Source organism: Meles meles, chromosome 2 (assembly GCF_922984935.1).
Source record: "Meles meles chromosome 2, mMelMel3.1 paternal haplotype, whole genome shotgun sequence".
Lineage (NCBI taxonomy): Eukaryota > Metazoa > Chordata > Mammalia > Carnivora > Mustelidae > Meles > Meles meles.
In genome coordinates, this window is record NC_060067.1 from 25,687,664 (window position 1) to 25,831,842 (window position 144,179).

A 144,179-nucleotide genomic window follows, 5' to 3' on the forward strand; every position below is an offset into this window, starting at 1 on the left:
TACTAAAAGAGCTGTAGGGAAAAAGGGGGGAAAGGGGAACTGCCACAGAAAATAAATACTAGGTAAGGAATATTGACATTTCCCTGCTAAATAAATAAATCAACAAGTTTGTCTATCATTAATTGTTAGTGTCACTTTAAATGGAGTGACTTGTCCTTTCAACGGTGAGCAGCTTAGCTCTTTTGAGGATGGGGAGTTAGTACTTGGTAGGCAACATCATGACTGAGGGGGTGCCATGAACTCCCTCAACCCAAGCTCCACATTACTAGTTTTTAGTCAACACTTCCCTCTAAATTCTCAGACACCTTCCCTCCCCTCATCCGTGCCTTTCTCTAGGTATGGGCAAGGGGGAGACGGGGAAAGATGGTGAGAGCAAACACCACAAACTGAAAACCTTGATTTTGTTTCATTTATTTAAATAAATATAAATATAAATTTTATATAAAACTATTCACATACAAAGGGACTTCCGCAGTTTGAATTCCAATCTCTCCCCAGGCAAATTTTCAGGAGGCGAGACCTACAGGGTTTAATTCTCTAAATTATTTGCAATTGAATACTTTCATTTAAAAAACAACAACAGAAAATAATCAAGAAATCCCCCTTCTCTTCTTAGGTTCTGAAAGACAGTGGGGAAGGGGAAAGGACATGCGCTTTCAAAAACCCACATACAGTGTTAAACTTAAACCAACCGTGGTTTTGTTTTTTTTCCCCGTTACGTGACAAAGCAGAGTTGAATCTAGATTATTTACATTAAAAAAACAAAGACCTATAACTTTGAGTGGAACTTCAAACAAACAGGTCAAGGACGAGACCTGAAGGGTCAGGCCGGGCATGTGCGCCGGGAGAATGCTCAGCTCCGTCCTTCTGCAGATGGGACCACAGTATGGGTGAGGATATGGGCCCCTGGGTACCAGTCACCCTGGTGTTGTGGGGGTGGCCAGGAGCGTGTGGTGAGAGAGAGGCGGGCCTTCCTCATAAGGGAGAAATCTCCTTGTCATCGTTGGCGGAGGCCGGCGACAAGGAGTCCTCATCCTCGGAGCGCGCGTAGTGCGCCTGGCTGCCTACGCACTTGCAGCCCGCGTGACTGTTCCTCTGGGTACCCTTCCCTTCTTTCTTATGCTTCACCCGACGGTTCTGAAACCAGATTTTCACCTGCTTCTCTGACAGGTTCAGGTATGTCGCGATTTCGATCCTCCGGAGTCGAGACAGGTACATGTTGGAAGAGAATTCGCGCTCCAGCTCCAGGAGCTGCGTGCTGGTGAACGCCGTCCTCATTCTCTTGCCATTGGGTACCTGGCTGGCGTCCGAGCCCCCTGCAGACCGGCCAAGAGAGGCAGAGACGTAATTCTCGGGTGAGGCGATCCCACCCCACGTGCCAGCCCTTGGACAGGACGCCTCTCCAGGACCCACCCGTGAAGCTCAAGCACCTGTCCCCATCCCTCTCCCTTTCCCATTTCATGGCACTTCGTTACTCAGTGGGGAAGGACAGAGACCCCCACAGCAAGTGAAGGCCTTTGATGTGTGAGATGCAAAGTTAGAGGCTTAAGGAGGGGTGGGGGGCATTGCCCGGTCGTCTCCCTTCAAGCCTAGCAGAGAGGCAGGCTGGCTTGGCCAAAAGCATGGACATGCTTTAGCTAGCCCGACGACGGAATGCCACACTTAAGTTCAAACATACCCACCCCGAACCTCAGCCAGTTTAGCCTTCGGTTTCTCAACCCTCAAGTTTGAGGTCCCAAAGGCCCCGACATTAGGCAAGACCGAGACACCAGGTCCCCGGAGTGCACGCACCAGGCAGCTTGGAGAGGTTGGAAAGCTAACTTCCACCTTGGTGGAACTTCTGGGGACGACTCCACAGTTACACGAAAAGCCCCTCCTCCCACTCACCCCCCGCCCCAGGCTGCCACTTCCTCCACTGGAGGCGGAAAGTTTGCTCCTGGGAGCCGGGAAGGCGCGGCGCGTAGGTGCCCAGAGCCCCCGCCCTACCCATGGTGAGGCAGTGGAATCTCCGCGAGTCCCCCACGTTGTAGGTGGTGGCGGCACAAACAGGTGCGTGGTGCTGAGGGTGCCCCAAGGCTGCCGCGGCTGCCGCCGCAGCCGCCGCGGCCGCTGCGGCGGCGGCGGAGCCCGGCTGCTGGGGCTGATGGTGGTGATGGTGGTGCTGCGGCGGGTGGTGATGATGGTGCGCGTGGCTCACGCGTGGACAAAACTGCGCGTCCCCGGGACCCGAAGAGAACTGACCCTTGAGCAGGGGCAGGGTCCCTGCGCCCCCCGGCGCCCCCCCACCCCCGGCCCCTGCGCTCCCGGCGCCTGCGCCCCCGCCGCCGGAGCCCGCAGGCCCGCGAGAGGAGTGCAGGTGCGAAGTGACGCAGAGTGGGCAGACGCAGAACGCGCCACTCTTGCGGGACGGGCAGCCGGGCCCAGACACAGACATCACCAGCGGGGACGGCATGCCCAGGGGGATGAAGAAATCTGGCCCCGGGTGCGGCTCTGGCAGCGAGGGCGCGGGCCGCGAGGAGTCCTTGATGATGAGCGAGTCGACATAGAAGGAGCGCGACATGTTGGGAGGGGGGGTGGCTGGAGGGCCTGGCCGGCGGTGGCGCCCCCTCCCCTCCTCTCCTGTTCTGAGCTCTGCCCCGGGCGCGGCGCGGACGCAGGCGGTCAAGCCCTCGGGGACGCGGAGGTGTTCGGCGTCTGGGCTGCGAACAAAGGGGTCCCTGGAGAGGGCTGGTCCTCACGTCCCCCGCCCGGCGCCCCGGCTCCGGGATTTTATAGCCCCCACCCCGGCACGTGATGCTGCGGAGTACCGCTCGGCTCAGGCTCCTCAGCAGCTCCCCACCCTCGGGATAGGCTGCCCGAGTCACAACAGAAGCGGCGAGGAGGGGCGGGCGCGCGGCAGGGAAGAACTCGAAGGAGGGGGATGGGGGAGACTTTACAAAGTGTAGGTTTTGTTAATTTCGCGGGGAGGCCGGCCTCCTCCCCCTCTTTCTCCACGCTTTCTCGAGAAATCAGAGCTGCATCCTCCATCCTACCCCTTTCCCCGGCCTGGGCCCCAGCCCAACTCTTCCCCACTCCCGGCGGAAAAGCGCACCAGGTGGGGACCTCGAGGCCTTTTTAACAGGGATGCCCAGTGCTCCCTGCTCCTCTGTACCAGCCGCGGCTCAGGCGCGGGAGAGTGTGAGGCCTGCTGTTCCCAGCACGATTGTGTGCGCGGTGGACTGGCTCCAGCCCAGTCCCACACCGCGGCTTGGACCACGGACACACACACACACACACACACACACACACACACACACACACACAGTGCCCCCCAGCATCTGGACTTGGCCAGAGACATTCCGGTGGTTAGTTCGTGACCGATCCGATCGGGGCGCAAGAGTGAAGCCTCCTACGTAAGAAGCTTCAGAGAGCGTTTCATTCTAATGCTTGAGACGCTCTAAAATGCCTTTGCACTTGGGGCTTTCCTGGGGCTGCTTAGATCCAGGACGTTTCCTCGTGTTCCTTTGTAATGGTCAATGTACCCTGCTGCGAAGAGACACGTCCAGGAGTCACTCTCCTTTCTCCAAGCCGGTGCTTTTCCAGGACAACCCTGCAAACTCCATCCCATTGATTTTGGAGAGAGGACCCAAGCCCCAGCCCTCCTAGAGACCGAGCAGGCTTGGGGAAGGCTTTGCTCTGGGTCTTGTGATTTTCTGCGCCTTTCTGTTTTACAGATCTTGAGCGACTAGCAGGCTAACCGGGAAGCACCCCACCCCCACACACCCCACACCCCTTTAAAAGCTGAAAGAGGCTGAAGGAATTTGAGCCACTCGAGGAATCCTGCCTCAGGATGGGAGAGGTGGCTTGGTAAAGGAAATCCGAGGGGCAGAGGCTCTAGCGAAAGACTTGCCCCTTGGTGGCTGCCAAGATAGAGGCTATTGATTTCTGGAGAAGGTGAGAGAGCAGAGGTGACAGCTTTCCCTTTTTTTGCCCCTGTAGGAAAGTCCGGTTGGAGCAGGGAGGGTGAGCAAATGCTACATACAAATCTGATCCTTTTTCCAAAGCAGCTGACTTCAGGCCTGCTTTCACAATGGTGTTGAGAAACTTGGGGACAGGACTCCGTCCATCTCTGAGAACCCAGTGTCCAAATCCTAGGGGAGCATCAACTTCTCAGGGAGAGGCATAGGCTATCTCTCTGTCCTCTGTCTGTCTCTCCCTTCCCCTTTTTCATCTCTGGGACCATTTCTTTTGCCTGCTAGAGAAGTGTAATTGGGTTGTAGGGACGCCCCGCTCTGGGGAGCCCAGGATTTATGGATGGCAATTAAAGTTTTATGAATTGCAGCTGAGGCTGGTTATTGAGCTATTTGAATGTGATTAGAATTCAATTAGAAAGCGGTTAGTGGACGGTGGGTCTCCAGAGTGTAAACAGACAGCTATTCCAGAAATGTGCTAATCCAACGTCTTGTGACAACAATTAAGGAGTCTCAGGGCTTCACTCAGGGCAGCTCAGCTGTAACTACTTTTGTACCACAAGGTTAGCCGAAGCAGCCATCCCAGATGCTCAGCCTCAACCCAGCCTGCCTGCCCACCCGTCCTCACTCGTGTCAGGAGAACGCCCGTAGTCCCAGAATCACTCCAGCCCCAACAAGAATGGAAGCTCAACCACTAAGAGATGCTTAAAGGCTGGGTGTTTTTTTAACAGGCCTAAATTGTGCAAACAGGTGACATGATTTCCCCACTCACTTTGCAGATGCGTGTGTGTATGTGTGTGTAATTTATGTAATATATGCTTATGAGTATTTATTCACTTTGCAAGTGCTCAAAGAAAGTAATAGCTTTCCCCTTTCCTTTTCCCCCTTCTGGATTGGGTTGAAGGTCATCAGAGGTCTGTTTTCGGCTTATAGTTTGGGTCACTGTGTTCCCAGTGGTTCTGGGTACACTCACGGGAAGAGCTCCTATGCTAATTGCTGGAATTTGTGCTTATGCAAGGACCATTTGGTTTTAGAGATCCTAATTATGAAGCGTGAGCAACTAATTTATGTCTAAATATGGAAACGTCCAACTGGAATGCTAAGGAATTTTGAGAAAAGTGAGAGGCCCACGGGGTTACTTAGGGCTGCAGGGGGAGCAGTGGCTTGGGGCCAGACATAAGGCAGAAAGCAGACCCTGCCTGAGAAACTTGCCTGTATGAGAGGACTTGGTGATGAGCACAGGATGACATATGGAAGTGTTAAGTCACTATATTATATGTCTGAAACTAACATAACATTGCATGTTAACCAAGTGGAATTAAAATACAAACTTGTAAAAATTTAAAAAAATAAATTGCTTGAACCCACCAAGAGCAAAAATCTGGGGGTCATGTTCTATATCGGAGGCTCTCCTCAGAGTCTCCTCATTAACTCTCTTTGGATCACTGTCTTTCTTTCTTTTCTCGACTCCAGCCCCATCTTCAGAAGTTGGTCCCACTGTGCCTTGCCACCCCCGTTCCCAAAGGAAGCCTACTCTCCATGCCCCTGAGCAGCTATGTGGCTGGCCTGCCCAGCCAGGCCCTTCGCCAGGACAGCAGCTCCTTGAACCTGCTCAGAGCCAAAGGGGACCCCTGAGCAGTCTGTCAGTGTGCCCCCACAGTGCCCCCGCTGCCACACAATTTTATTTCTCAGTGATTCTGTCCGATAAAATTTCATCGTCCATTAAGTAATCCCTGAAATGAGAGCTCTTATGAGCCTATAATGAGCTCTAATTGCCACGACTCGGGGAGCCACGTGGAAGGATTTATTCGGTATTAAGCAGTCGGGTACAGAGTACAGGCTGTTACCTAAGCCATTACTTTCATAATTCAAGGAGAAAATTAGTTCTTTTAAGGGGCAGGGGATCCTTTGATTTCCTCCCTCTTGCTGGGGTGACAGAAGATGGCTTTGTCTTCCTTGAGTACAAGACAATGTCACAAATATGAAGGTAACAAAATTGTCCCCCCCTCCCCTGAACACACACCCATGGGGTACCCCACCCTTACCCTCCAAAGAGAAAAAAAAATCAAAGCATTTCAGACGTGCCACTTTCTTGCCCCTGGACTCTCCCACTTGAGAGCCTGGATGAGCAGTTTCCTCCTACTCAGTCTTGAGATTTGAATCTTGGTTGTAGCTTTCAAGAAGTCTTCCAATACTTCCCCTACCCGGGATCACACCTGACCTGGGCTCCACATTCCCGGCTTGCTTCTCACTCTATTTCCTTTCATGGGCAAAGTCAGGGAAAGCAAAGGATGTGGACTTAGTGTTGCTTATTCCGCAGTCCCTAGAGTTCTGACCTATTGATGGGCTTAGCTGTTTCACGGGCTGTAACTCCCACATTGCCCTTTCCTCTGCGCACACCCCCGCCCATGGAACAACCCCCCCCCCAAATCCCTAGTCCTTTTTCTCTCGTTTTTAGCATTTGCCCACACGGTTCTCCTGCCCCAAACGGAGGCGGCGAGCAGGGCGGAACAGCCCAGGAGTTGGCGGGGCGGCCTCGGACTTATTTGCTCCTCTTACATTGATTTCATATTAGTTTCCAAAGCGATGAATGATCTCAAAGCTGGGTTTTGTTAGGCGAACACAAACAGGAGACAGGACTTACTTGCCCCCAGCTCCCTTTAATGAGGTCATTATCAAAGCGTGAACAAGTCTATGAATGTTTTATTGAAAGCGCATCGTTAACTTGTATCCATCCTTTTCTCCGAGTGGCATTGTGATATTGCTGTCTGTGGCACATCTTACCCGATATAGCCCGAGATTTCCCCATTCTCTGTAACCAGGCAACCCTTTCTGAATACCCAAAAATTGAAAAGAACCGCTTAGTCTTCAAGAAAGTCCTCAATAATAGTGGAAAAGAACAAAGATCCAGGAGACAACAAAATGCCACAGGGGTGACTTTTCATGAGCAATTATCTCTCATTAATCAGAAGAACAGCTGCAATATTAATTTTCTCTCTTTCTTCCTCTCTTTTCACAGTCCCCAACATTTGAATAATCATAAATTTTGATTTTATGAAGGAGTCACATTTTCAGGGGCTGGAGGAAAGCAGCTACCTAGGTGAAGACAAGGAGAAAACGCTCTCGTTTTATTTATTTATTTATTCATTTTTGTTTGGGTAAAGCTGCCAACAAAGCAAAATGAAAAAAAAATTTAAAATAAAAACAAGAGGGATATACTAGAGAAAAGGGTCCCCCCCCCCTTTCTTCTAGATGGAGGCTTAGAATGGGGACTCTTTTCCCGCGCCGCCTCCTGACAACTCTCCCTCCCTCCCTTCTCCCCCCCCTCCCCTCCTCCCCCGCTACCCCTGCCCAGACCCATTCCCTAGTTCTGCTCTGAGCAGGGCGGAGGGAAAAGTCCCTGGCGTCTGGCGTGGGAGTTTCAGCCAGGTTTCTGCCCGTTTAACTTGCAAACGTGAAGCCAAGCGTTGTCGATCTGACCAAAGAGACACTCTTTGGGCGTAACTCGCATTGTGGCCATCAAAAGCCCGCCAGCCTCGGATGAACTGAGACGTGCATTCAGCAGAAATGGGGCGCTCGCTCTCCTTTCAGGGGCCGGAGAGGCGATTGTTCACAGGATGTGTAGCCAGGGTGGAAAACGAGGATCCCCAGATAAGGCTGCAACCTGCAAACCGGACTGGGGGGAGCTAAAAGAATCTCATTAAAGCCGAGGCTGCGATTAGCAAATACACACTCTTGGAGAACCCAAGCCCCTCTTCAAAAACCTTGAGTCGGGATGAAAGCAGGGCCGTTCGGAGTCGGTCCCCACATTCCTGCGCTGGCAGAGGGAAGAGGGGCTCGGGCGCCCGGGTCTCCCGTGTGCTGCCCCAATACTGCTGTGAGCGCAGCGCAGGCGAGCCCGTTCCGCCGAGAGGGCAGCCGGCGGGCCCCGTGCTCACCCGCCACCAAAAAAATGGTTTTGCTTCTCCCTAGTGTTTATTCAGAGCGGATGGGCCTTTGAGAAACCTCAATTCGCCTTTGTGCTCACGACAAGCGCCAGAGTTCAATTCGGCCCTCGGAGATGGGGGCTGGGAGGAGGCTTCTGGGAAAGGAGTGTGGAGTCTGGCTCAGAATTTCGGGAACAGCCTGGTCTCCGGCCCTCTGAACGCTTTTGATGACACCGAGTCCCAGCCACCCAGCCCCTGTGCTCCCCACTTCCCCTTAATTCATATTCGCCCACTCCCAAATCCTTCAGCCTAACAGGGCATCCCTCCCTCACCCTCAAAGCGCTTCTCTGTCATCAGAATAAAATTTATTGAGAGCCTACTCAGTGCCCAGCGTGTGCTAGGCCCTGCGGGGAGCACGCCTGAAAAGGCCGAGACTGTATCCAATAGAATATTGTTTCATTTCAGTAACAATGGCCTGAGGTGCGGAACAATTATCCGGATAATTGAAGCAAATGCTCCACCTCCCTCCCTCCCTCTCCAGTTCCCTGGGCGCTGGCCTTTTTTTTTTTTTAACTACCTTTTTCAAAGTTGAGTTGGTGGTTTTTGTTTTGTTGGGGAGGGTGTTGCTGGGAGCATAAGGGGAGGGCTGAATCATTCACACACAGATGAATTCCCCACTTCCCTTGGTCTAAACTTTGTTGAAAGCCAGGTCCTGAAATAGCTGCTTAGTAATGGAATTCAAGACAGTTTTTTTTTTTTAATGCTATGAAAAAGAGAGTGAGCCTTTGTAATTTTTAGCCATCTAGTTTTTTTGGTGTTCAACCTTGGTCATCTACAAACATCACCCGGACAGCGCTATAAAAATCGGGATGCCTCCGAGATTTTGATTTAATGGTGTGGGGCCCCAGCTTAAGAATTAAACAAAAATGCTTGATGTGATTCTGATGCAGGTGAGGGTTGAGAAATAACTGATAAATCCTACCCCGCTAATCCTGGAACCTGAAGAGAAGAACTTAACCTCTCCGAGGCTGGTTCAGCAGTTGGTCATTGGAAAGTGTGTATGTAGGCTCTTGGCATACAGGGAATGCTGTTGCATGAGACAGGTCCCTTGGAAATTTCAACAACTCAACTCAGTGGCAGTCAATGGCAAAAGGTCGCGTGAAAATGAGAGAAACTACCATTTGGCTCTAGGACTGGGTAGAACTGAAGCCTGAAGGTGACTGGCAGAATGAGTGGCAGTTGGCCTGGGAAAGAGGGTTGGGAAATGTGTTCCGGGCCACCGAAGGGCACACACAAAAGCTGCGAAGACTTTCTCTTGGTTAATTGGAAGAACTGAAAGGAAGCCAGGGAGATTGGAAGAATCTCAGTTTCTGAGCCTGTGAGATGGGAAAATGCCCGCCACTTTCTAGTCCTTGTGAGGAATTGAAGACTGCTTGGCGCTGGGCCTGGTGCCTGGTAAGAGCTGTCAGTGGCTCTGGTTTTTATTATTATCTGGGATCTACAGGTCCATGTGCCCTTGAGGCCCATGAATGAAGCATCAGAGCGCTGGGCTTCACAGAGGGATACCAGGAGGCTGGAGTAAGCGACCCAGCATCTCTCTGAGATGGCGCACCTTTTCTGAGCTGAGTTTCTACTTCCAAGGCTCCTTCACAGCCTGGAGCCTGCACCCCGAAGGTGCCCAACTCGGGGTTCCTCTAGCCTTCAATTTCTGGGCGAACCTGTCTCCTTCAGCAGCCCCATCAACCTGGGCCTGCGAGGGGAATTTTCCCACATCCCACTCTCTATCCCCTTTGAAGGCCTAGTGTACTGGAAGCACCTACTTCGGACCTTGCCCTAAATTTCAACCTTCTACCATTGCTGGTCTAGAGAAACCTTCTACCATTGCTGGTCTGTTTGGTTTTTTGTTCATTTGTTTGTTTTTTAAAGTTTATTTATTTAGTAATCTCTGAACCCAACGTGGGGCTCAAACTCAGGGCCTGGAGATCAGGAGTCTTGTGCTCCTCCAACAGAGCCAGGCAGGTAGCCCCTTTGCGGTCTGTGCCATTTCAGTATGCCAGTCTTCATAGCCACCATTTCCTGAGCTCCAGGGTGTGCCTGGCTCTGAATGAGAAGCCTTGCCTGCATGATCTCATTTGATCTGACAGGTAAAATGCTATTATGGCTGTTTCTTGTATGAGAATCCTCAGTCTTAATGAGGTTCAAAGACTTACAAGGCCAAACAACTAAAGATGGTAGAGCCAGGATACAGATGCTGTCTATCTAATGCAGGGGTGTGGAGTTTGGGGCACTAGGTAATACTATCTCCTAATGATACCTAGCATTTATTGAGCACCTATTATGTGCCAGGGTATCAATTAAGCTTTTTTAAATGTATCTTTAAATATTCACAATGACCCTGTGAGGTAGGTACTTTTATTATTTACTTTTTTGGTTTTTGTCCACTTCTTGGTTAGTGTCGTTTTCCTATATGGTAAAGAACACAAAGGCCAGTTTAATGCGGTCCATATGACGGTGCACAAACTGGCAGTGGGGTGAGGACAGGGAATGTGATTGTCTTTATTCCCCTACAACCTGAACATAGAAAGTGCTGAAAGACATTTGAAGTGGGTAAATGCAACAGCTTATTCCTTTCCTTGAAACGCCTTGACTGTAATCAGTACATAGGTCCACTGGTTAGTTGGGTACGCGCCCCTCCCCAAATGCCTGCAAGCTGCCCCTGGACAGAAACTGGGTCTGTTTTGTTTATTCACCGTCTATGTCAAACACCCAGCCTAGAGCTGGAATATATTAGGAAATAAATACTTGTCGAGTGATTTCTCATTTTACAGGTAAGAAAACAGGCTCAGAGAGGCTACGCAAATTGCCAAAGGCACAGAGCTTCCAGGTGGCAGAGGAAGGATTCAAACCGACGTCTTTCTCATACGAAGACCCTGCTCTTCTTTCCACCCCAGCCCACAGCGTCCTGTGCTGTGTCCCCTGGACCACAGGGACTGAGCTGGGGGAACCCGGGCTGCGCGTCTGGGGGCCGGTCTGAAGTCAGTCCTCAGTCACCCCCGAACTCCAAACATGGGTGAAGCCCGAGGGTGGTCGCTCCCTAGATTGGCATAAATCGACTCCGAGAGCGTGCGAGGCGTTCCCAGCGCGTCCGCCACTCCCGGCGCTTTAGCTGCGGGAGCTGGAGACCCACGGCGTACCCCCTTCCTGGTGTCTTGACCTCCTGGGTCCCGGTCTCTCCTTCTCCCTGATTTATTTCTCATTGGAAAACGAAGCGACTCTAAGGGATCATACTGAACCCACAGGCTGAGAACACCGCGACCAGCCGCGGCCCCAGGGCAGACACCTGGCATCCACGCTCTGCGCTGCGTCCCCGCCGCGACAGGTGCGCATGCGCGAGCGTGTGTGCGCCGATGGGGGGATTTAGCATGAATCTGTGTGCGCAAGCGCGTGGGAAGTGTGCGTGAGCGTGAGAATGAGAGCGTACGTGACAGTGGGATACGGGGAGTGTGGAAGCGAATGCAAGTGTCGGCAAGTGCGTGAAGAGTGCAAATATGAGTAGTAGTATGTGCGTGTATGTGTGCACTCGTGTAAGGGAAGCGTGTAGGTTTTCAGAGCGTGAGTGGGGGTTGTCAGATTGACTGTGTGGGTATGCGAAGGGGCGAAGAAGAGAGGCTGAGTGTGTGAGAGAGGGTGAGTGTGAGAAAGCGCGTGCTCCGGTGAATCTGTGCGTAGGCGTATGTGTAAGAACGTGCGCGCACCAGGGTGTGTGTAAAGAGTAAGAGCGGGGGTGTGGGAGACCGCGCGCGTGGAGCCTGCCTGTGAGTGTGCGTGCGTGGACACGGGCGTGGGGCGGGGCTCCGGGAACCCGACCTCCTCCCGCTCACCCCCACCCTCCCAGTGCTCGGCCGCAGCAGCCCTGCACCTCTCTCAGCGGAGCAGCGATGCCACCGATGCCACCGAGAGAAGGAGGGAAAGGGGAAGGGGCAGGGGTGACCCCTCACGGGGGAAACCTGAAAATAAGTGGGAGGGGCTTTGGGGGCATCACCAGGAGTCCCCCTTTTCACCTGTCCTCCAGTTTTCTTCGTGCACGCTCTGGATCATCTTTCTGGCCATTTACCCAACAAGCATTCATGGAGTACATACGTTATACTAGGCTCTGCTTTCCACGCCGGGAAAACCAGAAGAACCAGACAGCTTAGGTCTCACTCATCACGGAGCTAACACGGGGCTTTCTGTTTATGTGTAACTTCTTTGCAGAATGCTGGTGTTGTAAACATAGATTTTGGTCTCTGCCCTCAAGCAGAGGGGACACGGAGGGCTTGGAAGACAGAGTATGATAGCAGTAAGACAGTATGTTGAAATAAGTGCAGAGGCATTCCATCTCCATCCAAACCTCTGCGCTCTTGAGCTTGGGCTGGAGGCTAGGCAGTCCTGAGTGTGAATCCTCCTCCTTGACAATGGAAATTATAAAGACACTCTTCTTATCAGGTGGCTGTGTGCGGTGAATGAGCTGTCATGACAGCGCTTGGCACAGTGCCTGGCACAGGGTTAAGACTCAATACTACAGGGGCGCCTGGGTGGCTCAGTGGATTAAGCCGCTGCCTTCGGCTCCGGTCATGATCTCAGGGTCCTGGGATCGAGCCCCGCATCAGGCTCTCTGCTCCGCGGGGAGCCTGCTTCCTCCTCTTTCTCTGCCTACTTATGATATATCTCTCTCTATGTCAAATAAATAAATAAAATCTTTAAAAAAAAAAAAGACTCAATACTACAAACTTCAGTGAGGCCGACGCAGATGTTCTGTTGGCCTGATGGAATGCTGTGGAGAAGGGAAGATGTGCTGTAGGTTTGTTGTTGTTTTTAAAGATTTATTTATTTATTTGAGGGGGGAGGGGCAGAGAGAAAGGGAGAGAGACAGAGGGGGCTCCATCTCCCTACTCTGGGATCATGACCTGAGAGGAAATCAAGAGTCCCATGCTTAGCCAACTGAACCACCCAGGTGCCCCCATGTGATGCAGGTTACACAGTTTGAGAGATTATCTACAGATTCAAATTAATTTGTCCATATTTATGTTATATTGCTCTGGAGCATCGGGCTGTGAATATCAGATGCTTGGTCTTTTTTTTTTTTTTTTTAAGATTTTATTTATTTATTTGACAGACAGAGATGACAAGTAGGTAGAGAGGCAGGCAGACAGAGAGGGGGCAGCAGGCTCCCCGCTGAGCAGAGAGCCTGATGCAGGACTTGATCCAAGGACCCTGGGATCATGACCTGAGTGGAAGGCAGAGGCTTAACCCACTGAGCCACTCAGGCGCCCAGATGCTTGGTCTTTATTCTTCTCTACTAACTTCTTATCCTCCTGAACCAATGTTATTACTCATGCTGTTGTTAAGGGGAAAGGAAAAAGTATTGGGAGAAGACAGCAAGAAACTGTCAGAGCCAAATGTTCTTTCAGGCAGCCTTAGAATCATTTTTAGTCCACCCATGTGCCATTACAGTGAAAGGGAATATTTTCACAGTGACAAAATCCATGCTGTAGTTAAACCTTGTAAACGAAACTTCCAATTAAGTATGACATAGGAAGTATGTTTCCTGATTAGCTATGTACCACCCTGGAACAAGGTAATTTATAAACAATTACAGGACATGGTACTTTTGTTTTTAATGTTGTACTGTCTTACTAAGTTTTGTTTTGTTTTGTTTTGGTGTTCAAACGAGGACCACAAGTTAATTTTGTTTTAAACCCAAAAGGAGTATCTTTAACGACTGAATTTCCTTCTTGAGACTTTTTTAAGAAATAAATATATATTTTTTAAAGATTTTATTTATTTATTTGACAGACAGAAAGATCACAGGTAGGCAGAGAGGCAGACAGAGAGAGAGGAGGAAGCAGGCTCCCTGCTGAGAGCCTGATGGGGGGTGGGGGCTGGATCCCAGGACCCTGAGATCATGACCTGAGCCAAAGGCAGAGGCTTTAACCCACTGAGCCACTCAGGCGCCCCGAAATAAATATATTTTTTAAAGCCTTGAGAAATATGAGAATTGGTTGCAGCATTGAGGCTTTCAAATTTGGCAGCTGAAAATGAATTTTGCCATTATCTGGCTGACCCATCCATCTTGTGTTACAATCAGAGGAACTGAGGTTGAAAGAAAAGTAGTGTTACCAGTGGTCAGTCCCTTCCAGCAGTCACCAAGTAGGACCATCTCAATTTTGTTCTGTCCACACTATCCGCACTTACACATTTGTAGGAAGATGTCCTGGCCATTAGGAAGAGAAAAGGGAGAGGATTACCAGCTCCCTTCCAGACTGGCACATCCCTATTGTGGTGTCTCAGTCCCAAACCCTTGGAATCTCCCTCAAATCCTCTCTTTCTCTCTATACATTTAATTGTGGGAAGGCTTGATGGTTCTGCTTTTAAACACATCCAGGAACTGACCACTTCCAACATCCCCACCACTATCACACTGGTCTAAACCACACTCTGGTCTCCTGCAGAGCCTTTTGACTGGATCCTTCCTTCCATCCTTGCCTCTACAATCTGTTCTCAATTTAGCATCCAAAGGAAGCCTCTAAAAACCGAAGTTAGATTGGGTCAGAGTAAGAACCAAAGACCTTACAGTGGCCAAAAAGGCCCTCCCTGGTCTTAACAGTGGCTATCTCTCCGAACTCCTCTCTGCCTATTGACCTACTCCCTTGCCCTGCTTTCCTTTCTTGTCCGACCCTCTCCTGCACTGGCCTTCCCCTCTGCTGAGAACACTTCCCTACAAGTCCCCTTGCTTACATTCAGGTCTTCCCTCAAATGTCGCTTGCTCACTCTTTTTAAAATATTGAAACCCCAGGTGCCTGGGTGGCTCAGTGGGTTAAAGCCTCTGCCTTTGGCTCAGGTCATGATCCCAGGGTCCTGGGATCGAGCCCCACATTGCATCGGGCTCTCTGCTCAGTGGGGAGCCTGCATCCCCCCTCCCTTCTCTCTCTGCCTACTTGTGATCTCTGTCTGTCAAATAAATAAATAAAATCTTAAAAAAAAAAATCGAAGCCCCTACTATGCCCTCTGCACTCCCAACCCCCTTACCAGGCTTTATTTTGTTCTCCACAGCATTTACCACTTTCTAACATACTATATAATGTATGGAGTTGATGTGTTTATTGTCCGAATCTGCCTTTGAGAATGAAAACTCCTGGAGGATATTTATGTCCGTGGGGTCACTAAGAACGGTGCCTGGCATAATAGTTTCTCAGTCAATATCTGATGAGGATTCAAAAGAAGAAAGCCAGTGTTCTTGGTAGATGCCTGGATGCAATTCTATCTTACCTCTACGTAGCACTTTGGTGTTTACAAAGACTTTTAAATCTGTTATGTCATTGGATATGCATAGTTATATAAACCGGATAGGACTTTCTTATTATTGTTATTTCCATAATGAGATATTCAGAGGTTAAAGGTCTTGTCCAAATCAGATCTAGGACTGGGATCTAAATCAGACTGTCATTTTTGATAGAAGACAAGTTCTCTATTCTAAACCTCTTGGCTAAATGAGGAAAATATAGGTTACTGGATTTACTCGAATCCTAAATTCTGGCCCTGGGATGAGGGCTGGGTCCTTCTTCTGCTGCCTGCCTTTGGGATTATGTTCAATCCCCAGCTAAATAAGTGATGTTTGGGGGAACATTCCACAATGGCCTCATCCTCTTGTTTTTATAATTTGCACAGGGTTGAAAACAAGAGATATTGTCTTGCTGTTAGCTCAAGCTCATTTGGAGTCTGGCCTGAATCTCTTGACTTGGCTGGGTGCCCTCCCTCATCTGACTGCTCTGGGCGAACCAACATACTGTCTTAGTCAGTGCATTACAGTTCCTTCCTCATGTTTGTGTTCTCTGTCAGTCCATCAGAATTAGCTGATGAGCTCATTGACTGAAAACTGATTGAGCAAGACAATGTCCCTCATTCTCTAGGCACACACAGCACCATTGTCTTCCACAGATACTAGTAATAACTGACATCCTCTTATGAGGACATTAATATCTCAAAACCCATTCATCAGTGACTGCTGTTAGAGCAAGAATTTATCATTTTGATCCACAAAGGTAGCAGAAAGAGGTTATATGATTCAGAAAATAGATATAAATATGTAACTACCAATTCTGAACAAGTTTTTAAAAAATATTTAATTTATCTATTTGACAGACAGAGATCACAAGTAGTCAGAGAGGCAGGCAGAGAGAGAGGGCGAAGCAGGCTCCCCGCTGAGCAGAGAGCCCCATGCAGGGCTCGATCCCAGGACCCTGAGATCATGACATGAGCCAAAGGCAGAGGCTTAACCCAATGAGCCACCCAGGAGCCCCTGAACAAGTTTTTAAGATAACATATTTCCAGGGCATCTGGCTTGCTCAGTTGGAAGAGCATTCAAGTCTCGATCTCGGGGTTATGGGTTCAAGCCCCACTCTGGATGTAGAGATTACTAAAAATAAAGTTAAAAAAAAGATAACACCATTTCCTCAAGGATGTTCACATGTAGCAAAATATATGAGTTACTTCTCTGTTATCTTTCAAATACCTACCATGAATTATTACCTTTTTATGTGAATAAGGAAAATTTAAACATTTTGAGACAAGAAAAGGAATAGAACAATTTGGTTATTGAAATACTGATTTGCTGTTTGGTTATTTGTGGATTACCCCATGCCATCTCCACTTAGAATGTAATACATGTCTCGGTTATACACTGTTTTTCTGTTCCAGGTGCTCTAAAGCACCAGAGATGTTCATTACAAATGTAGAAGGCATGGCTCATAAAGGAGCAATGGCGGGGCACCTGGGTAGCTCAGTGGATTACGGCCTCTGCCTTTGGCTCAGGTCATGGTCCTGGGGTCCTGGGATCAGGCCCCACATCGTGCTCTCTGCTCAGCGGGGAGTCTGCTTCCCCCTCTCTCTCTCTGCCTGCCTCTCTGCCTCTGTCTGTCAGGTAAATAAATAAAATCATTAAAAAAAAAAAAAGAAAGGAGCAATGACAGCCAAAGTTTACTACATCATTGCTATTCTCCAGGGGCTTTATTTTATTTTTTATTTTTAAATTTTTTTTACCTTGGGTGGTGGTGGTGGTGGTGGTTGTTGTTTGAGACTGAGCAAGTTACTGGAGTTCCAAACAATGTACCTGGGGATGATCATAATACCATTTATATTTGCCAGAGATTGACCCCTAGCCAGAGAAGTCTTTGTGTATTTAGTTGCCAACAAAAGACGAAGAATATCAGATGAATGGGTACTTTTATTTTTTTTTTTAAGATTTTATTTATTTATTTGACAGATCACAAGTAGGCAGAGAGGCAGGCAGAGAGAGAGGAGGAAGCAGGCTCCCCGTGGAGGAGCTCGATCCCAGGACCCTGGGATCATGACTGAGCTGAAGGCAGAGGCTTTAACCCACTGAGCCACCCAGGCGCCCGGAATGGCTACTTTAAAAGATAAGGCCTAAATCATACCGTTGGATGAACTTGGAAAGTTCATCACAGAGCTCATGGGGCTACAGGTGCTATTGAAATTCACCATTCTTTATCAAGTTCCTGCATAAGCTAGGTGATAGGGTTCAAAGATGACTAAAGCCTCTGCACAGCCCTTAATGAATGCTGATAGGTGTGTGATAATGGAATGCAATAACCTATGGACTTATGGAGGAGAGAGCCATTCTGTCCTCCAGCTGGCATCAGGAACTCTGGGATTGGGCCTTGGAGCTGTGTGTAGAATACATTCAGATTAAAAACAACACAACAACAGCAATAGCACAGCTGTGAGAGATGAGACTTCTAGGCCCAGGTTCCATGAGTGAGCACAGACCTGGAAGGTACATTCTTTAGAGATGCAATGGCTGCCTGAAGCTGGGAAAATGAGCCAGGGCTGCCTAGCAACAGAAGCAGAGGGTCGAGGTGGTTGGTGAAGGAGCAGGAGATGGGAGTAGATGGATAGTCTTTGAGGGATGCTACGTAGGAAATGGAAAAGATTAGATTGAAATATTTCTAAAGGAGAGATTGGAAGAGAGCAAACTCAGAGGCAGTTAAAGTTTAGGAGTCAGTCTCAAAATGATGAGGGTCACACGAATCACTAATGGTGGGAAAGGAGAGGAGAGGAAAGGATCAATTCAAGACGGCCAACAGTGCTCGGTTGTTCTTTAGATGGGATGCGGGTAGAGAAAGAGTAATGATCAGTGGGGAGCTGGATTTCTGGCTCAGGTATCTGTGTTAGTGACGGTACTGTTGACAAATAGAGTGGTTGCAGAAGATAAGCACGTTTCATTGTTTCAGATGGGCTGGTGGATAGAGTGGGTGAAAGAGAAAGGAGGTGCAGTTTTTGGTGCTTAACACCGTTTTTGGTGTGTAACAGCAGTCGGAAATTTTTGATTGTGTAATAGCAGTTGGAAATGTAGATCTGAACGTCACAGAACCTGGGGTTGGAAATAAACATGACATCAGCCTATGGTATTTAAGCTGTATATAATTGTTGGAACCTCAAGGTGAGATGACCTTACTGAGGGTTGAGGTGATGGTTAGGATGGCCAAGCTCATTGTCTTGTCATAGTAACTTTCTGAGTAACTGGCACATAGCAGTTGATGTATTTGTTACATGCTGACTCTTCCAGGTCTCACTTCCCTGCTCTCGGGAATTATCTAATCTCTTGGTCAGTCTATCTAGAGGTAATCAATCGAGTACCTACCACTTGACAACGGTTCTGGAATATAGTGGGTTTGGAAAGCAAACCCAGGTTGGAAGGCAGCTTGGGGTGAATATGGATTAGAGTTAAGAATAGCCTCATTTAGGGGCGCCTGGCTGACTCAGTTGGTTAAGTGCAGTGCCTTGCTCAGGTCATAATCTCAGAGTTCTGGGAATGAGCCCCCACCTGTGCTGAGCAGGTAGCCTGCTTTTCCCTCTGCCCCTCCCCCACTTGTGCACGTGTGCTCTCTCTATAAAAAAAATCTTTAAAAACATTTTGGGGCACCTGGGTGACTCAGTCGGTTAAGCATCTGCCTTTGGCTCAGATCATGATCCCAGGGTCCTGGAATAGAGCCCCTCATGGGGCTCCCTGCTCAGCAGGAAGCCTGCTTCTCCCTCTCCCACTTCCCCTGTTTGTGTTCCCTCTCTTGCTGTGTCTCTCTCTGTCAAATGAATAAATAAAAAAATCTTTTAAAAAAATTTAAAATAGCCTCCATTAACCAACCAGTTGCCTTAGAAAGTTGGCCTGAGCACTCAGTCCCCATCCGATCTAACAGAAACAGAGTGAAGTAGGGAAATCTTGATGTCATCTTCAGGTACCCTGCCTTGTTTTTCATTCCAAAAGACTTCTTTTCCTACGCAGACCTGAGGTATTTTCGGATAGATTCAACCCTATCTTCACAGGCCTGCTGACAACACGCCATCAAGTAGGGCTGACAGCAAGGATCTATCAAGTAGGGCAGCCAGATGTTTATGGCCTGGTTCTGGCTTATTAGCACAGCATTGTTCAGATTCCCAGTCTGAGTCAGAATCCTAAGTGACTGTTCCAGGTCACAAGATGTTTGTGTTTCCTGAAGGATTTAAATGCTTGCAAAATAGCCTGTCATATATCCACCTCCAGAAGGAAGACTGCTCATCTTTGAGATCCTATGAGGATGGAAAAATGAGGGAGAAATGGTAAATCAATGCACAAAATCATATACAGTGTCACCGTTTATCATCAGCTAGAATTTTGTATTGGTTCTGTTAATTTTCCTATCAGTTACCACATTACCTAACTGCCCTCATCCTGTGACATTCTAGATCAACTCTCTGCTTCAACCAGGCAGACCTGTTTGTGGTCATAGCACACACAGCCCCTTATGTGGGCCTCCTTACCCACACCTTTCCCCACTTAAAGTGCTTCTTTTTCTCACTCATCCAGTTTTAATCTTTAAAATGCTCCTCAAGAGACTTCTGGGTGGCTCAGTCAGTTAAGTGTCAATTTTCTGCTCACGTCATGATCTCAGGGTCCTGGGATTGAGTCCTGCATCAGACTCCTTGGTCAGTGGGGACCCTGCTTTTCCCTCTGCCTGCCCCTTCCCCTGCTTGTGCTCTCTCTCTGGCAAATAAATTAATAAAATCTTAAAAAAAAAAAAAAAGAAACTGTTCCTCAGAATGGTAGCTTCTTCATATGACTTCTTCCTAATGGTAACAACTCAAATTACCCAAAATTCCTCAATGTTTACACTTATGCTAACTATAAGTTTTATCTCTACATAGTATATCCTATTTCTTTAGGACTTATGAATACCCTTAATTTTTCCAGAGCAATTTTTTAAATTAACATATAATGTATTATTTGTTTGAGGGATACAGGTGTGTGATTCATCAGTCTTAGACAATTCACAGCACTCACCATAGCACATACCCTTCTCAATGTCCATCACCTAGCCACCCTATCCTCCCAATCCCCTCCCCTCCAGCAACCCTCAGTTTGTTTCCTGAGATTAAGTCTCTTATGGTTTGTCTCCCTCTCTGGTTTCGTCTTGTTTCATTTTTCCCCTCCTTTCTCCTATGATCCTCTATCTTGTTTCTCAAATTCCTCATATCAGTGAGATCATATGATAATTGTCTTTCTCTGATTGACTTACTTTGCTTTGCATAATACCTTCTAGTTTCATCCACGTCATTGCAAATGGCAAGGTTTGGGGTGTTTTGATGGCTGCACAGTATTCCATTGTATATATCTACCACATCTTCTTTATCCATTCATCTGTTGATGGACATCTAGGCTCTAGAGCAATATTTTATAGACTAGCCCTCAGCATCACCTGGGTAGATTGTTGGGTTGAGTGGACTATTCGACAAAGTCAATTTGAAGTTTTTTGGATGATGGGAGTAGTAATGACGATGATTCATTCTCTGAGTGGTATGGCAGACACCATAGTAAGCATTTTGCCATGTTATTACATTTGATTGTCACAATAAAGAGTGAAGAGGAGGTCATCCTCATTTTACAGATGAGAAAACTGAGATTCAAAGAGGTTAAATATTTGCTTTGGAGTCACATGATTGGTAAAGAGCATACCCTGGATTCAAACCCCAGTCTTTGAGACTCTATAGTTCATAATCTTGCCATGTTTTTAGTGTTGGTTTTTTAAAGGATGAAAACAGTTTCTGGAATTTTCTTCATCTCTCTCCATTCCTCCTTGTACAGAGCTGTGTACCGAATGCTGTAAATAAATCTGAGGTTGCAGGAACACATGGCTGCTAATTTCCTCCAGTGGATGAGAGTTTTGGTAAGCACAGATGGGAAGTAAAGGAAAGTAGGATCTGCCTCAGCAACTGTTAAGCCAGCTCTCATGGAGAATTGAAAAAATCACTCCTCTTTATGCCCACTTCCTCAGAACGGCCTTACTTAGAGTTTTATGGCTCCTCTTTCCCTGTGAGAGCAAAGCTCTCAGATAAAAGGCCCTTTATTAGAAACCAGTTCTTTCATTAATTCAACAAATATTTGAGAGCTTACAATATGTCAAGCACTCTTCAAGGCACCAGGGAAAAGTGATGAGCATAACAGATAAATTTTGTCTTAATAGGGCTTCTGTTCCACAGTCTTATATTAAGTTTCAGTGAGAGTAATTCTCATACAATGTTTTCTTCCTGATGCTTATTCTCTGGTTTGAAGACTTCCTCATTTTCAGGATTGTGCTTGAACTAGAAGTGGGTATAAGCCAGTATTTTCCAAATTTATTTATGGTGGACACCTGTTATTGCTGCTGCTGCCGCTTCTTTTTTTTTTTTTTTTAAGATGTTATTTATTCATTTGAAAGGGAGAGCACAGTAGGGGGAACAGCAGAGGGAGAGGAAGAAGCAGGCTCCCCACTGAGCAGGGAGCCCAATACGGGGCTCCATCCCATCATGACCTGAGCCAAAGGCAGTTGGTTAACTGACTGAGCCACCCATGCACCCCCTGTTAGTTGCTTCTACAGCATGAATAGTGTATGGTTTCAGCCTTGGAATTCTGGGGAAGCTGACACTATCTATGGCTCCATGAAGGAACGTATGATCCAGACTAAGCCAATCAGTATGTTATCCCTTCCACAATGATCGGCTTAGTGAATAGCATGTGACCTGAGAAGGTCCAATAAGAGCAAATCTCAGAAATTTTAAAGAATACTGATTCTCTCTAATGCTCAGGAGAGTGTGATGTGTACATATAAGGACTGGATCTTCTGCAGTCATTTTGCAGAGAAGAGGGAAGAATCAGTTACACAGATGTAAGCAGAGTCCAGAAATGGAGCTGGAGGGCTCTAGACTTTAACCATCCGTGAAGCCAATAAACATCTTCATTTTTTGAAACAGTTTGAATTCACTTTCGTTAGTTGCAACTTACAGCATAGCTATTTTTACTAAAACAAGAGAAAAAAGAAAGGAAAATGAAAAAACACTTACCTTTCTCTATGTGTTTTTTTTTTTTCCTAGAAACATTTTATAAGACTAGGTTTTCTCAGAATAAAATCACATTGGGAAATGCAGATTTTGACAGTAGATGGCTATTAGCCAATGTCCTAGAGAGGATAAAATATGAATCCCTTTAACCCTCCCACACTGTTGGTGGGAATGCAAGCTGGTGCAGCCACTCTGGAAAACAGCATGGAGGCTCCTCAAAAAGTTGAAAATAGAGCTGCCCTATGACTCAGCAATTGCATTACTGGGTATTTACCCCAAAGATACAAACATTGTGATCCAAAGGGGTCCCTGCAGCCCAATGTTTATAGCAGCAATGTCCGCAACAGCCAAAATATGGAAAGAGCCCAGATGTCCATCCACAGCTGAATGGATAAAGAAGACATGGTTTATATATACAATGGAATACTATGCAGCCATCAAAAGAAATGAAATCTTGCCATTTGCGATGACGTGGATAGAACTGGAGGGTATTATGCTGAGAGAAATAAGTCAATCAGAGAAAGACAATTATCATATGATCTCACTGATATGAGAAATTTGAGAGGCAGGGCGGGGGTTTGGGGGGTAGAGGAGGAAAAAATGAAACAAGATGGGGTTGGGAGGGAGACAAACCATAAGATACTCTTAATCTCACAAAACAAACTGAGGTTTGCTGGGGGTGAGGAGGGTAGGGATAGGGTGGCTGGGTTATGACATTATGTGCTATGCTGAGTGCTATGAAATGTGTAAGCCTGATGATTTACAGACCTGTACCCCTGGGACAAATAATACATTATATGTTAATAAAATAATGCATCCCTTTGACTAAGTTTTTTTTTAAAGATTTATTTATTTATTTGAAAGAGAGAGAGGGTGCAAGCTGGTGGGGGGGGGCAGAGGGAGAGGGAGACAAATAGACTCCCTGTTGAGGGGGAGCCCAACAAGAGGCTCTATTTCAGGACCCTGGGATCAGGACCTGAGCCGAAATTAGGAGTCAGATGTTTAACCCGCTGAACCACCCAGGTGCCCCTTGACCAAATGTTTTTGAGAAATAATTGTATCTACTATTATGTAGTCTAAGTGCAAAGAAATCTTCTTCACTGTTAATCTTCAAAAATGGCATGTGGTAGAGGTACCTGGGTGGCGCAGTAGGTTAAGCATCTGTCTTTGGCTCAGGTTATAATCCTAGGATCCTGGGATCGAGCCCCACATAGAGCTCTTTGCTTAGTGGGGAATCTGATTCTCTCTCTTGCTCTGCCTACTTGTGCTCTCTCTCTAATAAATAAAATCTTTTAAAAAATGGCATGTGGTTAAATTTTTTAATATGGTTTTTCAGTCGGTGTTTAAAACACCTTTGAGATAGTTAAGGAAAAGAAGAGAGGAAAAAAAGAGGTCATTATGATTACAGTTGATAGAAATTACGTATTTCAGGAAAAAGAAAAGATGAAAGAAATCAAAAGATAAGGTTAAAATCAATAGTCTGGAAAGGAAGCCGAGCAGAGAGCCCAATGTGGGGCTCGATCCCAGGACCCTGAGATCGTGACCTGAGCCAAAGGCAGAGGCCTAATCCACTGAGCCATCCAGGCACCCCCACAAGGAGATCCCTTAAGTTTAAGTGGACAGAAAACTGAAAGACAGGCTCAGTACAGACGAATACAGTTCAAACTATATTAATAAAGTTGTTTCTATGTTATTTTAATTATGATCCAGAAACAAAAGGAGGATTAAAAAGGATTGAAGGACTATTCCCTAATGGTATGAGCCTAATCTGGCTCAATTAAATCTGACTGAATTGCTCTGATCAGCATGACCATCAAAATGTTGTTTTTGATCATTTTAGGAATGAGAACAGAAAGTAATCTGAGCCTTTGGCAATGGCATTTATCAGAATGGTATTTGACGCGTGTGGGATGATAGGGTCCTGAGGTATCTAACATTTATAAGCTCATCTCAATAAGCTGAAAAACCTCTACATTAGTGAGCACTAATTATAAAATCAACATGTGAGAAATATTACATTCCTGGGTTGACTGGCACTGCTCCTGGTTGAGCTAAGACTATCATCTAAAGAGCTTTGGATTTTGGGTTCATTTGCCAAGTTACATCATTCTTGAAGCATCTCAAATTGGGCAGGACAGGGCAGAATCGCATGCTGATGCCGCAGGGCCCTGGTTTAGTCAACAGTCGTGCTCTAATCATGAATGATCAGCTGCTCTGTGATACCAACAAGAAGGTACCCCTGCTCATGTGACACGTCCTTAAACATCAGTTCTTCATGGTTGGCAGTGGGGTGGCAGGAAGGGTGCCGTGGGAATGAAGTCACAGAGATCTAAGACCACAGGCAGAATGAGATCTCCCAGCCCCAGTGGGATCACTTGGCACGCCAGCCTTGCAAGGACATTTGGAGGAAGTATCTCCTTGCGGACAAACCTCTCGCAGGCTAATCACTATGCTAATCCATGGGACCATCTGTTTTCTCCTTAGATGATACATGTATTGCCCCCACAGTGAACCTCTTATCGATGATATGTACTGTTCGTTTGAATCTCAGAGAACAATAAGTCAAGTTGACTGTTCTTTCCAGCTTGGCCATTGAATTCTTTTTTAAAGATATTGTTTATTTATCTGACACAGAGAGAGAGAGAGACAGCGAGAGAGGAAATACCAGCAGGGAGAGTGGGAGTAGGAGAAGCAGGCTTCCTGCTGAGCAGGAAGCCCAATGTGGGGCTCGATCCCAGGACCCTGGGATCATAACCTGAGCCAAAGGCAGATGCTTAACCGACTGAGCCACCCAGGCGCCCCTTGGCCATTGAATTTTTAAGTTGCCCAGCACCTGTGTAGGTCTGAATGAATGACTACTCATAAACCCTTTCCACCACCTTCCCATATGACCTTGCTCAGAAGGGCAAAGAGAAAAAAAAAAACAAAACAAAACCCAGGAGAGAAATGGTTGCTATATTTTCTTGTCGTTCTATATGGCTTTATAAATGCTCAGAACATGATCCGGCATGATGAATTGTTCCTGCGAGTGAGGCAGCTAGACAGGAACACTGTCTTCATTCTCTAGATAAGAGAATTGAAGGAAGATAATTTAGGGTAGGCTGATTACAATGCAGCATGAAAATGCATATCTACTGCTCTCTAGTCTAGCTTTCCATCCACCCTGATTGAAGTAACACTGTCTTCAATAATAGCAACTAACACTTATTGAATACTCACCATTCTTTAGGTGTATTATCTCATTTAATCCTCCCAACGACTCTATGCAATGAGGGCTATAATTAGCTCCCCTGCACAGATGAGGATAACAAGTATTGAGTCAACCCAATTTCCTGTTTCTTAAGTGTCATCCTGAGAATGTTAAGTGTTTGGGGAGGTAAATGAGCTTTTTTATAACCACTCAGCATTTCCTCATTATACTGTGTAAAAACAGTTAGCCTCATTTTCTCATTAGTTTATATTTTTTCCTTCTTATTTATCTTCCCTTCCTGGTAGTGGAAACATACCGACAGAAACAAAAGGAGTCTTTCTTTGATCTTCATTATATCTCAGCATTTCAAGAGCCACTTGAACTCGAGTAAGTCATTTAACCTGTTTCCTCTGAAATTTATAGAATAGAAATAATATCCCACTGTTTATTTCATTGGGGGCTTATGAGGGTGAGAGGAGACACAAATGAAAATGTTTTGTAAATTGTTTAGCACTATGCAAACACTGATATAAATATTATTTTTCCGTGTAGATGGTCTTTTCTCTTTGCCTCACTTTTCCCCTTATTTCTCTGAATAGAGACTGCATTCTTTTTACACGTTCGTATCTGAATGTCTTCCCGTGGTGCAATTAACTACAACAATAAAGATAATAGCAAGATTTCTGAGGAAATTCACTTACAACTATTTTGCACCTCTAGGTATAAGTTAGTCTCATGGTAGCAAGGTGTATTTCATTTTCTGAACCTCCACAATACCTTACAGCTCATTACATCTTTAAGGACACGCTGGTATCTTTATTTATTTATTTATTTGACAGAGAGATCACAAGTAGGCAGAGAGGCAGGCAGAGAGAGAGAGAGGAGGAAGCAGGCTCCCTGCTGAGCAGAGACCCTGACGTGGGGCTCCATCCCAGGACTCTGGGATCATGACCCAAGCTGAAGGCAGAGGCTTTAACCCACTGAGCCACACAGGCGCCCCTCCTACTAGTATCTTTAAATACACCATGCCCAGAGTTATTAGTTGATCTCCCAAAGCCTAAAATTGTTCATGCGTCTTCTTAACTGCTTAATGTCACTAGGCGCAACACAATACCTTGAATATTGAAGCCCTAAAGTTAATTTGAGAGGATTCTACCTCCAAATTTTAGTTCCATGTAAAAGTAACTCTCATTTTAAGAAGAGGTTGAAACACAGTAGCCAATGACTAGGAAAGAAAGAAATTCTGAGGGACTCCTGGGTGGCTTAGTCCATTAAACAGGTGCCTTCGCATCAGGTCATGATTCCAGGGTCCTGGGTTCGAGCCCCTCATCGGGCTCCCTGCTCAGCAGAGAACCTGCTTCTCCCTCTCCCTCTGTCTGCTGCTCCCTCTGCTTGTACTCTCTCTTTCTCTGTCAAATAAATAAATAAATTCTTATAAAGAAAAAGAAAGAAAGAAACTTCGGAAGTGTGAGTGTAAAAATCAGACATTCAGAAAGAAAATGGTACGAGAAAATATTATAAGAAAAAAATTAGAATGTGACTGAAAACACACCATAGCAAGGCTGGTGTATATGTGTTGGGGTGGGGTGAGCAGTGAGAGAGAACACAGAGGCAGGCTGTCTCCCACGTTCTCCAGTGTTCCCCATCCAAGTACTAACCGGGCCTGACCCTGCTTCGCTTCCCAAACCAGCCCGGGTCAGCACGTTCAGGGTGATACGCTGCAGACCCCTGTTCCCACAGGAAGCTGGGTGCTGGCTAACTTCAATCACGTGAGAAGTCCAGCCTGACTCTAACTACTAAATCCAGCTCTTCACTGTACCATGTTCGTAGAAGTATAGACAACTCTTAACATGGGTGAGTAAGAAGGCCATTGGGTCCCAGTTAGAGTTCCAAAAGGATGGAGAACAGATTATCATCACACCCATTCAGGAGCAAAAATTGGTTGCGCCCCTCAAGCCTTAAAGGAGAAGCACAATATTTCAAAAGTTATGTACTGAGTGTCCATTTAAGTATGGAATTATGGCATCACTACAGAGGCATAAAATAAAACAACTAAAAAAGTTAAAAAAGAAAAGAAACTTTGCACATGGACACACACACACATGCATATCTCCCCCCAAACCTTCAAAATCAGTATTTTGATCAATCTATTCAATTTATTTTTCTTTGGCTTCCTACTATTTCTTATGATATCCAGGGTCAAGAAGGAAGAGCGAGTTTCTGTTTCTTCCGAGTTGGCTATAATAATCATCTCTTACCACATAACTGAGTACCTCAAAACTTTGTGGCTGAAAGAAGAGTAAATAAATGCTGTTTGTTTCTGGCAGTTTCTGTGGGTTAGGAATTGGTAAGTGGCTTAGCTGGGTGTCTGGCACAGGATCTCTCATAATATTGCAGTCAGTCTGTTATTTGGGGCTACAGTTGGGGCTGAAGGCTTGATTAGGGCTGGTGAATTTGCTTTTGGGATGGCTTAATTCATCTGAGTGTCAGGAGGCCTCAGTTTCTCTCTATGTGAGCCTCCCTATAGTGGGATTTGAGTATCTGCATGACATGGCAGCTGACTTCTCTCCATTGTCAGTGATTTAAGAGAATAATATGGATACCACCATGTCTTTTATCATGTAGACTAAGAAGTCACATACTCTCATGTTCACAAATCCTATTGGTCACACCAATCAGCTCTGTTCGGATGGGGAGGGAGCTACACTAGGGGGATACCAGATGATGAGGTTCAGTAGGGATCATCTTGGAGGCTGGCCAACACACTGGTCAAATCACTGCTTTTGAACCCCAGATAATAAAAAGACTAGTCACCAAACAAGGCTGGTAGGAGTCAGATATAGTCTTTGCAAACAGTCATGAACTTGAAACGACCTTTTTTTTTTTTTCTAAAGATTTTATTTATTTATTTGACAGATGGAGATCACAAGTAGGCAGAGAGGCAGGCAGAGAGAGAGAGAAGCAGGCTCCCCACTGAGCAGAGAGCCTGATGCAGGGCTCGATCCCAGGACCCTGAGACCATGACCTGAGCCGAAGGCAGAGGCTTAACCCCCTGAGCCACCCAGGCGCCCCTTGAAACGACCTTTTTGAAAGAAAAACGGTTGAAGTAAATGGGCATGTTTGGCTCAAATAAAAAGATTTCAGGTGGGGACATTTTCACTTATTTGCAGGACTATCACCTAGAAGAAAGAGTAAACTTGTCTCCCTAGAGATTGGAATGAGAATTAACAGATGAAGAGGTATTGAATGACTCTTGGATTCCAGGAAATATTCAAGGGATTGGAAGGGAAAAAAAAAATCCAAGATGTGGTCTTAGACCTTAATGAACGCAATCTTTTAAAACTGTGGAAGAACATCATATTTTTGCATATGCTCAATATGTTATAGCTATTTAATGTAATTATTGAGGTGTTCAATAAAGAAGGAAACACCACATGATTTAGCCTGAAGCAAAGTTTTGGAGCCAACGTGGACAAGATGACTTCTGGGCTGCATTCTGGTTCTGCGAGCCTATAATTTTAGGAGAAATCTCCAGACACTTGTGAATTTAAAAGATGGCAATGGAGAAAGCCCATTAGAACTTGTATGGCATATTTACAGCATGGCTTTATGTTATTTTATTTTTTAAAATATTTTTTTAAGATTTTATTTATTTATTTGACAGACAGAGATCACAAGTAAGCAGAGAGTTAGGCACAGAGAGAGAGGGGGAAGCAGGCTCCCTGCTGAGCGGAGAGCACGATGTGGGACCTGATCCCAGGACCCTGAGATCATAACCTGAGCTGAAGGCAGAGGCTTAAGCCGCTGAGCCACCCAGGTGCCCCTACAACATGGCTTTAAATCAGGTGAGCAGCCATAAATATTATTCTAGGGTAATCTGAGAATCCATATGGATTTTAGTTTTATTATAAAAATATTTGGGGACAGACACAGTAAATATGTATATACAGTGTGAAATCATCAAGGAAAATTGGAAACAGGATGATTTCATACACGTAGCCATCTATTTAATATTTATAAGGCACTAACTGTATTTACAAGGCACTGTTGTAGGTATTGTGAAAATAGAGGGAAATAATGTGAATATTTCTCTGCTGGTGTGTAAGACTGTAGAGCAAGGTGGTAAGCTCGTGAGATGAGGAAACATAAATGATGAGGAAACTCAAATCCTAGTTCTACCATTTTCTAGCTATGCTACCTTGGCCCAAGTTACCTAATTTCCTTTGTCCTCAGTTTGCATATATGTAATATATAGGGATGAAGATGGTACCTATGTTATAAGGATGTCTGTGAGGCTAAGTGGGTTGATAAGTACAGAATTCCAGGAGAAAAATTCTCCACATTGCTTCCCTGGGCCCATGGGCAGAGTTTTTCTGGTTTCTGTTTTGCAGCTCCTCCTGGTTGGATACTGTGCTCTTGCCTTAAATCTACCCATGGCCAAGTCTCTTATCACATAAGTGTTAGAACTCTTGCCTTCAGCTTCTGGGAATTACCCCTGGTCCAATAACTCCCTCCCTACCCACTTCTCTCTCCCAGCTCCATGGTATAGGTTATGAATCTATCAGTCAAGCTTTAGGCTTCATCTTTTCTTCTGGCAGCAAAATATTTCTCCTCTCTTTTGAATTTAATATTTACTATATTACTATAGTAATATAGTATATTAAATATACTATATATAATATAGTATTATATTATATATAATATAATGTATTATATTATATATAATATATTATATATAATATATTATATTATAGTATATAATATAGTATATATATATATAAAGATATATATATATATCTTTAAAATAGACTATTTTTTAGAGCAGTTTTAGACTTTAAGAAAAATTGAGAAAACAGTCCAGACAGTTCCCTATACTCTCTACTTTCTCTGTTATTCACATCTTCAGGTATGTTTGCTAAATTTAATGAACCAATATTGACACATTATTATTAACTAAAGTCCATAGTTTCTTTCTTTTCTTTTTAAGATTTTATTTATTTATTTGACAGACAGATCACAAGTAGGCAGAGAGGCAGGCGGGGGGCTGGGGGGGAAGCAGGCTTCCCGCTAAGCAGAGAGCCCCAAGCGGGGCTTGATCCCAGGACCCTGGGACCATGACCTGAGTGGAAGGCAGAGGCTTTAACCCACTGAGCCACCCAGGTGCTCTCATAGTTTATTTCTGATTTCCTAAGTTTTTACCTAATTTTCTCTTTCTGTTCCAACGTCCCATTCCCCGATACCACGTTACATTTAGTCATCATATCTTCTGTGGCTCCTCTTGGCTATGACAATTTCTCAGACTTTCCTTGTTTTTGATGACCTTGACAGTTGTCAGGAGTACTGTTCAGGTATTTTGCAGGATGTCTCACTATTGGAATTTGTCTAATGTTTTTCTCACGAGTAGAGTGGGCTTACGGGTATTTGGGGGGAAGATCAGAGAGGTTAGGTGCCATCTTCACCATATCATAACAAAGATACCTACTATCAACATGATTAACAGCTGTTGTTGACCTTGATCACCTGGCTGCCATAGTGTTCGTCGATGTCACCACAGTGGTTAGTCTTCCTTAATTTCCATACCACACTTTTTGGAAGGAAATCTCTATGTATAACCCTCGCCTAAAGAGTGGGGAGTTATGCTCCCCTTTATTACTGTTTTTTAATGGTTGTATTTGACTTAGGATTTTTTTTTTTAAAGATTTTATTTATTTATTTGAGAGAGAGAGTACGTATGTGTGAGGGTGGGGAGGAGCAAAGGGAGAGAGAGAGAGAATCCTGAGGCAGACTCCCCACTGAGCACGAACTGTTAAGGGGCTTGATCTGAAGACCCTGAGATCACAATCTGAGCCCAAACCAAGAATCAGTCACTCAACCGACTTAGCCACCCAGCCGCCCCTATTTAATTTGGGATTTCTACATGTTTGCAGAGTCAAGGGGTTCTGGGTTGGCTCTGTCAAATTGCTGGTTATAGAAATTGATTGAGGGCACCTGAGTGGCTCAGTGGGTGAAAGCCTCTGCCTTTGGCTCGGGTCATGATCCCAGGGTCCTGGGATTGAGCCCCACATAGGGCTCTCTGCTCGGTGGAGAGCCTGCTTCCTCCTCTCTCTCTGCCTACTTGTGATCTCTGTCTGTCAAGTAAATAAATAAAATCTTTAAAAAAAAAGAAATTGATTGAGTCCTTCTCTATGATACAGTGACACTCCACTCTTTGGTTCCTATCTTGCATCATCTCTGCTGCATCTCACATGGATGATTACTACCTCCTTTTTCTTTCCTTTTTTTCACTTGTAGCACCATACTGTCTCAGTTTGCCTTTTGCCGCTTTGGCTATTTCCTTCCAATTTCCCCTGTCAGTCCTTCCTCCTCTCCCTATCTGGAATCAACCGAAATTCCTTCATTCTAGATCCTCTTATCTTCTCACTCTCTCCCTAGGCCGTCTCACCTCTTGGCTTTTGAACCATCTCAGTCATTTCTTTCTTCCTTTCTTTTTGAGATTGATTGATTGATTGATTGATTTTAGAGAGGGGGGGTGGAGGGAGGGGCAAAGGGAGAGGAGAGAATCTCAAGCAGCGTCCCCACTGAGTGCTGAGCCCTGCATGGGGTTCAATTCTATGACCCATGAGATCAGAACCTGAGCCAAAACCAAGAGTCAGTTGTTCAACTGACTGAGCCACGCAGATGCCCTGCCATCTCGGTCATTGCTATGGTACTTTTATCCTCTATTGGCTGATGGATCCCAATGTATTTATTTCCTGACAAGACTTCTGATTTGAGCCTCTTGCTCCCCATTTCTCCCTTTTCTGCTCTTGATACTATCTGTCTATCCATTCATGCATGCACACTTCTATCCATCTATCTTTCTAATATTTTTATCTATGTTCTACCGGTCATCTCTATTGGGTATCTCACATTCCACAAACTGAATCCATTATCCTCTTCTACAAACCCAGGAGATCTTTAGGTGTGGCTGAACTCAGGGGACTCAAACATGATCATCAAGACAAAGTCATGTTTGCTTCATTCCTTGGCTCTGCTTTCCTCAGGGTTGGCATCATTCCCAACCATTTTCTACCATTGCAAGAACAGCACAGCTCCTGGTAGATCCATAGAAAAAGAGATTTTTCCCCTTCCCCATAGTTCTATTAAAAGTCCTGGTACTGAATCTCATTGGGTCTTCTGAATCATGTGTCCAAACCAATCACTGTGACCCAACGTTACCCCATTCTCTCTGATTTGCTAGCTTTAGGCCATGAGCTCACTCTTATGATTGGGGATATGGTCAGCTTAACCCAGTCACATGTACTGAGAGTAGGGGAGGGAGGTATGATTTACCACAAGTCATCTTGGGGATGTGCTGTTTTCAAAAGAAGTAGGGGATGCATTCTGGGTAGGCTGGACTACTGGTGTCCCATTTGGGAATTTTAAAATGCACTGGCTTTCTTAGGCACACTGCCTGGCTTCACAAATGAACTTCAGACCCTTTACCAAGGCCTTCAAGTCTCTATCAACCTCCTTGAGCCCATCTCAGTTTGGCTCTGCCTTCCTTACGATGGTCCAACCACGCTGGTTTTAGTTTGAACCTGATTTAGGTCATTCTCTTTTCTGCCTTAGAGTCTTTGAACATTGCTATAGACTGAATGTTTGTGTTTCCCCAAAATTCATAGGTTGAAATCTTAACTTCAGTGTGATGGTATTGGGAAGTGGGGACTTTGGTAGATGATTAGGTCATGAGGGTGCAGAAATAAATTTCTGTTGTTTATAAGTCTATGATATTCTCTTACAGTGTCCCAAACTGTTGCTACAAAACATGCTGGTCCAATGCCTGGAGCTTTCTCTTCTCCTCTATTTCCTCATCTTCATATTTTTGAATGAATCATCAGGTTAAATGTCATTTCTCTAGAGAAGAGCTCCTGATTTCTCAGGGCGAGTTAGGACCATTAACCATTCTCATGGTCCCCTGTACTTCTCCACAGGACTGACTACAATTCTAACAGTTAATCATTTTTGTAATTACTGGTCAGCCCTCCACAATGGACTTTATGCTACACGAAGGCAGGAATTGTGTTTTGTTTAATGTCTTTTTGCTAAGCCCTAGTTCCTGGCAGAGAATATAGCACATGGGAGTCATTCAGAGCATATTTACGTAATGAAGGAATGTGTGGAAAAGTGAGGGTTTACATGCTGTCAGAGTCAGCTTGGGCTGTCATGACAAAATACCTGAGAGTGGGTGGCTTGAACAACAGAAGTTGATTTCTCACCACTCTGGAGACTGGAAGTCCAAGATCAAAGCTCCGGCTTATTTGGTTCCTGGTGAGAGATAGCTTCCTGTCATGCAGGTGGTAGTCTTTTTTCTGTATCCTCACACCAAGCGGGGAGAGGTGGGGAGAGCCAGCTCTTGGTCTCTTCTTATAAAGGCACTAATCCCATCCTGAGGACCTACCCTCATGACCTCATCCAAACCTAATTACCTCCAAAGGTCGTACCTCCCAATGCTGCCATCACAAGGGGGGTTAGTACCTCCGCATATAAATTTGTTGGGGACATAGTTCAGTCCACAGCATTACCTCATTCGACCTTTGATAACTTCAAGACATAGATTCCATTTCAGGATGAAGAGAAGGAGGCTGAGAAAGTTGAATCTGGGGGCGCCTGGGTGGCTCAGTGGGTTAAAGCCTCTGCCTTTCGCTCAGGTCATGATCCCAGGGTCCTGGGATTGAGCCCCGCATTGGGGTGTCTCTGCTCAGCAGGGAGCCTGCTTCCTCCTCTCTCTCTGCCTGCCTCTCTGCCTACTTGAGATCTCTGTCTGTCAAATAAATAAATAAAATCTTAAAAAAAAAAAGAAAGTTGAACCTGGTGCTCGCTTCGGCAGCACATATACTAAAATTGGAACCATACAGAGATTATTAGCATGGCCCCTGCACAAGGATGACATGCAAATTTGTGAAGTGTTCCGTATTAAAAAAAAAAAAAAGAAAGGAAGAAAGTTGAATCTGCCCAAAGCCACTTAGTTAGGTAGTGACAGAACTTGGAAGTTTTCAAATCTAGGAATATCTGCCTTAAAAATCAACTGAAGATCTGTTGCCTCCTGAGGCCCCTGATGCATTATTATTGTTTGCTTTGGTCTGAAGGGAAATGTGGTAAGTGTGTGAAGCAGGAATGAAGAGGGGATGGCAAATGGAGAGGAGTCTATATGGTAGAGAGCCGGGGAACGCCTGGACACTGAGGGCAAATAAACTGAGAAATGGGAGTCTGTCCCCAGGAAGAGATGAGAGCGGGAGTTTGACAGGAAACTGGACCCTGGAGGGTTTGGGGTGGAGTTTGGGATTATGATGTCAACCATCACCAAGGAAATATTCGACTCATCTTCTCTCATTATCTCCCCCTCATTCCCAGGTCCCACACCCTTTTGCTAGCTCTGACAGGTTTTTGAGAGCAGGGAAAAGAAGAGCGAAATAGGAAGAACAAAAATAAGACAGCCCCCACCTTACGCTGAGGCAGCGAGAGATACAAAGACCACTCTGTTGAATAGATCTGAGAATAAGAACATTTCTCCCACACAGAACCAGTGTTAAGATAAAGGGTGACATTCTCACAGTCCTCAGAAGCCTAATTAACTCACGACGTTCTGGAGCTAGCGCTAGTAAAACACACTTCAATTCAGAGAGCATTGATTGGGCTCCTTTTCTGAAGCAGGAACTTGGGAAAATCCTGAGGTGGAAGGAGCTGTGGGTGACTTCCTCTGCCCTTGGGAAGTTGTCAGCTATGTGATGATTTAAATACTTTGGGGCACCAGTCCCTTATCTTGGCCACCGCTTCCACAGAAAGGTGAGTTCCAGTTACCGCACACTGGATGTGGGCCAGGCCTGGAACATACTGACTTTCCTTCCTCTTGTTCCCTTTTCTTACCTCCTATTTGCATGCACTCCTTCAAGAGAATGCAGCCGCTGGCCTCTTATGTCCTGCCGAGAAGGAAATTCAGGAGCTTGGCTTACCAGTGCATTGAAGTCGAAGCCCTAAGTTTGACTATTAGATAGCCATTTGGCCACGAGAAAGTCACATAGCATCTCTGAAGTGAAGGAAGAAATTACATCCTCCTTGGTTACCTCATTGGGTTCTTGGGGATTATTAAATGATTTGTTAGGTATGTGCTTTACCATAAAGCATTAACCGTAAAGCATAAACCGTAAAGCATTAAACAATGCAAACAACTGTGCTCATCCTCATAGAGCTGATTAGTGGGATTAGGGACCTTAGACATCGTTTATTGCTACCCCATAGCTGCTGTGTGCCAGGCCCTCTTCTAAGCATTTCATGTATCTGCAGAGCAGACCAGTGGGGTTAGGTACTTTTATCCTCATTTTACACATGAGGAACAGAGAGTTTAAGTGACCTGTTCAGGGTCACATGGTAAGTGGCAGAGCTGAGATTCAAAGGCAGGCAGTCACGCTTTGGAGCCCATTGCTAACCACCAAACTAAGCTGCCTTCTGTGTGCTTCATTAGTACCCTCTGTAAACTCCTCTGGGAGCACTTGATGGAATTTATAATTGCTCACCTTCGTGATAAATAAGCTACTAGATTAGAGGGACTGTATCTCATTCACACACACAGTACCTGACACATAGAGCTCACTAAATATTTGTTGAATGAATGAATGAATAAATGTCCTCTGGGGAGGCATACAGCAAGTCTGATACAACTCTTGTGCTTTCCCTTTATCTTTTCTTGGCAAGCTACCCTCATTTCCTTCAAGTATTTCCAGTAAGAAAATGGTATTTCTTGCTATCTTTATTGTCCTCTTTTGCATTTTCTCAAGGTCAATACTGACCCATCTAAAGGGAAAAGTTAGAATGTGAACTCTGTACTTGGAGAATGGTCTGACCAGCACTGGATCCAGGGTGGCTATCCTCTCCTGCCTCCATAGTGTATAATCATTATCCAGGACTCTTAGGAGCTCACTCCTGCTCCTGAATTTTTTGTATGTCTGGACAGTTTCTTTCTTTCTTTTTTTTTAAGGAACTTTGGGGCTTTATTTTTTTTTTTTAAGATTTTATTTATTTATTTGACAGAGACATGGCAAGTAGGCAGAGAGACAGGCAGAGAGAGAGGAGGAAGCAGGCTGCCCGCTGAGCAGAGAGCCGGATGCGGGGCTTGATCCCAGAACCCCCGCATCATGACCCGAGCCGAAGGCAGAGGCTTTAACCCACTGAGCCACCCAGGCGCCCCTGTCTGGACAGTTTCTTGACTATGAAACTCAGTAACCAAAGTGACCCTTAGGCCTTTACTAGTGGTCTCAGCAGGTAAGTAAAATCTGTTATACTCTTCCTTCTTTCCCTTCCCCTATTCTCCCCTCCCCTACCTTCTCCACTCTTCCCTTTGGTGGGAGGAGCTGTAAGGAAGGAAAAGGGATTCCCTAAAGCCCTAACGGAAGCAAATAGGTTATGGTTGATGAGGGAGTTGGGGCAAGGAACTGCATCTTTTAATCTGGAATCCAGAGAATGTGTCAATTTTGTTTCTCGGCATGACTACAGTGAGTTTTCTTCTAAAAACAATAGTATCATTGGCTTCATATATTGGACTATATTTAAGGGGATTATTAGACACAAGGTTTGAGTTTGGACATGTTTTGAAAATTCCTGTATTAAAGTGAACAAACATATTTGCAGTGTTTCTGTTGGGCTCCTCAAACTGGGAAAGTACAGACTCTGGTTCTCATCAAGACTAAGGAAACTGACAAAAAGCGAGATTCAATTATTAGATAAATAGGCAGACGCACACTATAAATTCTCTATTCCAACCAGTGTTTTTATTTTTAGTAGTTTTCATTCGAGATTACTTTAGGTGACTAAGAGCTCCACTGGACACTCCGAGCTCCGTCCGTTGAGTCGGGTCAACGCCTCCGAGCCTTCCAGTCTTCCCTTGCGGGACCGCAACCCACTTGATGGTGGGCGGGACCTCGCCCGCGGGAGCGCGCTCCCAAGGCGTCGGCGGTGGCGGCGTGGGGAGCGGAGGAAGGAAAGCAAGGCGCCCTGGGAACGCGCGAGGCCTCACGTGCGCGCTCCCGCCCGCCAGCCTGCGCACACCGGCGCCCACGCGCCCTCCCGCTCTCCCGGGAAGTCTCGCGATGCCGTAGCCGGCTGCTCCCGCTGCGGCTGGCTCTGGCTGTTGCTGTGGTTGCCTGAGTTGCTGCTGCGGCGGCGGCGGCGGCAGTGGCAGCGGCAGCGTTAGCGGCTGTACTGGTGGAGGTGTCGGCCTTTGGGCGGATGTTGACATTGTGTTGTTGTTATCGCTGATGATAATGGCGGCGGCGGCGACGGCCGGGACCCCATCTCCTCTGTAGCCGGAGCCGAGGCAGCCAAGACCGATTTCCGCGGCCTCTGAGCCCGCGGCAGCGACTGCCCTCGCCTCCGCCGCCTCGCCAGCCCGTACCCCCGGCCCCAGCCCTTGGAGTCAGGCCCCTTTGAGTAGGGGGTCTTGGAGGCTCAGGATGGCGGATTTCGACGAGATCTATGAGGAGGAGGAGGACGAGGAACGGGCCCTGGAGGAGCAGCTGCTCAAGTACTCGCCGGACCCAGTGGTGGTCCGCGGCTCCGGTCACGTCACCGTGTAAGGCCCGGAGGAGGGGAGGGCGAGGACGGGGAGGTGCAGGGCCGGGGTGGGTCCCCCCACCCATCTCCCATGGTCCTGGGGAGCCCTCTATCCGCGGTATCCGTCTTATGTCGGGGCCTTCGGGAAGACTAGGCTACCAGGAAGTGAGAACTTGCTTTAATTTTATTTGTTTCGGTCTCCGAAGTGGGACAGACACTGCCCTTTCTCCCCAACCACCCTACCCCCTTTAGCGGGCCTTTTAGGCCCGGGCGATGTCACGGATCCCAGGAGGGAAGATTTTTCTTTAGGGTCTGCCCTTTGGGCCACCCCTTCAGCAGCGGAGTGGAAGTACACGTATTTATGAGGTGCCTCCCCCTTGTTTTCTCATCCACTTACCCTGTGGTTCTCTCTCCTCGTCTGTGCCTTTGAGCCTATTGACATATGGCTGTGGCTAGATCTGGGCCATATGAGACCCCAGTGACAATTGGCAATGAGTGGTTGACTGTCGTTGTGCCTGTGCCTTTCACACATTCACAGGTCTTCCCAGTTTCTTGCAGAGGCAATTTCTGCGGAAGTAATGCAGGTTCCTGTGATCGTATATGATAAGAATGTATAGATGAACGTTTATTTGAGATATGCAGAGCGATGTATGTTTACAGCCAGTTTTTAAAAAGAAATCTACGTGATGGACACAACACTGCTCAGGTTACTGAGGGCTTTCTGTAATCTAAGTCTCCTCTGGGCATGAACTCTGGGATGGTTTCTTCATTTGATAAGGGTTCCTGTAAGTCTGATTTGCAGCATTTAAAAGTCCGGCATTATTCAGACAATAAGGAATGAGAGCTTTGTAAAAGGTCATGACTAATAGAGGAATGTGAAGACTTGAACCAAATAATGAGCTGTCCGGAAGCAGGAAGTTTTGTAATGTTTCTGTGAGGAGTCCAGAGTTTTGTGCAACTTCAAGTTTATATTCTTCATTTTAGATCTCCTGTTCAAATCCTAGATCAAACTTCCACGCTTGTCAGGTATCTCCACACTTCTCCTTTTAGTAAAAAAAAAAAAAAAAAAAAAAGGGCCAGTAAGTCTGAGACTGTCTGGAACAGTTTTCATTGTACTTTGGTGTAGGGTGAGTGGGATGTGCAGTGAGTAACTTTCAGTGAAACGGTCTAAGACTCTCATATGAGATTGTCAGCAAAATCCTTGCATTTCTCACTACGTGTTATGACCAGCCATATTGTTGTTTGGATATGCTTATGTAATGCTTTGATTTCTTTAGCACCTGTTAAGTTTATGTTCAGGTGACTTATAGGGTAAAAACACACTGCATAATCACAACGCCATGGGAAGACAGTGGGACTTATCACCACAGTGGCAGTTACTTAGTGTTTTAACTGTTACCTCCAGCAGAATTCAGAGAGATCATGGATATTCAATCTCTTTTTAACGTATATCATGGAATTGTTTTAGTCTCATAGCCTGCCATGTAATTTTTTAGTTTGACTCTTAGGACTTTTTTTTACCTGAGGAGTATAGGATGCTTAAAGAAGGGGTTTTTCAAACTCTTCCATGCCATCTTGCTGCCTTTCCTCTTGCATTCCTCTTGTCAAAGAACAGCTGGCAAAATTTTATTTAAAAAGGTGCAGGTATAGTTCTAATGTTTCCTCTGTTTAAGGAAAAGAAAAACTAAGCACTTGGCTGGACAAATAGAATATATAATAGATGAAGTGCTCAGAACAGAATAGGTGATTAGTAAATTTGATTGTAGTTGAGTACTTAGGTCAACAGGGTGGGGAAGAATTAGTAGTAGTTTTCAGTCTTACTGCCTTTTAGAATTACCTGGAGAGATGAAAAAAAAAAAAAAAACAAAAACAGAAGAACAAAAAATGGTGCCTTCTCCCCAGGCCAGGCCAATTGAATGCCAGGTATCTAAGTGAGGGTCCCAGACAATACCCCCCCCCACAAGTCCCACAGGTGAATCTCCTGTGTAGCCAGGGTTGAAAACCACTATTCCAGAGTATGAGGAGGAATTATGTGCCATCAGTAAGCAATATACCTTTCTATATTGGAAGTTAATTCTGTGATCTCTCAATCACTACCTCTCTTCACCATTATGTTGATTTGAGGCTCTGGGTTCAAATCTACCCTCTGCCACTTGGGTGGATTATTTATAACTCTTCAGTTAAGACAGAGATTATAGTCCTTAACTTTTAAGATTATTAAGGATTAAATTAGACAATGTGTGCCAAGAATTCACCACATTATGTGATACTGTGCTCAATAAATATTAACCTTCGTTAATTATCCTCCACACATAGTTTTCCACTTTGAGAAACATAAGTATAAAGCATAGTAATAAGAAATAAGAACTACCATTTTCAGACCTAACAGTGATGGACTTTAGTCCTGTTTTTCCATCTCTAACCAACTTACATATTTAAATTGGTAGGTGGAGTATTTTGATGAAGATTAGTAAGAATCTTTATTGAAAACCTAAACCTGTTTTAGATAAGTAGAGTAATAGTAATACAAACTGGTTTTGTTCTTTTTTTTTTTTTACATGACTCTGTCATGTATAATTCACAGGCATGCTATGCCAGTTGGTATCCCAGTTAGTGCCTAAAAACGTTTTTGAAATTGGTGTTTATAGGTTACTATAACTGTTGAGTATGTTCAGTTTTTCTTGCCTCTAAATACAAATGGAAAGAACTAATAAAACAGTTATGGTAAAATTGCTACTACCCCACCTGTTGTTTTTTTGTTTAACTAAAGTGCTCTTTAGAGTAGTCGTCCCTCATTGGTTTGGAAGTAAATGATAGTGCAAACTGAATCATCTGTAATCCAGATCAATCTGAAAAGGTACAGATTCAACCACTTATGTTTTTCATAGATTTCTACTTTTGAGTGGACCTTTATAGTTGAATATTTTTGCTCGATTTCCCCTTCCTACTTCAGTGTATCCTATTATAGTATTATTTTATTTTAGAAATCACTGTATTCTCATATGACATGATTTGGCATGTCATTATAGTGTTATGGGAAAGTAAGTTTCTTTCCATTTTCTACTACACAAGCAGGTCAGTTTGGGGGCATAATCAGATTTTGTAGATGTAAAGATATAAAATAATAATTTGTCTAAACAAAGTCTGCTTTAATGTGTGTGGTTTTTAAATTTTATTTTATTTATTTATTTGACAGAGAGAGACACAGCGAGAGAGGGAACAAAAACAGGGGAAGTGGGAGAGAGAGAAACAGCTTTCCCACTGAGCAGGGAGCCCAATGCTGGGCTTCTTCCCAGGACCCTGGGATCATGACCTGATCTGAAGACAGGCAGACGCTTATCGACTGAGCCACCCGGGTGCCCCATTTAATGTGTTTTTTAATACAGATTTTTTCATTTTAGTTATTTGTTTATTTTTAAAGTAGGCTCCGTGCTTAGCGTGGAGCCCAATGTGGGGTGTGAATTTATGACCCTGAGATCAAGACCTGAGCTAAGAGTGGAATGCTTAACCGACAAGCCACTCAGGTGCCTTGCAAATATTTTTATATCGGCTGCAAATGAGACTTATACTTTGTACTTCCATCATGATCAGTATTCTTTTTTGACATCCCTTCTGGGTGAGTTTATTAATTTTCTTTGTTAGATTTGCGTGTAGCAGTATGGGGCAACGTGGCAATTCCAGCAGCGAGATAAACAGAAGCATATTTTAAGAAAAAGTAGTATTTGAAGGAAGAAGAAAACAAGTTTCTATTGTTCCTTAATATTTATGTACATGTAATTTCAAAGACTTCAGTTCACACTTCAGTGAAAAGATTTCCTCGTGTGTGTGTTTGTGTGTGTGTGTTTGAGAGAGAGATAGAGAGTCTTAATATGTAATGAAGAGGAGGGGAAAAGTGATTAACTTATTCGGTGGCATAGGCCAGATTGGTTAATATTTTAGAATTGTGAATTTTTTTTAACCTTTCAGTAAATTTGTACAAGATGTAGTGATCATTGTTGAAACGAGTTTTCGTGATGATGATAGTGCTAAAGGATGTTAATCAAAAAATTAGAATTTAAATGTAGTTTTTAGGCCAGTATTCCCTCGCTGATCTATCACTATAACTGACATTATTTATTTCTGTATCACTTCATGCCCTCCCATATCATGGTCACTCTTGGGGCTTTCCTTTGACTTCTAACTTAAGCCCTATAATAGAGCCAGGTTACTTTGCTAAGGTTTGTTTCTAATAATGTTATTTTCTTTTAATTTCACTAAATTCTTGTATCTTCATGTACTCTCTTCTGCGGTATAATCTTCCTACCATCTCCACAAATAATTCCTCATCCTTCAGCACCAGTTTTTACCAATGGCTGTAGAACTCACTGTCTTTGCTTATCTTCATCTCAGGTATGCTGTGGAAAATTGAAAGATTTAGAAATGTGGCTTGACATGAAAAAACTCGGAAACTACTTTGGGGTACAATAAGATCTTTGCATAGGAGATATCACAAGAACACCTTGACCTTTCAAATGGTAGATTTAATAAAAAATGGTCTATCTCGAAATGTATCAGTATTTCAAGATGGCTATCAGATGCCGTACTTAGCAACAGGAGATCTGAACATGATTTGCATAAGTAACAATCACTTTGATTAAACAGTTTTTTTAACTTTACAATTTTTGCCTCCTTCCCACCCCAGCATGATATATAAGACATATTCCATTTTTAAAGATTAAAGTTTTTATTTTGAGGAATTTTAAAAAAGATTTTAAAATTTAAATAAAAAAGATTTATTTATTTATTTGACAGAGAGAGAGAGCGAGAGAGAGAGCAGAAACGGAGAACAATAGGCAGAGGGAGAGGGAGAAGCAGGCTGAGCAGGGAGCCCATTGCGGGGCTTGATCCCAGAGTCCTGGGATTATGACCTGAGCTCAAGGCAGATTCATTTTTTTTTTTTTTTAAGATTTTATTTATTTATCTGACAGAGAGAGATCACAAGTAGGCAGAGAGGCAGGCAGAGAGTGACAGAGAGAGTGAGAGGGAAGCAGGCTTCCTGCGGAGCAGAGAGCCCGATGTGGGACTCGATCCCAGGACCCTGAGATCATGACCCAAGCCGAAGGCAGCGGCTTAAACCACTGAGCCACCCAGGCGCCCTCAAGGCAGATTCTTAACTGACTGAGCCACCCAGGCACCCCATGGTTTGAGATTTTTGAAGCCCTTACGTTGATGTTTCTCCATAAAGCTGTAAAGTTCTTTGAGGGCAGGAATTGTGTTTATTGGTCTTATTTCTCCACTGTAAATACAGTGTCTGGAATATTGTAAGTCCTAAAATGTTCTCTAAATAAGTGAGGTAGTTGCATACATCTTTGGATCTTGTCAGAATTGCCAAATGAGCAACTGTTTTCCTCCCTTCCTGAACCTCCTATTGAAGGTAGGTAAACAATATTTTACAGTAGAACTCTTAAAAAATCATATTCAGAATATAAATGAATATAAATGAAATATAAATATATTCTCTTTTTTTTAAGCAAAACTTGATAATTATGGGGAAATTGTAAAATTAAGGCTTTTGCCCCCCAGAAATTTTTCTTACTCTTATCATTTGAAAGGAAATTGGTTTGATTTAGAATATAGCATTGAACGTACTTTTGATAATGCAAAGAAAAAAATGCTTAATAATTGGATCAACTGCTAAAATTTCTCAGTGGGTAAACTTTCTTGAAGAAATGAGGAATGTGGTAGTAAACTGAAGTTTCTTTTTTTTTTTTTTATTTGTTTATTTTCAGCGTAACAGTATTCATTGTTTTTGCACCACACCCAGTGCTCCATGCAATACTTGCCCTTTCTATTACCCACCACCTGCTTCCCCAACCTCCACTCCCCCCCCCCCCCACCGCCCCTTCAAAACCTTCAGGTTGTTTTTCAGAGTCCATAGTCTCTCATGGTTCATCTCCCCTTCCAATTTCTCTCAACTCCCTTCTCCTCTCCATCGCCCCATCTCCTCCATGTTTTTTGTTATGCTCCACAAATAAGTGAAGCCATATGATACTTGACTCTCTCTGCTTGACTTATTTCACTCAGCATAATCTCTTCCAGTCCTGTCCATGTTGATACAAAAGTGGGGTATTCATCCTTTCTGATGGAGGCATAATACTCCATCGTGTATATGGACCACATCTTCCTTATCCATTCGTCCGTTGAAGGGCATCTTGGTTCTTTCCACAGTTTGGTGACCGTGGCCATGTAAACTGAAGTTTCAAACTTTTGCTGTATTTGAGTTTGAAATTTACATGGTGTTTCAGTCCAAACAGTTCATTGTTGGATTTCTGCCCATTAACAGATGTAAAATTGACTAGTACTTAAAATTTTATGTGACTAGCTAAGTGGAATACAGAGACTAAATGGTAAAAAATAAGTTATATGAAATTATTTATGTTGGTAATTACTCAAATACTATTATTCTAAGTAACACTACTCTGAATAATAATATTTCTATAAAGAATAGTTTGGGTTTTTTTTGTTTTTTTTTTAAGATTTTGTTTGTTTGACAGAGAGACAAAAAGTGAGAGAGGGAACACAAGCAGGGGGAGTCAGAGGAAGAAGCAGGCTTCTTGCAGAGCAGGGAGCCTAATATGGGGCTTGATCCCAGGACCCTGAGTCAAAGGCCGATGCTCAACAACTGAGCCACCCAGGCACCCTTAAAGAATAGTATTCTTACTTTGAGAGCTGCTCTTGAACTCAAACCTGAGTTTATATTCCTAATAGGTTAAAGGCTCAGAATATTAGACCAAGTGTATACTTGGAAGGGAATCTTTTAAGTCTCTGTGGAATCTGTGTCTGATTTTGTTTTCTAATAATCTAAAGCTATTCAGGATTTTGTGCTCAATAAAATTATGCTTTAAATATAACATGTAGCAGTAGATACTTGTAAGTATCCTTACTTTAGTATCTTCTGTATAAGATTTTTTTGTGACTTTTCATTATTTGTTTCGGAATCCATTTATAAAATCAGATCTTAAACCAGACTTTCAGTGTTCAGGCAGTCTAGCTTAATCCCAATGCAATCAATTTCTTAAACTTGCCTGATTACTAGAATCAATAAGAGCATTTTAAGAGATACACATTTTAGATTCTTAGCTCTGACATCCCCAATCAGAATTTTTAAGAAGAATTTAGGAATTTTTATTTTTAATAAGAGCTTAGGCAATTCTCATATCATACCAGACACATTTAGAAGGAATTGATGGTATTTGGAAAGAGTATGGTCTTTGATATTAAGCAGATTAGTTTTAATTCTCAGGTACTCCCAACTGTAACCTAACTGTAACCATTAACCTTCTGAGCTTTAGTTTTCTCATCTGCAGAAGGGATAGTGTCTACCTCAGAGATTAGGTATGGGAGTCAAAAATAATTTATCTAATGTCATGGACCCACAGTAGACATTAAGCAAATTATTACTTATTACATATTACATATTTTGGTGTTTATCCCTTCATGCACATTTTTTTTGGCTAGTCTTTACCAGTTTCTTGGAAATCCATCTAAAAGGTAACATATGGTTCCTGCTTTTAAATAAGACCCTGAGCATAAATCAGAATTATTCGATTGAATTGAAACATTTAATCAGAAGCCAGTATTATCAGGTTGGTATACAGTGATATTTTTAGGGACCATTGAGGTATTTTGGGGTTTGAAGATCTCTAAATGGCACGTCATTTTAACTTTCACATGTGTGGGCTTTTCCTTTGTTTTACCTTCTTTCTATCTAATGGATGAACTGTAGGTTGGGAATGAGGCAGCCAGCATTATTAGAACTGCAAGTAAAGTAAGAGAAGTTGGTTCTGAGTACTGGATTTAGATGCTTGAATTTTAATACTTGGGTTTAAGATATTTGTTTCCTCAGAGAATTTTTTTTTTTTTTTGCTTAATCCTTCTTTATCAGCTGTCTTGTTGAGGTTTTCTGGTAAGTAATATAACAAGCGTTTACTAAATTTTATGTTAAGTATTATTTGAGACACTAGGTACATAGTTATGAATAAAACAAACATGGTTATTCTGTCCTCATAGAGATTATAGTTAAGAGACAGATTATGTCGGGGCGCCTGGGTGGTTCAGTGGGTTAAAGCCTCTGCCTTCGGCTCAAGTCAAGATCCCAGGGTTCTGGGATTGAGCCCCACATCGGGCTCTCTGCTCAGTGTGGAGCCTGCTTCCTTCTCTCTCTCTGCCTGCCTCTCTGCCTGCTTGTGATCTCTGTCTGTCAAAAAAAAATCTTGGGGCGCCTGGGTGGCTCAGTGGGTTAAGCCTCTGCCTTCGGCCCAGGTCATGATCTCAGGGTCCTGGGATCGAGCCCCACATCGGGCTCTCTGCTTAGCAGGGAGCCTGCTTCCCCTCTGTCTCTGCCTGCCTCTCTGCCTACTTGTGATTTCTCTCTCTATCAAATAAATAAATAAAATCTTAAAAAAAAAAAACTCAAAAAAAAAATCTTAAAAGAAAGAGACAAATTATGTCTGAGCAAATTGCTTCGAAGGAGCCTGATAGAGTGCTGTGACTGAAAATAATGTGATTAGATAGATGCTCTCTGAAGAGTAACATTTAGGAACGATGAAAGGGTTCTGTGAAGAGCATCCCAGGTATTGACAACAGCAAAATAAGTCTGGCTGGCCCGAGGAACTGAAAGGCTACTTGCGTGTTGTGGCCACAATATAATGAACAAAGGGAACGGTGCCTTGACATGAGGTTCATGGGCTCAGTAGGGCAGAAAGGATTGTAGAGAGAATAGAGTGAAACTGGGGAGAGGAGTTAGGAGGCCGTTGAATGGTCTAGAGGAGACGTGCTATCGGTGTTGGTCTTTAGATAAAGGAGTGTTCTAGTTCTGTCTATAAGTCATCAAATTTCACAGCTTTCCGGTGAGGTCTGGAAAGACAGCAGTGGCTGCTTATGCCATGCCTTTGCCCATTTCCATCTCATTCTCATCTCGTGTTTTGTTCTGTGTTTTTTGCTTTGGCGTTGTAAGGAGTCAGGTCTAAGAACTGTGGCTGCCCTTACTGTTGACTGGAGACTGTCTCCATGACATACCTGCATTTCCTGTTCTGCTACCACAGGGCAGTTAGCACGCAAAGGAACAGCATGTCCCGGAAGTGGAAAGGGCCTTTCCCCCAAGATCAGACATTTGAAGTGAATAACTTTGTAAAGTCTTACCCTTTAGCTACAAGATGTGTGGTGTTTGACAATGGTCTGTTTATTAGATTTGAGGGAAGGGCTGTCCTTTTTAAGTCTTTACACTTTGAAACTAAAGCGAATACACAAGGGCTGAGATTTTCTCACAAAGTCCTAGACAAAGGATTTTTTTCCTTAAGCTCTTCTCCATCCTGCCATCTATGTAAAATCTTACCATCTAAATAAACCTAAACTTACTTAGGCTGGAGTTGGTTGGACTTGGGTAACCTATCTTTGGTTTGTTTGTTTGTTTCTTGTGTGTGTGTATGCTTCCTGCTAGAGCTCCTTTTTTTTATTCTCTTTGATCTTGTGTTGTAGTTGTAGTGGAGTCCTTGGTTAGTGTAATAAAGGAATTACTGCGTACCTAGCCTTCTTTTTCTGCCCTTTCTAAACTATTGTAGATGTCCCTTGAAATTGGTATTTTTGGTAGTTTATAATCCAGTTCAACCATTTATTATTTCTTAAATGAACATAAGTTATCATTATCATGTTCCTCTTAAGATTAATGTAAGTGTGAAGAATATTCTAACATACATATAAATTAGATAGTTGAGTTAGATTAGTTGAATTTGTATGTCATCAGAGGTTAATACCATGAACTTTAATCAGTATATATTTACACAACTTCCATTGTTTAACAACATACGTAATCATCTGTAAATACTTGAAAATAAAATCTTAATAATTAAAAATTAGTAAAATTCTAATGCTAGAATATTAGAACCGTATAGTGATGAGGTTTATGATAGAGTGAATTAATAAATGATTTAAATAATTAAGTCTTTGATTTCATTAGTTTATTAATAAGATTGTATTTTCACAGAGCTGGATGAACCCATATATTCAGAATTTGATCACACAGTTAAAATTTTTAGATGTGTTCTGAGATTCATATATATGTCTCCAACTTTAGGGGTTCTGTATCTTCGGGGTAAACACAGGTAAACACTTTCAGTTCTAGCCCTTCTTCCGTGAGCCACATTGATACTCAGATGTATACTGAGGCAGCCAGATGAATTTAAAGTGTGGCTTTTATGAATTGATATCTTAATTTCTTCTATAGTCATGACTTCATCAACGAAAATAGCTAAAAAGCTGTTTCCAATGAGCTCAGAGTTCAACATTAGGAAATAAGTGCTGTCTTCATTTGTCATCTGCACAGCTGATGTTTTTATTTTGAATCTGAAATTTCTAGTTCATGTTTATAGGTCTTGTCATATCTGTAGGAAGATAAAATCTTATGAATCTAGATTTGTATAGGTTGAGTGTCTCAGGATCCCCAACTGATTTCGTAATCTTTTCCCCAAATCAATTTCAACTGCAGCCTTCTAATTCTCAGTTGATGGCAGATCTGGCATCCTATTTGCTTAGACTAAAAACATTTTTGACACACATTTAAGGTCTCTCTTTCTCTTTCACTGTATGCGAGCTGTCAAGAGATCACCTGTTCGGGACGCCTGGGTGGCTCAGTTGGCTAAGTATCTGCCATCGGCTCAGGCCATGATCCCAGGGTTCAGAGTCCTGGGATCCAGCCCTGCACTGGGCTCCCTGCTCAGTGGGAGCCTGCTTCTCCCTCTCCCGCTGCTTGCTGCTCCTCCTATTTGTGCTCTCTCTCTACCAAATAAATAAATAAAATCTTTAAAAAAAAAAAAGAAGAAAAAGAAATCATCCATTAGTTTTGCTTCAAGATGTTTTCAAGATTTGGCCGCTTTTTATCATGTCTGTTACTGGTGTGAGTTGTCTTCTGCTGTACCCTTAATATTCTTCTTCTCTCTTTCTTTTGCCTCTCAACCTTTACAGTCTTCTTAGTACATCTCCCATAGCGATCCTTTTAAAACATAAATCAGATCCTGTCTCTTTTTTGTATCGAGCCCCCCCCCAAGCTTCCCTTTTAGTGACCTACACGACCTTATGTTATCTTGACCCATTGTTACTTTTCTGACTTCTTTTCTACTATGCTTTGTTTTTTTTCTTAAACAGGTTTATTTATTTATTTTCGAGAGAGAGTGTGTGAGAGAGAGCACGAGAGAGCATGAGTGGGGGGTGGAGAGGGGCCAAGGGAGAGGGAGAGAGAGAAATTCAAGCAGACTCTACACTGAGCGGGGAGCCAGAGGTGGGACTGGATCCCAGACCCTGAGATCATGACGTGAGTGGAAGTCAAGTCAGATGCTCAACTGACTGAGCCACCCAAGGGTCCCCTCTACTATTCTCTGATTTGTTTACCCCACTTCAGTCACACCATCCTCCTTTCTATTCTCCAGGCACACTCCTGGCTTAGGGCTTTTGTACTGGCTGGTTCCACTTCCTGGAATATTCCCTCCAGATCGCCAACTGGCCAGTTCATTCACTTTCAGATCTTTCACAGTTATTTTCTTTTTTCTTTTCAGAATTGTCTTCTTAATAACCCCCCATGTTTAAAATTAAAACTCATTCATGTCCCCCTTCCTCTTCTTTTTTCATAATTGCTTTCTCAGAAAGGTGAGATGAGGCATACTTGATAAAGAGCACAGTCTTCTCTTGAAAGGAGAAAAACAAACTTTTTGACAAGAATAATGTTTTAAACTTTCTTCCTAGTTTACAGCAGCTGTCCCACGTGTGAAATGTGAATTCAGAAAGCCTTGCTAATTTTGTTTTCCGTAAAAACATTTGACCTTTGGGCTATACATGACCCTGAGAGGCCAGTTTGTCTTCCTACAGCAAATAAAGTCAGAAGGGAGATTTGTTTTGCTAAGACAATGTACCTAGCTGCTTTCTGAACCAGGATTAGAACTTGGGCATGTGTCTCTCCATTGTATTTTTCTTCCATCTTTACCATAGTAACTTCTTTGTGCTTTTCAGCCTTTTCTCACCTGCCTGGATTTGTGGCCTGATGATTGCCCATATTAGCTTGTAGGGTTTGTAACTCTAGTTTTGCCTGGCTTTCCTTAACATAGCACCTCCCTGAGTACCCTGTTTCCTTCATACCACCCCCTGACCTTGAAGACGTTGGCAAAAAGTTGGGAAATCTTTCACAGTTAACACTAGCTAATTTAGTCATTGGCTATTCTATTTGCTAAGCTGTTTGAAGGAGATATTTGTGAAATCATTGGTATTAGGGCATTCTCTAATATATCAAGTTTTCCATAGTGCCTGTTAAATGATATTGCCCACTTTACTAAAGAATGATAACCATGATTAAAAACACACCAGATATTTATGTTGTTTTATAATAATAAAAGCAGTTGCAACATACAGTGTTTATTCCGTTCACTGTTGGTGCTTTATTATATTATTTAATGAGTCAGGCACTATTATTATCCCTGGTGTATGAATAAGGAAACTGGGCTCCGAAAAGATAACTCAACTTGCTCAAAGTGGCACATCTAGTAAATGACAATGTCAAGATTTCATTTCAGGCAGTCTGGCTAGCTCCAGAGTCTGTTTGCTTAATTGCTTCTTTTATTTTATTGAACCAGAGCAACAAATTTATGCATTCTCTGTACTATTCATCAACACAAACATTTATAAATTCTATATATCTTGGGATTTTAGGTACAAATGTGAAAAGCTGAAAAACATTTTATTTTTCTAGATCCATATGAGAATATTAACATTTATTTTGTGCTAATTGTAATTTTATAATTTGTTTGATGGAAAAAGAACCCCCCCCCCCCCCGCAATTCTCAAATATTTTCTCAATCTAGAAGTTTCTTAACTAGAGGCATTGTCCTGTAGTAGAAATTGTCCCAGGCTTGGGTTCAAGAAAGTAAGGCTCTAGACTAGGTCCTACATGTTAAGTTCCTTCTCTTAGGCATTAGTTTTTTCATCTGTAAAATGAAATATTTGGACCGAATGATAACTCTTTTTTCTAGCTCTCAGATTCTGAGATTCTGCTGTTGTGAATTAGAAATTACTTTTTTCTCTTTAATTTCTAAATTCTTTATGATATACCTATTATATATTTAAGCTTACTTTAAAAATCCTAAAGAATGTATGCTATAATATACTTTAAAAGTAGAATTATTTTGAAATCTAGGCATGTCAGTTGCACTTGTATTTCCTTAAATTTCTTTTAAAAACAAAACCCCTTTGGGGTGCCTGGCTTACTGGCTCAGTCATTGGAGCATGTGACTCTTGATCTTGGGGTTGTGTGTTCAAGCCCCATGTTGGGTGTAGAGATGACTTAAAAATAAAATCTTTAAAAACAAAACAAAGTCTTTTTTATCATCTGCTTTTTACTTTAGGTTTAATCCCCTTTCTTTTCCTTTTTTTTAAAGATTGTATTTATTTATTTGTCAGAGCAAGAGAGAGCACAAGCAGGAGTAGCAGGCAGAGGGAGAAGCATGCTCCCCGCCAAGGAAGGGGCCGGATGGAGAACTTGATCCCAGGACCCTGCCTGAGATCATGACCTGAACCAAAGTCAGATGCTTAACTGACTGAGCCACCCAGGCATCCATCCTTTTTCTTTTTTTAGAAAAAATCCTTTTTCGGGGCATCTGGGTGGCTCAGTTGGTTAAATGTCTGCCTTCAGCTCAGGTCATGATCCTGTAGTCATGCGGTCAAGCCCCACTTGGGCTCCCTGCTTGCAGAGAGTCTGCTTCTCTTTTTCTCTGCCCCTCACTCTGCTTCTAGTCTGCTTCTCCCTCTGCTCCTTACCAGGCTTGTGCTCTCTCTCAAATAAATAAAATCTTAAAAAAAAAAATGCTTTTTCTAATTATATGAAAAACAAAGATTATTTTAAAACTGGGAAGTAGTACATCTCAGTGAAGCAGAAAATAAACTGTAATCACCAAGAGACTAAGGTCATTTAATATTTTGGTGTATTGTTTCTCATCCTTATTTAATTTTTCTTTCTAGGGATTTTATTTATATATTCATTTATTTTAGAGAGAGAGAGCAAGTGAGAGGGAGCAGGAGTAGGGGCTGGGGGGGGAGGAGCAGAAGGAGAGGGATAAGCAGACTCCTTGGTGAAAGCGGGGCCCAGTCTCACATCCCCGATATCACCACCCGAGCCGAAATCAAGAGTTGGACACTTAACCAGCTGAGCCACCCAGGAGCCCCTGTTTAGTTTAAAATAGCAATTTATGTTACAGAAATTATGGAAAACCTGGAAATAAAATGAAATATCACCCATTAAGCTTATTGCCTGTGATTAAGCATGATTAATATTTTGATGGATTAACTTTTTAAATTGTTCCCTGCATATATGTAAGTATTTTTATTAAAAAATTGGGACCATACTTATTTTGTATTCTACATTTTTCATTTAACATATTGGGAGCAGATGCCGGTATCGTTATGAGTTCTTAAAGTATGAAATATAAGGCTCTATTAGATTTCAAAGAACAGAACCACTCAGGGGACCTTAAGCAATGGAAGTTTATTATAAGAATGCGTGGATACTAAGGAAGACAGGAAGCTTTGCCATTGTACAGCCAGGCCTCAACAAGCCTGGAACATTATTATTTATGGACATAGTGCAGTCTGGCTATGAAGTTCTTCTGTTATTTTTCTCAACAGCATGTGTCCTCTGCTCCCTGATCTAGTGTCTGTCACAGTGACTTACCTACTTTGAGTTCCAGCTTTTGCTGTTGCAGTGTCAACTGGCAGACTGCTTTTCCCCTCTGTCTCATAGTGTCTGCTTGCTGTTGGTTTCAGCCTATTCTTTACTTCTGCTTATTCATGGCTTTAGTGTATCTTGGCTTTAGTTTAAGCTTCATATAACCAACTATTGTCTCCTATTTAGATACCTCAATAAAGAGGATCAGATTGAGTCAGTTAATGTTGTCCAGGTTGGATGGCGTTGTTGGGCCTTGCCATCCCATATGCTGCTAACCAGCCCAGGGATTAGCTGTTCTTAGATAAGATGCCCATTTGTGGTCAGATTCACCCGAGCACCTGGGAGCTCCCAGTCAGGCACTCAGAATGACAGGCTACTCTCTAGTATACTTGGTTTTGAGTTGTACAGTGTCTTTTCAAATTGATGTATTATAATTAATATAATTGACATTTTTATTGTTTTAGAACTTTCATGGTTAAAAGTAGCAGTGTAACTGAGAAGCAAGAGAAAATAAGCACAAAGCAAAACAAGTTGAAATCAAATTCTTGCAGTTCTGTATTTAAAAGGTAAAATTCATCATGAGAGTGAAACATAATTCTGCTCAAAATAACAGTGCATTAGTGAATTATAAGAAGCATTAATATGAGGAGATACATGGAATATGGAAGAATTAAAAATGAAGTAAAGAGGACTGGAGATTGTATGGTCTTGAATTATAGAAAAGGTTGAAATACATTCAGGGAAACTATTGATTAGTGAAACCAAACTCCCTGTTTATTTATGATAAATTATCTAGTTAATACCAAATAATAGATTCACCTAGAAGAGATTATGATGATGGCATTGTGTATTATAAAATGCTTTTAAAATGTTTATTTAGCAACAATTATACATGTGAAAATTAAATCTTAATTTAAGAAATAACAAATAAGGAAACCTGGGTGGCTCAGTGTGTTAAAGCCTCTGCCTTCGGCTCAGGTCATGATCCCAGGGTTCTGGGATCGAGCCCCGCATCTCTCTGCTTGGCAGGGAGCCTGCTTCCCCCTCACTCTCTCTGCCTGCCTCTCTCTGCCTGCCTCTCTCTGCCTACCTGTGATCTCTGTCTGTCAAATAAATAAATAAAATCTTTTTTTTTTTTTTTTTTAAAGATTCTACCCATTTATTTGACAGAGAGAGAGATCACAAGCAGGCAGAGAGGCAGGCAGAGAGAGAGGAGGAAGCAGGCTCCCTGCGGAGCAGAGAGCCCGATGCGGGGCTCGATCCCAGGACCCCGAGACCACGACCTGAGCCGAAGGCAGCGGCCCAATCCACTGAGCCACCCAGGCGCCCCTAAATAAATAAAATCTTAAAAAAAAAAATGAAATAGCAAATAAAATGTATAATACTCCCTTACCAAAATAACACTGTAGAAGACTTCATTATTCATTAACATATCTGTGCCAACTGTAACTATTTTTTTCTGATACATTCCTAGAAGTAGAATTGACCCATTAGTACCTGGAGTCAAAAGGTATGAATAGGGGCGCCTGGGTGGCTCAGTGGGTTAAAGCCTCTGCCTTTGGCTCAGGTCATGATCCCAGGGCCCTGGGATCGAGCCCTGCATCAGGCTCTCTGCTCTGCAGGGAGCCTGTTTCCTCCTCTCTGTCTGCCTGCCTCTCTGCCTACGTGTGATCTCTGTCTGTCAAATAAATAAATAAAATCTTTAAAAAAAAAGTATGAATATTTTTTGACTTTTATATATTATCAAATTGTATTCTGAAAGTTTCTGTTATTTTGTAAATTTTCTTTTTGTACAGTTGAGATCATACTGTATGTGCAGTTTTGTGTTTTCTTTTTTACTTAATACTATAGTGTATTTATACTCTTTGTTATTAGTTTGCAAACTTCATTTTTTTAAACTATTTATTTATTTGAGAGATTATTTTCTAGGCTGGATTTCTGAGAGAAAAATTACTGTGACAAAGGTCTAAATATCTGAAATGCCAAATTGATTTCTGGAATGTTTGTAATAATTAAAAGTTCCGGGGCGCCTGGGTGGCTCAGTGGGTTAAAGCCTCTGCCTTCGGCTCAGGTCATGATCCCAAGGTCCTGGGATCGAGCCCCGCATCAGGCTTTCTGCTCAGCAGGGAGCCTGCTTCCCTTCCTCTCTCTCTGGCTGCCTCTCTGCCTATCTGTGATCTCTGTCTGTCAAATAAACAAATAAAAAAAAAAAATTGCTGATCCTCTCATTTAAAAAAAAAAAAAAAAAAAAAAAGTTCCACTCATGATGCATGATATTTTCCATCGTAAGACCTCCTGCCAAATATTTTTTAGTTTAATCTACAGATTATTCTTTGTAGATAACTGAATTAAGATTCTACCCACCTTGAATCTTATCTTTTGAAATTATTAAGTGCTACGTGCAGCTTTTTGGATTAATGCAGTGTTAGATTATTAAGTTTGAAGAGAGTTTGGCTTCCTACCCATTACTCTTCTTTCAGGCATACCAAGTTATCATTTTATATGATAAAATTTGGCTTTTTTGGTTCTGTGCAGGGCTAATTGTACTTTGATTTAGAATAAAGGAAGTTAGTCTTTGCCATATTTAAAAACTTTAAACTTGGAGAGCATAATAGATAAAAGTAAGTGATTTATAATGCTGTCGAATTAAGGTAAAACATACATCTCATTTTCATTGCTAACAGACCCCACTTCCTACCAAACTTAAAAAAAAACAAAACACTCCCCAAACTGGGACTAAGGTAGTATCAAAACTAAGTAACCTCTGTGGCATCACAACCATTTAAGGTGATATTGGAGTTACATTAACCAATATGAAGTATGCCTTTCCTTATACATTTAATAAAATAAGATGATCTTCTTAAAACTTTATCTGTCAGTATTGTTTTCGTTGGCCTAGAATTAAACAAATAAACAAAAGCTCTCAATAAAATAAATCTTTAAAAAAATGAAGTTTGCAAACTAATAACATAGGAGATACATATACTATACAAAAAGCCTGGCAGAAATCAAAGGCACTGCAAGGAGGGTATTTGCTGTATCCTGTGCCAAATAAGACATTCCCTACTCCTAATACTCAAGCTCTTTGCTGGGAGAAGGCATGCTCTAAGGAGGATCTGCCGAAAGGAGTTGTTTTCACCTACCCTGTTGATCGGTCTCATCGGTAAAGAAATGTAGTTATTAAAGTCTGGATTGTGGTAGTTTGAATAATGAATGAAAGGTGAGATAAAGATAGTAAACGTGAGGACTCTTTCAAGATACTGGATGAGGAAGGAAAAGAGGTAGATGCCCTCATACATTAAGGGAAAAGAAAATAGAGCTTCAGATTCTCAGGCTAGGTAGACTTCCGCAGGTTTGTAAGGAGCCGAAAGAGAGGGAACAATACAGTGGATTGCAGAGGAGACTGGAGGGGATGCAACGAGGAGCAAATGGTTAGCTTTTAGAAAGCTTGCCTCCATTGAGAAAGATGGTAAATATACTGAAGACACAGGTAATTCTAACTGGGGTGAAGACAAGAGTCTAAACTGTCCTTAGAAAGTAGGAAGGTGTAGGGAAAAGAGTTAACATAGCAGGCTCCAGACTGCTGCGCTTAGAAATACTTGTTTGCAGTGTTGGCTCTTGGCTGAAATCTGGGAACTTAGACTTTAGGAGGGTCTCCAGTATTCCCAAAATTGATAAGAACGGTTCACTGAGCCTAAACTGTTTGAACAAACCATGTGATTTATACTGAACATCTGCCTTCCTTCTGGGAATCTGGAATTTTGGTATAAGTTAAGTAGAGGGTGTGTGTTTACCAGTTCCTGATAAAAGCCTTGGGCACTGAGTCTCTAATGAGCATTCCTGGTAGACAGTATTGCATACATGTTGTCAAAACTAGTTGCTATAAGAATTAAACACCTCCTTGTGTCGTCACTGAGAAGAGACTCTTCTTAAAAGCTTGCTCTTGGTTTCCTCTGGACTTTGCCCTATGTGCCTTTTCCTTTTGCTGATTTTGCTTTGTATCCTTTTATTGGGGATACAACTATAGACTGAGTCATGTGAGTCCTAGTGAATCATCAAACCTGAGGGTAGTTTTGTGGATCCCTGGCACAGAAGTAGTGACCTAGAAGGCTGAAAATGATGGTTGGGATTTGAAACAATGTGATAGAAACAGAAATCATGGGCATCAGAGGAAGAGAGAACAATGGTGTGGATATTTGCAATGAACTGTTAGTGGAATGTAGACATATTTTCTGTTTTGGAAATTGATTAATTTATTCAGCAAATATTTATTGAGTATCAGGCATTGGGCCAGATGTTTGGGGTATAAAGATAATATACATACCTACCCATAAACAACTCATTTATGATTAGGCAGTTAGGCTTGTAAACATAATTATGATATGTGATAAGGACTGTGATGTAAGTCTTCTGTTGTAGGAGCTTGTTATCATGAAGTACTATGTAGAAGGTATTCAGCGGTTGTGATTTGAATGAATTTTCTTTAAGTACTAGTATATTTGAAAACTTGTAATAGGTAAGAGTAAAATAGGTTAAGTTTAATGTATTTTATCTTGTCATATTTGCCATTCTTTGAAAAAAGTTTAAATCTTTTATCATTTCTGAAGCCATTAGTGTTTTAATCATAATTGAGGAAAGGGTCTTTAAGGTAATAGGCGTAGATGTAGATATAACACATGTCTATACGTCTTCATTTTCTTTTATACCATCTAATGGATTGACAATAGGTACGGAATGGTAAATGAGACAACTGTTGGTAGCACTTTGTCAGTGCTTACTTTCTTCTTTATTTCTTCTCTCCCTCTCTCCTTTTATTTCTTCCTCCCTACTTTTCCCTACAGTTTTACTTCTGCTTTTATTGCCTGTGTGTACCCAGGAGACCTGTTAAAATTAAAAACCATTGCTCGTCTCCACTAGTAACATTCAAAGCTAGGAAAAAAATATAATAGTATGATTTGAAGTTGGTTTTTAAGGCATAGGTGGTAGCTCAAATATATTTTTTTTAAAGATAGTATTTATTTATTTGTCAGAGAGAGAGGGGGAGAGAGCGCGAGCGAGCACAGGCAGACAGAGTGGCAGGCAGAGGCAGAGGGAGAAGCAGGCTCCCTGTCGAGCAAGGAGCCTGATATGGACTCGATCCCAGGACGCTGGGATCATGACCTGAGCTGAAAGCAGCTGCTTAACCAACTGGGCCACCCAGGCGTCCTGGTAGGTCAAATATTTTTAAATGAATGATTTTTTTCTTTAGTGCTGGTTAGCTTCCAGCCTCTTATTATTTATTTATAAATTTTTTTAAAAAGATCTTATTTGAGAAAGAGAGAGAGGGCATTCATGAGCGGGGGAGGGCTAGAGGGAGAGAGAGAAGCAGACTCCCCTCTGGGCAGGGAGCCTGATGTGGGACTTGATTCCAGGACCCTGGGATCATGACCTGAGCTGAAAGTAGACTCCCAGGCCCCCTGAACCTCTCACTATTTTGAAAAAATAAAGCAAGACTGTCATTTCAAGGAAAACAGCTGATAGTATTTGTTGTCAATAATGAAATTCTAACTTTCAGATAAAAATTAGAATTTTGGAAAAGATGTATTTGTCACCATGAACGTGACAGCTTCCCATCCTTAAAAGACCTTTCCGATGAGATCAGTTTCATGTTAATGAATGTGCTGATTCTAATATCATACAGTGAAGTATGTGTCAACATTTTTGAAGATCTGAATAACTCAATTTACTCATATTTTCAAGGGACAGATGTATGAAGTTAAAAATCAGGTATAGGTAAAACCATTCAAAATGCGAGATATACCAATGGAATTTAATTTAACAAAGTATTAAAGTTTATTGATACAGTTTCAGTTTCCTTCCTTGTAATAAAGTTAAGATACTATCTATCCCTTGTCAAGTTTTGTTATATTATCAAGAGTGATATACATAAATTTCCAACTACATATCTAGTGAGGCCTAATTTTCTTTATAAAATCAACCAGAGAGCATATCACAGCAGATGGAATGCACAAAGAGATTTGAGAATCCAGCTGGCATCCATTGTGAGACATTAAGGAGGTGTGGAAATGGAAAACAGTATTTTTCTCTAAAATTTTTTGGTTTGAAAAAGTTATTTCTCATAAACCTGATATTTGTTAGCATATAACAGGCTCATTTATGAATAAGTTTTTTTTTTTTAAGATTATTTATTTATTAGGGGGAGAGAGAGTGAGCTCGGGGAAGGGGCAGTAGGAGAAGAGAATCCCAAGCAGACCCCACGTTGAGCATGGAGCCCCACATGGGGTCACGACTCTGGTGTAACAGCCTGAGTGAAAACTAAGAGTTGGTTGCTTAACTGACTATGCCACCCAGGCACCCCATGAATAAGTTTTTTTTTTTTTCTTTTAAAGATTTTATTTATTTGACAGAGATCACAAGTAGGCAGAGAGGCAGGCAGAGAGAGAGGAGGAAGCAGGCTCCCTGCCGAGCAGAAAGCCCTATGCAGGGCTGGATCCCAGGACCCTGGGATCATGACCTGAGCCGAAGGCAGAGGCTTTAACCCCCTGAGCCACCCAGGTCCCCCCCTCACCCATGAATAAGTTTTAAAAGTGTTTTAGGTGTCTCAGTTCTAATGTCTAATCCAAAATATTGATAAATATAAACCACATAAACTTAAGCTTATCAAGGTCCTCAAGGATTTAAGAGAGCAAAAAGGTCCTTATGCCAAACCTTGGAATACCCCTTTAGGGCAGAACTGTATTCCAAATGGAGATGAAGAAAGAGTGCTTGATGATCATGGCTCATTCTGTCAGTAATCATGAGTACTTGATTTGAATATTAAATGTCTTGTTTAGAGATTTTATTTATTTATTTGTCAGTACAAGCAGGCGGAACAGCAGCAAGAGAGGGAGAAGCAGGCTCTCCACTGAGCAGAAAGCCTGTCATGTGGACCCTGGGATCCTGACCTGAGCTGAAGGCAGACACTTAACTGGCTGAGCCCCCCAGGTCCCCTGTTGTTTGGAGATTTTAAAAGAGGAAGCAGAGTACAGTTGGGGTTCACTCCTGTGGGCTGGGGAGACCTTAAGGACTTTAAGTGCAGCATTATCTTGACACTTGTTCCAGGTATTTCTTGTTCAATGGGTGGGGAAGTACAGGCAAGGGGAATGGAAAAATCATTAGCACCAAGTTAATGACTGGTAGAAAAGCTAAGCACTTTCATATCGTGATAATCTTGTCACTGGATAATCTTTCTTGGGACATTTTTTGGGGATGGTGAGGTGAAGGCAGTGGAAGGTTTATTATCTGTTCCTAAGATACAACTTAACAAAAAAGTATAACTGAAGAGGAGTTGAATGAATGTCCTTGGAACCTGACTTAAAAGGAGCCCTGGGCGCCTGGGTGGCTCAGTGGGTTAAAGCCTCTGCCTTCGGCTCAGGTCATGATCCCGGGGTTCTGGGATCGAATCCCGCATCGGGCTCTCTGCTCAGCAGGGAGCCTGCTTCTCCATCTCTCTGCCTGCCTCTCTGCCTACTTGTGATCTCTGTCTGTCAAATAAATAAATAAAATCTTTAAAAAAAAAAAAAAAGGAGCCCTGACCTGCAGGACTGACAGGGCAATTAATTAACTGGTTGTGCTCCCTGTGCTTCCTGTGATAAGGAATTAAAACTCAGTCACATGGCCAATAAGGAAATACTGAAGCTCTAGAAAGAAAGGAAAATTAGGGTTTAAGCTCATTCTGGACTGCTCCCTTAGCATGTTGTATGGCAAACTGTAGGTATTCAGTAAAATAATTTAATCTGTGTTAATGGCTAGAATGAAAGGGAAAGACTTTTCTAGTTAGGAGACTTGGGGGGGGGGGGCTCCTGGGTGGCTTTGTTGGTTAAGTGTCTGGCTCTTCTCTTTGGCCTAGTTCATGATCTCACGGTCACAAGATGGACTTTGCACTGGTCATGGAGCCTGCTTAAGATTCTCTCCCTCTGCCTTTCCCCTGCTTGGCATGTGTGTGTCCTCTCTTTCTCTCTAACAACAGCAACAACAACAAAAAGAACCAGAAATGAGACTTGATATCTGGTTGTTTTCTAAAAAATTTCAAAGACCAGTTGGAAGGAGATGGTTAATTGCAATATTAAACATGGTTGAGGGGCACCTGGGTGGCTCAGTTGGTTAAGCGTCTGCCTTCCGCTCAGGTCGTGATCCCAGGGTCCTGGGATTGAGTCCCACATTGGGCTCACCCTCTGCCTTTTCTCGGTCTCCCCCTCCCCCTGCTCATGCTCTCTTTCTCTCTCTTTCTGAAATAAATAAATATATTCTTTAAAAAAAAATGGTTGAAATGGAAACTGTTAATTGAAAGAGAAAACCTTCAGACCAACAGATGTAATACTTTAAGGGATAGAATTTAAAATTTATACTCAATAAACATTTGCTGATTGTCTTCTTCCCTAAGGGAAATAGATGAAAAGGAGGTGTATTATCTAGAGACCTCACTGAGAGCTGTCATTCTAGCATGTCACACCTCTTCCTCATTCCAGGAGTTTTAAGATTGGAAGTGAGTGATCTCTTGGGGCAAGTAGAACGGTGTTGCACTGAGGCATATAGACAGAAAATGGTTTAAGTGAGTTTGTCAGTTTTAGAATGGCATTAATGCCTGAATTATGTAGAACAGTAATAGTTGCCAGTATGTGTTTAGTGTGAAAAGAACTTTGCCTTGGACTTAGGTAGCTGCATTTTAATCTTTTTGATAAATAGTATCCATTATTTATAAAGACAGATAATATCATTCAGTGTCAGATTAACATCATTCAGTGCTGCACTAAGATAATGTGTAAATCACTTAAGATGAAGATAAAATGGTCTCCAGTGCCACCACCCACATGTAGGGAAGTCTAGAGAATGATGCAGACCACAGCCTGACCACTCAAGTGTTCTGTTTGCCTTGCACAGTACTTTAAAGATGGGAAATCTTTACATAGAAATCTGGTTTCCCAGCTCCTCTTAGAGAAAAAAAATCATACCATCTCTGAGATGTCGGCCTGTATTCTAATATGAAAGTAATCAGCCAGATCTGACCCATGACTCATGCCTGCCCCTCCCCCCATTCTGTATACCCTCCACTTGGCCAGTCTCCATCATTCCTTACTGTTTTCACGTAGCCCATATTATTCGATTTCCCTGTTCAGCTGTACTGATGGTTGAGTTAGAGACCTCTGACCTGGCCAGCCTTTTCATGCAGAATATCTCAGGAGATCCCTCTTCGAGCAATCTACCTAAAATCCGGTACTGTGCATTTATAAGGGTTATTAAGACAGTGAATGTGAGGAGATGGATGTTAACCAAACTTACTGTGGTAATCATCTCAATACATACATGTATCAAATCATTATGTTGTATATCTTAAACTAATACAGTGTTGTATGTCAAGTATATGTCATTAAAACTGAAAAAAAAATTTGGCTTTTTTTTTTGGATCCAACAAAAGTTATATTTAAATATCTCAATTTTTATTTCTAGGTGCAATGAGCCATTACCAATGTGTCCTTGAGTATATTGTTCTTTCCTAATAACTTACACAAAGAAATAGTCAAGTGCCCGATCCATACTCATGATTTTTACAGATATTTAAAAGCTTAAAGATACTAAAATGTACTACGTCAGTTCCATTTCTTTGGGGTTTCATATATAACAAGTGTTGTACTTCTAAGTTTAAGTAGCCAGGCAGCTATCACATTGTTCCAGATGTTTTTTAGCATTTTCTAGCTGCAACAACAATATGCTGGTCTCAGAAAATGCCAGCCGATGAACTTGCATTCTTAGATATGTTACGGCTTTATTGAGTGTTACCATGTGCTCTTGACCTAAAGAATAATCCATAGCAGAGATTATAGCTTTCTGGTTCTTAGTTGGAAGAATCTCAGTAATTTTTTCAAAGTTGAATAAATTGTATTGTTTTCTATTACATTAATATTTTGTTTTTAAACAGAGCCCCAAAGAAGTAATTTCTTTCTGTATTTTCAGCCTCTTATACAAAAGTTTTTATTCAGCTGCTAAAATTGCTTGTTACGTTTCATACATTGCAGATTACAGTGTTTTTGTGTTTCAAACTTCCATTGTTACTCTGTGTATCAAGTTGCATCTGTTTACTTGACCTTTGATTAAGTTAGATGACTTTTTTTCAACAATGACGTGTAATGACATATTTTTCTTCTTCTTTTAAAAATAGATTTGGACTGAGCAACAAATTTGAATCAGAATTCCCTTCTTCATTAACTGGAAAAGTGAGTGTCTATCATTTACTTAGGTACTATTTATATACTTCAAAAGTAAAGTCTTTTCCTAACAAATTATAAAAACAGTTATGTTAATGAGACATGCTTATTGACATTAATATTGCAGTGTTGTTATTTCTTAAAATTTTTCTTTAGGTAGCTCCCGAAGAATTTAAAGCCAGCATCAACAGAGTTAACAGTTGTCTTAAGAAGAACCTTCCTGTTAATGTACGTTGGCTACTTTGTGGCTGCCTTTGTTGCTGCTGCACATTAGGTTGCAGTATGTGGCCAGTTATTTGCCTCAGTAAAAGAGTAAGTTGAATTAATATATTTTAATTTAAATTTAGAAGTCGACAAGCAAGTCTTGCATTCATCTAGTTTTTATTTTTCTGTATTGAACGAGTCATACCATGCTGAATACTATAAAAAATGGTCTGATCCTGTAGAGGAGTGATAAAGTAAATTATGGTATGTCCACATGCTGTTTTATTAAATTTAATTATAAATTTCATTCATAATTTTTATGACCTAGGAAGCTATGTAAGAGTAGAAGAGAATACAGCATTCTCTCTCTGTATACATTCATGGTGGTACATAGCATAGTGTTTGAGAATGCTGGGTTCAGATCTACCTGTTCTCTCTGTGACTCCAAGCAGGTTTTCTAACCTCTTTAATCTCTAGTTAACTTATCTGTAAAATGGCAGTATTCGCCCACCTGCTTGAATAGGATTGTTTTAAGTATAAAATGAAGTAGTGTATGTAAAGCTATTAGCAAAATACCTCAAAGTATCTAATAGATAATACTAATAGCATTATTACTAATATTCATGGTAGTACCCATAGAAGAAATAACATGGTTACAATGTTTATTTCTAGTTTGTAAGATTATGGGGAATTCTGGTTTCTTTTTAAGAAATTTTTTCTTTTGTATTTTACAAATTTTCTGAGATGAGTACATAATGATTCTGTAATCAGAAAAAATTATCTAAAGAGTCATAATTTTGAGTCCTTATAATAAAAAATTTCTAAGATATGGGTAAAGATATGGCAAATTGTTATAGATGGAACCATTACATTTTTGTTAAAGTTTTAAAAAATTATGGTAACCGTATGTATAAAAATGAAATACTACTGAAAATGAATGATTTGTGAGGCTACATTTCATTTTATCATCAAATAATGATAGGAAATATGGAAAAACAAACTCTTGATTTCTATAAGTAGTGTATTCCTTCTGAAAAAATTTCACTAATACATTTTATAGATAAGGAGATAATGCCTTTGTAATAGGATTAATTTTGTAATATTTACAATATTTATTTTTTTCTCCAAAAATATTTCTTTTTTCCTCCATATTTCTGACCACATCATCTTCAGACCACAAATTTTTTTTTTTTTTTTAAGTTTTCAGTTGTCCCTTGAAATTTGCCGCTCTTGGAGTTTAGATCCTCTCACTCCCTCCTACTGTTAGGGCGTTTTCATTGTTTAAATGACTATTGTCTTAGGGTGCCTAGGTGGCTCAGTTGGTTAAGCATCTGCCTTCGGCTCAGGTCATGATCTTGGGGTTCTGCGAGCGAACCCTGAGTTGGGCTCCCTGCTCAGCGGGGAGCTTGCTTCTCCCTCTCCTTGTGCCTCTGCTCTCTCCTTGTGCTCTCTCTCTCTCTCAAGAAAATAGATAAAATCTTAAAAAAAAAAAAAAAAAGAAAGAAGTGACTTCTGTATCTCACTTGGTTGGTAGTTTGCTATTACTTAACCCAAGGAATCATAAGAATCTTATTTTAGAAATCTGTGTGATCTAGTTTTTTTTGAGGTTTTGAGATCCTTTTTTTTTTTTTTTTGTTTGAAGATTTATGTATTTGTTTATTTAGAGAGCTAGCAGGGGGAAGGGTAGAGAGAGAGAAAGAATCTCAAGCAAACTCCCTGCCAAGGGCAAAGCCCAGCATGGGGCTTGATTCCACAACCCTGAGATCACCACCTGGGTTGAAATCAAGAGTCTGATGCTTAACCTACTGAGCCAGCCAGATGCCCCTGTTTTTCACTTTCTAAATGAGAAAACAAGACATTGCAATATATGCACAACATAGAATTTAGAAAACAAAACTTAACTTTCTATTCCTCTGTACGCATTTTCAGCAACATAAGATCATTTTTCAGATGATTTCATTAAATTCCTTTTTATTTGAATCGTAGGATAGATTGATTTTTTTAGGCTATTCTCTAGTTTCGGAAAGCACATTTCATTTAACAGTGTAGTATTCAGTCTAAGGTCTCTCTTTGTATGTATATAATTGAAATTTATATGGACTTTACTATCTAGTGAGTGCAAACAAATATGATTACTGTAAAAAGTTTTAAATAAAAAGCTGTGCATTTCCGTGACTTGGGTGTAAACTATCATATACCCATGGAGAGAGTGACATTTCATGTATGTATGAAGGTGTTAGAGACCCTGAAAAAAGTGGTGCTGTGTACAGTGGGAGCAGGATAATTTAGAGCAGGGATTTTTAACTGTTTATTTGTCATGGATCCTTTTGGTGTTTGAGGGACGCCTATGAACCCTATCTTATATAATGTTTTATTTGTATTTTTAAAGGTTTAATGTATTTTATTTATTTTTTTTAAAGATTTTATTTATTTGGCAGAGAGATCACAAGTAGGCAGAGGCAGGCAGAGAGAGAGGGGGAAGCATGCTCACCACTGAGCTGAGAGGAGAGCCCGATGTGGGGCTCAATCCCAGGACCCTGAGACCATGGGTCTCATGAGCCATCCAGGTGCCCCAAAATGTTGAATGTATTTTAAATGTATTAAATGAAATCCACAAGATTATAAAGGGACCAGTTACATGAAATAAAGTTAATCAAAGTACTAAAACCCCCTCAATTAGGGGCACCTGAGTGGCTCAGTCGGTTAAGTATCTGCCTTCAGCTTGACATGATCTTAGAGTCCTGGGATCGAGCCCCACCTGTGGCTCCCTGCTTAGCAAGGAGTTTGCTTCTCCCTTTCCCTCTGTGCTCTCTCTCCCTTTCTTGCTTTCTCTCAAATAAATAAAATCTTAAAAATAAGACCCCTCAAATATATTATTTATAAATGTTTATTATTGCATACAAGATAAGAGAGCAGAGAATCTATGGTAATATGATGGGATAGGAAAAATCTGATTTCTATGAGTGATGGAGATAGAGGTCCTGTTTATTCTACCACAGTTAGCTGCATACATTCATAACCTAAGGAAACTGTACCACATTCCAGTTAGAGGTTAGTGAAAATAAAGATGAATTTTTGTTTCATCCACTTTCATAGATTCCTAGAATTTTATCTAGGTATTGCATGTTGAGAGGTACTGGTATAAATAAAGGCTAAAACCCTGCCTGATCATTAGCCTCTAAACTGTTCCTTTGTCCTCATTTGTGATGTGGAGTATGGTTAGAATTGTCTCAGATTCTTAAGACAAATGAGGACCGAAAGCATACTTTATATGCAGGTCAGCATTTTCACCTTCATGACATTTTTCAGGAATTTGGGTAACTAGATTTCTGCCTTAATTTTGAAATCCATCTCCCAACTGAGTGTCCCTTTTTATGAACTGACCTTGTTCTGGAGACATTGTTTTTAAATCTGTATTATTATTATTGTTCCTTCCAAATTACCTTTCCTTTTTAAAAAAAATTGCCATAACCTATTTTTGAAAATTACTTACCATAAAGCAAAATCCACTTTTTGGTATATAATTTTATGCTTTTTGAAAAATGCATATCGTTGTGTAAAACCACAACCAAGATGTATTACTATTCTCTCCATAAAAACTTCCTTGTACTGTACCCTTTTCAGCTCTTAAACCCTGAGAACCACTGATCTATTTGTTTTCCCTACAGTTTTGCCTTTTCTAGTTTGTTATATAGATGGAATTATACAGTATATGTAGCCTTTTGAATCTAGCTTTTTTTTTAATCTAGCTAGTGCATTTGAGATTCATCTATTTTGTTGCATGTATCAATAGTTTATTTATTTATTTTTTGGTCTGAGTAGTATTCCATTGTATGGATGTATTATAACTTGTTTATCTACTCACCAACTGAAGGACATTGGGTGGTTCCCAGTTTTGTGATTTTGAATAAAAATGGTATAAATGGGGCTATAATAATAATAATCTTTGAATAAAGATGCTATAAAGGGGGCACCTGTATGGCTCAGTTGTTAGGGATCTGCCTTTACCTCAGGTTGTGGTCCCAGGGTCCTGGGACCGAGCCCCGCATCGAGCTCCCTGCTCAGCTGGGGGGCCTGCATTTCCCTCTCTCTCTCTGCCTGCTGCTCCCCCTACTTGTACTTGCTCTCTCTCTGTGTCAAATAAAATCTTTAAAAAAAAAAAAAAAGGTGCTATAAATGTTCACATGTATGTTTTTCTGTGAACATAAGTTTTTTTGCTTTTAGGAGTCAGGTTTTTGGATCTTATAGTAACTGTATGGTTAATTTTCTAAGAAATTACAAATTATTTTCCCAAGTGACTCTCCCATTTTACATTCCAGCCAACAGTGTATGAGAGTGCCAGTTGTTTAGCATCTTTGCCAGGACTTGGTATTGTTAGTTTAAGGAATTTTAGTCATTCTGATAGATTTGGTGGCATCTCATCCTGGTTTTAATTTACATTACCCTCATGACTAATGGTACTGAGCACCTTGCCATTTGTAAACCTCTTTGTTAAAGTGTTTATTCAAATACTTTCCCATTTTTAAAAAAGATTTTATTTATTTGACAGAAAGAGAGAGCACAAGCAGGGGAGTGGCAAGCAGGGAGAGGGAGAAGCAGGCTCCCTGCCAAGCAGAGCCTGAGACGGGGCTCAATCCCAGCATCCCAAGAACATGACCTGGGCTGAAGGCAGATGCCTAGCTGACTGAGTCACCCAGGCGCCCCTATTTTGCCCATTTAAAATAGTTATTTCTTACTGTTGAGTTTTGAGAGTTCTTTTCATGTTCTGAATATAAATCTGTTGTCAGGTATATAACCAAGTATATTTTTCCAATCTGTAGCTTGTCTTCTTATTCTCGTAATGTCTTTGGCCGAGCACAGTTTGATTTTGATGAGGTGTGATTTATCAGTTTTAAAAAAATAGATTCTTTTTTTTTTTTAAGATTTTATTTATTTATTTGACAGAAATCACAAGTAGGCAGAGAGGCAGGAGGAGAGAGAGGAAGGGAAGCAGGCTCCCTGCTGAGCAGAGAGCCCGATGTGGGGCTCGATCCCAGGACCCTGAGATCATGACCCGAGCCGAAGGCAGAGGCCTAACCCACTGAGCCACCCAGGCGCCCCTAAAAAAATAGATTCTATGTTTGGTGTTGTATCTAAGGATTCTTTGCCTAAACCAAGGTCATAGACTTTTTCTCCTATGATGTCTTCTGCATTTTACTTTGAGCTCTGTGACCCATTTTGAGTCAGTTTTTGTATACTTGCAAGGCACAAGTTAGAGTTCATTTTTTCTGCAGATGACTATGGGTTATTTAGCACCATGTGTTGAAAAGACTGCTTTCTTCCCTCATTAAATTGCCATTGGACGTTGACAAAAGTCAGTCAACCATATTTATGGAGATCTATTTCTGAACTCTGTTCTATTGATCTCCATGTGTCTCTCTTGATTTTAATACCATATGGTCGTCTTTACTGTAGCTATATAGTAGGTCTTAAAAACACATAGGGTGTATTCCAAACTTGTTCTTATTTTTCAGGATTGTTTTGTCTATTCTAATTTGTTTGCCTTTCCATGTAAATTTAGAATCAGCACGCCAGTACTATGTCTAAAAATTTTTTTTGATTAGGATTGAATCACAGACCAGTTTTCAGGAAAATTGACATCTTAACAAGACTTCCACATGGCATATCTCTTCAGTTATTTAGGTTTTTTTAATTTTTTTCATCAGTGTTTTGTATTTCATGTAGGATACAGATCATGCACATATTTTGTTAGCTTTATATGTATGTATTTCTTTGTGCTTAGGGCTTTTGTTAATGGTAATGGTATTTTTTTAAATTTTGATTTCCAGTTCATTGCTAGTACATAACAAGTACAATTGATTTTTACATATGAACTTTGTGTTCTGTGACCTTTCCAAATTCACTTAATTAAATTCCAGAATGCTTTTGTAGATGCCACAGGATTTTCTATCTAAATAATAACCGTGTTGTCTGAGAATAGTGATAGTTTTATTTCTTAGTTTTTAATCTGCATACCTTTTATTTATTTTTCTCTTTTTTTTTCCACTGGGCAAGACTTCCAGTAAAATGTTGAATAGGAATGATGAGAGTGGACTCTGCTTCAGTCCTGATTTTCTCTGTTGATTTTCTGTTTTCAACTTAATTGATTTTTGCTCTTCTTTTTATTATTTCTTCTTCTTGTTTTGGATTTCATTTACTGTATTTTAGTTTCTTAAACTCAATGCAGAGGATATTGATGTGAGAGTTTTCTTTTTTATATGCTGATATAAGCATATAAAGCTAAAATTTTTCTCTAAAGCACTGCTTTGACTACATTCCATATTTTACTTTCATTCAGTTCAAAACATGTTATGATTTTCCCTGAGACTTCCTCTTGATTATGTGTTATTAAGAAGTGTGTTATTTAACCTCTAAATATTTAGGAATTTTCCAGACACCTTTGTGTTACTGATTTCTAGTTTAATTCTGTTGTCAGGGAGTATACTTTGTCTGATATCATTTTTTAAAATGTGTTGTTTCATTTTATGGCCTCAAATATAGTGTATTTTGTTAATGATGTCTTTACAGTTTTTGTTTTTATTTCTGCAGCTTTATTGAGATGTAATTCACACACAGTATACTGCACATATTTAAAGTGTACCATTTGATGAGTTTTGTCTTATAATTAACACCCATACACATGTATACATCAAAATAGGGAACATCTTCTTCACCACCAAAAGTTTCCTTGAGTTTTAGTAATTCCAATCCCTCCTCCCAACCTCTTCTCGGCAACTGCTGTTCTGTTTTCTGGCAGTATGGATTATTTTGCGTTTTCTAGAGTTTTATATAAAAGCAACTGTTCAGTATGTATTCTTTTTTGTTTCTTTCATTCATAATTATTTTGAGATTCATCCATGTTGTTAAATCAATGATATTTCCTTCCCTTTAATGCTGAGTAATGTTTTATTGTGTGGATATACCACATTTATTTCCTGGATTGCCGTATGTGTTTCCAGTTTTCATCTTTATAAATAAAGCTGCTGTGACAATTCTTGTTCAAGTATTTTTGTAAACATATACTTTCCTCTTGAGTAAAAATTTCTAGGAATAGAGAAACTTGATCCTGTAGTGTATATGTGTTTAACTTTTTAAGGAACTGAGAAACTATTTGCCAAAGTGGTGGTATTACTTTACATTTCTACCAGCAGCAGATGATAGATGATAGATTACAAGTAGACACAGAGGCAGGCAGAGGGAGGGAGGGGGAAACAGGCTCCCTGCTGAACAGAGAGCCGGATTCATTCTCTCAGAGGGTTAAAGCCTCTGCCTTCGGCTCAGGTCATGATCTCAGGGTCCTGGAATTGAGCCCCACATCGGGCTCTCTGCTCTGCGGAGAGCCTGCTTCCTCCTCTCTCTCTGCCTGCCTCTCTGCCTAGTTGTGATTTCTCTCTGTCAAATAAATAAAATATTAAAAAAAAAAAAAAGAAATGTAGTTGTTCATTGACATTTGTTATAAAGGCTAGTCTTTCTCCACTGACTTGCCTTTGTACTTCTGTTGCAAAATGTTATATATATATATATATATATATATATATATATTTCTTAGCTCTGTTCTGTTCTTTTGATGTGTTTGTTTATTTTGATGCCAATACCACACTGTCTCTTGACTTGTAGCTTTATAATTACATCTTGTAATTGGGTAGTGTTAGTTCCCCAACTTTGTCCTCCCTTTTCAGTTGTTTTGCTTTTTACATCGTTTGTATTCCATATGGATTTTAGAATCAGGGGCGCCTGGGTGGCTCAGTGGTTTGAGCCTCTGCCTTCGGCTCAGGTCATGATCTCAGGGTCCTGGGATCGAGCCCCGCGTCGGGCTCTCTGCTCAGTGGGGAGCCTGTTTCTCCCTCTCTCTCTCTGCCTGCCTCTCTGCCTACTTGTGACCTCTCTCTGTCAAATAAAAAAAAAAAAAAAAAAAAAATCTAGAATCAGCTTGTCAGTTTCTACAAAGGAAATCCTGTTGGAGTTTTAGTTTGGATTGCATTGAATCATGCATCAATTTTGAGAGACTGATAACTTAAAAATATTTAGTCTTTTGACCAGGAAACAGAGTCTCACTCAATTTACTTGTCTTTAACATTTTTTTCTGAGCAATGTTTTAAGTTTTGAGTGGACATGTCTTGCATATCTTGTATAGATTTACACTCAAGTATTATTTTTATGCTCTTTCAAATGGTATGTATTTTCATTTTTTATTCATTTTTAAATTTTTTAAAAAAGATTTTACTTATTTATCTTGACAGAGAGTGGGAGAGAGCAGAAGCAGGGGGAGTGGCAGGCAGAGGGAAAGGGAGACGTAGGTTCCCAGTTGAGCAGGGAGCCTGATGTGGGACTCAAACCCAGAACCCTGGGATCATGACCTTTTTAGCTGAAGTCAGATGCTTAACCAACTTTATAAGCCACCCAGGCAACCCTATTTTTAAATTTTTACATTAAGTTTTAATTCCAGTGTAGTTAGTATATAGTATTTATTAGTTTCAGTGGTGATAAGTATCTTTTTTCATGTGTCTGTTGGCCATCTCTGTGTATGTATTCTTTGGAGAAATGTCTGTTCATGTCTTCTGCCCATTTTTTAATTGGAGTATTTGTTTTTTGAGTATTGAATTGTTTATGTTTTTGATATATGTTGGATATTATCCCTTTATTGAATATGTCATGTGCAAATATCTTCTCCCATTTAGTATGTTAGTATGTTGCGTATTAGTTTTGTTGATTGTTTCCTTCACTGCACAGAAGCTTTTTATGTTAATGTAGTCCCAATAGTTTATTTTTGCTTTTATTTCCCTTGCCTCAGAAGATGTAAATAGAGGGGCACCTGGGTGGCTCAGTGGGTTGGGCCACTGCCTTCAGCTCGGGTCATGATCTCGGGGTCCTGGGATCGAGTCCCGCATCGGGCTCTCTGCTCAGCGGAGAACCTGCTTCCCTTCCTCTCTCTCTGCCTGCCTCTCTTGTGATTTCTCTCTGTCAAATAAATAAATCTTTAAAAAAAAAAAAGATGTAAATAGAAAAATGTTGCTATAGGCAGTGTCAGAGAAATTGCTTCCTTTGCTCTCTTCTAGGATTTTTATGGTTTCAGGTCTTATATTTAGGTCTTTAATCCATTTCAAGTTTATATTTTTGTGTATGGTAGAAGAAAGTGGTAGTTTCATTCTTTTGCATGTAGCCATCCAGTTTTCCAACACCATTTGTTGAAAAGACTGTCTTTTTTCCATTGTATATCGTTTTCTTCTTTATTGAAGATTAATTGACCATATAATAGTAGGTTTATTTCTGGATATTCTCTTCTCTTCCTTTGATCTGCGTGTTGTTTTGAGCCAGTACCACACTGTCTTGATCACTACAGCTTTGTAATATGACTTGAAGTCTGAAATTGTGTAGTGTATATTGTTAAAATTTTAGTTATTTTTTTCTTGCCAAGTGTTTAGTTTTGCTAAATGCACCTTTTCCATTAACTTATTTGTGGAGTATTGAATTTCTTTATAGACAATCATATCATCTGCAATGAGGACAGTATTGCTTTTCTTTGTAATATAGATGCTTTTTGTTGCTTTTCTTTATTGCAGTGACTAGAATCTCCAGAAAAACATTGATTAGAAGTAGTGAGAACAGATATTCTTACTTTGCTCCTGATCTAGAAGAAATGAATTTACACTTTCTTCATTTCAGATCTTAATTGTAGGGGGTTTGTTTTGTTTTGTTTTAAAGATATTATTTATTTACTTGACAGACAGAGATCACAAGTAGGCAGAGAGGCAGACAGAGAGAGAGGAGGAAGCAGGCTCCCTGCAGAGCAGAGAGCCCGATATGGGGCTCGATCCCAGGATCCTGGGATCATGACCTGTGGGGTTTTAAAAAATTTAATGATTTTATTAATTTATTTGAGAAAGAGTGCACACAAGCAGAGGGAAGGGGCAGAGGGAGAAGGTGAAGCAGATCCCACTGAGCAGGGAGCCCCAGGTGGGACTGGATCCCAGGACTCTGGGATCATGACCTGAGCCCAAGGCAGATGTTTAATTAACTGAGCCACCCAGGTGCCCCAATTGTAGGGCTTTTGTAAATGTTTTTTCTTATCAGCTTGAGGAAGTTTTACTGTACTAATTTGCAGAAAGTTTTTATCCGGAACACATGTTGGATTTTGTCAAATGCCTTTTTCTCTTTAGGAAGATTTTTAGATTAGAAATATGTTGAATTATATTTATTGATGTTAAACCAACCTTATATTCCTGGAATGAACCGCACTTGGTTGGTTATATCTATTTCTTTTTATATTTCTTCTGGATTTGATAGAATACAACTTTGTTTAGAAGTTTTACATCTGGGCTCCTGGCTGGCTCAGTTGGTAGAGTGTGTAACTCTTGATCTCAGGGTCATGAGTACAAGCCTCACATTGGTGTGGAGCCTACTTTAAATAAATCAGTTAATTAAAAAAAATTTATACCTATGATCATGAAGGATATTTTCCTGTAGTCTTTTCCTGTAGTATCTGATTTCACCATCAGGGTAATGATAGCCTCATAAAATAAGTCCCATGGGAAGTGTTCTTTCCTCTTCATTTTCCTGGAAGAGTTTGTGCAGAATATGCATTGTTTCATCCTTAAATTTTGGAAGAATTCACTGATGAAACCATTTGGGCCTGGGAGTTTTTTTGTTGAAAGAGTTTAAGCTACAAATTCAGTTTCTTTAATAGATATGGGACTTTTCCGGACATCTGTTTTACCTTGGTTAAGCTTCATGGTTTCTGTTTCTCAAGGGAACTGTCCATTTTATCATAGTTGTTTGTTTATTTTTTTTTTCTAGCTTAGCTTTTTTTCTTTTTAATTTCTTTTCAGTGTAACAGTATTCATTGTTTTTGCACCCACCCAGTGCTCCATGCAATACGTGCCCTCTCTATTACCCTCCACTTGGTTCCCCAACCTCCCACCCCCCGCCCCTTCAAAACCCTTAGGTTGTTTTTCAGAGTCGATAGTCTCTCATGTTCATCTCCCCTTCCAATTTCCCTCAACTCCCTTCTCCTCTCCATCTCCCCATGTCCTCCATGTTATTTGTTTTGCTCCACAAATAACAAATAATTTGTTATGCTCCACAAATAAGTTGTTTATAATAGGCATAATATTTACTAATTACCTTTTTAACCTTTTGTAAAATCTCTAGTGATCATTACTTATTCCTAAAATTGTTAATTTATCCCTTGTCTCTCTTTTTTTTTTTTTTTTTCCTGGCCAGTTTGGCTAGAGGTTTATCAATTTTTTATTAATTGACTCAGAGACCAGTTTTTGGTTTCATTGTCTATTCTTTTGATTCTGTTTTATATTTCATTGGTTTTTAGTTTGACTTTATTATTTCTTCTTACTTTGAGTTTAATTTTTTTTTCTAGTTTCTTAAGAAAGGTTATTAGTTTTCTAATTAGTTTCTAAGACTTTTCTTCTGGTGTTTAGTATTATAAATTTCCTTCCTCATTACTGCATTCATTGTATTGCCCAAATTTTCACATGTTGTGTTTTAATTTTCATTGAGTTCATTTTACTTTTATACTTCTCTTTTGATTTCTTCTTTGACCATTGCATTATTTAGAAATATTTTATTGAGGCTTTAGATATTTAGGGGACTTCATAGAGATCTTTTTGTTACTGATTTTTAATTTAGTTTGTAAATTAAAAATTAACAGTTTGGTTAGGTAACACTTTGTTTTGAATCCTTATAAATTTATTAAGGATTGTTTTATTCCAAAATATGAGCTATCTTGATAAATTAATTGATTATTTTGCACTTGAAAAGAATATGTGTTCATTTTTTACTAGAGAGTGTTTTAGAAATGTCAGTTAAGTTTGTTGATATATTTAGATCATCTGTATTCTCACTGATTTTCTGACTATTCTGTCAGTAAAGAAGAGAGTAGTATTAAAATCTCTGACTATATGTGATTGTGGATTTATCTATTATAGTTTTTGCTTTATGTATTGTGACACTGTAATTAGGTACATAAACTTTCAGGTTTTGTATCTACTTTGTGGTTTGACCTCTTTATCATCATGAAATTGACCTTCTCTACAGTATTTTTTTTTAAAAACTACGTTGACATTAATTTAGCCATTTCTACTTTCTTTTTATTAATATTCGTGTGGCATATATTTTTTCAATTTTTTTGCTTCTAACTTATTTGTGCCCCCTATTTAAAGTTCATTTCTTGGGTGCCTGGGTGGCTCAGTTGGTTAAGCATCTGCCTTCAGCTCAGGTCATGATCTCAGGGTCTTGGGATTGAGTCCCACATCAGGCTCTCTGCTCAGCGGGGAGTCTGCTTCTCCCTCTCATTCTCTCTTTGTGCTCTCTCTCTCTCAAATAAATAAATAAAATCTTTAAAAAAATAAATGAAGTTCATTTCTTCTGGTGCTTGGGTGGCTGAGTAGGTTAAGCATCAGCTCAGGTCTTGATCTCAGGGTTGTGACTTCAAGCCTGGTTTTGGACTCAACACTGAACATGGAGCCAACTTAAATCTTGTGGGCAGTGTTGATTCTTGCTTTTTTATTCAATCTGTCAGTCTCTGCCTTTTAGGGATTTTGGACCATTTACATTTATTGTGACTAGTGATAAGGCCAATTTAAAATTTCATTTTACTGGGGCACCTGGGTGGCTCAGTGGGTTAAGCCTCTGCCTTCGGCTCAGGTCATGATCCTAGGGTCCTGGGATTGAGCCCCGCATCGGGCTCTCTGCTCAGCAGAGAGCTTCCTCTCTCTCTCTCTGTCTGCCTCTCTGCCTACTTGTGATTTCTGTCTGTCAAATAAGCAAATAAAATCTTTAAAAAAAAAAATTTCATTTTACTATTTGTTTTTTTTTCTACATGAATTTTTTAGTTTCCATTCTTGTTTTCTGCCTTTATATTTTTCTAAGTAATAATTTATTGAGGTGAAATTCACATAACATAAATTAACCATTATAAAGTGGATGATTGAGTAGCATTTAGTACATTCACAATATTGTATAATTATCATCTCTACCTAGTTCCAAAGCACTTCCATCACTCCAAAGTAGAACTCCTTATCCTTTAAGCAATTTCTCTTCATTGCCTTCTCCCTCCAGTCCTGGCAACCATCATTCTGTGTTTTGTCTCTATGGATTTATCCATTCTGGATATTTCCTATAAATGGAAATGTATGACGTTTTGTGGCTCTCTTCTTTTACTTAGGATAATGTTTTTGAGGTTCATCCATGTGTCAATACTTTATTCTTTTTTATGGCTAAATAATATTCCATTGTGTGTGTGTGTGTGTGTATATATATACACACACACATACATACATACACCTTGATTAGTTTATCCATTCATCCCATTAATGGACATTTAGACTACTATCACCCAAAAGTGATTAGTGCTTCTATGAACGTGAGTGAACATGTATTTGATACTTGTTTCCAGTTCTTTTGGGTATATACCAAGAAGTGTGGGATCATAAGGTACTTGTATGTTTAACTTCTTTTTATTATATATATATATTTTATGAAGTTGTTTTAAAGATTATTTATTTGAGAGAGACAGTGAAAGAGAGCACCAGTAGGGAGGACAGAGAGAAGCAGGTTCTCTGCTGAGTGGGGAGCCCAACATGGATGGGGCTCAGTCCCAGGACCCTGAGACCATGACCTGAGGTGAAGGCATACTCTTAACTAGCTGAGCCACCCAGGTGCCCTATTATTTTATCTTATTTTTTTTAGAGAGTGGTAGGGAAGGGCAGAGGGAGAGTGAGAGGGAAGATCTTAAGTAGGCTTCATGCCCAGTGTGGAGCCCAAGACAGGTCGGTCTCAAGGCCCTGAGATGATGACCTGAGCTGAAATCAAAAGTCAGTCACTTAGCAACTGTGTCACCCAGGCTTCCCTCTGTGTTGAACTTCTTGGGGTAACCAAAGCAGGGTTTAGTCTAGGGCTAATTATTCCCCACCAGTGAGGCAAGACTATCTTAGATACTTTTATTCTTCTTCTTCTTCTTCTTCTTCTCCTCCTTCTCCTTCTTCTTCTTCTTCTTCTCCTCCTTCTTCTTCTCCTCCTCCTCCTCCTTCTTCTTCTTCTCCTCCTCCTCCTCCTTCTTCTTCTCCTCCTCCTCCTCCTTCTTCTTCTTCTTCTCCTCCTCCTTCTCCTCCTTCTTCTCCTCCTCTTCCTCCTTCCTTCTTCTTCCTTCTTCTTTCTTCTTCTTCTTCTTCTTCTTTTTTTTAATTTTTAAAAGATTTTATTTATTAGAGAGAGAGTGCAAACGGGTGGTGGTTGGGGAGGGGATGATTAGACTCCCCACTGAGCATGAAGCCCAATGTCAGGCTCAATGTCGGGCCAATCTCACGACCCTGAGACCATGACCTGAGGTGAAATGAAGAGTCTACTCAAATGACTGAGCCACGCAGGCGCCCCTATCCTGATAGTCATCTTAATCGTCTATGAATTGTGACATTTTCTAGTGTGACTGATAGGTGAGACGATTTTGCTGGATCTTGGTAAGCTTTGGAGATTGTTACCTCTAGTCCTTTGTCATGGTTCCTTTTTGTTCCTTCTCTGGTAGTGTCTTGCTCAGTACTCACCTTAATACTCATTGGGACTGCCTGCATGTCTTTGGAGTTCATTCTCTGGATATCACTCTCTTCTCTGGTACTCTTCTGTGGCTTCTAGCTGCCCTGGTCTCAGACTCTCAGCTTTGTTTCCTTGACATAGGGAGTCCCCTATGCAGGCTTTGGGCTGCATTTGATGTGGCCTGGAAGCTCTCTTATATCAATAAGCTTGGGAAATCATGGGTCCTATCTCGTTTTTTCCTGATCTCTCAGGAATCTGTCTTTTGTTGTCTGTTGTCCATTGTCTTTGAAAGAGTTTCTTATGTTTTGCCTCCCCACCCTTTTTTATCGTGTCAGGTCAGACGGTAAATCTGGTACCTGTTGCGGTATTTTTGCAGAAAATGAAAGTCCGAATGTTCTCTTTTTATAGAAGCATTTTTAAAATTTTATATTTTATTAACATATAATGCATTATTTGCTTCAGGGGTACAGGTCTATGAATCATCAGTCTTACACAATTCACAGCACTCACTGTAGCAGTACCCTCCCCAGTGTCCATAATTCAGCCACTCTATCCCTCCCCCCACACCCTCCATCAGCCCTCAGTTTGTTTCCTGAGATTAAGAATCTCTTACAGTTTGTTTCCCTCCCTGGTCCCATCTTCTTTGATTTTTTTTTTCCCCTCACTACCCACCATGACCCCCTGCCCTGCCTCTCAAATTCCTCATATCAGAGAGATCATATGATAATCATCTTCTCTGAATGACTTATTTCACTTAGCATAATACACTCTAGTTCCATCCATGTCGTTGCAAATGGCAGGATTTGGGTGTTTTGTTTTTTTTAAAGATTTTATTTATTTATTTGACAGGCAGAGATCACAAGTAGGCAGAGAGGCAGGCAGAGAGAGAGGTGGAAGCAGGCTCCCTGCTGAGCAGAGAGCCTGATGTGGGGCTCGATCCCAGGACCCTGGGATCATGACCCGAGCCAAAGGCAGAGGCCTCAACCCACTGAGCCACCCAGGTGCCCCAGGATTTGGGTGTTTTTTGATGGCTGCATAGTATTCCATTGTATATATACACCACATCTTCTTTATCCATTCATCTCTTGATGGACATTTGGGTTCTTTCCATAGTTTGGCTGTTGTGGACATTGCTGTATAGAAGCATTCATGACATGAAAGTACTGCACTAGGGGCTGGGGCTAGAAAGATGTATATTAATGCTCTCCTCAGATGGCATGTAGTCTGTTTGGACAATTGGCTGAGTGCAGAGGTAATTTAAGTTTGTAAGTACTTGTCATATTTTTCATGAAGTACCTGTAATAATAAAGACAATAAGTATATGTCTTTAGGGCCTAAAAATATGAAATGGCCATCTATAATCACAAAACATATTTGAAGTCTTGTCTTACATCTCAGATACTCATTTGAACTTTTTTTTAAAAAAGATTTTATTTATTTTGACAGAGAGAGAGATCACAAGTAGGCAGAGCAGCAGGCAGAGAGAGAGGGGGAAGCAGGCTCTCTGCTGAACAGAGAGCCCGATGCGGGGCTCAATCCCAGGATCCTGAGATCATGACCTGAGCTGAAGGCAGTGGCTTAACCCACTGAGCCACCCAGGTGCCCCTAGCAAACATTTTGTTTGCTAAATTCCTGATACATGCATAACTGAAAATGTTTTGCTAAAATATAAAATCTGTAGTGATATGTAATGGAATTAATAGACCCCAAGGAACAAATAAAAAGAAAAATAATTATATGCATCCCCTGCTTCTTTAAGTTCACATTTTATGACCACTCCAGTTTTACAAAAGACCTTTATTAAAACCTGTTTTTGTTAACTGACGTAAGTCTAAAGAGGATTTTTGCTTTTAGGAAGAAAGGCAAAGAGCAAAAATAGCATGTCGTGTTTGTTTTGCAGCCAGCTGCTAAAGAGGCAGCATGCACCTTGAGCAGCAAGAGTGGTCCCACCATACTCCGTCCCCAGGAACTACACACTCGGCGTCTCAGTATCAAGCCACCATAGCTTTGAACTGTGTCTGTGAACATCTGTGTTTTATCTCTTATTTATTTTGTACACTTGTTAGCAAGATGTGTCCTGGGGTATCAGAAAAGCCTAAGAGGTTATTTTTTGGGTCTGGGAAAGCTAAAAAAAAATTCTGAATAAATTAATTGTAATTGCTTCTTCATGCTGTTTTGGTTTATGAAAGGTTTTGTTAAGAACACTCTTGGATAGGGGTCACTGGGTGGCTCATTTGGTTAAGTGCCTGACTCTTGATTTTGGCTCAGATCATGTTCGTCAGGGTCATGAAATCAAGCCCTGCATTGGGCTCCGTGCCAAGTGTGGGGGCTACTTAAGTTTCTCTCTCCCTCTGCCCCACTCCCTTCCTGCTCCTGTGTGCTCTCGATCTTTCTCTCAAAAAACAAAAACAAAACAAAACAAAACAAAAAACAACAAAAAACCACTCTTGGATAGCTGGGGAAACCCGTATTGTACATTTGCTGTTAGCAATTTTATGTACAATATGTACATAAAATGTATCATGTATACAACTTGATAAATTGGAGCTAAGTATACACCTGTGAAATTGTCACCATAAACAGTACCATGAACTGACCATCACCTCTAATAACTTCTGCCTTCCCTCCCTCTTTTGTGTGTATTTGTGTGTATGATAACATTTAACATAAGATCTATTCCATACATTCTTTTTAATCTAGCTTTGAGATACAGTTGACATGTGTAAATTTAAAGTATACAGCATGATGATCTGATGTATACATATATTGCAAAATCCATTTATCCTCTTTTAATCTTTACCACAGTCCTATATGGCAAATATTATAACATCTAATAATTATTGAATGCTCACTGTATGCCAGGGATTGGCTTAATCAGTTTACTTGCATCGTGCCATTTAATTTTCCCCAAGTTCCAAGAGTAGATGCTCATATTATTTCTCCTTTAAGGATGAGAAAACTGAGGCTCAGAAGTTAAGCAATCTGTTGGAAGTCCCACAGTCCTAAAGCTAAGCCACAACTAGCTTACAGCTCCAGACCTCATACTTTTTCTTTTTTTTTTCTTTTTTAATTCTTAATAAGAATACAAAAATCAAGCTTTTAAAAATTACTTATTATAATTTGATTTTATACCGAGAAGCAGGGAGATTTTAGAGGTTCAAAAGGAACTTAGAAGATCATTATTTCACAAGTTAGGAAATTAAGATCCATAGAATGTATAACTTACCTAATTTATCGGGCAAAAAAAATTTACCTAAGTTTATCCGGTTGATTTATAAATGGTAATAATGTTCAAGCATTTATATCAGCTTTTATAATACTATAGTTTTCCAGCAAATTTATTTTTCCAATTAATTTTTTTTCTAATATTTAAATAAATTTCTTATTTCTTGAAAATACAGAGTCTCAGTTAAGGAAGGAGGCTGTAAAGCAGATAAAGTGAACACAGGAGAGAAGTACATTTTGATGGACTTTTTTTTTTAAGATTTTATTTATTTATTTGACAGAGACATCACAAGTAGGCAGAGAAGCAGGCGGTGGCAGGGGGCAGGGGATGGGGGAAGCAGGCCCTGTTGAGCAGAGAGCCCGATGTGGGGCTCGATCTCAGGACTCTGGGATCGTGACCGAGCCGAAGGCAGAAACTTAACCCACTGAGTACACCCAGGCACCCCTATTTTAATTAAATTTTATACAGCTTTCCAGTTGGACAACTAAGAGTTGATACAGTGCTTCTGGTTTTATATTACTTTTATAAGAACAAATAAAAATCAACATACCTGTCTTTGAAAAATTATTTATGAAGTTCTCCCTTACTAACAAATAGGTATACATGTTTTCTGGTAATACATGTTTTTTCCCCCTAATATTACATCCTTCCTTGAAATTTGTATATTTTAGAGAGATTGGGGATACAGTATAATGAGTTAATGCAATGTAGGCAGAACAGGGACTCTCAGAGTTGTGTTTTCTCTGTCCAGCCCTAGGTATTGGGTGTTTGGGTTGTTGCCCCTTCCTCAGTATCTCCCATATTTTAAAGTGCGGGATAAAGAAATCGGCGTCATCTGTTTGAAACGTTAGCTCAGTAGCTTTGGAAAAGGATGTAAAAGATTTCACATTATGAGGAATATACTTGTTATTTCATTTTAAAGAATACTTGAGGCCTGAAACTTAGAAAACTGATTCCTGCATAAATGAAACAAACTATGGCCCTAGTGTGAACAACTGATAATTAGTTTTTAACTGGAATAAAAGCATGTTACTAAATTCTCATCATAAAAGAAGATACTAAAAAAAAGTATAAATTTTAAGGCTTAAGTGTACAGGGGTGGCACTGGGACTTCAGAGAAAGATGTTAAACAACTTAGAAAATGTATTTTTGCCAAAAGCCGGCTGACATTCAGTTCTCTTTGAATATTCATTTATTCATTCATTCACTCACTCATTTTTAAAAGATTTTTTTTATTTATTTGACAGCGAGAGAGGGAACACAAGCAGGGGGAGTGGCAGGGAGAGGGAGAAGCGGGCTTCCTGCTGAGCATGGAGCCTGATGTGGGCTCAATCCCAGGATCCTGGCATTCTGACCCAACTGAAGGCAGACACCCGATGACTGAGCCACCCAGGCACCCTCTTTGAGTATTTAGAACATAGTGTTGGTGTGGTTTGTAAAAAAAAATTTGCTTTTCCTGCCTTCTTCCGTGTCCAGTCTGAGGTTAACCATCCAGTGAGTTCTTAATTTCAGACATTGTACTTTTTAGTTTTAGAATGTCCATTTGATGTTTTTAGAGAGTCCAGTTCTCTTTGAAATCTTTTCACACATATTCGTCCATCTTTTCCTTTTACTTCATTGAGCATATTAACCATACTTAAAGTTCTGTCAGCTAACACCAATACCTGGATTATTCATGGGTCTGTTTAAACTGTGGTGTTTTTCTTTTTGATTATTCTTCACATTTTCCTGCCTTCCAGAATTTCTCACTTTATGCTAGATATCATACACAAAATGAGAAGCTCCAGGTGAAATCTTCCACAGTCAAGGGTCTCCTCTTTTCTCATAGGCAGGTAGGGTGAGGAGAGTGATCACTTTGGTCTAATCAGGGACTGAGCTGGGTTGGCACAGGTTACAAGTTTAGTAGGAATCAGTTCACCTTTGGGTTTTTCCCTTTTTCTTGGGTATGGCCCTTAGACTTTTGATTGAGGTTTGGCAGGTCTTTCTCCTCTTTTTCTCTTCCCTTTTCTCCTAAAAGTTGTACCCTTAGGATATTTTGAATTTGGCTTGTTAGCGTTTAGTCTCCTGCAGGTTTACGTGTCTTGAAGGAGAGACCAATCAGATGTTGGGTTGCTGCAGATCCTTCTCTGTCCAGCAGAATTTTTGTGTCCTAAGCCCTGGGAGACTGTGAGTAATTTTTCTCTGTCTTTCTGGCTTGGTCCCTGACCCTTCCATTCTGCCAAGAACTCAGTAATGTTTCTAGGGAGAACTGGCTTTGCATTTTAGGGCGCATCTGATTTCCAATCCATTGAGCCAGCATGCACAACCTGCAGAAGCTTTGTTGATTTCCCTTTCCCCCTATTGAGTCCCACTGGTTATTGCCAGGTCAGATCCTCAGCCCACCCCTAGAATCAACACACAGAGAAAATGGTCAGTAATCATCAAATGATTAAGAATGGCTCTTTTCGTCCCTGGATTTTATTCATGTATTTCATGTTGTTTTCAGAATTTTCTGATGTTTTAAAAATAATGGTGCTTTTTTTTTCTTCTTCAATTTATTCATTTCTATTGGTAATGGAGTGTAGAAGTCTGCAGCTACTTTTACTTGATAATAAGGAATGATGTTGTTCTTTGCATGATTGAAAGAAAAGAATTAGACGATTGTTTTTATCTTGTTTCTACATTTTATTGAAATTTTAAAAAATTCAGATGCAAGTAGAAATAGTTATCCAAAATGGAAAGAACATTGACTTTAGGAATGCTTGTGTGGTTCAGTTGGTTGAGCATCTGTCTGTTGCTCAGGTCATGATCCTGGAGTCCTGCACTAGGCTCCTTGCTCAGTGGGCAGCCTGCTAGTGTGCATGCGCTCGCTCTCTCTCTCTCTCTCTCTCTCTCTGACAAATAAAATCTAAAAACAAACAAACAAAAACCATTGGCCTTAAAGTTTGGAGATCTGAGCTGGAATCCTGTCATTCCCCTGAATGGTATGTATGACCTTGGGCAAACCATTTAAATTCTGTTAGGCTGTGTACTTAATATATAAAATAGAAATATACCTCAGGTCATGTTTTATTGCATGAGGCAAGGTATAAAAAATAAAACACATTTTGGATGAATCTCATTGAGACTGAGGAATAGAGTAATTGAATGGGCATTTTTCAGACCTTAGAATCACAGAATATTAGAGGTGGAAATAATTTAGTTTTAGAGTAAGTTGGATGATCAAGGCCAATAGCCTCGTTAGTGGTTTAGATACTTTTTGCATGTCGTAGATGTGTTATTTGACAAGCTACAGATTCTTTACAAATTCATAGCTCTGGTGTATAATGAAAAGAGCATCATATTGAAGCCCATATACTCTTGGTTTCATATCTTGGCCTTTTTCTAGTGTAACTTTAAGTTTCTTAACCCCTTTAAGCTGTAGTTTTAATATGTAAAATGAAGGTAAATCAAGATGCCTTATGGATGCTTTGTGAATATTACATATGGTAACAAAGGAAGACACCTAGTTGCATGTGAAATTCAGTAGATACTAGTCCTTATCCTTTTTGTTTCTCTAGTTGTCCATTATAACCACTTAGCAAGTGACTTTTCCTCTCATCTCTTGGTCCTAACCAGTGTTTCATTCTTGCGTAATTACATAGTTTTTAAAAATCCCTGATAGTAATGCTTGGATTATATTAGCTTAGTGAAATTCAGTTGTCTTAGGAACAGTTTTTCTAATCTTCTGATGTCAGTTAAAATTCAGTTTTAGCTTTTAAAACCATTTATTTGAGTATAGCGGACCCACAATGAATGCAGTTTTCGTTTTTTGAGATGTTACCCGTATTTACTTAAGTATTATCAGAGATAGTAGATAACTCCCTTAATATCATGTGCAACATTTTATGTATTTATACCTTTTTCATCATTCACCAAGTAGAGTAACCTAGAAAAGGTAAAAACCACTAGCCTACGTCATAAACTCTTGATGAAATTGAATTTAAGCTACCATAGTTACAGTATTGGTACACAAAATATCTGTAGTTGCCTAGCTTATCTTCATCTCAAAATACTACTTTTTACAAATAGTACTAAAAGTCTTGTTCTGATGATATTTTAGTGGATATTTTAGTTTATCTAGGTTATTTAAAAGTTAATGTTCACATAAAATTTTTAAAAGGAGCCTTTAAGTACAGGAAGGGAATTTTTTAAAACATCCTTTTGAGGAATCTGATCATATTCTAGTTTGTCTTCTTGCTGAATCCAGATTTTTCATGTGTCGCAATACCGAGGTGTGCCATTTAATTTTCTGCACATCACTGCAATGTAAGACTTACTTTAATCCAGAAGAAACAGGTGACTCAAGTAATTTTCTCTTGTTAAAATAATTCATTTAAAATGTCATATGGTTTCCTTCTAATGACTCGTAACTAGAAACATTGTTGTATCACTTATTTTAGCAATTTCAATTTGTACAGTTCTTACTTGAAAATTCTTAAAATACTTTAAAAAATGAGATTATGCATATATTTGAAGCATTGTTGTAGTTAAAGCTTAATGTATTACAAATTTAGGAGTTTAAAATTAAAATGTTTTAAAGAAGAAATTGAGCATTTGAAATTGCTCTTTGACATTGTGATATTGTGAATAAATCTCATTCAGATAAAGTTTGAGTTTATTGAGTTAGGTATTTTAAGTTTAAATAGCTGAACTTCTATAGTTATTAGTGAGATATTCTATTTATACATCTTGTTAACATATTTTAACATCTTTATGTTTTCAAGGCTGATAAGAAGCCTGTTTCCTTGGGAAAAATTCAGAGAAATTTTTGTTAGAGCTTCCACATTTAACATTTTTTCCTTTGGCTTTGAAGTACTTTAAAATTCATGAGATTTCCATTGATTTTTTAAACTTCTGGAAAACCGCTTTTTGAAAAACCACTTTTCAAACAGTTGATTGTGATAAGTGAATCATTGGTAATGAGTATACTATTAGGTAATAGTGGTAACAAAGTAGAGGAATAATACACTCAGGGTTTTCTAAATGAGTCCTTGCTGCCCTGAAATACTCCTATATCTAATGGCATGTAATTTGCTTATAAGGAATAGTAATTTATTCCTTAGAAAGTAATGATATTTGGAAAAAATGGCAAAACTGCTTCATAATAAGTCAAATTTGAATCTTGAAGAAACCCTAATTTTTAGTTGTGCTAACTTAACTTTTTCTAGGTGCTTTATAGGTATTTTACTATTGTAAGTGTACTTGAGATGCCTCTTTGGAAGTTGATAATATGGCATACCTAATGTAAATTTTTTATTAATCATTATTTAATTAGCCATTTTGTGAATTATCCAGGCCATTTTACATCTATTATGGTTTTCCTGTTTTCACTTATTTCCACAATTCTATCAAAAAATTAAAAGGAATCAAAGGCAATAGAAATAGAAGCCAAAGTTTCTATCCTTCTATTACTGTTAGTTACTTAGAAGTCTGTTTATTAAGTAACTTTATTTAGAAATTGAAATGTTTTTGAATCTGTTATTTTTTACTTTAACATTGCTGAATGGCTATATTATAGTTACTTCACATGTGAGAAAAATCTAATTAGCAAGGTGTTGAAATGAAGAAATGTGTGGGGAAAAAAAGTGAGCTCTGTGATAAGGAAGATAGGTGGGAGTCCAGTTCTTGGGGCTGTCCCCTTCCAGACCAGGTTAATGGCGTGACATTATTCTCTTAAAAACTTGTTTTGCTTGCATGGTGTGAGTTGGTGGTCTTGGTCCTTTTAATTAAGAATCCATGATAAAATTAGATTTCTTGTTGATCATCTTATGCTGCGGGTCTGAGGATTCATTGGTAAAGAACCACTAACCTGTCCTCTCACCCCCAGGGTGTGAACACTGAAAAGGATTAAGGCCCACTGTAGGGAAGCTAGCACTGAAGCCTGCACTGCCCTTGCTCCTGTTCTTTTCAGTTAAATAGAAGATTTTTAGTTCCCATGACTATCAGTCTGGTGCTTTTCACAAGGACCAAATTCTTTTAAGAAAATTAAGATGATTTATTTTTAGAAATCCACGGGCCTAGAATACTGAAAGATGATTTTTTTTGGTATTCTGTGTTGACAGGCCCTGTACGTATTTTTTTTTTCTGATGCATATTAGTTTACTTTATATTGAATTTGATGATTGATACAAACTTTTAAAAATCAAGAACAGATTTTTGTATGGTTAGATTTGCTTGACTGTAGTAATTAATAGAGTTTGGAAGTGTTGAATCTTAAATTTTTTGAGAGATAGCTGTCTAACAACCCTGTGGACCTAAACTCTTCACTGTTATTTCTAGATGACTGCCATTATAAGATGCTTTCTTTTCATGTTGAAAGGCTTTTAAATAGCTTTTATAAATGCTGAGGTGTCATATATTTTTTTCAGTATTTGCTAAATTGGTATTGTATTTAAGCTTAAAAATATATTTTGGGGTTTTTTTTTTTTAGCAAAAATAATTGCAGAGTATTAAACATTCTTGGTAGTTAAAGCTTTTTTTTCTTCCATTTAATTTGAGCTTTTGTTGTTACTAACAAATAATTTGTGGCACAGTCTTTCTTTCTTTCTTTCTCTTTCCTTTTTTAAATGACTGCTAGAATCTATATACTTGTCACCTTAGTGTCCTAGAAATGTTCTACTTAGATCAAGGGTTCCTTTCTGGTTTTGTATGTTCTCACCTGCTCCTCACTGTAAATCATTGAGATGTCAAGTGCAATGATTAATTAAGCTGCACGTGCAAGTGCTTTTTTTTCACCTGTCAAGCAGGAAAGAAGTCTTATCGCAAGATTAGATGCTGCTAATTCACAGCTTTTTCTCCAGACTGTCAAGTATGTAGAAATATTTTATATTTAGATGCTTATTCAGAATATTGCATATCAGGGTTTGTTTTGTTTTGAGTTCTTAAATATTGTAAGATACAATTATTGTACCAAACCCTATCATTAAACTCCTAATTAGAGGCAAAGAGTAAATTCAGAATTCCTACATAAATATTTTGGGATTTTAGGTTTATACTTCGTAATTACCTTTTATCCAAAAACTGCTAGTTGACTTAAGTTATTTAAAGTAACCATTTTCAAGTTCTAAATTAATCGATTTTGTATGTATCCTATACACCATGAGATCCATTCCTAATGAGATCCATTCTTATTATAATATAGCATAGATTTCAATTTGTGATGAAATATGATGATGGTTAACTACACTTTTTTCTTTGAGTAATGAATATTTACTGAATGTAATGTTAAGCTTTTACTTTTTTACATTGATACAAAACCTTGGACTTGGATGGTTTTTTCAAAATCCCCACCCTAGTTATTTCATCCTCCACCCCCCTTTTTAAACATCAGTAAAAGTAAAACCTCAAATTGTATAGTAATCTTAATCTATTATTAAAAAGTCCTAGAAAGGAAGATTACAAGGTAGATTCAGGTTTTGAATCGGTTTTGCCATTGGTTTAGCAGCGGGTGGGCAGGCAGATGCCTGCTCAGAGTAGAACCTATTGCCATTTTTCACCATTGATAGAGTAGCCTTTCAGAGTCAATGAGCTCTGTCAATGTGAGCTTGTCAAGGCTACAACTTCATAGACCTGAGAGGCGGTTTGAGAGGTCAGCCCTTTTCAGGTTCGCTGTGATGCAAATGAACTTTAATGCTTAAACAACTATTGGAATTTTTATGTCTGCTCCTTGTTCTTTTTTCTTCACAAAGTCATTGACGAGACATTCAGTGCTTTTTAAATTGGAAGTTGCATTGTGCTAAAGACCTAGTACAGATTTACGGAGGGCTGAAAGCAGTTAGATCATGTTCTTTTCATGGTGCGATTAGAATCAAATCGATTTCCCTACAGCCTTCAGCATTCAGATGGCAATTTTAACAAAGCTTGGGGGCTAGACAAGGGACAAAACGACTGAACTGAATGTTAATTACACTCTGCAGCCTTATTTTCTTTTGATTTGGGGCTGACTGGCAACTAAATTAACAAAAAGTGTGACCATAACTGCTGCCCTATTTTCATTTAAAAGGAGAGCTGCCTCTAAAAGGCTATCTTTACAAAGAAACAAGTGAGGTCTGCTGATCATTGTTAACAAGGGCACTTTTTCTCCCTTAAAATTCTTGCCAAAAAAAAAAAAAAAAACTGTTCAAAAAAAGTAATGTAATAAATTAGTCATTGGCGTGTTATTGCTCAGAGTTAGGTGATTTTCTGATTTTTATGACATAAGCTTGGAAAATGGTAATAGTGGGTAATTCACTGGTAGTTATGAATTATAATTGGCACCTCTGTGACTAGTGTATCTTTTGTACGTACAACATGCTAAAAGGTAATACGGTAACTGAGATGACAGTAGATACTTTAAAGAAATACTAATCATTTGTTATGTAACATTAAACTATTCAAAACCAGCTTGATCCTAACAATTTTTTACCTCTCTCATCCTTGCTTGACATGCAGATTTTCGTATTTGACTGTTAGTACTCCGTTAGTTGTACATGTTAATAGCACTAGATGCTTTTCTCCTTCCCTTGCAAGGAAGCTGCAGCTGCGCCAAGTTGCAGTTGATCTTGCGGCAGCACTGTCCCTTTTGCACCTGCAGCTGTGTCAGTCTCATCCTAACACCTGGCATCGTGAATTGCCCTCTCCTTTATTCGTATTTCCAGGCAAGACACAGTTGCTGCTGCACAGTAGATATTGCAGAAATCAAGTGAATCAAGTGACTGAGGCGTTTGATTTTAGTATCATTTTTGTGGTTTATATATATTTTGCCTCTGAAAATCTTTATCTGTGGAGTAATTAATAAGCAGGCTTTTAAACGTGGGTATTAAGTATGATGAGAAAATTTGTTTTGATAGCTAATGGATTTTTTAAAATTTGTGAATGTTTAATTATTTTCTTTTTGATATTACCCTGAAGTCATTTGCGTTTTGTTAACTAATAGTTAAATAACTTGTTTTAAAATATGAGTGAAGGAACTTTTATCACTAAGTACTACAGAAATCTTTTTGAAAGAAATGGGGATTAAAATCTATATCATTTGGTAGATGATGTTAACTTTTTATTCATTCTTATTTTTATTTATATTTTTGACATTAGCTTTTTAAAAGACTTCAATAGTTTCATATCAGAGGCTATAAATTTGAAACAGTTAAAAAAGATACCATGTTGAAGAATAAAACCATATCTTTATTAAAATAGGAGTACTATTTCTGTTCAGGGTATTACTTAGTACAAAAATGTTGAAAGTGTTACAGACCACCATGTACTCACTCAGTCACTGTCTTCTACCTCTCTCCCTTTCACACAAAAAACAGCTGCAAAACAAAGTTTTTCTAAAACCAGTCAAGAGTAAACTTTTCTCTCATTTGTCTTCCAGACACGAAGATCGATTGAGAAGTTATTAGAATGGGAAAACAATAGGTTATACCACAAGGTGAGTACCACAGGGAGCAGCGTCGTACTGTTGGGGTCTGAATTGCACAGTATGGAAACAGATGCTTTTGTTGAACTAAAAATATGAAAGGTGGACAAATGGGTTAGTCTGTGTGCTGCAATAAAATAGAGCTCATTTTTCTTCTTTTACTCTCCTACTTGTCTAGCTGTGCTTGCACTGGAGACTGAGCAAAAGGAAATGTGAAACGAATAACATGATGGAATATGTAAGTTAAAGGGCTGTTTTGTGAGTTTCTCTATTAAATGATCATTTATTTTGCTTCTGATCTTATTCTTTCCATGATTATTAATCAGCAAAGGTGTCAGGAGCTTAATCTCCTGAGTGCAGGGATTTTCTACGGTTCACAGATGCATGGTTTCATGTGCAAGACTGATTTATAAAGTTATGAATGACTTGAAAACAAGGCTTCACTGTGTTCTGAAAAATAATAAATTAATTGCCAAGATAAAATAGCCTGAACATGTGTTGATGGAGTGTGAAATTTTAGATGCTGTATAAAGAATAACCACAACTTTGGTTACGCAGCAAGTCAGATATGGCTTTTTTATATAATGCTAATCAAGTTTCCAAGTATGGAAGAAAACCTTTCAGCCAAGCCGTTGGAGCTTAAGAAACCTTTAGCCTTTATAGATTTTAACTGCCCATACCTCAGTGGCCTTTAAAGGATCTTTTGAAATGTTATTAGAAGATTGTTTTATAAAAATTGTCTTTAAAGCAGAAGTTGAGATGTTGCTCATTCTGTATTCTTTAAAAGAGACCTAATTGGCACATGTGTACAATGAATTTTAGAGTTTATTCAGTATGGGATATAATCTACTGACTCCTTGATTTACTTGAACAATTTTTCTCCTTTTGAAAAGTTCAGAATACTGTAGAAAATCATGAATTTTTGTTTATTCTCCCCTGAACTTGGGTGTTTTATTTTAAATATGGAAAGGTTACTTTATTAAAAGAAAAAGATCTGTGGAAGAGTTATTTGTTGAAAAAGAAAGTCATAGTCTTTGTGAAGTAACCAGGCACATTTCTGGCAGATTTTGTCTATTCTCTGAAACAATATAGCCGTCATAGATAGTATATGTATGTGTGTGCATGTGTGTGAGAGCGTGTGTGACCAAGACATTGATTAAAACAGTGCTTAAATAGTTGGAAATTATCATAAAATCATTTTTCTCTGTAGCATTTTCCCTTTCTTTCATTATCATACAGTCAGATCCCATTTCTAGCCTTGAACATAAAAGACATCTTGAAAATGTCTTTTTTCATAGAACAGCTCTATTCAGTGAATCAAAGAATGTAGATTTTATCATTATCTATTATATCAAACATGTTAATTTATGATGATGAGAAAGATACTTGATACTTTTTTTTATTAAAAAGCGTATTCAAAGAACTTGTTTTGAGACTGACCTATGAAAATGGTAGTCTTGTGCTTTCATCATAGATGGTAAGAGTTTATATATTTTGGGGGGAGGGATGATTTAAAGGATTTTGGGAAAAGATACTTGCTATATTTATGAACCAAATTTTAATACATTTCTAAATTTACTTTGGGAAGGAAAACATGAAAGTCATTTCCAGTGCTGTTATTTCCAGATAGAATTTTAAGAATGTTATTCATTCATAAAATGCACTCAAATATTCATGTTTATTCATGTTTATTTTTATGACATTTTTTTATTTACTAAAAATAATTTAACCATTCAAAACATTCTGAACTTTGTACTTTGTTTGTAAAATAGTTTATCATGAATTTTTAGATAAACACTTTTCCTAAAGCCATATTATTTCACATACCATTATGGGAGGTATCCAGAAGAGTTGTCAAAAGGAAAAATATAGGGTTGCCTAGCTAGCTCAGTCCAGGGAGCATGTGACTATTGACCCTGGGGTTGTGGGTTCGAGCCCCACTTTAATATAATGATTACTTTAAAATACAAATTTTTTTAAAGAAAAATGTATAAAAATTGCTACAAAAATGTATTTTTTTCTAAATTTTCTCAGAGTATGTATATTTGTGATAGTTGCATGGGAGAATAACATAATTTCAAAAACTCCCTAAGAAATAATTTTCAAAAGTTAAGATAGTAAATTTGTAGGAAGAAGAGTGCTCCTATTTTTCTAATGAATTGGGGCCCTTTTTACCACACTTCTCTTTGACCTCATATTGTCTTTGACTTACAGAAATTTCATTTGTTAGTTAAAGGAAAATTATTCTCCTGATTATACTTTGAATATTGGGGACAATTTAGAAAAAATACCAATTTGATACCAACTTTTCTTTTATTAAGATACAGTAAGATAGTGTGATTTAGAAGAAATAAGGCAAGTGGCCAGTTTCCTTCTGAAGGAAAAGAAGTTGTTGGATATATTCTTTAAAAACTAACGATAATTCAAATATAGCCAGGGTAGCCTTTATTTTGCATTAGGTAGTAAACACTGTAAAATGTAATAATGCATACACCTAAGACCTGAAATTTATAAAAACTGTCTAATGAGGACAAATTTGAAATATGGAAGTGTTTATTGAATGTTGACTCATGCGTAGTTTAAACATCAAATCAGGTAGTTTAATCATCAGATTTTAGAGCTGCAATGAATTTTGTCATCTAGTCAAATCCCTTTATTTATTATATGTGGTAACTGAGAAACAGGGGAATCCAGCTCAAATAAAAAACTGTCGGAAGCTAGGGAACATTTTGTCAGCAAATAGCAGGTCAGAAGAGTGGCAGAGGGTGCCACCGAAGACTTAGTACAGGATAATAACTAAAGTAGGAGAGAAATATTTTTGAGTTGTGTGTAGAAAAGCTTTCTTTATTGAGGCAGATCAAAAGTCAGGAGAATTGAAGAGTGAAAATGAAAGTTTCTGGCCCAGTTGCCTAAATGTGGAAGAGTGTCCAAGCCTGGAGGTTATATCAGGGCAAGTTTTTGAAAGTAAATGAGGAGTTCACCAAACTTGGAAGCTTTTCAAATAATATTTTGTTTAGCATCAGTTTCATACAGAGCCTGGAACAAGGGAAAGAATTGATTGTCATTTAAGACGACTCAAGTTTGGAATAAAAATTAGTTCTGGTCAACTTGTGTTTTTCTATGTTAATGAATTTTGTTTTTATTGGTTTTCCTTTAGTTTCATAGTAAAAGGTCCTTTGGAACAAATTTAATCTTTAATATTGCTGACTTAAGACGAAAAGAGCTTTTAAAAAAAATTAAAGAGATAAAGGACCCATTTTCAAGAGATTATGTATCATGGTAGGGTAAAATGAGAGCAGATCTAGAACCTAAAGACCGGTGGAATTGGGTGAGATAAAAAGGAGGAATGCGGAAGAAATAAACATTGGGTTGATTGTAACCACAAGTGCAGTAGAAAGGGCAAGGCTTTGGAGTTAAGGTAGTCCTTTTGTTCAAGTACTGACTCCACAGTGCTGTGGTGTTATAATTACTTGGATAATGAGTGTCTTGATCTGTAAAATGAGGGTTATAATACTAGAGAAGTTGTTAGGGTTAAACAGATCCACAGTGTATGAGACACTTGGTATGTAGTTATTTCTCAAGAAATGTTAGCTCTGACTCCCTTCCTCATCCATCCCTGCATGCATTCTCCCAAAGGGGCACTGTCAAATTGCTGTAAGTGATGGAATAGAACTGAAAATTTTTTTAAGATAAAAATTTATTTAAATCTTTTTAAAACTTTTTTTTTCTCCTTCTGCAGGTCATCCTCATAGAATTTTTACCAAAGACACCGATTTTTCGACCAGATTAGCATTTACTTTATTTATAGAGACTTTCCAAGTATGTTGTCTTTCCAATGGTGCCTTGCTTGGTGCTCTCCTGGTGGTGACATAACAATGGTTCTACAGAATCGTGTGGTGTTTTTTTCTGTTTGTTTGTTTGTTTGTTTTTAAATAACCGCATGTTCTAAGTGTGCATTTTTGTCAAACTTTGCAAGTTATTTCATACAAATGTTTAATACTTAAGTTATTGTGCTCTTTTCTGTTATGTATTCTGATTTTCAAGGATTACTTTTTTGTATTATCGAAAAAATACATTTGAAATTAGCATAAAAAGTGGCCAGCCTTTTTTATTTTATCACCAAGGTACACACAGTCTTTTATTTATTAATGCCATAATATAGAAGAACACTTTTGTAAGGCTCTACTTATCTATTCTAGCAAGCACACTCTTTGTATTATTTTTCTTCCTTTTAAAATTTAAAATAGTTATTATTTTAAAATAGTAAGTTTTCTTTACTAGCTTTTTGGAACCTAATATATCCTTTCCCATACAATTCCTAATGCTCTGTTTACAGCAGAAATATCTGTAACATTATGAAGACCTATCAAATTTTTGAAAGTATTTCTGTCTTCAGAGGTAGTAAGGCAGGATTAAATTATTTTTATTAGAATAGACAAATAACGAATGGTATGCATGCACCTAATGGTTACTAGAGCTCAGGATCACAAAATATAGTAGCATTACAATCTGTGTCTATTTTTGATCAAGATAATAATGGCCTTACTTGTGTTATTTTTTATTGTTTATCAAATCTTATATAGAAAAGTATGAAAATACTCCTTTTAAAAATTTCTAAGGAAAATAATTCTCCCAATCTAACATAATTGCAGAATGGATATATGTTTCTGAAAGGTTTTTGAAAGAAAGCAGAAGTTCTTGAATTAAAAGTAAGCTGGTGTTGAATACCCCATTGATATTTAGAACAGATTTTTACTAAGAAATGGAGGAGAGATCTAGTACTGTTTTTATCCACTAGTTTGCTTTCAGTCCAGTTATGTATACTTTTTTGATTAAGAATGTGACATATAAGTATGAATCAGATTAGCTTGTTTCTTTTAAACATATACAAACATACATATTTTTTCCTTTTGTTGTACATACCTTCATGCATTTTAAAACTTTCTAAATTTCTGAATGGCCTATGTGTAAATTTTTGTTTTTATAAACGTGAAATTATACAAGTTTTAATGTGTGTCAAGAACTTGTTCCATACAACTGTGGTATCTAGCAATAATGTGAATAACTTTTGAAATTATATAAACTATGCTTACTAATTTGTATCGAGAATTGGTACCACTATACAATATCTTTTCTCCTTGTATTAAATCTTTTAAATACCAGTTTCATTAATTTATATACCTGTATTTTTTAAAAGTATTACTCTGTACTTCTCCAAAGTACTGTAATTCTATATCAATTTGAATAGTTGGATTCTAGTATCTTAAATCCTACATCCTATTTTGGACATGAGGAACTATCTTAAAAACTAGGGTTTTGTTTTGTTTTGTTTTCCCACCTGAGAATTATTTCCATTGCCCCCCAAAACGCTTAACAATTTGAATTTATAGACCACTTTTCCTCTGAAGAGCTGAAAGTGCAGATAATTCAAACCTTTCTCACTTGATTGACCTGGTGTCCAGGGTGTGTCCTACCACCTTAAAGTAGTAGAACTTAAAGGTAATGCTATTATAAAAACTAGTATTCCTATATGGTTTCAGTGTGAAAAATTAAAAAAATTGTCTGGAGAAGGCTAAATCTGCCTCAGGATTCAGAAAGACCAGGAAAATATAACTGTGTAGACTCTGCAACACAGCGTTCTATATCTAAAATTCTGTAAATTTGTAGAGTACTGTATTGGTCAGCTTTATAGGAAGAACTGTACCTATTTAGACAATTTATTTTCTCCTGTTACTAGTCTTCTGGAAATTTTAATTTAAAAATTATTCCCATAAGACTATTTTAACATAAGATAATTTTCACAGTTGATAGTATTTAGGTATAGGAATCCTTTTAAAGCTTTTCTGATTTTGAGAGGTATGTCAGTTACTTTAAGTTTCCTTAGAAATGTGCGCTCTTACATTTCTGATGCGTATATAGAGAAGAACCATGAATGCGTAATATGTAACATTACGATTAGGCAGTTATGCCTTGAGCAGTTAGAGTTCCATGTTTGGGCTTTTATTAGTAGCCCCCAGTATGTCCTCTGGCTTATCCTTTCTTGATTCATGAATCTAAGTGCCCATGTTACTGGAAATTAGAAACGTCAGAGATGCCTATGTTGTGTGAACATTAGGAAACATTTCCGAAGGAAATATTTAAAATGCTAATTGTTCTTCAGTTCCTGTTTTTTGACTTAAAATTTGTGAGACATGAACCGTAGGTACTTTTAAAACTGGCCAAGAAAAGGTAACTATTAGCAGAAAATCTAGTGTATAGATTTTATATAGGCTAAGTAAATATAGCTTATGCTCTTCATTATATATTACGGGCTTTTTATAGGTAGTCCATCATTCTTGTGTAGAAACATTTACTTTTCAAAGTTTATTATATTTTAATACACTGTTGTTACATATCTGAGTTAAAATACATACATACTCTACCTAAAGACTATAAGTAAAATTCAAGTGACACTTTAGCTTCTAAGGCGGATACTGGCCCTGCTCACAAGGGGGTCACCTTACCCTACATAAATTGGTCCTCAGATGCTTTATTAAGACTCTTTAATGACTAGGTTCCATTCGTTTGAAATATAAACATGTAATTTTGGCCTAAAATCAAGAAGTGTTCAAACCTTTAATGGTAAGCAATAATTTCCTTTTTGTACTAGAAAAACTACTTTTCTAATTGAATAATTTTAAATCGGGAAGAACTACAATTTTCTCTATGGCTGTGTTTTCAGGGTTCTTTGTAGACAACCTCTGATTGCTTCTTTGTATTAGTAGACACAGGCAAACTGTATAAAACTTGGACAACATTCCGTACCAATCTTGGGTTATGAAAGAATGATAGTCATAGTAACACGTACCGCTGGGTCCACAGTTGCATGCGTCCAGACCATAGTAGTCTTACATATGTTATGTACGTAGACTGTTTTAACTCTTACGGTATTCTGCTTCACAATTACAACGTTTAGCTGCATGCCTGATTTTCACTGTAAATACTTGCTTTGGCTCAGGTATCGGTTAGTAGTACTAAGTCAGAAGTACAATCTGTTCAAAACTGTCTTTGACTGAATTCCAACATCTAGTCCTGGATTCTCTTCCCTTATCCTGCTTCCCTTATCCTGCTGAAGCCGTGTGGGTGCTTTTGCTGCCCTCCTGACGTATAGAGTCTTCATCTATATGCGGACATAGTTCACCACTGCCTTTTGGTTTCCTTCCCTAGAGCTTGCAGGACAAATGGTCCGTTCTTTTGTATTTTTAGCTAGGTGTTAAGAAGGCCAATTAAAGTGAGTTAGTCATATTAAATGATTAATGGGTGACACTTTCAGTTCTGCTAAGGCGGTACTTGCATTTCAAAAATTTAACTTAAGTTTGCTGTGGGAGCCATGGAACAATCGGTATTTTCCTTTTCAACAGACCTTATCGGTGCAGACTTTGCAGGGAAAGAATACTAGGATGCTTGCATGTGGGGCTTCTCAAACCACCATTTCTGAAGAAAATTGATGTGTATCTAGTATGATGGCAGAAAGAATAGGCTCAAGACCAATCCTAAACCCTATTAATTATCCCATAATAGTTGTATAGTTGTATTAAGTATCCTTTTAGATATAATAGCCAGCTTTATGTTATTTTTAGGAACATGCCTTTTATGTAAGTTGAGGTGTGAAGGTGATTTGTCTTTAAAACTTGAGTTATTATCTTGTTCTGTTCTTCTACAGAGATTTTTAGGTAGTAATGTAAGAGAAGCCTAAGTATTGTTTAAATTATTAGTCATAATTCTGTGTACAAGGGAGCAATATTCCCCTTCCTCCCATGGTGGCAAGTTGAAACAGCAGAGGTTGTTTGTAGCCTTAATAGACAACACTGAAAATAGAAATTCAGAATGCTAATCCTGATTTTGAAGTTATTTCTGCTGTTCTGCAAAATCGTCAAATTACATGGCTTCTTTGCATTTATCTTTTTCCACAAAAGGAAGATACTATGACTACCTCATATTTTTAAATCATTTTTTGCTGTTATTTACTAAGTCCTGTATAAAAGTAGAAATGAATGAGTAGCTTTTTTGACTTATTTAGAGTCAGCAGAAACCTGAGTTACTATTGAATTTTGCATTTAAAATTAAAGAGAGTACTCCCTATATATATTTATAGTAATGACTTGCATGTTTAAAAATCACAGACATTAAATATAATACTTGAGAAGAGTTTCTTTCTATAAGACTCTTTAAGATATAGTTACCTTTCAGATACTTAAGCAAAATCATGCCCCAACCCTTTAAATAACATCTCTACTTCATAAACATGGTGCTCTCTGAATTTAAGAGTTGACTGCTTTTTTCTCTTTATGAAAGATAGTATATCGCTTTCTCAGCTTTATCTCAGAAATATTTCAGTGCACTAACCATACCTAGCATCCTTGATTTTGTCAGATAGGTAAAAATTGTATGTATTATTTTTAAAGAAAGTCATCCAGCCTTTAAGGAATCCAAGTAACAGATCAGTCTTTTGGCTACTTTGTTAGACCATACATAACCATATGTAATACATTCTCAAGCTGCAGATTTCCTGTTATCTCTCCTGCTGGTTCGTTATTTAGTATAACTGGTTCTAGTTCTTTCTTGACATAAATACCGTATGGATTTAAAATGTTCTAGAGGAACGAATGAGCATTCTATTTCCTGAAGAAACCTTTTGCACTAATAAAAGACCACCTCCTTCTTTCTCTTCTAGTAGCAGCTAATTTGATTAGGTAATTACAATAATCTCATTGCATTGCTATGAAGTCTTCATAAACAGGAGTTTGAAGTTATCAAAGCTCTTTTAAAGTCTCTATTTCTTTTTACATTTGTTGGAGCTAATGAATGACATTTTGTCCTCTCAGAAGAGTTAAGCATTGTGAAGCTGGAGTACAAGCAAGGTAGACATTGGGAAGCAGTATGCTGAAATCTTCTGGCTGAGAAATAACTACATTGTTATCTTACACTTTGGTTTACAAGAGGCAAAATTATGCAATGGTGGGGAATTGCACAGAGCTTTATGCTTCCTTTTATATATTCTTTATGTATTATAATGGAACTTTTTTTTTTAAAAGAAAAAGTATTGTTCTAGATAGAGTTTTTCTCTGCTATCATGTCCTTTGAGAAGATAACAGGAGGCTACCTTGAATAAAGTATTCTTTTATTTATCTTTTATAATGTAAGTCTGACAATTTTTTTTAAAAAACACTGAGAAGTAAAGGATTTTAGGAATTTATTCCTAAATCCTTAGTAACCATGGAATAGTTCTTGAATAAAATAATCAGAAACTTATGGTGGGTGAGCAGTTATGCAGACCCAAGTCAGGGTCGCTATTATGTTTTCAGGTAATTCTAGTTACATAAAGGTAAGTCTAGTAACATTTTTTAAAATGAAAATAAGTTTGGTAAAATATACAGTTGGATTTTAAAGGTATATATCATGTTTTTCTTTCATTATTAAGAAATTAACACCATTGTCAAACATCTGTTTGTGTTAAGATTTTGGGGGGTAGCTAAGAATTTGTTGGTCTTCGTAATTGTGAAGAAATGTGTAGATGGGTTATGTTTAAGGTGGTTTGGTTTTTGGTCTCAGGTATGTTGCAGTATGTTTAGTCTTACAAAATCAAGTCTTAATTGACAGGGTTTTTCTAGTAAACAAATGGATTTCTAATTTGAACTAGGAGAATTTTTTTTTTTACTTTGCTTCCTTACTTTGGCCACTTGAGTTTTTGTTGAGTTGGTTGTAGTGCGTGACTTCAGTACATGGTTCTGTGCTTGAAACTAAAATGAGGGCTAATTTGCAGCAGTTGGTCTTTAAAGACTGTACTATATTAAATAAAATGTTAAGCCAGTTTAGTTGAAGTTGGAAAAGAGAAGCCGGTACTTAGAGAACAAATCACTTTAAAAGAAATTGGCCAAACTAATGATGTCTGATGAAATGACCATATGAATGAATACACACAGAGATACTTCTTCTGTAGGTAGGATCTCTACAAATATCTGGGAATAAAATAATTGACATTATGGATATAAGTTTAGGAACCATGCATAATAAATTTTTGTATTTGTGTGTTCGTAAACTTGTACATAGAAAAAAATAGAAAAAAGGTACAACTTATTTTTTTTTCCTCCAAAGATCTTATTTAAGTTGTCCCTAAGTTTTAAAAGCCAATACAGCTTTGAAAATAGGGTTCTCAATCATCTTCTTTAGGTTTAGCATTGGTTTTTAAACTTTCAGGGGGAGGGAGAAATAATTCTAAGCATTACTCCTATAAATACACATTATTTAGCAGTATTTGAAGTTTATCTTTTGTATTCTTTCAAATAACTACTTGTCATACACACTTTTACTTTTTCAAAAAAGTTTTACTTGATTGACCCAGATTCTAGTGCAAAACGTTTCAGAAATACTTCCACATATATGGGGAAAATACAAGTATGTGCAACACAGACACGTGCACACACACTTCATTCTGAGATAAATTGTAACTCAGTTCTTGTTAGGCAGTAAAGATGCTTTCATCCCCATCACCTGGATTGCTTTAGTTAAAATACAAAAGGACAATCCTATTTGAAACATTTAAAAACTGAGGGAAATTTGTGTGTTTGTGAATGAATTTTTTCCTCGAATCATCTCAATATTGTAGTTTTAAAAGAATTGATTCCTTATGTTCTGAATTCCTGTTATTTCATTCGCTTCTTTTTTTTCATTCTGATGAGAAAAATATGAGAGTTCTCAGAAGTGTATTCAGTTTCCTTTTTCACAAATGGAGACCTAAGCAAAAATACCATTACTGCTGTCAGGCATTACTATCTTAGAACCCAGCACAGAAAGCCTAAAAAAAGATAGCCCAACCTTTTGTACCTACAGTCTCAGATATTGTTAGATAGCCATTCAATTTTCTTTGCATTGTGTGTGAGATGAATATTTCTTGAGACTTTTTTGTTTGCTTTACTAAAGAAATCAAGGAAGGAAAAAAAAAAACCTTAAAAAACAAAACAAACAAAAAACACCCTGTAACTCATGTGAAGCATGCAGGGTGTTGTAATTTCAGTTTGCAAAGTGGTGTGATACAATGTTGCTGAGCCAAAAGCACACGATAGATTTAATGTAGCCAATTGTGTACTTTTGAAAAAAAGAGTAACTGTTCCCTGTGAGTTAATTTTGGATTTTTTCAAAATCTCTCTTTTAGGCTTTGTGCTGGATTCTTCCAGACAAATGCGTATTCCATGTGGGCCACTGTTCTGCTAAATGCTCTCAGTTCTCCTTTTGCAATCAAGATTATGTTGCTAAGGAGATTTTGCTTTTATTGGTGCCATTGATTTGTGTTAATACGTTTTGAATACCTCTCCGTATTCTTCCGTAGACAAGGCCAAAAGAAAAACTTCCCCGAGTTTCCCAATTTACATTACAAATGGAGCGGTGGTGTAATGAAGCCGATATAAAGTGGGCAGTTGAAAGGGAACTAAAGAAGGGCACTCAAGTGAGAAATGAAGAAATGTGCCGAGTGTAGTCTGTGGGCTGCCTTCGGTCCAGCTGCAGGAACTGGCTCTGGCCAGAGGTAGAGTGAGTGAGCACCTCCCTCTGCAAAGACCACCCACTTTTTGGAGCTCAGGCTGCATACCATAGATTACCTCATTGACTAATATAGGGCCCTTAAAAAAGTGAAAAACTCTTTCTCAAGTGGCAAAGACATGGTTCTCTCTTACCCCCAATCTCTTTTTGGATTCTAGCACTGTACTTTTTATACCTTACGGCCTTGCGTTGTACCTTAAAGGAGGCCCTGTGGATGAACCAGTTCTTTGGTGGTGAGGATTAGCATACTCAGATTTCCTTGTTGGTATGTCACTGGGTGCCAAGGATGTTGACTGGAGTGTCAGGTTGAAGGTTTTAGTTATATGCTCCTTACTTGGTATCCCATTCTAGACTTCAAAGACTCCCTCTACTATAAAGTTCAAATATCCTGTCTGAGTGGAAGGAAGTAGACGTGTCTCGAACCAGTGAAGTGATTTGCTTAGGTGTCAGTACCTTGAAGATACTAAGGAGTACCTTTGTGGCCCAACCATACATATGCTTTCAGTGGTCTGCAGTATTCTGACAGTCTGCTATTAATGTGTATGGCTTCGCTCTGTTTTGTTTTTTAATCAGCACGAATACTGCACTGATACAACTTGAAGAAATTTTAGACGTTCTAAATAAGAAATGTCAAAAATAATATGGAAACACTGAAGAAAAATTGCTATACAAGCCTGAGCAGATTTCAAATTGATCACTGGAGAAGTATCTCAAGTGTTAACAGGACAAGCCTGCATTATTTGGAGACAAGGAATGGCTGTTTCTGTCAAAACAGTTAATTAATTACATCAGTAAAAACTCTAATAGTTCTTTAATGTTGAATCATCTGGATGATCTGGAATGAATTCCAAAGGCATTCTGCTACCAGTGGGAAATATGAAATTTATAAAGAACACCAGAAAAGGAAATCCTTAATTTCTGTATTTATGGTACCTTTTCATTAGATGGCTCCCCCAAAAGATGCTTGTCAACGACTGTGCTTCATAGATAAAATCTCAATTTCCAGACCACATCTGGTAAGAATTTTTGTCTTACATTCCAAAATCTTGGTATACCCATATTTCTGGGTGTTTTTTTCCCCCCTGTAATATTTTTAAAGCTTTGAAAATTAATTATCTATAGCTTAAAGACTAAAGTAAAAAAGTATAGGAATGGATTTGTATCTTCAGCCTGGCATATCTGACTTTTTTCAATGGTTTCTCTATAAATGCTATGACTTTTTCATGCCATAATACTAAAATTGAGAATTTGTAAGAATGAGGAAAATAGATAAGAATGAATTATAGGTGAAAGTGAGAAGTGAGAAACATAATATTTTTGTATTATATACTGAGAGCTTTTCTTTTTCCCCCCAAAGTGGTATTAATCCATTGAAAGTGACTTTTACATTACTTTAAACTTCAGGATTCACGCACTTGGACACCCTGGCCTGAAGAGGTAGGCAAACCTGCTCTGTTCATGTAGGCGAAAAATAAGTGTAGTTTTACTTTGAGCATCCAGAATGGACCAAAAACTTTTGTGAAATTATTTTCCATATATAGCTAAAATTTAACAGAAGTTTTCTAAGGTTTATAACTGATAAGCCAGCTCTTCATTCAAAGTTCGTCTTCCGTATGAAATATACTACTACCTGCTGGAAGGTAGTTTCGTAAAAGAATGTAAGTGTAAGAAATCAGCCCCTCCACCTTGATTGTGACTAGTATTTCTGTATACTGCTTAGGGCAAAGATGAGATAGCTTATTTATAAATGCTTGTCATGCTTGTAAACACTATCAAAATCATCAACATTGAGACAAGAAAGAGCTTTGAGGAAAGGATGTGTGTAGAAAAGCACTATCTTTTCCAGTTCTGTCAGTAATGGGTCTTGCTCTTTAGCCATAGCCCACCTCTGTTGTTTAAAAATGTGGGATTTCAGAGCTGGAAGAAACCCTAATGGTGTCCTATAGGAATATGCATTAGAATCAACTGGGGAGTGTTTCTGTTTTTTCAAATATACATGGCTATACTCCCACCCCCATTAGAATTGGGAAGAGAGGAAAGAAGAACATGTGTATTTTGAAAAACGTTCTCAATCACGGTCAGATACCTTCCCTTCCCACTCTAACCTCTTATGCACCCCTAGATGGTTAGTGACAGTAGCAGGACTAAAACCCCAGACATATGATCTCTAGTTCACAAATCTGGGGTCTTTCCTGCAATAAATGCTATAAATAGAGTCTTTTTTGCAAACTTAGCCTTTAAAAAAAATAAAAGTCCTAAAAGTAATTATTTGAAATCCAGAAAGCATTATCAAGATTGATTTTGTGTAACTGAAAGACTATCACCCAAAGCAAATTGTTGGGCCAAAAAAATTCCCCAAATTTCTTATCTCCAGGAGTGAGGAAATCTTAGCTCTGTCTACTGCCTAACCTGAGAACTGTGACTTAAACGTTTAATTATTTATTGCTGGTCCGTGTGAAAACATTGAGAATGGCTGGCAGCCTACCAGGCCCTGAGTTAAACATTCTACAGCCTGACTAGACTGCTGGGTAGCCAACTTCACATCAAATTAAACACATTCTCTTCATGATAAATAGCTTGGAACCCAAAAACTTGATTTTGTTACCAAAAAATGCTAGGGGTGTGTTGTTTTCTAAATTAAAATTATTTTATGTTTTACTGCCACCACTCTGATTGTGATTGTCAAGTGTATTTTCTTTGGTGGTGGTGAGATGGAAGAGAAATGGACAATGAGGGACTTTTGGTACTAATAAAATAAAAAAGGACTCCAACAAGGTTGGACACAATGTAGCTTAGAGATGAACATTCATGAATTTTGTATTGAAAAAATTTACATTTCATTAACATTTTAAATTACAAAGGCAGGTCTACAAATACCGATTTGTATGTGTGTGTTCTCATTGCATTTTCCAAGCAAACAGTGAATAATGTAAGGCTAACTTAACTATATCCTGTTTCCTTACCATTAATTTCCCTTTTTATTTAAAAGCGTGAGCTAACTGTAATGTGTAGCAACATTAATTTCAGCGAACCCGACTTTACATTTTCTATAGATCCGTGTGCATAAACTCCACGTAATGTTCCCTTACGTAACAAATGCTTGGGGATAATGAAGTGTAGTCTGCGCATCATTGCTCAGCTATGTGGCAAACCAGTTCTCCATAGACTTGCCACTCTAGTTCTGCCCCCGCATGGATAGCAATCAGCTGTCTTGATAATGAGTGACAATATAAAAATGGAATGTTTGACAGCTAATATTCACTAGAGATCAGAATTATTCAACTTCAGTTTGTCATTCTTTTAAACATGTTATACTTTGGGAAGTTCTGTGAAGTTACAAGGAGTTTGAAAGGGTCATGGAGGAAATAGTGGCTGGCTGATGTAATGAATGGAAATGTTGGAACTAAGAACTCTATGCTCAAGGAGCTGGCCGCCCAGCAGGCTGCCAGTTGAGGGTAATTGACAGGCAGGTGCCTGAGAAATGACAGGAAAGGCCCGAAGTTTAGTTATTGGCATCAGTAATAATGGCATTATGGCTCTGGGTCGTGATTGCAGAAGAAAATTGTGTATCATATGAATTTAAAGTGTGTTCACCATTCAATTGCAGGAAGTTAGAGTGTCTAAAATGGTTTTTACTGATTGAAAGCCCTTTAACCAGAATCTCTCATTTAAGAACTTGTTCTTGCATAGTTTGAAAATTTAGCAGTTTAAAGTATCAGCTTTCGATATATTTTTGATAAGACTATAAACTTTAAAAATCACGGAATTTTAAGTACTTTTATGAATGTGCTTTTCCTTTGAATGCCTGGAGCACTGTCAGAAACTTAACATAGTTTGGAGTTCTCCTCTTGAAGAAGCGGCCATCAGTGAAGATACAGCATTTTGATGTTGTAGGATTACTGAACTCTGACAGTTGTCTTAACTCTGTGTTCTCCCAGCAGCGTGTAGCCCCTATCGCTGTGCTCCAAATGTGTTACAGTTGGATGCCACGTTTCCAGACATGAATGGGTGAACACGAAGAATTTCTTGGTTATCTCTGTGGTACCTCCCATTAAACTACTCTGATTTACGCATCACAGTTGCATTCTTGGAATGAATTTGTATTAAGACCACAGATGAAATTCATTAAATCATTCAGAATCATCTGGAGAATGTTTTTCATTAACTAAGAAGATGAAGTACAGGAGCTGCCAATGTTGAAATCTAGAAGTTTAAAAGTATGTTACAATGTGTTCCAAGTATGCCTTTGGGGGACGTCTAAAATTGATTGGGGGAACATTGAAATAGTTTAAAATAGAAGGAATAAAAAATGATTCTTGTTTTTAAATAATTCAGAGTGCTGACCAGAGATAGTAGTAGTTCTGCCTTGGAATAACAATTTAGATTTCAGAATTTGAGTTTTATTTTCATGTTTGTTTTGACAAAATGCTTATTTTGTTTTCTTCAGCATGAAAAGGCATAAGGCTTTGAACTTTTTGAAACTGCCAGATCTAATTGTTGAAGTCTTAAAAACAAATCCAAGGGAATGTCAAAAATAATTCAAGTAAGGTAGAATTTACTATCGCAGCAAATCCATCTTCTCACAAAATAGCCTTTCAAAGATACCTTTTTCTCAAAAACAAAAGAGGGAAACATTTTACAAATTTTATTGTTGTCATTCTAATGCCAGGTTAACTGTTTTCTTTGACTCCAATTTTAACAGTTTAAAAATAGATAACTGAATCTGTTTTCTTAAAGCAAAGGAGTCCAGCTCAGTGTGTTAAATCTACTATTAAATGCAGGGCTGGTAGTAGACTTTTCTTCATAGGATTGTCTATTACACTTACGTAGATGAAATAAGTTGTTTCAATTATCTCACACTATATGACTTTGTTACTTCCAACAACTATAAGTTCAGCTTTAAGGGATATCTCCTCTTTTTTGTTTGTTTGTTTTTTTATTCATCAGTTCAAAGTTCAGAAGGCACAAAAGAAGTTGATAGTTTTCATTCTCTTCAGTTTGCTTCCATAAAGTAATCCTTGTATTGTGAAGTTTGTTTTGTTTTTGTTATTAGTATTTCCTTTCCTGCTAGTTACTGAAGAGATTTGATATTACAGTGCCCCCAAATCATGTAAGCTGTGGCCTGGAATAGCAGATGAAGGCTTCCTTTAAAAAAAAAGGTGGGGAGGTGGAATTGAGGGCACCTGAGTGGCTCAGTTGGTTAAGCATCTGCCTTCATGTCAGGTCATGATCCCAGGGTCCTGGGATTGAGCCCTGAGTCCTACTCCCTTCTCAGCTGGGAGTCTACTGCTCCCTCTCCCTCTGTCCCTTCCTCACTCATTCTCTCAAATAAAATCTTGTGTTTTATTTTAAGTGCATTAAAAAAGTGTATTAAAGGGTACTTCTAAGAGATGACACTGATGTAACCTAAAGACTTGTTGAACTTCCCTTTCTGAGTGAGACCAGAAAATCCAGCTAAGGAGTTACCTTCCAACCCACCAGTAGATCCTAGGTGAGTAGTCTGAAAACCAGTTGCCCCTCACTGGGCCAATGCACAGTTTACTAAATGATTAATGTAGATTTGCAGGTAAGAGAGCTAGAAATATGTTACTAATGAAATTGAGTTATTCTTCTTAATATGCCTGGGTGGCTCAGTGGGTTAAGTCTCCGCCTTCGGCTCAGGTCATGATCTCAGGGTCCTGGGATGGAGCCCTGCATCGGGCTCTCTGCTCAGCAGGGAGCCTGCTTCCCCCTTGCTCTCTGCTTGCCTCTCTGCTTGTGATCTCTCTCTCTCTCTCTCTCTGTCAAATAAATAAAGTCTTAAAAAAAAATAATAGGTTTGGTGAAGAAAGGGTTCAAACAATGTATGAAGCTGGTCCATTCCCAGACATTGTGCCAAGGGCAAAGGATATTAAAGGAAATAACCATCTCTCTGCTTCTGAAGAGTTGAGGCTGGTGGAGTAAGCATGTCACGTGATACGGTAACAGCCAAGGGAATTACATGGCCTGGCAGGGCTGCAAAAGAGCCATACATCTTGTATCAGGTGGGAAGTTACGTGAGGTGCGCAGGAGAGAGAGTAAAGGTGATTTTGAAGGATCAGTTGAAACAACAGACATGCGCGGAGACGGTTATGAATACGGTGCATTAAAAAACCAAGGGGTTCTGGGGCACCTGGGTGGCTCAGTGGGTTAAGGCCTCTGCCTTCAGCTCAGGTCATGATCCCAGGGTTCTGGGATCGAGCCCCGCATCGGGCTCTCTGCCCTGTGGACAGCCTGCTTCCTCCTCTCTCTCTCTGCCTGCCTCTCTGCCTACTTGTGATCTCTGTCTGTCAAATAAATAAAATCTTAAAAAAAAAAAAAAACCCAAGGGGTTCTGGGAATTACAGGGAACAAATAGTTGACAGGGAGGACGGAGGTGGGGGGCTGGGCAAAATCTGTGAAGGGGTGTGGGAGGTCCAGGCTTCCAGTTAAGAAACAAGTCACAGGGATGGGAGGTCCAGCACAGAAAATAACGTCGGTGGTATTGCAGTAGCACTGCAGGGTGACAGACGGTAGCGGTGCTTGTGAACATAGCATCACGGAGTTGTGAGATCACTTCGCTGTACAGCTGGAACTAATGCAACATTGTGTCAACTACAGACATACAAACACACATGCACACACTGCCAACCACAAAAATGGGTTCCCCATGATGGAAAATAGGGGGAAATGGTCTGGTATATAGTAATTAGATGTGAAATTAATAGATTATGAGGAAGCATCAAGAGAAGAAGAAAGGAAGAAGAGATGTGTATCATGCTGAAATTTTAACTACAATCGGAAACTACTGAAGGGTTTTTGGAAAAGGAATGGACCTGATCAATCTGTCGTTGATAATGCTCCTTCTGACCCGGAAATCATCCCAAATAAGCTCCATTGTTATTCCTTAGTTTAGTAACTCATTATTCTAGCTGTAAGACCAAATAATAGGTAAGAGAGAAGGAATGGAGGTGTAGAAAAATGGTTTTGCCCTTTAACGGAAAGACTAGCATTCTAACAATTTTGGAATAATTACCTGGGAATGTATCAAGGAATTTCTGGAATCAAACCTGGAATCTAACTCTGACATCACCTTCTAGCTGTGTGCCCTCAAGGATGTTACCTGACAGCTCTGTGTCTCGTGTAAAATAGATTTATAAGACCACCTGTTTCAAGAAAGAGCTCTGAGGACTTAAGAACCTAACACATGTGTTCCCCCGGCAATGCCACCCAACCCAAAACCACCAGGATGAGTAGGAGTTGAACAAAATGAGGTTGCTGCTTGTTGAAACCAGAGCGCACACAATGGGGAATCAGTGAGGGTATTTCAATCAGACAGCGCTGAAAGGACTTTATTATAGGATTTGGACTCAGGTAATTTGGAAGAGTTCAAAGAAGCAACAGTGTGCTCCAGAATTCGATTCTCTCAGGAAGCGGGGTAATATTATGATTGGATCTTGTTTAGAAGGAGGGAAGCATGAAGCAAAGTTAAAGCTGGAATGGGTAAAAAGCAGCAGTGACTAGTAGTAGGGGAGAGGGGAATGTTTGGAATTTGTGCTCTGCACTGTGGCTTTTTGTCCATGCTTAGACAAAATTATGAAGAGTGCTTATCTGTTTGTGTCATTTCATCAGGGTCATAGATGCCTAATAGTGGTGTTCTGTGAGATTCCGTTTATGTTCAGCAGGAGAACACCAAGGCCCCGCCGATAGTAACAAGCCAGCCCCCACATGCCAGGGGCTGCTTTTGCCTTTTTCATCACTTAGCACGATGCCTGGCCTAAAGTTCAAGCTTAAAAAATACTTCTTAAGGAACTGTAACATTGAGCCCAACTCTCAAAAATGCATTCTGAATCTAGCAGGGTAGACAGTGTGGTCTATTTTTGGAATTAATATAACAGTGTTTTCCAACTCTGTTGGCCTCTTCTATGTGAATGGATTTTTCTTGTGTTTTATTTTTTTTTTATTTTTTTTTTTAAAGATTTTATTTATTTATTGACAGAGAGATCACAAGTAGGCAGAGAGGCAGGCAGAGAGAGAGAGGAGGAAGCAGGCTCCCCGCAGAGCAGAGAGCCCGATGCGGGGCTCGATCCCAGGACCCTGAGATCATGACCTGAGCCGAAGGCAGCGGCTTAATCCACTGAGCCACCCAGGCGCCCCTTTTCTTGTGTTTTAGATTTTTATTTTGAGTTAGTATTTTTTCATACTCAGCAAGGATAAATCAGAATGTTAAACTTCTGATCTTTGAACATTTTCACAAAAGTTTAACTGAAAGTTTAAGAAATCGAATTCCAACATCTCTATTTTATGTAACTGTAACACTTTATAGTGTTTATTAAGACTGAACTTAAATATTAAGTGTAGTTATTTGTATGATGTCTGTGTTCCCAGATATGCCTCCAGAGCAAGCCTGTTTGCCTTGTTATTTTTTCTCTAGCACTCGGTACAGTGCCTGGCACAGACTGAGTGTCGAAGAAATGGTCGTTGAGTCCCTGGAGGAGGAAAAGAAACTGTGCTTGGAAAGCGGAACTGAAACTAACATGCATCGAGTGGTTATTCATGGCCAGGTGTGATTTTACACAATTGACAAAAGTTATAATGAAAACCTGGACATAAAGGATCGTTTCTGTGTTCTGCCAAGGACGCTGAAGAAACTTGCTCTTCTAGGAAGTGATTAAGCTCGATTTCAGATCTGTGTCATTCATCAAACATTTAATAAACACCCGTATTGCATGGGGGATTCAACTTATCAGAGCCTGTCATCGGCATCTGCTGCTTTGTAATTACAGCAGCTCCCTCATCTGCTCTCCCTCTGTCTTAGTCACCCTGGAGTCTCAGTGTGTTTGAAACATAGCTGTTCCCGACTGCCGACACCTCGCAGCCGAATGCGGCTGGAGAGGAACCTACAACCAGTGCTAATTTCATTTTTAGCTCATTCCCACAAGTGTCAAATAGTTAGCCACCGGGAGTTGTGACTGCTTCAAACATAACCCGTGTTCTCTTGCTGTCCAAAATGACTTTGCCACACCTTCACGTCCCTCCGAAGTGTCCGGCACTGGCCTCCTCTCACTACCAGATCTTTTCACCAATGTACACACATTCGCATCCTCCTCCCGTCTTTAAACAAAAGGAAACCCTCCCCGGACCTCATGCCCCTTTCTGGCGCGTCTCTCATCCCTCACGGAGTGCCTCTTAGAAGCTTGCTCATATCCCAGCTGGGGTCCAAGGACCCTAACAAGGTTTTGGCAGCCCTCCTCCCTGCAAGGTCACCGACCCCACACTCTGCCCAATCAGCGGTCGGTTCTGCTACTCTGGGACAGGGACTCAGGCGACCACTCCGTCCTCTCTGCGTTGTCCTTTCCTGCTTCCCGACTGCGTGTTCTCCCAGTTACTGGCTCTTCAGTCCATCCATTGGCTCTGGCTCCTCCTCTTAACCCCCAGACGCTGGAAGGTTTTGAAGATTCAGGTCCAGGACCTGACTCGTTTCCTTCTTTTTTCACGTCCTCTCTCATCTAATCCATGGTTTAGATCCAAGTTCACACTGCCAGCTCCGGCCTGGCCACTGAGCTGTAAGTGTAGACAGCCGCATGCCAATTTCACACTTCTCTGCTTGAATAACAAAATAGGTATTTCACACTTGAAATGGCCAAAGCAGGACTCTTGGTTTTCTCCCTGTGAAACTATTCTTTCTGTCTTCTTCCACAGGTCAGTATGTGGCTTCTCCTTTCACTGGGATAGGATATTCGAGACAAGAATGCAGGAGTGGTCTTTCCCCCTCAATTCCCCTACTCCCCATACACTCCCTTGGAAATACATCCTCCCTACTTGAATCTCTCTCCCTATCGTTGTTTTCACTTTTGTCCAGGCTTCCATTACCTTCTGTCAGTTCTTGGGGAATCGTTGCCCTTAACCGGTTTCCCAACTTCCTCTGTAATCTGGTCCTTGCCAACCTTTCACCTTCATTTCCTCCTTCCCAGCGCCTGGTCTCACCTACTCCAGTCTGAATACCTGGACTTTTCTTTTATTCTTTTTTAAGATTTTATTTCTTTATTTGACAGACAGAGATCACAAGTAGTTAGAGAGGCAGGCAAAGAGAGAGGGGGAAGCAGTCTCCCCGCTGAGCAGAGAGCCCAATGCGGGGCTCCATCCCAGGGCCCTGAGACCACGACCCGAGCCGAAGGCAGAGGCTTTAACACACTGAGCCACCCAGGCGCCCCTACCTGGTCTTTTCTGGTTATTCAAAACGGCAAATTTTAGTTCTCCTCAAGGGCCCTTTGTTCCTGTTGCCTTTACCTGGAATGACTAACTTTTCTTGTCATTCAGCCCTCAGCACCAACATCTCCATCAGTGAAACCTTTCCCAACAACTCAGTCTGAATTAACCCTGCTATCATTTGGTTTCCTGCTGTAGTTTCTTGATTATACTCTGCAGTGTCTCCATTGATCTTATTTATATTTTTGTTATTTGGTATGTCTTCCATTAGATTTTCAGCCCCATGAAATTGAGGACTTTGGCCAATTTAAATCCCAGCACTACATTCCCAGCACCAAGAACATTTCCTGACCTATGATAAGTGCTCGAGAAATATTTGTCAAGTGAATAAGTAAATTTTGTAGCCATATTTGTTTTAATATATGGCTGGCATTACCCTGCAACTTTGACCCTAGGAAATGTCCCTTGTTTCTCCCATGGCTCTGTGTGTCCACTGAGAAGCTTGGCTACTCCTAACCAGCCACTGTTAAGAAATTACAGTCTCCAGGGGTGCCTGGGTGGCTCATTGGGTTAAAGCTTCTGCCTTCCGCTCAGGTCATGATCCCAGGGTCCTGGGATCGAGCCCCGCATTAGGCTCTCTGCTCAGCAGGGAGCCTATTCCCCCCACCCCCACCCCTGCCTGCCTCTTGCCTTCTTGTGATCTCTGTCTGTCAAATAAATAAGTAAAATATTTTAAAAAAAGAAAGAAAGAAAGAAATACAGTCTCCAGACCCCTTCAGAATGAAAAGAAGGGCAGTGGGATCTTTGAACAGACATCCGTGAGGAAACTCATCAGTATATTATAAATGTAGGCCAAAACAAAAAATAGAGACACTGTCATAAAAATCTCTCACACACTCAAGTATTGAGCTTGACCCTTGATTTAAATAAAGTAGTGTACTTCCCGGATGGGGCTGATAAAAGGTAACAGTATTATGTGATGGGAAGAGAGATGAGACAAAGGCCAGAGTCTACTTTGAAAAAATACGTAAATCTCTGGCAGGTCATGACTTTAGACCACACACAGTCTGTCCTAAGAGAAAAAAAAAAACACAGGAAAGAAAAACAGCACCAACATTTCTATCCTTTTTGTGTTTGCCCGAAATAGAGTTTTGAGGGTACTCACGAGAGTGCGATGCTCTTTTCCAACCACAGACTATTCTTTCCTGGAATTCTCAAAGGCTTTTTGTTTGGTTGGGTTTTTTGTTTGTTTGTTTGTTTGTTTTTTCATTTTTCAAGTGAGTGTAACAATGCAACTTCGTCTTCATTAGTCCAAATTTATGTCATAATATAAGAATGTGTGTGTGCGGAGTAACTGACGAGGCATTTGCAAGGGGAAAGCAGAGTATGATCATCGTCTTGCATATTCACCCCATCTCTTTTCTCTTAGGCAGAACTTGTTGTCAAATATGGGAACGCATCTGTATCCTGAGATAGTTGATATTAGAAAATAGGGAGCATATGGGCTACATTAAAGTTTAGCAGCTCATGAATTAAGGTTTGTCTCAGTGTAATCTGTGACCATGCTCACTTTGACTGTTGTTTTATTAGACTTCTGCTTCCTTACCTGTAGAAGGGGATAGTGTTCTAGTTATTACTATTAGGGTATGAAGCAAATGGTACCAAGGCAGGTTAGAAAAACTATAACATTGGCCATTTGCAATTGGTCTACTCCCTTGATTGTTACCTGCCTGCAAAGGATGTTGAAAAGATTTGGAATTTTACTGTGCGTTCAAAGAATGTTTTTGCCAAATAGTTTAGAAGTCAGGGTCATCCCAGAATTAAAAAAAAAAGGGGACAGACATTAACAATTAGTCATGAGATTTTAACTGAAATGGAACTTTTTTTCTTTAAATAACTATGTAAGATAAAATAGATCTGTTTTTCTTCTTTTCTCTGTGGCCCATTAGTAATGATTAGAATATGCCAAAGGGAGATTTAAAATAATCCTGAGTGTCATTATTACCGATCGCTGTAGTTCATGAGTGGAGTTAGCACGGTTTACCAAGTCCTACTCTTTTTCTTTAGGGTAATTCCCTTTTTCCTGGAAATGCAGACTACCCAGGCGAGGCTGTGTGACTCGGTGTCCACGGCTGATGACCGATGTGCAAGACGCAGAGGAGCCTGGAAAGTCAGGGAAGCCACGGAGCTCAGTCCTGTAGATTCTGGACACTTCATCTTGCCGGCAGTCTGCGACCCTCCTCTCTGAAAGCCTTCACTGAGGGCACAGAGAGAGCAAAGGGGAAGGGGGAGGGGGGGCTCCTTGAATATCTGCTTGTGGCATTGTCTTGAGCTCATCAAGAGAACTCTGCACCAGGCATCCTATTAGAAGCAAGAACAAGTATCTATTGTTTGGGCTTAAATAGCTCTAAGTGTTTCTTCTAGAGATAATTAATTTAATTAACATAGTCCCTGAAGCCAAACTGAGCCTCATCTTGAGCTCTACACAGATTCCTTCCAAATTCCAGCACAAGGCTATTCAGAAGGAGCAAGCGATGGACTATGTAACTTTGTAGACCCACTGGGCCCTCCCTGCCCCTCCCCCCCTCCCCCAGACTTGCCTTCTTGACTTTGCTGGGAATGGAGGCCTTAGGACAGGGGCGAGACCTGGGGGCTCTTCCTGGGCTGAGGAGAGCGCCATTAGTTCTGATGGATTTAAAGGAAAGATCATCTTTCATCTGTGGATTGAGTTCCAAAAAAGGACAGGGGCATTTCTTCCATCCTGGTGGTGAAGAGAGAAATTTGGTCTACTGACTGTATCCCTATCGCCAGTGCTCATCTGGAGAGCCTCAGTAGGTCGGTGCTCAATAAATATTCATTGAATGAATGAATACATAAATGAGTGAAAACCAGTCCCTTTGGTTGGCTTTTTGGCCTGTTGTCTTCCGGAGTATGGAAGGAAATTGAGTAGCATTTGATCTTAGATTGAAAACTACCAACTGTCTTTTGCCCCAAGGGGACATAAGAGGGTGGCTCTGGATGGTGGTTTATTTATGGTAGATGTAATTCAACACATGTATTCCCAGCCCCAGGGCAGGCACAATGTAGGAAGGCCACATGGTAGGGCTATTTGGGAGTCAGACGATGGAGTCAGAAAGACTGAGTTCTTCGTTGTCTCCCTTTCTTGTGGTGTGACCGTGGGCACATTTCTAAAACCTCTCTCAGCCTGTATCCCTAAAATAAGGATAATATAAAACCTCACTCCTAAGGTTATTGTGAAGTTTAAGTAAAATGCCATATTCATTCAACACGTACTGAACACCTACTGTGTGCCAGACATTGTTGGAGGTGTTCCGGATACATCGGTGAGTGGAATAATGCTGCTTGGCTTTGTGACGCTTGTAGTCTAGCAAGGGTAGAGGGGAGGGAAGCCAACGAAACACCAGCCACACAATCAAATCAATATATGCTCTGTTAGCGTCCTGTGTGCCAACAGGAGGGTAGGGTAAGAGTCCCAAAGGGGGATCCGCGAGGTGAGAATGAGCTGAATGAGTTGCAGTTCTATGTAGTGTAGACAGAGGTAGACAGGGTAAGCCTCATTGAAAAGGTGATGCTTGAACACAGTTTTGAAGTTAGTGAGGGAGTAAACCGTGCGGATATCAGGAGACAAAATGTTCCAGGCAAAGGCAACGGCCAGTACAAAGGCCAGAGGGCAGGAGTATGCCAGGCATGTCCAAGAGCCAAGAGCAAAGGAGCTAGTGTGGCTGGGAGGGGGAGAAGTGACTGCAGAGCAGGTAGAACCTTTGGGCTAGCGCCCAGCACCCACAGCGAAATGGGGATCCTGTCTGGCCATTATTTTGAAGGCTCACCCATGGCGGGTGGAGGAGGGACGTGGCTGTAGGAGGGGAAACAGGCTTGGGCGCCGACGCCCCAGCTGTGTAATGATCTGGTGAGTGAACATTGCTGATGCCCGGAGGAGGAGAGAACGTCGCCAGAAGGATGTGCTTGAGTAGCGCGAGGGATCCGCTCTGGGGGTGCACAGGGATCTGTGGCAACAGGCGAGGGGCAGAGAGGTGGGTGCGGAGGCCAGTAGTGGGTCGATATGGGGGTGGGAGTCCGTGGACATCTGCCGCTGGTTCTCTCCAATTTCTTAGAGAAGTGGGAAGCCCGGCGAGCAGCCGAGAGGAGGTGGGGCGAAGAGAGTCTGAACTTGCCGAGGAGAGCAGGAGAGTGAGTGGACTTCGGGAACATACTGTGACATGGCAGGCAACACGAAGGGCCCACGTAAGGGTTAATGATCACGAACTCAAAATGAGGCCGGTCAGCACAGTTGAGTTTTTCACTAGACACAGTCAACCGTTCTGATACAGGCAGAGGCATGTGGTTTTGCTAAGCAAGAGTGACAAAGCGAGAGGGGCAAGGGATTTCAGGGGTTCTGAAGTGAGTCATTACAGCATGATAGTTAAAGAATTTAAGCTGGGTGAGGAGAGAAGATAGGGCCTCCAGTAAAAAGGGGAGAAGGATTCAATCCATTGATTGGAGGAATTGGGGTACTAGAAAGAGAGAGCTGGACAGACAGGAGAAGGGTTAAAGCTTGGACAATCTGTCAAATTAAAATGATGAAAATGCATCTAAAATCTTAGGACCCTGTCTTGTGCAAAGCAAATGGTCAAAACTTGATAGCTGTTGTTCCAAAACCTTTGAGACCAGATATGTTTAATCATCCAGAATTCTCCAGATTGTAGAAAGGCTGTGCATTCTACATCTCCACTGAAATACTGGAAAGCTTTCTGTAATCAAACACATTGGTATTTCTTCAGTGAAATGTATGAATATTTGTATTCAATGGGATAAATAGCCTCATGTTAGCTTAGGCCAGGTTTTGCTGCTTAATAAGTTTTTGCGCTAAGGGGTGCCTGTGTGGCTGGGTCGGTTCAGCATCCCGTTCTCGGTTTCAGTTTATGTCATTATCTCAGGGTCGTGAGACTGACCCTGACATTGTGCTCCGCACTCAGCACGGAGTCTGCATGGTTCTCCCCTTCTCCCTCTGCCCCCACTTCTTAAATAAAGAAAATCTTAAAAAAAAAAAAAGCTTTTGTTTTTAAGGGCCTTTGAGATTTCAGACAAGAGAAGGTGAACCTGTAATGCTGTTTTACTAAGAGTTGTGAATTTAGGGGAAATCATTTCATTTCTCTAGACATTAGTTCTTTCAGTGTGAAAAGAGGACTTTGAGTTTGAAAAATTTCTAAGCAACACTCTCTAGCTCGACATTTTATGATTTTTGATACCCTTTGCTGAACATTAAAAAAAAAATTGTCTTACTAATAAATTGTCCATAAGACAATTAGATAAAGACGTTGGGCCCAAGTTGATTACTATAGTCCTGCTTAAACGGTTCCTATCAGGAGAATTTGGAAACCCTCCTTTCCATAATGCAAGGCTAAGAAAAATGTAAGTCAGGAACAGGCAATCGAGCATCTATCAAGTTTGGTGAAACCTCATTAGTCAGATAAACTAGAGAGGTCAGGCTGAATTCATACAAAGTTTTAATAAGAGTACTTATGAAATGCTGCACTGTATAATTAAATTCAAGTTCATTTTATAAGAGCTAAGCATTTCCCCATAGATGTTAAGCCATGGCTTGCTTTGATGACTAGATGAGGCTGATTTTTAATTGAATGCATAGCATCATTTGCATATAGTGTACCTCACAAAATGCTGAAAGAAAAAAAAAAAAAAAACATGTGCCCTTGAAGTAGATGAAGTACATTCTCTGCTTGCAGGGCCGCTACTCATTAACTTAGCAAATTCTTCCTTTGTAGGTGCGGCCAAGGTAAATTTCAGCCCCGCATTGTCCAATTATCAGGCGCTCCCTGGGGAAGCATTCCAACATGGAATTCACTTTCTAGAAGTAAGCACGCCTGCGAAGAATGGAGCAACACTCCAAATGCCAAGAAATAGAATGTTCTGCATTTCTTTCCTTTCTGTAAATAGTTCTTTTCTATAAATAACGATAATGTATACCTGTTTAAAACTGAAGAGTCCCCAGGGACCGGCTCAAGTGTGTTTGCAGCCCAGATGCTGCTGCGAGTCTCTCCGTGTATCCAATTGCGTTGCCACTTGGACTTGAGTTGGAGTCAACGGTGTTGGTGAACTTCTCTTACACAGTGGCTTTCCTCCTTCAGGATGCTCGCACCACCCTCTCCTTACTTTTTGCTTAGCTCAGTTGCTGCTCATTCTCTAATACGTGGCTTAGGTGGTAACTGCTTAGGTGGTAACTGGTGGGGGCAGGAAGGGCCGTCCTTCCTGCCCCCACCACCAGCCCCATCCCCGAGGACTAGGGTGGGTGTCCTTCTTAAGTGCTCCTGTGGGAACACGGAAGGTTCCTTCCCGTAGTGTGGATCTACTTTATGCCCAAGTGCCTGTGTCAGTCTCTCCCCAGTCCCGACTCTTGGTTTCAGCTCAGGTCATGATCTCAGGGTCACAAGATCGAGCCCGACATCTGGCTCTGCACTCAGTGTGGAGTCTGCTTAACACTCTATCTCCCTCTCCCTCTGTCCCTAGTACCCCCACCCCACGCTCTCTCTCTCCAAATAAATACATAAATCTTGAAAAAAAAAAAAAGAAGAAGAAGAAGCTTTAATCCTATTCTGATTTTCTAGAGGAAAAGAAAAGAGCTGGATCCCTGGCTGGAGAGAAAAGTTAAGAATTACGTTCCCTCACCGTGCCCGGCAGGGGCGTGCATGTTGATATCAGAGGAAGGTGGGGATGTTCTTGCAACTGATCAGTCCCGAGGGAGACGAGGTCCTTCACCTGGTCAGAGAGATAGCATTTGTCCTAGGAGACCTCAGCAAATAAAAGAGGAAAAGATAAAGGTTCAAATTCCAAGGCATTCATTCCATAATATAACAAATATTTTCCAAGTGCCTATGCCAACATCGTGGACCAGTACCTCTCTAAGGAGACCCAGGCCATCCCCTTCTGGGGGGGCCTGTATTTCCAAAGCCAAGACTTCAGGGACTCAGATCAAATAAGACACTACTTTGCCTTATTTATGGGGTCACTGGTTTACATTTTTGATTCTTAGTAAGAAAAGGGTTGGTCTGCCCATGAACCATGAGTTTTTCTTTATTCATCTGGGAGGCAGAGCACCAAGCGGGGAGGAGGGGCAGGAGAGGGAGAAGTAGACTCCCTGCTGAGCAGGGAGACCCACTTGGGGCTCGATCCCAGGACCCCGAGTGTGTGATAATGACCTGAGCCGAAGGTAGACGCTTAACCAACTGAGCCCCCCAGGTACCCCCCCACACACACACTTTGAAAGACACATCACTGCTCTACATACAGTAGCTAAACACCATCTGCACTCTGACATTGCCAACGTCCCGTCTACGCCTAGACTCCCGCCGCGGGATCACAATGGAATTGCATCAGACAGCATTCTCTGTAAAGCCCACTGGCTTCAGCTGGTTCCGAGACTGTCTGTGAGTAGAGAAAAGCAGTGTCATTGTAAAATGTTGTTTGCATAGGGGGTCTGGCTCCCCGGAAGAGGATGTCCTGGGGTACCCCACCTAGAGCCTCTCACATCCTGTTTGCAACAGGTGGTTGGCAAATACTTGTTGTACTACTGAACGAATGCTGTGCAAATGGAATCTCTTTTTTCCATTCTCTCTTTTACGTTATTCCCTGGGTGGGGCAGGATGAGTTCATAGCAGCACCCGACTCCACATTCCTCTGTGTGAGGACTGCAGGCGGTGGGCAAATGCCCAGCTGAGGCTCTCTTTGGCTGGAGAGTCTACCTGCCCCCCCCACCCCCCCGCAGCTGTGGCCATTATTCCCGTGAATGGTGGAGCTGGGCCCCAGTGGCTTCACGAGGTAGCTGGGATCCTTGCTACTCAAGCTATGATTCCCCAGGCCACAGTGTCAGCATCGCCCGGGGAGCAGAATCTCAGCTTCTACCCCAGGGTACCAGACCAGAGCCTACATTTTACCAAAGCCTCACACTTTTTCTTTTTTTGCTTTGGGGAGAGTTGACACAGTGTTACATGAGTTTCATACATTGTCCTCTGCTTGCCACCCCCGGGCTCCTAGCCAGGGTCCGTCCTGTCACATCCCTGGGACAATATCTTTGCTGTGTTCTGTGTGCTGGACCTAATCCTCGGAGGATTTTTAAGCTGACGCAGATTTAAGAAACACTGGCCTAGAATGTCAAAGGATGACCCGACCTCAAACCTCACATGAAGATTACGGGGAAGAAAGCGCAAAGAAGAGCGGAAGGCGCGGTGTTGAAGGGGAACTGGAACGCAGAGAGAAGGTAGGGAAGGCCAGTCCGTCCACGACAGGAAAACCGGTAGTGACATGTGGGTTTATACTAGGCCTGAGGGGGGACTCAGAATAAGCAGGACCAAGACCTGCCATGGCGCACCAAGTTAAGGTTTGGTGGGGCCTGACTTTGGGCCCAGAAGGGATTTAGACTACAACATCCTTGGAACTCAAATCTTGACTCACTTTCCTACTGTCATGTAACAAACTACCGTGTGTATTTTCGTGGCTTAAAAGAGCAGCACCTCTGTATTTCCTCACTGAGGCTGGGCTCAGCCGGGGTGGCTCATCTCAGGCTCACGAGGTGCTGGCTGAGCTCACTCACAGGTCTGCAGTCAGCCGGCAGATCTGGGGGGTGTCCCAGGCGGCCTTGCTGGCCTCCTGTGTCTATTCGCTGGAACAACCTGGATAACTGGCCTCCCTCTCCATGAAGTCTCTCATCCTCAAGGAGGGGAGGTGGATTTTGTTCACCAGGAAGCCGTGGTCTAAAACGGCTGGAGCAGAAGCTTTAAGAATCCTGAGGTCATTGCTTGGAAGTCACTTCTTCTTCTTCCTTTTTTTTTTTTTTTTTTTAAGATTTTATTTATTTATTTGAGAGATAGAGAGAAAGTGAGAGAAAGAATATGAGAAGGGAGACGGTCAAAGGGAGAAACAGACTCCCCACTGAGCAGGGAGCCGGATGTGGGACTTGGCCCGGGACTCCAGGATCATGACCTGAGCCAAAGGCAGTCGCTTAACCAACTGAGCCACCCAGGTGCCCTGGGAAGTCACTTCTGCTACATTCTATCAGTAGGTAGAATGATACATTCTGCTATCATTCTACCTTGTTAGTCACAAGGCCGCCTTGTAGAATGAACTTCAAAGAGTGTCAGATGAGCTACCAGACCATCCTGCACCAGCTCTCAGACCCAGGGCAAGTTACTATAACTTTTCTGAGCCTCAGAGTCCTCATTCCTTAAAATGTAAGTAATGACACCTTTTTCTTAGGATGATATCATATGAGAGAAATTGCTCTTGATGTAATTAGCACACAGTAAATGATCACTATTGTTATTAATACATAGCTGAAGTCTATGTCCTCTATAAAGCCTTCTTTCCAACTCCACATAGCAAGTACTTTTAAGGTAACAAAAGTATGAGATTCTTACTGGGAGGTTTGAAAAGAGGCAGAGAAAAGACAAAGGGTGTGTGTGTGTGTGTGTGTGTGTGTGTGTGAAAAAACAGAGAATGAGCTGAGGACTGCTGACTGACAAGAGAGAAGGATTTAGTGAGGGGAAACTGGACGTTTCCGTGCATAATTTCTGGAGATTGGGGGTCAGATGGACTATTCCGTGGAAATGCCATCAACTATCAAACTCCGTAGGCAAAGTGTGGTCTGAAGACCAAACAGCACCAGGACAACATGTGGTTGTTAGACATGAGGCGTTGTGGGCCTCAGCCCAGATCTCTGCCTCAGAATCTGCATGTGAACGGGGTCCTAGGTCATCATCACCAACATGCTCAGGATTGAGACACAGTGCTGTTAACAAGAGCCACTTTTCACCTGGCTTGCTCTGCCATGGCTGACCTTGGGTGGAGCCCTGGGGGAACAAATGGACAATTTCTGCTTGAGGTGGGCCTAATGAGGAGAGGAAAAGAGCCCACATCGACCTTCCCACAACTTGCGAGATGAGGTGGCTCACGTGAGCGGAAACACTTTCTTGTGGAGCCACCACTTTGGTCAAGTTGTCAGGAGAGCCAAACGAAGGCAATGGAGATAGGGAGAATTTTTTAGAAATGTCATTTAGATATTTATAAGAGTCACGGCCTGGTCAGACTGGAAGAATAAGAGAAACATTCAGAATAGAATCAGGCATGAATCAGTTACTCAAGGCAATAAAGTGATACACAAATGGGCAGGATCTGGAGTGCAGGTACACCAGGTAATGATATCTCTTTTAAAAAAATTAATTTATTTCAAAAAAAAGTATTTCATTTTATTTTTTAGAGAGCGAGTGCACGAGCAGTGGGGGTGGGGAGGCAGAGGGAGACGGAGTGAGAGAATCTTAGGCAGGCTCCATGCCCGGCATAGGGTCCAAAGTGGGGCTTGATCTCACGACCCTGAGGTCATGACCTGAGTCGAAATCAAGAGTTGGACGCTTAACCGACTGAGCTACCCAGGAACCCCAGGTAATGGATGCTACACCTTAAAATTGGGAAAGACCAACACCCTGTAAAGGGCATGGACTTGGGAGTTGCTTTTGCTTCGGTAATCATAACAAGAGTGTGCTATGTTGTTGGCCATTGCACAGGGAGAATAAAATCACATGCCTTGGCCAGAGAGCAGAGGGAGAGGGAAAGAGAGAGATCTCAAGCACACTCCCTGCTGAGCTCGGCGCTGACAGGGCTCAGTCTCATGAGCCTGACATCATGACCTGAGCCAAAACCCACAGTCGGATGCCCAACTGACTGAGCCACCCAGCGCCCCCCGACCCTTGGTGGAATTTTTAATGCTGTTGAGGTTTAGAGTTAACTAGACACATGGTGAACTTCATCAGGTCTATAGAGTTATGATTTTTGTGGAAGTTCAGGAAGAGGATTTTTTTCTGTTTTTTTTTTTTTTTTCCCAGAGAGTTTAATAATCTTAAGTGTGATGTGCGTTGTTTGGTATTTCAAGTATTTGTAAAGGAGGATTTGGCCTGTTAGAGAATTGCAAGCCCAACTTAAAGAGTGTAATTTCTAACTGTTAGTTGAAATGTGTAAAGAGACCTTTAGAAACCATTCTGGAATGCTTAAGAGAACTCGAGATTCACTTTGGTTGTATTTTGCTAGAGTCATATAAGCCCTTGAGAACATTTTGCTTGTTAGAAGCATTTGGAGTGCTAAAAACCATCCACTATATTAGATAGTAGAGCTTGAATTTCTGATGGAATTTAATTAATCGAGTTTATAAATGAGACTCCTTAGGAGAATTTAGTTTCTGTAACTTTAGTTAACAGAGTTTAAACCCCCTTGAAACTGATGGTTAAATTTTTCTCCATTTATAAATAGAATCATTAGGTTTCTACACTGAACTTTATGGTCTAAGGAAAATTAGGTTTCAGAACTAGTTAAAATTTGTTCCTCTAATAAATTTCATATTAATTGCAAAACTCAAGGTATCTGCAAATAGTCTTCATTATGCTCTAAAGCTTCTATTAAGAACAACAAAAGCTCATGTTGACATAAATAATTCAAAACAGTCACCAGGACATGGTGAATTTAGACATTTTAAAGGCAAGGGCATTTTTTTGTGGGTGTGTTTTATTTTTGTTTGTTAGTGTGTTTGTTTTTTGGGAAGTGTAGAACACTCCTCTTGCACCCAGACTTTCAAAGGCAGAACCTTCTGGTTCCCTGGGAAATACTTCCACATATGCCATCTGTAGGTAACTGGCTAACAGACCACACAAGGGGCCTCAGGGCAGTTCCTTCACAGTCCCTGGCACCACCAAACATTTCCCCAAATCCCCCTTTGCTTCACGCCCAGAAACCCATGACAGACAGAAGAGGAAAGCCACCCAATGAGCCAAAGGCTGAAGGTCTTCCATGGCTTCTGCTGGTCTGCCCGTTAATTAGAGTCACACAATTTGCTTAACTTCCCCTCTCAAAACACCCAGAGCTCAAGGATATATTCCAAATTGCAAATGGTTTAGAAAACTCTGTTTTCCTCTGTTGGCTCTTCTGAGGACTTGGGGGAAAGAAAAAAGGAAATTAAAAATAGCATCAACCCTTCCTACAGAATTCATTATACCCCTGAGGGCTCCATGAATCCAGCTGCCCTAATAATGGGGTTCCCTTGAAACGGGTCTCCCCAAGCCCCATTGGGTGCTTGCTGTGGACAAGCCTGTACCTTTCCCCATTTTCTTGAAGAATTCGAGCGAAGGAGAGGAGGCAGCCGGGAGGAACAAGGTGTTTTTCCTCAATCCAGAATGGTCAAAGGCAAGCTCCTCCCGCTTCGGGTTCTAAATGGATGGTGCAAAATCTTTGTTACTTTGTTACCTAACTTTATGTAACAATAGGTCTTTATTTAGCGGCATTGCTACTTCCCCTCTGCCCTCCTTTCTGACCCTGTCCTAGGACCTTTTCAAGCAGCAGAACACTGTACTTGCTGTGTTCTTATTTCTCTTCCCCCTACCCCAGAACACCTCAGAGCCAAGCTCATGGTTTATTTGCCCTTGTGGCTCCTTCCAGAGCAATCTGCACATTCGGAGTGCTCGCAAACTGTGTAGCAAACAAATGAATGAGCTATAATGTAGCCCTAATTACATTGGAAGTGTTCACGGAGAGAAATATGGAAGGGTTGTGGGGGGGTGGGGGAGTGGAGGGGGTGGGCCAGTACCTGGCCAGCAGCCTCCCCTGTGGTCCCCATTACCACCTTCTTTTACCTGCCGCCCTGCCTCTAGCTCATACGCAGGTTCGCAGGTTCGGGTGAGACAAAAGTCCTCCCTTCATTGTGCATCACTGCGTGGGTCCCTCTTTCCTATCCCAGTCTCTAAAAGGTCTCTCTGTAGTCCGCAGGCTCTCGGCCTCTGCTCCTCTCCAGAGGGTCGTGCGCTCCTGCTCATTGCCCTGGCTCTGCCCCACTGGGCGCCCCACGTCCACCCGCAGATGGAGGGAGCTCTTGCTAGGACGCAGCCTTGACGTTGTCCACTCCAGGAACGTGAGGCCTGTCTGGCAGGTGGCACTGTTGTTAGTGTCCTTCCTGAAAAATGGACTCTCCACCGGCTTCTGGAGGATCGCTTTTCTTTGCTGCCTCTTCTTTCTGGCTTTATTAGTATTATTTTTAAGATTTTATTTATTTATTTTACAGACAGAGATCGCAAGTAGGCAGAAAGAGAGAGAGAGAGAGGTGTTGGGGGGGAGAGGAAGCAGACTCCCTGCTGAGCAGAGAGCCAGATGCGATGTGGGGCTCGATCCCAGGACCCTGGGAGCATGACCTGAGCAGAAGGCAGAGGCTTTAACCCACGGAACCACCCAGGCACCCCTTCTTTCTGGCTTTAAAGAGTGGAGGCTTAGTCCATTAGAGCTCCCATAGAAGAAACACCAGAGACCAGATGGTTTAAACAATAAACATTTCTTTCTTGCAGTTCTGGAGGCTGGGAAGTCCAAGATCAAGATTCTGGTGGACTCAGAGTCTGGTGAAGGCCTTCCTCCTGGTTGCATGGATGGCTGTCTCCACCCCCCACCCCTGCATCCTTGCATGGCAAAAATGGGGAGGAAGCGCTTGGCATTGGAGGTGGGAGGTGTTCTCTTCCCTAATGTTCTCCTGACCTGATCACCTCCCAAAGGCTCCTCCTCCCGCCTCAAAAAACCATCACATTGGGGGTGCCTGGGTGGCTCAGTGGGTTAAAGCCTCTGCTTTCCGCTCAGGTCATGATCTCAGGGTCCTGGGATCCAGCCCCACATCAGGCTCTCTGCTCGGCGGGGAGCCTGCTTCCTCCTCTTTCTCTGCCTACTTGTGATATCTCTCTCCGTCAAATAAATAAATAAAATCTTAAAAAAAAAACCACCATCACCTTGGAGATAAGCATTTCAGCATATGAATTTGGGGGCAAGGTTGGGGGGGGAGACCAAACTTTCAGTCCATAATGAGTGGTATTCTTTTACCTTGGTTTTGTTTATTTTTATTTATTTATTTTTAAGACTATTCATTTATTTGGCAAGGAGAGAGAGACGGCACAAGCGGGGGGAGCAGGAGAAGGAGATGCAGCAGGTTTCCCGCTGAGCAGGGAGCCCGATGTGAGACTCGATCCCCAAGCCAAAGCCAGACGCTTAACCAACCGAGCCACCCAGGCGCCCCCCTCTTGTGTGTTCTTTTGATGGTTGCCTCCATTTGCCTCCTTGTCCCTCAGGAGGACCTAAACGTGCCTGAGGCCTCCAGGCAGAGTGGGTGCTCTCAGACTTAGGAGCAGGGTCTGTGTTGGGCACACTCTTGTTTATATCAAGGGTGGGCGCAGAGAGCCCCTAGGAAATGCCAGCAGAGGAACCAAGAGTTAACACTCTCAGGTCTCTTCCCTAATCCTCCAAGCCACAAGCCTCCAGGACAAATTTACTTTTCTATTCATTCCAAGATTCCTTCGCAAGGGTAGGTTTCATGGGATTTAAGACTCACTTTTTCCTCTCGCTAGATTCCTCCCCGGGGCTTGGCATGAGGGAAGTGAGAGTTCACTCCTGGTGGGAACAAGGATGCTATTTAGGGCCTCCCGCCCTCCTTCGGCAGCCTCTTCAGACTCGGGATCTCTCGGTGCTAGGGCTCAAGCAGCTGGCTCCTCTACCCCCCACCCCCGTCCCCCACCTCACGCCCTGGCATTAGAAAGGGAAGCTGGGAAGCCAATTATTGACTTTCTTTGAAATGTCATGCCTGTAGCCTGTAGGTGATCTGCCACCGTGCAAAGAGATCGCTCTTGTTACACAACATCATTCATGATCGTGGCCTTCTGGGGGGACTAAACCGTGATCGATCTCCCATTTTTCAGAACGCTTTTGACTTGCAGCGGCAAATAGCAAATTTACAACATGACGGAAGCCAATCAAAGATGAGTATGATTAAATGAAAACCGCCACCATTTAATTTAATCTAGGCTAAAAACTGCTAACTGGTGACTAATGCTTATCATAATTACGATGACATTAAGGCGCCTTTTCGGGTGGTTTTTGTTTCTTGGTAAGTGGGATTTAAAGGACCAACCCCGCGCGACGATGAGAGATCTAACTGCGTGACGGCCAGGTGCAAGAATTCCGTTTGTGTGGCAGGAACGGGGCTGCTAATCCCTCACTCGCTCTTTTCTGTTTGGCAGCTAAACATTTCCTGGTGTGCCCCTGTAATAACAGGCAGCTGTCCTGTCAGCACCACTGAGAAATGAGATAATAAGGCAGGCAAATGATGTCCTTTATATCCCGGATGCACCACTTCCTGCAGTTTGCTTCTCAGATGCTTTAAGGAACAAGGATCTCTGCCATTTTCACACTGCTCCTTCTTCTAAAAAAAGTTTGTCCAAATTCTTGGTGAATGTCATTTCCCTCTGGGACGCTGGGTGGAAAAAGAGGCAGCCTGCTTCATTGCACCGGGACAGAAGGCTTCCAGAAAGCCTGTGAATGGGTCTGTGGATGGAAATCCCGCCTCAGAAGCCAGCGTAGGTGATCGGAGCTGTACCAGTGTCTGGAGGCGGGGGCTTGGCTCCCTGAGAAGACGAGCGCTGGGGACCTTTCTGTTGCACCTTTTAGGAGCGGCAGCGAGAGGCAGCGCTGTCCTACTGCTCTAGAAAAAAGCTCCCCAGGGGCCTTCAGGCACAGAAAATTGCAACTGGGTGGTTAGGATGGGCTCACCATGGGGAGCCCAGGCAGTGTCCCCTGTGTGAGCTTCGAGGCGTCCTGGAGGTGTCTCCCCTCACGTCTGACAGAATAAGGAAGCTGAGACTCTAGCCCAGAGCTAGAACTAGAACTCAAACCCAGGCTTTCTAATGGCCCGTCTGGCCGTGGTGCCTTTTGCTAAGATGATGGAGTGTTTCTTGACGTTCTTGACAGTCCGTGCTGACCCGAGATGGAGTGCAAATTCTATTAACAATGCAGAAGGTTGATGTTCAGAGAACATGTATTTTAGGACACGGGTTTTCCGGGACTTGCTCTGTTTTCATTCATTCATTCATTTATGCATTCATTCACGCGTCACTCACCAGGTAGGGATGAGAGAGGCAGACCTGCCTTGCTGATCTGCCGCCCACCGTGCTGGGTTTCAGGAGGTGGCGATAGCCAGAGAGACACATTCCAGACATCCTGGGTGCGGGTTGTGTGTTCACGTCCGAGGCAGGGCTAACTGGCTGAATGAATCGGTAGTAGGCGCCTCAGACACAGCCCGGGAGAACAATACGTGTCAATTTATTCCACATGTACAGGCTCTGTTTGCCCCGTGGGAGAAGGATCCTACTTTTTGGACAAAATTAGATTCTACTTGTGCTGCCCTTTACTGGAATTAGCCTTGCGAGGACTGCCCTGTGGCTGAGAACAGAGGGCAGCTGCTGGGCAGGCTTTGTCTTGCAGGGCTTGGGGGAATGGGGAGGGGGGTAGGCGGGGCCCTGGTTGTGAACCGCTTCCACAGGGAGGCACCCTCTGGGGAAAGGAGGAATTCCACAGGTGGTTGAAGGAGTTCTGATGGTTTCCAGATGGTACTTTGTGCTCAACTGCCCTGTGTCTGAGAGTCAGTGGTCAAGGTAGGGTCTCTGCGATGGAGAACCTGTTGAAATTTGCTGCATGGTTGACCCACCGTTCCTGACGGAAAAAAAACACCCTTTTATTCGTTAGAAAGTACTTCTCTCTAGCCTCCTCTCCTCCCCCAGTGATTCCCCCTCCCATTCCTATTCTTAGGAAGGAATTATATATCCAATACTTATTGGATATATAATTATTATTGCACTCTCATGTGTTCAACTGGTTTACAAGTAATAACTCACAAAATCCTCTTAACAACACAAAGGAGGTATTTCTACTATTATCCTGTTTTACAGATGAGCAGACTGAGGCTGAGAGGGCTTGAGTGACTTTCCAAGGTCACACCAGTGGTGACTGGAAGGAATCATGGTTCAAATCGAGGAAGTCTGGCTTCAAAATTTCTTCCTATAACTCCTGTAGGAGTAGATGATGGAATCACCCAAAATCTTCTAGAAATGTGCTGTCTGATATAGGAGCCACTCGCTGCATATAGCTACTTAAATTAGCATCTAAATTGATTAAAATTAAATAAACTTTTATTTCCTCAGTAGCACTAGTCACATGTCAAGAGCTCCCCAGCCACTGGAGTGGTCGCCATATTGGACAGCACAGAGAACATTCCCATCATGGCCGAAAGTGCTGATAGAAGGCGCTGCTCTAGAAAGTCCCTGACTTCCTGTAATTTTGTTCTGCTCAACAAAGACCAAGGGCAATAACAAAAGCAAAGGTCATCTGTTAAATGTGTAGTAAGTGAAATGTAACTTTTGAAGATTTTTCATGTAATTCTCATAGACTGAAAAAAATGTCTTCTCGGAAAGATGATTCTAATTCAGTACGTGAAAAAGAAATTGAAGAAACTGGAATATGTTTTTGTTAAAATGCACAACACACACACATACACATGCACTCAGAAAGAAACCCCTGGGAAGGACACACCACACTTTGTAGATGGTGGTTATATTTCTTGCAAGGTATGGGAGGGGATGATCTGTGGATAGGTTGGGGGAGATTTCCTTTTATATTTTATTTAAAAAATTTTTTTTACAGGGGCGCCTAGGTGGCTCAATGGGTTAAAGCCTTTGCCTTCAGCTCAGGTCATGATCCCAGGGTCCTGGGATGGAGCCCCACATCGGGCTCTCTGCTCTGTGGGGAGCCTGCTTCCTCCTCTTTCTCTCTCTCTGCCTGCCTCTCTGCCTACTTGTGATCTCTGTCTGTCAAATAAATAAAATAAAATCTTAAAAAAAATTTTTTTTTAGGGGCGCCTGGGTGGCTCAGTGGGTTAAAGCCTCTGCCTTCGGCTCAGGTCATGATCCCGGGGTCCTGGGATCGAGCCCCACATCGGGCTCTCTGCCCCGCAGGGAGCCTGCTTCCTCCTCTCTCTCTGCCTGTCTCTCTGCCTAGTTGTGATTTCTGTCTGTTAAATAAATAAAATATTTAAAAAAAAAAAAAAAAAAAAAAAAAAAAATTTTTTTTACAACGTGTATTACTTGCTTTGATGATGGAAAAGATTTCTAGAAAATAATTCATTGAATGAAAAAAAAAGAGAAGGAAAGGGCTTTGTAAAATATTCTGATTTGATGTTGGGACAATGGGGTCTCCATGGTCATAATTTTGAAAGTGCCATCCCACCCTGAGGACATTCACCTTTTGAGAGAAGAGAAATTCTACAGGCAAACACAGAAGCTATGAGGGGAGAACATTACGTTCGGGGACTGAGCAGAACCCAGGAGAGAACAGGAGTCCCTTCCTCATACCTGGGACCCCAGCGCTTGGCCCCCTGCCCTGTTCTCTAGAATCCAGCTGCACCTTCGGAGCCCTGTGACCATCCAGAGCACCCTCGGTCACAGGACCCTCCAGCTTGTCCTCGGAAGTGCAGGAGCAGAGAGGGTGAAAGGCTTGTGGGGAGCAGTGCGTGCAGAGGGGAGGTGTGGGGGGAAGGTTCCAGTGCTGCTTCGGGCCTAGCAGCAGACCTAGCGTCGTGCAGTCAGGACCCGCACTGCCCCTTGGCGCCCCACCCTTGTCATCCCTCCAAGACCAGGGCTCCTCAGCACTGAGCAGCCCCCGTGGGACAGGAACCCCCTCACCTGCTCAACCAAGTACCACCTGCCCTCCCCCTCCCCTGCGCTTACCCCCTTATCCTTTCTGTGGGCTTTTCTCTCTTTCGAAAATGAAGAAAACGCAGCCCTTCTCCTCCCCACACAAATTTTTAACATCTGCTAAACATTGCTGCAAATCAATTTAAAAAGAAAAGAAGGAGGGAAATGTGTGTGGCGGTCACTTCTCTTCAGCCTGCGCCTGCTGGCATTGGGAGGGAGCCCGAGCGTGGCCTCGCTCCTGGTGGACCAGGCCCTTCGTGGCTGCGCGGGCGCTGCTGTGTCCCTGAGGAGCGCCTGCTGGGCTCTTTGTGTCACAGCAACGGCCACATGAGACTCCTCAGAAAGGCCCCTGGGAGGTCGAGGCCGCGTCACACAAGCAGGCCCTCCCTGAACAGAGAGTTAGGCGCCGTCGTGTGGGCAGAGGTCTGAGAACAGGCGCCCGAGTTGACTAGGTCCTGAGGGCTCCCTGGTGGCCGAGGAAGCTGTCCCCTCTCCTCCCCACCCGTGCGGGCAGGCTGCCCAAGTGGTCAGGGAGGGGAAGGACCGGGGGCCGGTCAGTGGCGCGTTCTTTCAACGAGCAGCGCACTTGTGGTTTATGGCTTGTGTCGAGGGATTGAAAGGTCTGAGGTTCAAACCCTCAGGGTCTCCAGGGAAAAGAAAAGGACTCTTGTTAAGAAAACATTCCTAGCAGCTCAACTCGAAGGATGCTTTGCTGAGGCCCCAACTCTTGACCTTTGTGTGAGAAAGCGTGTCACTAAGTAGAATACTGGAAGGCGTCTGACCCCCGGGGCCCCCAGTTACAAATTCCTCCCCGGACTCAGCCACACAGGCTGCTCAGCCCAGCAGTGGCTGAAGCCCGGGAGGAGGAGGCCCCTGAGGGAAGCCCGAGGGAAGCCAGGCCCAGAGGGCGCCTGCCTGGGGGAGCTGCACTGAGAGGCCTTTCAGTGCTTTTCTGTGAGAAATTGTGTGTCCAGGATGTGGCGTTGAGAAACGGGGCATTTAAGAGAGGTGAATGATGATAAAAAGTCTCCTTTTTATTCCATGAATTTAAATGCAAAGACAAGACATTCACCATAACTTAACAGAGAAATACAGTGAGAAGAGACTCCGTGTCACATTGAAATGCCTTTCCCTTCAGGAAAGCAAACCTTTCACCAACATTGGAGCTCCTCAAATCCTCACAATACACTTAAACGATCTTGGGAACTGAATTGCCTACTATCACTGCTTAAAATTAAACACAGGATCCCCACCTTAGGCTGTGAGCACTAAGGATGGAGAACCTTTGTCAGGCCTCTGGGCTAACAGCAGTCTCCTGGGGCCTCTGCATGTATTCTCGCCGGTGTTATCAGGTTCCAGTTCCAGTCAGGAAGATTCTGGAAGGGTAGAAACAGTGCGGACTAAGGAAGGGCCAAAGAAACGTTTCTCTCTGTTGGCGACTGAACCAAACCCTCTCCCATCTTCTAGAGTCGGAGGAAGGACTCCCCTATGAACCCTCCATTCACCCAGCTCTGACCCAGACCAAACTTGCTGCTTAGGACTCCATGGAGAAGCTCGGCATGAATGCTTTTTAGTGAAATAATTCATTATTTAGAAGCCCCATTTCAGAGTTTTATATTCATCAGGTGTCTGTGTAGGGGGAAGAAATCCCCTTAAGCTATAGGACAGTTAAAGAAAACTTCAGATAGAATTACTACAGATCTGCTTTTTTTCTCTTAGTTTCTGGAATTTCACATCCAATCCTAAAAGGGCTGTCCCATTCAAGGCTTGTCAATGAGAATTTTTGGCCATGTCCATACAAAGGTTAGGAAGTAAAGACCTAGAAAAATGCACACACTTTTCATTGTAAGTCTTTGCAAGAATCATGCAGGAGGCCTCTGCAGGCAGTTTCCAGACATAGTGTTAAGGTGAGGAAGTGTTAGGAGGGAGACCCGGTACTAAGGGCAGCCCATTTTAATTCCCGGTAGTTATGCCTTATAAAATCACCATAAGCAATGCTTAGCGAATACTGTCGCTCCTGGGGAAATGCAGGGTTAGCTTCCTCCCAGCTTCTGGTCCCAACATCTTCATCCGTCCATCAATACACAACCTTGTAGCAGGTGTATTTCCATTAAAGGACACCTTACTCGGCACAGTGTTGATTCCTTCAGCTTGGACCCATGGCCAACAGCACCATAACTCATGCCTGCAGGAAGCTTCTCTAACACATGTGTTTTCTCCCTAAAGCACATGGCAGCCTGCTTGCACGTAGGGCCACGAGGCAGCACGTTGTTGACACCATGTTTGGGGCCATTCAATGGTGAAATCACCAACAAGAAGCCCACAAAACAGGGAACTACGGAGACCAGGACGAGGACAGGTGTTTTCAGTCTGAGAGCTGAAACAGGAAGGCAGAGAGGGCCATTCGGCCTCAGCTGAAAGGAACGTGTTTGCTGAGTAGTTCAAGATTTTCTCCACCCGGTGCATCTGGGAGTGACCACAAAATTCCTGGTTTTGGGGTCACCAGTGAATTTTAGCGGGTGGACAAACTCATGAGTACAGAACCAGTGAAAAATGCAGGTTGGCTGTTTGTCCTTCAGGGTAAGGTTTCATTAACCTGGTTCCCGTCCCACTGTCTTCCCCTCATGTTCTAAATTCATCATCGGCGAATTTTGCCTGGAAGAAGGCGACAACCTCCGGGAAGGGAAACAGATTGTTATTTTAGTCATTTGTATCTTATGAATTTGTTTGTCAGCTTCCTTGCCGGGAAGGACCTGAGAGCAAATTGAAAGGGCCATGTTCAGGGAGGGGTGGGGGGTCAGAGCCCTGAGCATGCGCAGAGCAACTGTGAAGGAGTGTGGGCTGATGTGAGAGTGGGGTTCACCCTCCCTGAAGGACGGGAGACCCTAGAAGCCCACCCTTCCACGGCCAGAGCACGCCCCACCCCCTCGACAATTTGCCAAGGATTCAACTGCACCTAGTTTTGTCCCCTGTCAGCCAGAAGCATTCTCCCCAAATGCAGCTGATTTGCTCATTTATGAAAACACTTCCTGCTTCTCACTGGGCCTGGAAACGTCTGTTCAGAGACAGCATGTGCTCCCCTCTGACCCCTGAGGTCTTCCCTCATTCAGGTCGGTCAGAGCTTCCCCACCATGCAGGGCGCTGGCTCAGTTGGGTCTGAGCAAGCAAGTGAAGGGGGGGGATGAGCCTCCCCCCTGCTCCCCACCCCTGCTCACAACATGGACCCCGAGTCCTTTGTCCTTACTGGTGAGGCCTGACTGCCTTCCTCAGCCTGGCTTGGACCGCAGCTTTCGGGACAGTCGACTCCTTGGCCTCGGGCTAGACGTCTTGGCTTCCATCCCTGACTTGTGATTGACCTCTGCCCTCAGAATTCTCCATGGTCCTGTCCTGATTTTCCAGTTTCCTGACCTTTTGCTTGGCTTTGCAACCCTCAGCTTGTCGTCTTGGCAGCTTCCTCACGAAGCTAAGTCCTGCTGGACTTAGTCCTCCCCGTCTTCAGTGTGGGGCTCTGAAGGTTCAAGTCCCTCTCTGGGGTGGGGGTGGGGGGTCTGGATTCCAGGCCCGCCACCGAGCATTCTGCCACCTGGGTTAGACCCAGGAAGAGCCAAGACTTGGGCACTAGAAATCGCCTTGCTGGAGGCAGGTGTGGAATTGGCTTCCGGTGACCTGCCGACGAGGCAGTCTGAGTCCCAGGTGTTTCACGTTCTTCCGGCCTGATGAGAATCGTGGAATGCGAGAGCCAGAAGTGACGCCAGAAGTGATGCTGTACTCCTTCGTGTCAAAGACACAACAACAACACAAGAACAACAGAACCTGCGACGTGGACCCGCTCAGAGTGTGCAGCCATTAAAGGGCACGGATGGGACTAGAAGGCACGTCATGGATCCAAATGCATTAGACTATGAGGCTTCTCCGATTTAGCTGAAGGAGGCACAGGAGAAAAGGAAGGTTGATCATAAGGCTTAAAATGATCCAAGTTCAAGTGCAGATAATAGAAATTACTTTAGGTGGTTTAAGAAGAAAGGGATTTTGGTGCCCCTGGGTGGCTCAGTCGTTGAGCATCTGCCTTGGGCTCAGGTCATGATCTCAGGATCCTGGGATCAAGCCCCGCATCAGGCTCCCTGCTCTGGGGGGAACCTCCCTCTCCCTCTGCCACTCCCCCTCACACATGCTCTCTCTCTCAAATAAATAAATGAATAGAGGGCACTGTAGAAGTGGCCCATGGAAGGAAACGACGTCTCTGCCTCAATCTGGAGATTCAGGAAGTTGCTCTCCCAACCCAATGTGGGGTGCGGGACCCCCTGTCCTGACTGCAATCTGGGGATTAGGAAGCCCTGCCTACAGGCAAAAAAGCCACAAAGATCCGCAAAACACAGCCTTGCACCCTGCATCTCTCCGTGCCTGACTCCATTTCAAAATCCAGCCCCTGGGCAGCGCCCCTGATGGATGAAAGCAAAGTCAAATCCAGAATCTTGGGAGCGAGACTGGGACCTGTGGACTTGAGTCTCACCGGCTATGTGAACAGGAGAGAGGGTGCACCGAAGGGAAACAGGTCGGGGTGCTGTGTGAGCTAATCCGCAGAGCTCCCGCCCCTCCACACCTCCCCTTCCTCAGCTCTGAGATGGGAATCATGATTTTCCCGACTTCGTAGGGTTGTTAAAAGTGATTACTAGGCTACAGTGTAAGTAAAACATGTATTCCTGCTCAATAAGTAGTAGTTATTATTTTAAAGCTTTAGCCATGGGGCACCTGGCGGGCTCAGGCGAGTAGAGCACGCAACTCTTGCTCTCCGGGTTATGAGTTCAAGCTCCAGGATGGGTGTAGAGATTACTTAAAATAAATAAGTAAATAAGTAAGTAAGTAAATAAATAAATAAAAGTACCTTAAAAAAATATAAATTTTTAACCAGGAACCTCATGTAGGCTTAACAGTCTGCTTACCTGGAACTATTTTCAGTTCCGTTTCCTGTATACTCAACCCAAATGTTTAATCTTCTTCAGCCTTGTCATATTCTGGGGTATGGTTAACTCTGTAAAAATCCTTTGACTAAAAAAAAAAAAACAAAAACCAGAGGTTTCTAAAGTAGGGCTTCTAATTATTTTCTTTTCTCTTTTCTTTCTTTCTTTCTTTCTTTCTTTCTTTCTTTCTTTCTTCCTTTCTTCCTTCCTTTTCTTTCTTTCTTTCTTTTCCTTCTTTCCTTCTTTCTTTCCTTCTTTCCTTCCTTCTTTCCGTCTTTCCTTCCTTCCTTCTTTTTTTCTTTTCCTTTTTCTTTTCTTTTCTCTCTTTCTTTCTTTCATAGGCTCCATACCCATCATGGAGCCAAACGAGGGGCTTGAACTCATGGCCCTGAGATCAAGACCCCGGCTGAGATTAGGAGTTGGACACTCGACTGATTGAGCCACCCAGGCACCCCAGTAGGGTGTCAATCATTAAAAATTGAAATAAATTTTAGAAAGAATCTTAACCTCCATTTTACAGTGGGAAGCAGTCAGAGAAGTAAGAGGACTTGCCCCAAATGAAACCATCAACTAGACTCAAAGCCTGACCTAGAACCAGTCTCATGCTTTTCCCCACACAAATAACTGAAAAGAGAGCTGATGAGGTTTGAATCTTCAATTTTGCAAACTATTAGCAGAAAACAAGGGAGCTCCAATTTCTTTTTAATGCAGTCTGCTTTGTAAATACTTACAGATTGGGGAGGAAAGCCTCTCATTACTGTAAAGGAAGAAACAATGAGATGATACAGGCTGTCTCAAACAGCTGTTGACTGTAAAAAACAGGCGGCATCGGCATCGGGGCACTCTTAAGAAAAGGGACAAGGACTAGAGGGTATTATGCTAAGTGAAATAAGTCAATCAGAGAAAGACAATTATCATATGATCTCACTGATATGAGGAATTTGAGAAAGAAGACAGAGGGTTGTAGAGGAAGGGAGGGGACAATGAAACAAGATAAAACCAGAGAGGGAGACAAACCATAAGAGACTCTTAATCTCAGGAAACAAACTGAGGGTCGCTAGGATGGAGGGGGGGGTGGAGGGATGTGGTGGCTGAGTGATGGACATTGGGGAGGGTATGTGCTGTGGTGAATACTGTGAATTGTGTAAGACTGATGACTCACAGACTTGTACCCCTGAAACAAATAATACATTATAGGTCAATAAAAAAAAAAAAAGAAAAGGGACAAGATGGAGATAACTCAATGAAATATGATGTAATAGACAAATCGCCAAAATAATTTAACATTGTTCTGGGAATCCTAGCTAACTCACTGAGTAAGAAAACAAAACAAAACCAAAAAATGGAGTGTGACTGTCAGTAGGAAACAAACTGTCATTATTTGCAAATTTCTAGTACTATGTATACCCCGTAACTGCCTGCCAAGAACACACAAAAGAATCCATTGAAAAACTACAGTATGAAATATGATAAGAATAGTGAAACGGCCAGTTACCAAACATGTATTTAAAAAATTAACTTCTTCCTTTTATATCAGTAAGAATGAGCTAGCAATTATAGTACAAAAATAAAGTCCTATTCTTAACATCAACGCAAATCATAAATTACCCAGACATAAGAAGAAACGTGCCATACTGACAAGAAGGAAAATAGATATTTTACGAAGGGGCTTGTTGGAGGCTTGAATAAATGAAAAACAGACTCTGTCCCTAGAGGGAAAAACTCATAATGCAAAGATGTCAATTCTCTCCAAAGTAATAAATCCCTTTTAATGCATCTCCAATAAAAGGCCAAAGAAGGACTCTGCAGGGATTTAGACAAGATGATTCTAAAATTCACCTGGAAGAATGAACAAGTGAAAACCCACAAAACACTAGGGCATTTTTCTTGTGGGTAGATACAAATTAAGTTAAAGTTTTAAAATATGGACTGAAGGCTTCATGTCAAGTTCATGTTGGTGGTTCCCTCTAGGGTGGGAGGAAGGGGAGAGGGCTAGGGACCTTGAAACAATCTGCTACGTTTTATACCTTTTCTTAAGACACATGTCTGGGGGGGCCTGGGTGGCTCAGTGGGTTAAAGCCTCTGCCTTCAGCTCAGGTCATGATCTCAGGGTCCTGGGATCGAGCCCCACATCGGGCTTTCTGCTTGGCAGGGAGCCTGCTTCCTCCTCTCTCTCTGCATGCCTCTCTCCCTACTTGTGATCTCTATCTGTCAAATAAATAAATAAAATCTTAAAAAAAAAAAAGACACATGTCTGAAGCAACTGTGCTAAAATATTAATCTTCACTGGTAGTATGTGTTAGGTGCTGTTGTATTACTTCCTGCAATTTTCTGTTTTCATTTTATTTTTTTCCAAAACTCCCCCCAAAACCAAAAAAAAAAACCAAAAACCAAAAAATGAAGGAGAATGGAATGTGCACTGTAAGATATTTTAAATTCTCAATAATCAAAAAAGTATAGTTTTGGGGGGCCTGGGTGGCTCAGTGGGTTAAGCCTCTGCCTTTGGCTCAGGTCATGATCCCAGGGCCCTGAGATCCAGCCCCGTGTTGGGCTCCCTCCTCAGTGGGGAACCTGCTTCTCCCTCTCCCTCTGCTGCCCCCTCTGCTTGTGCTCACTGTCTCTTTCTCTCTCTGTGTCAAACAAACAAACAAACAAAAAATTACATAAATAAATCTTTTTTTAAAAAAAAGAGTATTTATCCACAGGAAAGTCAATGACACTGAAAAGAAACAGATCTAAGGGAGAAGGTGTCCCAAATCAGTGACCAACAGACGTTCTTGGTGATGTTCAAACCATCAAACCATCGTACATCAGATTTGTTTTCCAGAGAGGTTGGGAAAAGGTAAAAAACTGAGGGGGGCCTGGCTGGCTAAGTCAGTAGAGCATGTGACTCTTGACCTCGGGGTTATGAGTTTGAGCCCCAGTTGGGGTAGAAAGATTACTCAAAAATAAAATCTTAAAGAAAAAAAAGTAAAAGTAAAAAATGAAACTATAAAAGAGCAAGAAGAAAATACCATTGTCTATTTATCTGATTTCAGGATACAGAAGGTCAAAATCTCCTCCTTGTGACTTTTTCCCTCCCCTGGGCCTTTGCAGAAGCTGTTTCCTATGCATGGAAACTTCTTTCCTCTTCACTCTTTTTTTTTTTTTTTTTTTTTTAAGATTTTATTTATTTATTTGACAGAGAAAAAGAGAGAGAGCACAAGCAGGGGGAATGGGAGAGGGAGAAGCAGCCTTCCCACTGAGCAAGGAGCCCGATGTGGGGCTTAATCCCAGGACCCTGGGATCATGACCTGAGCCAAAGGCAGACGCTTAACCAACTGAGCCACCCAGGTGCCCCTCTTCTCCTCACTCTTGCACCTGTTGCCCAGAGAGCCTACCCTGTCCTCCCTCATTGGCCGACACCTGCATTATGGCTCTCTTGGCACCATGAACTTCTCCTTTATGTCATTGTTGCTTTTGCAATTTTGCCTTTGTTTGTGTGACTGACAAATGGTTTGTCTCCCAGTAGAAAGCCAGCTTCATGAAGATATGCTTTGCCTGTTTTGCTGGTTCAAAAGTAGAATGCTTAGCCTACTGTGTGTGTGACACACAGTAGGGGTGTGATAATATTTGCTGAATGAGTGAATGAATGAGTTGGAGCCCAGAAAAACTGTTTCTTCCTGCTGGTGTTCCTGCATGCCATACACAGGAAGATCTTTGCAATCTGTCATTTTGGGCACCACACCTTTCTCATGTTGAGAGTGTCAGCAGTCTTGCTGACTCGTGGGGCTGCATGTTGGGGACAAGGAGTAGACAGCTTTTTGGACTACCTTTACAGCCATCAGAGTCTAGACCCGACAACCTCCAGAGCCACTGAAAAGCCAATTTTGCACTAACACATAGAAGAGGGAACCAGCTCCTCGGTGGTACTGTGAACTTGCTACTGGGTTTGTCTTTCTTCTCCAGTGAATCCTTCCTACTGGTGGGGGTGTCGTCTCCGGAGATGGTGAAATTAAAGTCTCACAAACTGAGAGGACGACAGTGTCTCTCCAGATGGACCTCCCCGGGCTTTGGGACCGCAGCCAGAATCCCAGCTCTGGCCATTCAGTCTCATAACCGTCTTTCCTGTGGAAGTGACCAGAAGTCCCGCTCTCCAGCTTCTGCCTGTGTGTGGTCTCCCTAGGTTTTTAATCTTTTTGGCAAGCGCATTCAGAAATACAGTTTTGAGATGAGAAGATGACTCACAATCATGTATTCACACTGGAGTCTATACGGGAGCTGAGCACATGACTAATGTTCACCGAGGGCAGCCCCTTGAGAGGAGATGCGGAGGGAAGTCTCAGGTCAGTGCGCATCCGCATGGGCAGGGCTGCATTGTCGGAGCTCGAGAAGGAAGTACAACTCCCTCATGAGGTGGTTCTTTCTGACTTGCGCGGTCACTTGACCAACTCGGTGTCTTTCATCCCGCTGTGCCTCAGCCCTAGAGTTAAGGCTGTGGGGTCTTGAAATATGGTCTCTAGATTGAGTCACATAAAATGCCCTACTCTTTTTAAGACCCATGGTTGTCCCCCCCAATCCACAATCTCACTCTCTGTGGTCTCAGGTCTCAGTTACCTGCAGTCAACCGTGGTCCAAAGCAAACGATCCTCCTTCTGACTTGTCAGCAGAAGATAAGTAGTAGCCGAATGCTACATCATCACTAGCTACCTCTGTCTCCCACCTTACTTCAACTCGTCACATAAGCATTGTATCATTTCATGTCATCACTAGAAGAATCGAGAGAGGGGGAGAGATGGACCACATTTACATAACTTTTATTGCAGTTCATTGTTATAATTATTTTATTAGTAGGTATTGTTGTTATTCTTTTACTGTGACTAATTTATTTATCTTTTAATATTATTTTTTAAGATTTTATTTATTTGACAGAGAGAGAGATCACAAGTAGGCGGAGAGGCAGGCAGAGAGAGAAGAGGAAGCAGGCTCCCCGCTGAGCAGAGAGCCCGAAGCGGGGCTCGATCCCAGGACCCTGAGATCATGACCTGAGCCAAAGGCAGAGGTCTAACCCACTGAGCCACCCAGGTGCCCCTACTGTGACTAATTTATAAATTAAGCTTTATTCGCGGTATGTGTGCATAGGGAAAAACAGTACACATAGGGTTAAGGGACTGTCTTTGGGTTCAGGCATCCACTAGGGTCTTGGAAGGAATGTCCTGCACATAAGAGGAGACTACTGTATGTGACCGCTTTTGAGGCCCAATTGTAGAGAAGCTTTGAGGTTTCATAGGTTTTCTTCATGTTTTATTTTTATTTTTTTAAAAGATTTTATTCATTTATTTGATAGAGATCACAAGTAGGCAGAGAGGCAGGCAGAGAGAAAGGGAGGCAGGTTCCCTGCTGAGCAGGAGAGCATGATGCAGGGCTCGATCCCGGGACCCTGAGATCAGGACCTGAGCCAAAGACAGAGTCTTTAACCCACTGAGCCACCAGGACCCCAGTTTTCTTTTAAATCAAGGATTTAAAAATAAATAAGTATTATCATTTTTAAAGGGGGTCTCACAATTTTTTGAGATACATAAAAGCTGTTTGCTAACACCAAAAAGTACCGTGAGTCAGTGATCTAGATGCCATGACGTAAGTGACTCAACCTTCTTTCCCACCACCTATCATCATTAATGAATCAGAGGCAATTCCTGCAGGAAGAGACCACCCACCAGCCTTGAGGTGGGATAACCAACAAGTACCATCATTATTGAATGCTTACCATGCATCAAGCATGGTGCTGTACATAAAATATCCCAGTTAATCTTCATGACAATGCTGTGAGGGGTTATCATTCCTTTTACAAATGGAAAAACTGAGGATGGAGTTACTTGCCCAAGGTCAAGCTGTTAGTAGTTGATGGGTCTGAGATACTATACCTCTAACTATCACATTTCTTTTTCTTTTAATTAACATGTAATGTATTATTTGTTTCAGGGGTACAGGTCTATGGTTCATCAGTCTTACACAGTTCACAGCACTCACCATAGCACATACCCTCCCCAATGTCTATCACCCAGCCATACTATCCCTCCCACCTCCTTCCCCTCCAGCACCCCTCAGTTTGTTTCCTGAGATTAAGAGTCTCTTATGGTTTGTCTTCCTCTCTGGTTTTATCTTGTTTCATTGTCCCCTCCCTTCCTCTACCATCCTCTGTCTTCTTTCTCAAATTCCTCATATCAGTGAGATCATACGATAATTGTCTTTTTCTGATTGACTTATTTCACTTAGCATAATACACTCTAGTTCCATCCATGTCATTGTATATGGCAGGAGGTCGATTTTTTGATGGCTGCATAGTATTCCGTTGTATGTACATATCACATCTTCTTTATCATTCATCTGTTGATGGACATCTAGGTTCTTTCCATAGCTTGGCTATTGTGGACATTGCTGGTATCAACATAGGGGTGACAGTGCCCCATCGGATCACTACATTTGTATCTTTGGGGTAAATACCCAGTAGTGCAATTGCTGGGTTGTAGGGTAGCTCTATTTTCAACTTTTTTCAGGAACCTCCGTACTGTTTTCTAACTGTCCCATTTCTTTGGGACTACAGGCACTGTGCTTGCCACTAGGGACTTGCAAGCTTGGAAGTGGACTAGCTAGACCAAACAATATGCCCATTTTCATCTTGAATAAAAATGGCTCAGGACCCAGGAGGAGCAGACACTTCAGTTGGAGTCCGAAGATAGGGAAAAAGCCAATGTCCAGTTCAAAGACCATCAGGCAGAAGGTCTTGTGTGAGAGTCAGCCTTTCTGTTCTATTCAGGCCCTGAACTGAGAGAATAAAATCCACATTTTGATCTCACATTTGTGCTTATTAGGACTGATCACAGATATAAGGTTTCTGCTTTTGGGACACATAGTAAGACTGTAATTCTTGGTTCTCTTCTACCCCTCAGGGTTGGTTGGAGCCATGTGACCAGCTCAAGATCAAGCTTTGAATGCTGTTTTGAGACCCTCCAGAGCTCTCTCCCCCTCTCCCACTATTCCAGATAGAAGGTGCTTCATCATCTGTCTTCCAAGAGAACACATGAAGATATATAGCCCTGTCATGAACATAAAGTATAAGCAAGAGACAGATAAGTGCCATTTAAACCCCTGGAATCTTGGGGGTTTATTTGTTATTGCAAAATAACATTGACTGTCCTGCCTGTCTATGCATATTCTTTGGGGAGGGTGCTTGGGAGACTGCTTTCCAGAAACCTCCTAGTCCCCCCGGGGAGAGCCACTGTGTGTGCATGGAAACTCCCTGTCCTATGCCCATTCTATGTCATTTTCTGGGAGTACTTATGGAGACAGTCTATCTGACTCTGGTTTTCAAATGGCCAATTCAAAGTCAGGATCTTGCAAAATAAGCTTCGAACCACCAGTTTTAAGAACCCAGTTCCGTGAAACATTTGAGATTGTTCTAGAAAATCCAACCTCATCTAATCCAGAATGACACGTACTCACATGGCTGCTGCAACTAGATACCAAAAGAAAAAAAAATTGAATCATGAAACATCTCTGAACAGTTATTAAATAGTATCTAGTCCCTAATGGCGAATTCATTTTCATTTAATAACAAGTTATTGTGAAGTATAATGAAAAATAGAGTGGCATGCAAAATAAGCTGGCCTCTGTTGTCATTGACATGGTGCCAGTTTCTTGGGTGCAGTGTTACAATACTATCCATCTTCATAAAGCACTCCTTGGAAAGCATTATTGAACAGCGGGAAGGATCAGTGGATGACAGCTTCATTAGTCATGACTAGGTAATCCTGGCCAATTTCTCCTGGGAATTATTAACACATTCCTAAACACCCCTTGGTTAATGGCATCCAAAGAAGAAAAGGAGGAGATTGGTTGTAAGATCTTGGATGTTATCCAAATCCAGCTACAAGTGACCCTTCGAAGGTCACAGAGCAGTCACTCTTCCCCCAGAGCTCTCTGGAATGCTTCTGGGAAATGGGACCTTCTTAGGCTGTAGGGAGGACCTGAAAACTCTTGCCCATTGCTAAAGACCTAGTGGAGAGAAAATACTGGAGTGCCATCTGCTTGGTAGACAAATTTAAGCAGTCTCATTTGGTAAATGGATAGATTAATCCCAAGTTTATTCTTGTCTCTGGCTAAAAAAGTAGGAGCTCCAAGAGGGTGTCTTTGTGACCCTGGTAACTACACAATAAACACCAGAATCCAACAGGTTCCTGTGAATCCTGGCAGCCAGGTATCCCACATTTGCCAAAGATTACCTAATCTCCCCAGAGCTTGATCACTTAGCCTGGAGGCTTGAGAGACAATGTGGTCTGCCAGTCAAGATTTCCCATGTTTTCCTGACTTCTCTAGTGACACTGC

The 144,179-nt window shown here is 41.4% G+C and overlaps 2 protein-coding genes and 1 non-coding gene across 4 annotated transcripts; 2 read left to right on the plus strand and 1 right to left on the minus strand.

The window, feature by feature from the left end:
* Positions 1 to 565: 565 nt before the first annotated feature.
* GSX2 (GS homeobox 2) lies at positions 566 to 2,560 on the minus strand. Its single transcript, XM_045998352.1, has 2 exons — positions 1,987 to 2,560; positions 566 to 1,316 (listed from the first exon to the last, which is right to left on the minus strand). The coding sequence occupies exons 1-2, from the start codon at positions 2,558 to 2,560 to the stop codon at positions 976 to 978; spliced, it is 915 nt and encodes a 304-aa protein (XP_045854308.1). The 3' UTR covers positions 566 to 975.
* Positions 2,561 to 34,325: 31,765 nt separating this feature from the next.
* On the plus strand, positions 34,326 to 34,432 carry LOC123937749. The gene has a single exon (XR_006817547.1). It is a non-coding gene; the product is annotated as a U6 spliceosomal RNA (small nuclear RNA).
* Positions 34,433 to 37,533: 3,101 nt separating this feature from the next.
* Positions 37,534 to 107,249, plus strand: CHIC2 (cysteine rich hydrophobic domain 2). 2 transcript variants are annotated; one of them, XM_045998353.1, is made up of 6 exons: positions 37,534 to 38,076; positions 62,990 to 63,044; positions 63,192 to 63,347; positions 90,416 to 90,472; positions 90,639 to 90,698; positions 105,973 to 107,249. In XM_045998353.1, the coding sequence occupies exons 1-6, from the start codon at positions 37,958 to 37,960 to the stop codon at positions 106,036 to 106,038; spliced, it is 513 nt and encodes a 170-aa protein (XP_045854309.1). In that variant the 5' UTR covers positions 37,534 to 37,957; the 3' UTR covers positions 106,039 to 107,249. The 2 variants fall into 2 exon arrangements, with proteins under 2 accessions (XP_045854309.1, XP_045854310.1); XM_045998354.1 differs by lacking the exon at positions 105,973 to 107,249 and adding an exon at positions 94,200 to 98,705 and having other exon boundaries at positions 37,536 to 38,076.
* The last annotated feature ends 36,930 nt before the right edge of the window (positions 107,250 to 144,179 follow it).

Coding starts and splice junctions, on each gene's coding strand:
- GSX2 (XM_045998352.1), bottom strand. CDS start 2,560: ATGTCGCGCTCCTTCTATGTCGACTCGCTCATCATCAAGGACTCCTCG. Junction 1,317..1,986: donor ATTCCACTGCCTCACCATGG/GTAGGGCGGGGG, acceptor GCCGGTCTGCAG/GGGGCTCGGACGCCAGCCAG.
- CHIC2 (XM_045998353.1), top strand. CDS start 37,958: ATGGCGGATTTCGACGAGATCTATGAGGAGGAGGAGGACGAGGAACGG. Junction 38,077..62,989: donor GGCTCCGGTCACGTCACCGT/GTAAGGCCCGGA, acceptor TTTTAAAAATAG/ATTTGGACTGAGCAACAAAT. Junction 90,699..105,972: donor CGAATAACATGATGGAATAT/GTAAGTTAAAGG, acceptor GTGTTCTCCCAG/CAGCGTGTAGCCCCTATCGC.